This window comes from Hibiscus syriacus, unplaced genomic scaffold (genome assembly GCF_006381635.1).
Source record: "Hibiscus syriacus cultivar Baekdansim isolate YM2019G1 unplaced genomic scaffold, ASM638163v2 tig00111098_pilon, whole genome shotgun sequence".
NCBI lineage: Eukaryota > Viridiplantae > Streptophyta > Magnoliopsida > Malvales > Malvaceae > Hibiscus > Hibiscus syriacus.
The window spans coordinates 495,966-639,477 of record NW_024062983.1 but is presented as its reverse complement, the minus strand read 5'-3'; the positions used below and the strand labels follow the sequence as shown (position 1 = coordinate 639,477).

Here is a 143,512-nt window from a genome sequence, read left to right as displayed (position 1 = left end):
TAGAGCAATATATTCGAGACGCTGCCTACCTGTATCCGCGTTATGAAAGTGTCCATTGTTAATTGGTAAGTCAAATGCAAGTTTTGTTAACATATATACTTCTTTTGGTTTGAAAATGTTTGGTTAAGTACCTAGAATTCAATAATTTGTTGTTTGTAGGTTTTAGATGTGTAGGAAGTCTTGTTTGAGCAAATGTTTGGTTTCTGCAGGTTAATCCTTAAGTGAGTTGCGTGAAATGGATGTACGGGGTCACGAAGTTGTTGATTCATTGATTCAATAATTGATGAAGAAATAAGAATTATTATTATTTTTTGATTGTTTAATTGATTTGTAAAAGATGATTTGTAAATCTTGATTTGTTTAATTGATGTGTACATAATTTGTGTTGAAATGTAATAGTTGATTTGTTGATTTTCAATCTGCTTTATGTTGAAGGCAAAACAGACTATCGCAACGCGAAATGGCTATCGCAACGAGAAAATCGCAATGCGAAATGAAAATCGCAATGCGAAATGAAAATCGCAACGAGAAAATCGCAATGCGATTTTCATTTTGCATTGCGATTTTCTCGTTGCGATAACCATTTTCGCGTTGCGATAGTCATTTTCGCATTACGATAGTCAAATGAATGTCTAATAAGTGATGACAACTGAACAGATCATAGCAATGTTCAAACTCAAGTTACTAATACATGCCTAACTGAAAATGTTAAAAGTGCACACATAAAATACACATAATGTAAGTTTTGTTAACATATATACTTCTTTTGGTTTGAAAATGTTTGGTTAAGTACCTAGAATTCAATAATAATTGTTAAAAGTTTATGCATGTTAATCCTCGTTGCCTTTTTCATTTCGCATTGCGATTCTATCGTTGCGATTTGCATTTCGCATTGCGATGGTTAAATGATTGCCTTTCGCAACGCGATTCTGACTTTCGCAACGAGATAATACAGAATCGCAATGCGAGTTTCAAAGTTCGCAACATGTTTTAGTTTCGCAAGCCAAATTTTTTGTGTATATATATACGCAGCAGCAACAACTCATAACCTAAATCCCTAAATCGCAACTCATTCCATCTCCATCTATCACTCTCTCCGGCGACATCCGTTCCTATATCCAACGACATCCTTCCCCATCCGGCAACAGGTCTTAGTTTCGCATCTCGTTTGTTTAGTTACAACCATGAAATCATCTAATGTTGATCATGTTTGGATAGATTTGTGTTTTGGAGGGTCATGGGAGAATGTTAATGGTGTTTTACAATATATGCCTTTACCCATGAATCTTCAACTAAAACTGTCATTAAAGAAGTTAACTTATGAAACCTTAATGTTACGTGTTTCAAAGAAATTGAATTTAGAGCCCCTAAGTGGATTTAGGCTATCTTATCAGAGAAATGGTAAAGTTTATTTGTTAACCGACAATGAAGATGTTGAACGATTCATTGCTTACATTAATGTTTCAAGTGATGATGTTACATTGTATGTTGTTGAACCTAGAAGTAGTATTGTTGTGTCAGTAGCGGGTAGTAATCAACTAAGTGGGTCTCAAAACCCACAGCCTTTCTCTAATCCAAATCCAAATCAACTTTCAGCACCAAATTCCGGTTTTCGTATTGACCAATTAGACGATGATGAGCCAAGAGAAAAAATTGTGAGTACTAGTCAGTATTTGAAATTTGATCTTGGTTAATACCCGGACTTTGATATTGGTCAATACACAGATTTTGATGATGTTTCAGAAGAAGAAACAGACCCTGCGTGTAATGATTTTGATACTGGTCAATACCCGAATTTTGATGATGAAACACCCGTTGCCGAGGAAGATGTTGTTGATGATAATGAGGAAGAAGTTACGACTGTGAATGAACATGTTGAACATCCATTCTGTAATTCATATAATCCTGAAGAAGAAAAAGAAGAAGAAAAAGTCCCCGAAGAAAAGAAAATGCCACGGGAGTATAACTGGAATATGCCAGAATTACTTCAGTTACCGGAAGAAGAGTTGGCAAAGAAAGCAGTTGATTGTTACACAAAAGTTATTCGTATCAAGAAAGATGATTGTTTTGATACAAAGGAAGACTTGAAGATAGCTTTGTATACGAAATGTGTGGAAGATGGCTATCAACTAAAAGTTAACAAATCAAGCAAAGATCGTTTCGAAACAAGGTGTACGATTGACAAAAACTGTACGTGGCGTATGATTGCAAAGAGGATAAAAGATTGCGCAATGTTTCAAGTTAGGACTTTTATTGATAAACATACATGTTCAAGAACCCAAGTTTTTCCTCACCATAGACAGGCAAACAAAAAGGTGTTGGGTGGTTTTCTGGCTGAGTTAATGTTTTTGAATGGCAGGGTATATCGGGGACATGAAATTATGACTGACATGAATGCTCGGTTCAAGATTAGTATATCATATTCTCAAGCTTGGAGAGCCAAATGTTATGCCTTGGAATTGTTGAGGGGGTCGCCAGAAGCATCGTTTGCCCAACTGCCGGCTTATTGTGACAATTTAAAGCTGAAAAATCCTGGGTCGATAACATCGTTTTGCCACCAGCCATGGACAGAAGGCTACCTGGCCGACCAAAAAGTCACGATCGTATACCGTCTAAGGGTGAAGAGAAGAAGAGATCGACATGTAGTCGGTGCAAGGAAAATGGTCATACAAGGTTGACATGTGGATCACCAGTGCCATCACAATCATCTTTTCCTCTACCAAAATATGGATCATCATCAAAATCCAAAGCTCATATGGTGTCAAGAAAAAGGCAATCAAAATCGCAATCATCTTTAAAATCCCAATCACAACTGGCTTCACCTTTTGGGACTGTTAACTTAGGTGATTTTTAAATGCAAACGTTGTATTATGTAGATTTTATGTGTGAACTTTTAACATTTTCAGTTAGGCATGTATTAGTAACTTGAGTTTGAAAATTGCTATGATCTGTTCCAGTTGTTATCACTTAATAGGAAATCATCTTAATGTCTATCGCAACGCGGAAATTACTATCGCAATGCGAAATGAAAATCGCAACGAGAGAATCGCAATGCGAAATGAAAATCGCAACGCTAATTTCGCAATGCGAAATGAAAATCGCAACGAGGGAATCGCAATGCGAAATGAAAATCGCAACGCGAATTTAATTTCGCGTTGCGATTTTTATTTTCGCGTTGCGATTCTCTCGTTGCGATTTTCATTTCGCATTGCGATAGTACTTTTTGCCTTCAACATAATGCAAATTGAAATCAACAAAATCAACCATTACATTTCAATCAATTAAACAAGCACAAATAAGAATTATGTTAACATCAATTAAACAAATCAACTTTTACAAATCACCTTTTACAAATCAATTAAACAATCAAAAATAAGCAATAATTATTAGAGAAAATAACACTTCTACTATTGAATCAACTTTTGCAGCCATACATCATTTTCACGCAGCTCACTTCTGAGATTAACCTGCATAAACCAAACATTTGCTAAAACAACACTTTCTACACATCTAAAACCTACAAACAACAAATTATTGAATTCTAGGTACTTAACCAAACATTTTCAAACCACAAGCCTATAAACATACCAATTGTTTATGGACATTTTTATAACGCGGATGCAGGTAGGCAGCGTCTCGTATATATCGATCTAGCCATATAATGTCGAAACCACAAGCCTACTGCAGCTCTATCTATATCGGTGGGAGGTAGATACTTTATACTTCCTGTGATCAAACGGTCCAACGCCAAGCATACGAGAGGACCACAATCCCCTCTGGGTCCTTTCGTTTGTTGTGGTGCGGTCTCGTCTCTGCTAACTGTAATATTGAGCTTCTTTGGCTTCTTGTTTCCAGAACGAGTCCAATAATTTATCGCATCCAAGTATTTAGCCAAATAAGAGCTCCATCCCTTAATAATATCTCTTAAATCAGCCAATGATATGTAATTTATCATGCTGTCATATACTATTGCCTTAAGGGATGGGATCTGAAGCTCGACGAGAAGCCAATGGTTACGTTCCAAAACAGGGATAAACACCTGCAATCATAAGTAATAATTCATTCATTTGCGCACTTATTTATGAATACCTTTAAACTCAATCTAAAATAAACACTAACCTTATCGACCTCCCACCATGCAGGATAAAGTTTAGCTTGTCCATTGCCCAACGCAAATGATTCATCTCGTTGATTCTTCAAGTGAACGGCGTTAAAAGACGTCGGCATAATTGTATACCGTGTATTTCTTTTATTTTCCTTAAGTTTCCTAATTTTTAGAAGACGTGACACCCACGCATCGATATGTTGTTTTACAAAAAAAGACATATATTAGTAACTTACATAAATTTACAAAAAAAATAATCAAATGAAAATATAAGAAAAATATAAGACTTACCCCTCCATCGAAATAGCCATTGTCTTCGACCCCTAATAATACGTCCCACCAAGACCGATCAAGCAACAAATAGATATCATCATTGAGCTTGCATATGTCAGTGAAACACCCCTGGCTTCGCTCATATAGATAAAAATCAACTGCGGTCTTAGCCCAAAGGGTGTTATCCAGAATTGTGTCCGGTAGTTGTTTCCTCTCCTCTTCAGATACCGGTATGGTACTGGCCGGTAACTCATACGAGAGCCAACTTGAATCCATCATGTCCGGCACGTCAGAGGGTTTCTCAAGAATCCTACATATGACGCCATGTGAATCGGGCTCTTGAATGGTGGGAGGGACCTCTTCAACGATGACAGTGGCCTCTTGAACGGTGGGAGGGGACTCTCGAGGAATGATAGGGGCCTCTTCAACGATAGGAGTGGACTCTTGAGGGATGATAGGTGAGTCGGGCTTCTTCTTGCGGTGTCTTCGCACTATTGGGGTATACGGAGACTTAATAGCGCGTGCACGCCGTCTGATGCGTGAACTCTGTCGTGCAAGAAAAACCCGACGTAAAGCATCCACCTTATCGGTCCGCTAAATAAAAATACAAATATCAGTAAATAAACAGACATGATATTTAAACAGTGAAAACAAAGATAAATATATTTCAAACTTTCAACCAAAAGACAAAACAAAGACAAATACTAACTTCACAGTGTTAAAGTAAAAAGTTTAGCAGTTTTGGCAGCAACCGAATAAATTTACTAAGCAATCTAAGTGAAATGGTTAATTTAAGTGAAATTACGAGTAAATTTATCATCAAGTTAAATATGGAAAATCTTAAACTTACCTCGTTGCGTAGAGTATGAACCTCATTCTGCAACTATACTACCATCTCACGTAGAGCGGCAACCTCACCACGTAAAGTAGACACCTCCACACGCCATGCACCATCGTTATCGCGTAGAGTATCGATCTACTCACGCAAGGCATTGACCTCATCACGTAACTCCCTTGACTCATCTCGTGGAGGTGGAGAACAGGGAAATAGAAGTCGTGGCATCTTTGTCGATCGCCTATCATGAGGTGATGGTGGAGAAGAGACTCGATGATGTGACGGGATAGGTGATGGCTCTCGTTGTAGAGGTGTATAGTCGGGTCGATTAGGTGATGGCTCGGGGTGAGGTAATGGCTCTCAAAGTGGAGGAAGTGGAGGCTGCTCATCATTCGTGCCATCAAAAAAACGCTGACTAGCTTGCCACCAATCAGTGGCAAGCTCAGCCTCCGTGGGTGTCAGTCTCATTAATGGAGTGTTGGCCTCCTAAAAAATATAAAAACTAAAACAAAGTTAAACGTCTACTATTAATAACTTGTTTATATATGATAGTATTTGTGTTAACTTACATTATTTATTGTCGCATATGGTATTAAGTCTTCCCAATCCAACATACGTTTCCTCTTCCAGGAAATAGCCCTAGGAATATCATCTGAGGATTTTAATGCATATGTCCGCATGCTGGGGAAAGCCTCGAATATCCAAATCTACAAACAATATAATAAAAAACATTAGTAATTGTTAAATAATTAATTATAATTTTGAAAACATTATATAGAAATTCTTACCTTAAAGGCCCAAACAAAGCCTGACAAAGTGTATTTCGACCCATCGCCCCGCAAACTTTTGCGGTCATCAAAGGCAGACGACAACTTAGTCCAGGTAGCTTTTCATATATACGAACCCCACGGAAACAGATTCCATGCATTTAGGTCCTCTACCAATAATATTAGCTCCTGAGGAATAGGTTGTCTGGCCTCTCTGCCTAAAAAGCCGGCATACAAAAGTAGTAGAAGGCATACTCGGACAACATCGACGTCATTCATCCGAGTAAAACCATCTTTCTTATTAAACAATTTCTTTATGTCGTCGACGTGTAAGTTCGGCTTCTCTATTGACTCATCAGGAAAAACCCTGGATAACCATGATGGGCGGGTGATATGACGAGTGTACCGGCCTACATCATCGTGTCCGAATCGTAGACCAGTGATTAAGCAGAACTCCTTCCGCCCAAAACAAGTATACGCCGGTGGAAAATGAAACCATATCTCTTCCTCACCACGTTGTATACTGTCGGGTAGATCGCTAGTCATGGTCTGAAGCAACAAATGGGTCAAACTAGCATCTCCACCCGGATGTTGTACTCTCAGCCATGGCCCGAAGTAGGTTTCTTCAAACAATTTTCTTTGTGCAGTTGAAAGCTTCGAAGCAATTGTAGTGGCTAGGCTAACTTTATTCCTTAATGTTAATGAAGCCGAAAAAAATTTCTACAAAAAAAAACAATAAACATACCAAGTTAGATATACCAAAAATTAAACTGTCAAGATATACTAAAAACAAAACAATAAACATAAATAGTAGTTTATTCTTGAAACTAAAATTTGCAACACTGTTTTTTGTCTTTTGGTTGAAATGAAAATCGCAACGAGATAATGAGAATCGCAACGCGGAAATGACTATCGCAACGAGAGAATCGCAACGCGAAATGACTATCGCGACCAGACAATCGCAACGCGAAATGAAAATCGCAACCGCGAAATAAAAATCGCAACGCGAAATGAAAATCGCAATGCGATTTTGGTTTCGCGTTGCGATTTTTATTTCGCGTTGCGATAGTTATTTCCGCGTTGCGATTTTCATTCTCGAAACTATTCTTCTTCTGCATTACTTCAACCAAAAGACAAAGCAAAGACAAATACTAACTTCACAGGCTAAACAGTTTAGCAGTATTGGCAGCAATCGAATGAATTTAATAAGAAATCTAAGTGAAATGGTTAATCTATTATTGAAATTACCAGTAAACTTATCATCAATCTCAATATGAAAAACCTAAAATAATGCAAAAATTTCAAAATAAAAATAAAAAAAACTAACCCTCGGAGGTTGATTTTCCATTTCTGAATGATTGTGAGGGATTTTTGACTGTGAATGGTTGTGAGGGATTTCGCCGGCGATGGGGACGGAAATCTTCGGAGATGGGGACGGATTTTGCCGTAGAGAGTGAGAGATGGAGATGGGACTGAGTGTTGTGTTTTTGGGTTTGAGGTTATGAGTTGCGATTACTGTGGACGGTTCATTTTCCGATTTATTAAGAAAAAATTCGTGTTTGGAATTTGAAAAAAAAATATGCGTTAATACGAATGGCGCTATGTAAATCGCGTTGCGAAAGTCAGTATCTCGTTGCGATTTTGTATTATCGCATTGCGATAGTAAGTATCGCATTGCGATTTTCCCAATTCGCGTTGCGATTTTCCCAATTCGCGTTGCGATTTACTTATTCGCGTTGCGATTTACTTATTCGCATTGCGAATTGGGAAAATCGCAACGATACTGTAGACCATCGCAACGCGATTTTCAACTATCGCATTGCGAAAATGCAACGTGAATTTGCGATAATGGAGATCGCGTTGCGAATTAGCGATCGCATTGCGATTTTGTTGGTCATTTTGGCAAATCTGGAAAAAGTTGGTTAAAATCGTATATTATATGTGATTTTTGGTCACTTAGATTATTTTTCTCTATTATTTAAGGGTCATGTCAATAAAACACTTAGAATAGATATTAGTCTAATAAAATTGCCCACATTTGAAGTCGTTTACTTTTTTGAAGTGTATTTTGAATTCAATTCTTCACCATGAGAGACAAGGGGACCCGGGTCCCGACTCAAATATTACGGGTATCCGATAATTATATATCTATTTACGGGTATTCGTAATTCACATAATTGGGTACCTATTTTTTTATCATTTTCATATTATTAATTTTAAAAATATTACAATTTATATTATTAAACAGAATATTATATTAATTATTAAACAAATAACTATTGGGTGGTTGAGAGTTTTTTTTTAAAAATTTTATTAGTTTAGTTTAATATATAAAATTGTTAATAATTAAATATGTAATATTATTATATATATAAAATAAATGTAACTGTCCGAAAAAATGTAATTTTGTGATCCGAGGCCGACTTGGGAAGTGTCGGGTCGGGTACCTGACGCGAAACTTAAAATTTTTTAAAAAAGATACCCGGATTTTTTGATCGGATATACGGGTTGGGATCAAGTATTTTTGAACACCGCTAATACAAATATCTAGGTATTTTGAATTCCATAAATTAAATTTTTGGGTACATTCAATACTCTAAATATTTAGATTTTCACTTTAATAATATTTTGTGTTGATTTGATTCCTATTATAATCATTTAAATGTGTTTTGTGTTGTTGGTGTAAACCTAAGAAAAGAGTGGTGCAGAAAAATAGATATTATCTTCCTGTATTGAAATGATTTGCATATGAATATGTGTATATAACATTAAGATATGCATGGCTTGAGTGACCTAACTAAACTCGTACAATCTGGATTCTGTCCTACATTTTTCCTTTGTTGAACTTCAGTTGGGATATTAAAAACTACAATAAAAAAGAGAGGGCAAGAAAAATAGTGACGGCAAAACCAAATCGGAGAAGGGAAAACGAATGGATCCCGGTGGCCAAATTTGCCAGCCATTGACTTGCCAGTGCAGATGTCTGCATGGGATCCGGATCCGAACCTGTTGCCTTTGCAGTAGCAGGATCCTTTGAAGATTTCAAACTGCATAAAAAATTTATGAATGGAATCATCAATATTTTTCAAGTGCCAAATTCATATGCACAGTGAATTTAATGAGTTAAGTTTGGGAATTTACCTTGGGACATTTGGACAGAAGGTGATGGTGTAATCAGAGCCAGAGCAAGTGAAAGTGCTGGTGGCATCATCAAAAGCATAGCTATAGGATTTGGGGCAGGCTGATTTGAACACTTGCGAGTACATGGACGGTTTACAGGCGGCCGGACTATTGTAGGCTCCGCTACAACAGTACTCCGGCTTTCCGAATGCGTCGCAGGCACTCTTACAGGCCTCCCCGCCGTCGATTCTCAGTTCGGATGGGCACTTTTTGTTCAAATCCGTCAAGCAACCGGTGGTGGCACACTCTCCTGACCCTCCATTTCCTTCCACGATCATAGGCAAATTGTAGCCATCGACCAGACTCACGTCGTAGAAGTCTTGTGACCCTGAACCCAACGTGAACTCGGCTAAGGTGGCCGGCGGGATGGCCCCAGCTCCGTTGCATTCAATTTCGCCGGAGCCGCAGTCGCCTGTAGCGCATGACCCGCGGCCGGAAGCATCGAAATTGCAGCCTGTTCGACCCCAGAACCGACCTGACCAACCTGTAGGAGCTTGGAAAGAACGAGAGCTGCCTTTTGTGAGCTCAAAGCCTGTACTTTCAATCTTCGGACTTCCTAGATTAGCTAGAATTCCAGGCCATACTGTGTAATCGCATTTGTTGTTGAATGTAAAAGTGGCAGCCGTGACACCTGCAGGAAAAAAACAGAGAAACAGAGGATTGAATCGGTTTATTTACAACAAAAAAAGATCAAATTTTACGAAAATGTGAAGCAAAACCAGTTTTTAAGGCATGTATTCTCATTACCTTGAAGAAACACAACGAGAATGAAGCTAAAGATGGTGAGAAAAGAGTGGTGACCATTGGAGAACAGAGCCATGGGGGAATATATTCTCTGCTTTAATTGGCGAATGATTGTTTCGATTCTCTAAAAGAGAAATTTCTTTTCAAGCAAATATAATGTTTATGGAATATGAAGCATAAGCATAAGCATAAGAAGAAGAAGAAGAAGAGAGAATGAAGAAGATGCTTGAGACTACCACCCATAAACCTCCATTGTTTTTATCGGTTTGAACCTTCACTCTTTTCTTCTCCAAGGGAAAGAACAGAAGCCGAATTGAGTGGTGGCGGTGGGGAATCTAATTAACTGCCGTTCATCCTATTTATAGCCAAGCATCATTGAGTAAACAATCAATACAGTCAATTGACACAGCCAAATCAGTGAAGCACCCCTAGGGAGTGGGATGGCAACTAATCGGGTTTTTGTCAAAATCCAATCTAAAAATATACATCCTCCATTTGAACTCAATTTGAAAATTTTATAACATACCCCCGATCTGACCTGACGCAAAAAAATACATCTTTCATCGACTTGAAATTTTAAAGTATAAATTTGGCCTTACTTGATCTGATCCGATAAAAAATAAGGATTTAATTAAAATATATATATAGATTTTTAGAAAATTATATTATTATCCTCGAGTCGGATCAAAAAAATTTCACCATCCACCCAAATCCATCCCAATCCGACCTGAACATTAATTTTTTTAAAAAAATATATATAATCCTATCGAATCAGGTCATAACCTATCAAATTTGGATTAAATTACCATCCCTAAACACACCACCTCCTCGGCATTTGTTTGCTTTTTGGCCACTCTTACCTAATAGTTAGGCTTTTCCAAGAAAAACAATTTAAACTTGCCGTTAATGAGGCTATAATTCAATTTGTTAATACAAAAGTTCAATAAGCAATGTTTAGAAAAATAAGATGCTACTCTACTTTTTGCTTTTGTGGGCAGTGATTAGAGCTTTCACTCTCCACACTCATTCATCAACCACTCATTTACATGGAACATTGAGGAAAATAGAAGAAAATTTATATATTTTGGTATGGAAAACTTATTTCATAAGCATATCATGTTCCGGGTGTAAACAAAAATAGATTTTTAGAAATTTTGAGGTATATTTTAAATGTGTAAAGATAAAAATTCCAAACATAAAATTATAATTTTATATTTCACTCCTTAAAACCTTTACAACGGTATATTATACGTTTAAAATGATTGAGTGATGAATTAAAAATTGATATTCAAAACAAGCTATATGTAAATTATGTTGAGACAAAATAGAAAACTTATATCCCATACTGGTGAGATACCAAGTGTGGAATACATGGACTCGAGATTTTATGTGAGAGGACTAAATTTATAAAATTTTGAAGGAAAATAAACTTGTAAAATTTGAAGAGGTGCAGAAATAGATTTTAAGAATATAAAAAATATTTAAAATATATAAGAATTTAAAAATTTTAAGAGACAAACAACCCATATTTACTCTTCCCTCAATCTATCTCTAGCATGATATATTTATATATATGAAACCAACTTGAAAATTATTTAACGTGAAAGATATATTTTTAACTAATGTGCAAGCACAATATAGATGAAGTGAATGTTCATTATTTTGTTTTGGCTTGTTTTTTTTCTCTTCGGTTCAAAATAACACTAGTTTATTTTTATTATTGTTTCATTTCTCAGACTAACATACTGTGAACACCGGGAATTGTCTTGTCCAAAAGATGATACAATGCAAATCCATGAATTGTACTTGTCCCACAGATCTCATGCAAAGATTTTAGTTGAGGGACAAAAGATTGGTCAAATAATTTGCATCGTCAGAGTTCAACAGTTGGACATGGACAAATCTGTGACCGACCAACAACTGTCCCGAGGTTATTTTTTGCAAGATGGTCGAGTTGGAACTACATGGATGTTTGCTGCAACTTGCATCCAGGTTCGTGGTTTGTTCCATTTTAACACACCTTCATGGGATCCTTAACTTTTTACAGTTGGGGCTGCTTTTGCTTGGCTTTTTCGGATGGCCTAACCACTGTTTGTTTTAGGTAAGGGCCCCTTTCGTCATAGTCTCTGATGGATGAACTTATTGAAACTGTAGGACGGATCATATTTGAGAACAGTTGCTAATATAATATCTCCATCTTCAGTCGCCTCCAAATTCTTATTAACACATCTTGTTGTGAAGTGCATCCAAGTAGTAAAGTGAGAATAGGATGATGCCCACTAATCGCCAAAAGTTTCCAAGTGAAAATACTTGAGAAAGACATGAATGTTTTCCTATAATGATTTTGTCTTTCACTATCAAAATTAAACCAGCAAGCAATCAAAATTAAGCACCTAATCAAAGTGGGAATTCTATTCTAACCATATCTAAACAATCTCATGATTCAATCTTACTAAATTACTCATGTTTTCTGATGTAATGGTTAATAAAATAAACATAATATCCGTTCTAAATTCTGTGTTTTGTACTAGGATTTCGCAAATTATACATTTGGAAAATGTTTCTCTTACCAATATATAAGCCACTGTTTCATCAACGTATAGGAACCTCCATGGATGTGCGGTACGTCGTGTAGATAAGATTTTTTTTTGACCCATTTCCCCTTTTAATTTTCTACAATCCACACTTCTTTAATGATATATTGTTGTCATGAATTCCCACTAGGATGGGTTTCATCGTACAAAAAATAATAAATCTTTTTGAAAAAGGTTTGCTCGAATCTTTGCTGCTTAAGCCTCCTCCTTTAAATTACTAGGCTTTCTTTTTCATACAAAAGCATTGTGTTATTAGAGTAGGGTTGTAAATGAGACGAGACAGATCGCGAGTTATTCGAGATCGATTCGATCAAGACTCGATAAATACTCGGATCGAATGGACTCGACTCGAGCTCGAGCTCGACTCGAGTTCTTAACGAGCTGAAACGAGCTACTCGATATTCGACTCGAAAATCTCGTGAGCAGCTCGAAAATATAATATATTAAGATTTTATTTTGAAAAATAAATTAATAATAATATTAATATTTATGTATTGATTTTTTTTTAAATACAGTAAGATTTCATGTATTTAAAGTTCATGTTCGAGTTTAAGTTTGAGGCTTTAACCGAGTTAAGTTTAAGATTTTTTTCTTCATTTCGAGCCTTTTCGAACTGCTCACTAGCTTCAGTTCAGGATTTCGAATTCAAGTCAAGTTTAAAAATTTTAAGCTCGCGAGTTTTTGAATCGAATCGAGTTCAGCAATACTCAAACACTCGGCTCTTTTACACCCCTATATACGAGTAATGATGAAAAGCAGGAAAGTAGGTTTCACACCACACTGCAGTGATATTAAATATATATTTTTGTTATCAGCAAGTGTTGGGAAATAGTCAATAATAATAATAATAATAATAATAATAATAATAATAATAATGCTCAAAAACCCTAATCATAAAAAACAAATGAACATACAGTGACGGAGTCAAGGTTTGATCATATGCTCGTTTTGAAGTTCAAAATTTTTTGATTAATTATTTATTTATTGATAGTTTTAGTTTTGGGAAATGTAAATATGACTTTTAGTTTTGGGTTATCAAGATATGGTTTAGCTGAGTCTGAAAGTGCATTGTATCTTTTAGCTTTTTCAAAAAAAAAAATGATTGACCAATGGTTTTTGTGTTATCGTCTCGAGATCGTCTACTCCGTTCCTGGCACAAATTATTTTGAGGATGAGACTACCACATTTGTATAATACCTTCCAAATCGAATCTAAAGTTTTGTTTAAATATTTTATTTCGTTACAAATCCCCGATAACCACCATAATCCCAGTATTTCAGATGGCCTTTCCCGAGGTGAAAGAGTTGGCGTAGCTGTGGGCACCTCTAGTGGAAAATATACGAGGCATGTTGCCAAGTTTCATACTGCTTTTATCCTCATTACACGAGCTGTGGGATTTATATACTGCCTCGCAAGATTCTGAAAAATTACTGGACTGCTTTTTCATATTTTCTACTAAAAATTCCAAATACCATGAGATTACTTCTTTCATACTCTCTCGAACAAGGACTGGTCCAACTAAGCTACTTTATGAAAGGTTCCAGGCTCGTCGAGAAGGCTGATGTGAAGTTATTCGACAAATTTGTTTAGATGATAATATATTATTGGAGTACGATGTTTGCTTCTTCCCTATCCATGAAAACGAATCCACCCACCGGTGATGACAATGCGCGCTGTTCGCCACTTGTCCTATCCCATACTATCCATCAACACCTCATATCTCCACCACAAGTCAAATGATTCACAGAACATGTTTTCCAAATTATTTGAAAAACAAAAATCAAGCTTCAAATGGACTCTTGCGAGTCTAACTTCAGACTATAAATAAATCCGAGTTAAGAATGGATGGAACTTATACTGTCAGCCCAGATATATTCTCAGTATGCACTTGATACCACTTGCTAATTGGTATGGGCTTTGGAATCTTATTAAAGATGAACATGGGAACCAACAAGCGCCCAGCTCTTCAGCTCACTTAGCCTTGAAATTGAGATTTTCTCCTTGATTAAAACAAGAGAAAATAACTCGAGTGACCGAAAATGCATTATAATATACAATTTTAACCAACTTTTTTTAGATTTGTAAAAATAACCAACGAATTTGCAACTCAATTTCGAATTCGCAACACGAAAGCCAATTTCGCAACACAGTTTCTGAATTCGCAACACAGAAGTAGAATTCGCAACTCAAATTTGACATTTTCGTAACACGAATTTCTGTTACGCAACTCGATTTTTAAATTCGCAACACGAGTTTTGTTTTCGCAACTCGATTTTCGAATTCGCAACACGAATTTAAATTTTGCAACTCAAATTTCGTTTTCGCAACACAAATGTTTTGGGTATATAAACTACCCCTAAATCGCAACTCAGTCCATCTCTGTCTCTCACTCTCTCCGGCGAAATCCGTCCCCATCTCCTATGAACCCCCTCCATCTGCATCTCTCACAGCCACAAATGAAAAATCAACCACCGATGATTAGTTTTCTTAATTTTTATTTTTGAATTGATGTGTCACAGAAAAATAATAAGAAGGGACATTAGATTTTTTTCAAAATACATGAAGCTATGATGTTTTTTTTTTGAAAGCTTTGTTAAATATTTTTTGTGGATCTTGAAAAAGCAAAGAGGTTTAGTGCATGCTAGCTTATAGTGTTACATTACTCGACAACATCTTTGTCTTGCATCTTTATATTCTATTCTTTATTTGTCTTTTTCAAAATCTGAATTGACATGTTAAAAATGTATAATTCGAAACTGTCTTTTGAGTGTTCGTTCACATTGACATATTTTCTGTAGATAGCATTTTTTTATATTTAAAATTATGTATGGGAAGCTTTAAGACAAGGGTTCAATTTGAAGGAGGAGGGAAAATAAAGGCGCGAGGGGAACGTTGTTGGTCAATTTACATTTCCAAATTGCACTATCAAAGGATCCATCCCTTTTGACCCCATGCTATTTGCTTGCTTTATGCAATCTCATTATGTCCATCTTTGCCCTATTTTACTTCATTTTGTTTCTTAGGGTAAAGTACACAAAGGGTATTATTTTATTAAGTATTTCGACATATTATTAAAAGTTATAAAATCGTCATCTCACTATAGAATGTTACTTCGTTAAGTCCCTCGACTATTAAAAGTTACAAAATCATCATCTATACATTGTGAATTTATAGTATATAATTTGTTATATAATTCGTATACTTGCTAATAAGTTTGTAAAATAGTTGTATTAATTTTGTATAATTCGTAGTGTATATATATTATGGTTTGGGGTTAGTATTGTGTATAATTTATAGTTTTTGGGCGAATTAGTATGAATGAGTTGTGATGGCTAATAAGTATAACTTTTACGTGTATTTGTTGTATACATATATGAATGAGTTGTTTAGGTATATTATGGTATATAAGTGGGGTTATTATTGTGTATGATTTGTACTTTTTGGTATATTATTAGTATTTTTATTGTTTTTGTTAGGAATTTTTTTTTCGGATGCATTGACTTTAAGGAATAAATTAAACCTAGCCACTAAAATTGCGTTGACACTTACACATGTCCAAAGAAATTTGTTTGAGAATACTTGTTTCGGGCCATGGCTGAAAGTACAACATCCAAGTGGAGATGCTTTGTTGACTCATTTGTTTCTACAGACCATGACTAACGATCTACCCGAGGGGATATCACGTGGCGATGAGGAGATATGATTTCATTTTCCACCAGCGTATACTCGTTTTGGGCGGGAGGAGTTTTGCTTGGTCACTGGTCTACGTTTCAGATGACACGATGAATTAGATCCGTACACTAGTCATATCGCAACCCCATCATGGTTATTTCAATTTTTTCCTGGCAAAGGTGATGACCACTTTACACGTCGACGATTTGAGCAGATTACTTCTTAAAGATAGTTTTACTCGGATGGATGACCTTGATGTTGTTCGAGTATGCATTTTGTTACTTTTGTATGCCAATTTTTTAGCAAAACAGGGCAGACAACCTATTTGTAAGGATTTAGTATTATTGGTAGATGACCTAGATGCATGGAACGTGTTTCTGTGGGGTTCATATATATGGAAAACTACTTGGAAAAATTGTCGTCTGCCTTTGAGGAATGGCCTAGTTTGCATGGGCGTGGTTCCAAATACACTTTGGTAGGCTTTATTTGGGCCTTTAAGGTAAGAAATATATAATGTTTCCAAAATTAATTATTTAACAATTACTAAAATTAATGTTTGTGTATTATATTGTAGATTTGGATATTTGAGGCATTTCCCAGCATGCGTACTTATGCCATCAATAATTCAAATGATATTCCTAGGGCTATTACTTGGAAGAGGATACGACGGTTGGATTGGGATGAGATACTATCATATATGACGATCGATGATGTAAGTAAATACAAATACTTATTTAAATTGGTGGTTATTGGGATCTGACAGTTGGATTGGGATGGGATACTACCATATGTGACGATCGATGATGTAAGTAAACACAAATACTTATTTAAAATGGTGGTTTTGGGTGTACACACATACACACACATATATATAAACAATTTATTACTAGTAGACGTTTGACTTTATTTGGGCTTTTATATTGTTATGAGGCAAACTATCCATTACAAACATTGATACCCACAGAGGCTGAGGTTGTCACTGATTGGTGGCAAGCTAGTAGGCGTTTTTTTGATGGGACGGATTATGAACACCCCAACTTTTTCATCGAGTCGATTCTCCACTTCGACACCAAGATCCATCACCTCATCGAGCTGATTCTCCACTTCGACACCGAGATCCATCACTTCATCGAGTCGATTCTCCACTTCGACACCGAGATCCATTACCTCATCGAGCCGATTCTACACCTTGACATCGAGATCCATCACCTCTAGCCGACTCTACACCTCGACACCGAGATCCATCACCTATTCCATCACATCATCGAGCCTCTTCTCCACCATCACCTCATGTTAGGCGACCGACAATGATGCCACGATATTTATCTCCCCGTTCTCCACCTCCACGGGATGAGTTAGACGCTTAACGTGATGAGATAGGTGCTTTACGTGATGAGGTCGGTGCTTTACGTGATGACAATGGTGCTTTACGTTATGAGGTAGGTGCTTCACGTGATGACAATGGCGATTTATGTGATGAGGTATGTGCTTTACGTGATAACAATGGTGCTTTACGTGATGAGGTAGGTGTTCTACGTGAGATTGTTTCATCGTTGCAGAATGAGGTGCGTATTCTACGCGAGGAGGTAAGTTTGTTTAATTTTATAAGAAATAAAAAATACAATAAATATAACCTTTTTTTACATTATTTATTTATTTACTGATTTATGTATTAATTTATTTTTAGAGGCCCGATGATTGGTTACATGATGACCACTATAATTATAAGCCAGACCAGCAATCTGCTTTCAGATTTATGGATACTATTTTTGCCGCACGACGGGGTTCACGCATAAGACGTCGTGGACCTGCCATTACGTCTCATTTTACCCCAGTAGTTCCAAGACTGCGTAAGAAGAAGCCTGATCTACCTACCATTGTTCAGGGTCCACCTCACATTCTTTAGGATTCACCTCTCATCGTTCAAGAGACCCCTCCCATCGTTCAGGATCTACCTCCCATCGTTCAAGATCCACCCCGCATCGTTCAAAATCCACATTCCATACTATGTAGATATATTCGTAAACCCTCTCTTGTGCGCGGTATGCTAGATCCAATATGGTTTTCGTATCAGTTACAGGCCAGTACCATTCCTCAGCACGAGATATGCACACTACCGGATACAGTTAAGGATAATGCCATTTGGGCTAAGACCGTAGTTGATTTTTATCTACATGAGCGGAGCAAGGGGTGATTCACTAACATATGCAAAATTGACCATACACATTTGTTTCTTGAGCGGTCTTGGTGGGGTGTTTTATTAGGGGTTGAAGATAATGACTATTTCGAATAGGGGGTAAGTATTATATTCTTTTTATATTGATTTTGAGTATTTTTTTTAATTTATTAAATTCACTAATATATGTATTTTTTTAAATAAAAACAACATATTATGGGTAACACGACTTCTGATTTTAAAGAAATTGAAGAAACTCAAAGAGGCGCGATGGACTATTATGCCTTCGTCTTTTCACTCCACTCACTTGCAGGATCAAAGAGACGCTTCATATGCGTTAAGTAATGACAAAGCTATCCTTTATCCTGAGTGGTGGGAGGTTGATAAGGTTAGTATTTATTTTTGCATATTTAAAGGTGTTCATCAAATTTATTTGATGTGCGCAGTTGAAGTATTATTTATTTATTGCAAGTGTTTATCCATGTTATGGAACGTCGTTATTGGTTTCTCGTCGAGCTTCAGCTCCCATCACTAAAGACGATAATATATGATAGTTGTTTGAATTATATACCATTGTCTGCTTTGAAAGATATTATTTGTAGGGGATGAACCGATCTTTTGTCTAAATACTTGGATGCAATTTCTTATTGGACTAATTCAGGAAACGAGAAGCCGAATAAGTTAAATATTACAATGATGAGAGACGAGACAACGCCAGAACAAGCGTCAATAGCCAGAGGGGATTGTGGTCCGAGAGATAGAGATAGAGGTGCAGTAGGGTTGTGGTTTCAACATTTTATGGCTTGAGATATATATGCGAGACGTAGTCTATTTGCATCCAGTGGTTGATATGCGACAGTATGACCCTGTGATAATTTTCAGCTTTAGCAAAAGGGAATGCGAGTTTCTAGCAATACATGTGACTTTCTTTGCTAAATTTTATTTGTTTTTGTAAGGAGAGAAAGGGAAATAGTATGAAACCTTATATTATTGGTAAGGGATATGACAGACATGGGTGGATTGCATGTATTGTTTCATTTTACTCAACATTATGCTATACATAATGTTAGCAGACTTCCTCACCTGTTTGTTCAGGTTTAGCCTACTTTGGAATATGTCGATTTCCTCTGTCATGTAACACCAATGTCATTTACTTTTTCTTTTGCAGATTATGGCTGATAAAAATTTAGAGGACAATGATATTGAACCAGCCCCAAAGCTGATTGAAGTAGTGTTTCAAAACTGTAGAGGGTAGGTGGATCACTGGGTTGAGCCATATTTAAGAATCACACTTGATGGATTGCAACGAACGGAGAAATCACGGTTGAAATGTCTTCTTGTACAAGTAGTAAGGTGTTAAAGATCTGGTTGTATTATTTTGCAACAAGTCATTCATGTGCTCATGTCATTTATATTAAGCATTTTCCTGTTGCTTTTCTTCAGTCAGAAATGCTTTGTATTCCTGGAAACGTTTTTGGTCTATGATTCCCTAACATTGCACTTGTCTTCTTTAACCAGATTGTCAATGCAGTCTATTACAATGCACCTTTGACACTCAGCATATTGAATAAGTTTGTTGTTACAACAGAAGTGTTAAACCTTTGGTTCCAATTGTTGCAACAAGTCATGAAGAGTGGTGTACGGGCTAATTTTAAGCGGTCCGTAGTTTTGTATTTGCGTTGATCATTTTCAGTGTCAGTCTGTACTAGCCTTAAGCATTATATTATTTGTTTTACATTGAAGTTCACATATCGGGTATTGTGTGGCTATACTTATTAAGTTATCTGGATTCTACAGGGAACATTATAAGAAAGTGTGCTGCTTGGGTCTTACGTCACTTCTTGCACTTCCCAGTGAACAAATAGCAGGGGAGACTCTTGGGCGTGTATTCAGGGCTTCCCTTGATCTCCTGGTTGCGTATAAGGATCAAGTTGTAGGTTTCTATTTCTCCTATTTTTATTTTTATTTTGAGAGTGGGTTGGGGGGTTACTTTCTTTTTAAGATTGTATCCTTTCATCTTTCTCTGTTATTTATTCCATACATTATTTGTGCAAGAAGAAGCTGCAAAGGAATAAGAGGCTACTGACGATGATGACATGGATGGTTTCCAGACTGACGATGATGACGAGGATGGTTCGGACTGGGAAATGTGAGTCGATGCAGAGGATGAAGATGAAGCTAATTGCCTCGGACTTCAAAAATTAGTTGCCCAGGTATGCATTGTTTACGAACTCTGAATTTTGATGGATATCCATCATCTAAACTAGTTGAATATGTATTCAATGCTTATTTACTAGTAAAGTTTGTGTTTTGTTCATATATGTGGGTATTTTTCAACCACTCATGAATACTATCTTGGGCATATACATACCAATGTGCTGTAAAGTGTAAATAATTTGAAAATTTGTTTTTTTATTTGATTTATTTTTGTTGTTGTTAAACATGTTTTATGTTCTTTTTCTAAAAAAAAAGAGACAAGAATTTTTTAGAAAAGAACAGAAAATAAAATGGAACTTTCAGCTACTTGTATGCAATGGATGTGTTTCAAAATGAAAAATTATATTTTGGAATTAGAAGCTATTCTGGTATGACTTTATCTTTTGTTTTGCTCAGATATTTGTTATGTGTGGTTTTACAGGTGTAAAACATTTTACTGCTTTTGAAACGAGGAATTGGTAAACATCACTCTGGTTTGCTTCCCATTCTAAAGGAAGGGATTGAGATATTATTTCAGGAAGGTCTGATTAAGGTTGGAAATATAAACTCAAGTTATATCTTTAAGTTAGGATATGTGTTAAAGGTTTAATGATTAACCATAACATTATCATATTGACTGGTTAGTTACTGAATTCACCTGCAGTTGGTGGAATTTTCAATTCATAAATGGATAACTACTATTCTGATTGCTAGTTTGCAATCAATATTCTTTTGCCCATTTTTAGATTGATTTGTTTAATTGAACCTGCATTATGTTGAAGGCAAACTATCAAAAGACCTGTTGAAGGCAAACTATCAAAAAATGCTTTAAGAAAATCAAATTCGCAACTCAAAAATCGAATTCGCAATTCGAAATTTAAATTTGCAACACGAAAATCACAACTCGAAAATGAAATTCGCAACTCGAAATCGAGTTGCGAATTCAAAATTCGAGTTGCGAATTCGATTTTCGAGTTACGAATTTGAATATCGAGTTGCGAATTTGAGTTACAAATTTTCACTAGGCAGATTTTCCTACTAATCATACTTGTTTAGTTATTACAAAACTAAAGTTCAAGCGTCTGGAGAAGTTCACAATAACCATATTTTTTTTTCTAGTTTCACAATGTCTCAAGGAAAACACCTTCAAAAAGATAACAGACAACAATCCTGATAAGTGATAACAACTGAACAGATCATAACAATAGTCAAACTCAAGTTAAGTAATATATAGAAAGAATCAAGTGATGTTAGGAATACAACTTAATAATGCATGCCTAACTGCAAAAATGTATGCATCCACATATAAAATACACATAAAGTTGTTTATTTAATGTTCAGATGATTATAGCTTTAAAGGTATTGATTGTTGAATACTAAGAAGGATCTTTTAGCAGGTTATGATGATCATGAACCAAGGAATGGAATCTCACCCGAACATCAGTGTTTTCTGCTATTTCTATTGCAGTATCACCAGCATTGGCAAAACGATTAATCCAACCTGTTACAAAAACTGTAAGAATGAGAAAGTTGCTATAAGCTGAAATGATACATATAAAAAAACATGGCCTTCATTCATCCGAACTAAGTTTTATATCATCAAGTAATGCCAGCCATTGGCTTGCATTATGGTGGAATTCAAGTGATATTATTGTCTTTAGCCTTCACATCATTATGAATAAGGTCCTAGCCCAGAGCCCAAGACAAACCTTAAAATAGTTTTCTGCCAGAGGTTCTGGTTTATCACCAAAACACATAGATGATGGAGCTAGAGTGCAACAAAAGAACTAGGATCATATTAGTGATATTAATATAGTAATATAAGCTTACTTTATACAAAGTTACCATTGTCACGTTCTTGTTTACTCTATTAGTACTAATATAATAAGTGTTAGACAATCATGAATACATAATACAACGTTTGCATATAAAAATCACCGAAGTTAATAGTCACAAAAGGTGAAGGCGATTGTGATTGAGATTTTGATTGCGATTTTGATTTCCCTTTACTTGGCACCATATGAGCTTTGGATTTTGATGAAGATCCATATTTTGGTGGAGGAAAAGATGATTTTGATGGCACTGGTGATCCACAAGTTAACATTGTATGACCATTTTCCTTACAACAACTACATGTCGATATCTTCTTCTCTTCACCCTTAGACGATCTACGATCGTGATTTTTTGGTCGGCCAGGTAACCTTCTGTCCATGACTGGTGGCAAAACTGTTTGTAAGTCATCTGGTATGTCCCACTTAGAAGGATGTAGAATAGAGTAGACAATCTTGGCATAAGTCTGTCGATATACTTTTGTAGTGTAGCAATCCATAGTGTATGCGCTTGAATCATCTTGGTTTAGATGAAGAGAAACTTTTATAACATGGCCACACAGATAACCAGATGTTTTCCATTTCATACAACTACACGTCTTTGTATTTAGATCGACAAGCCCATTTAAGTTATTATCCAAGACTTCAAACAAAGTGTTTGAACATGGTTTAACTCTCCATGACGTTGACTTCACAACACGTTCCATCATCTTTTTTTCAGTCCATGGTGTAATTCGGCGTTCCAATGTTTCTGTAATTTTAAACAATTAATACTTAGTAAATCTATTAAATATGATAAGTTACGAATTTAAAGAAATAATACCTGCATGGTTTCTTTTCTTATAATACCACTGTTGAATAGAGGCTCGAAAAAACTCCATTAACATAGTAATGGATAATTTTTGGGAATGACGACTTAGAGCGTTGATTGATTCTGCACTATTAGACGTCATAAAACCATATATTATTCCAAGTTGATATACTCTTGACCATCTTTCAAACCCGACATCTTCTAGTGTTTGAGCACATTGAGGCAAAACACGTCTTAAACAATTATATACTTATTAAAATCCACTTCTCGATAAGCTTTTACAGTATTTCAGTATGTCCATTTGTATTTTTTATACTAGCAGACCTTGATTTTAGATTTCTGTACAAATGAACACCACAAAGTCCATGAAAAACATATGGGAAACACCTTCTAATAGCGTTATCAATTGAGTTTGCCCTATAGGATATGATTGTCAGATTTCTAATAGGACCTATGCAATCCCTAAGATGCCCCATAAACCATGTCTATAAATAAGAGGTTTTAGATTTGCCAACCCCGTAAGCTATTGGCAATATCCCATTGTTAGCATACATGGCTACTGCTAATAAGTTTGTTCTCAATCTTTCAAATATGCTCCGTCAACTATAATAACTGGGCGCATGCAAGTAACAAATGAACGAATCTACAAAATAATATACACAAAAAATATAATCATTTAAATATGAAATACATTTAACTAACAAAAATGAGTCAATAAAATTATATTGATTTACTAACCGCAACACCAATTGCGATAAACAGAAACTCAAAACGTCCATCTCTATCTATTTTGATATGAGTTACCGACCCAGGATTTTTCAGCTTTAAATTGTGACAATAAGTCGGCAGTTGGGCAAACGATGCTTCTGGCGACCCCCTCAACAATTCCAAGGCATAACATTTGGATCTCTAAGCTTGAGAATATGAGATACTAATCTTGAACCGAGCATTCATGTCGGCTATAATTTCATGACCTTGATATACCCTACCATTCAAAAAATCAACTCAACCAGAAAACCACCCAACACCTTTTTGTTTGCCTGTCTATGGCGAGGAAAAACTTGGGTTCTTGAACATGTATGTTTATCAATAAAAGTCCTAACTTGAAACATTTCACAATCTTTTATCCTCTTTGCAATCATACGCCACGTACAGTTTTTGTCAATCCTACACTTTATTTCGAAACGATCTTTGCTTGATTTGTTAAATTTTAGTTGATATCAATCTTCCACACATTTCGTATACAAATCTATCTTCAAGTCTTCATTTGTATCAAAACAACCATCTTTCTTGATACGAATAACTTTTGTGTAACAATCAACTGCTATCTTTACCAACTCTTCTTCCGGTATCGGAAGTAATTATGGCATATTCCAGTTATACTCCCGTGTCTATTTCTTAACAACCTTTATATTGCCATGAATTTTCTTTTTCTTTTCTTCGGGGACTTCTTTTTCTTCTTCTTCAGGGTTATATGAATTACAGAATGGATGTTCAATATGTTCTTTCACAGCCGTAACTTCCTCCTCATTATCATCAACAACATCTTCCTCAGCAACGGTTGTTTCATAATCAAAATCAAGGTATTGACCAATATCAAAATCATTATTGTAATAAGCAGGGTTTGTTTCTTCTTCTTTACTTTTACCCCAAATCTGATATGAAACATCATCAAAATCCGGGTATTGACCAAGATCAAAGTCCGAGTATTGACCAAGATCAAATTTCGAATACTGACTAGTACTCACATTTTTTTCTGTTGGCTCATCATCGTCTAATTGGTCAATACGAAAACCAGAATCTGGGTCTGTAAATTGATTGAGATTTGGATTAGGGAAAAGTTGTGGATTTTGAGATTGTGTTTGGTATTGGAAATGTGGTGAAACAAAAGTTTCTTGGTGATGAAATTGTGGTGGAACCATGAAATTTTGAGGTTGATAACAACGTTGTACATTGTGAGCACCATAAACTGGGGCTGAAGAACTTAGTTGATTACTACCCGTTACTGACCCAACTTCACTAATTCTAGGTTCAACAACATACAATGTAACATCATCTTGCAAAACACTAATGTAAGCAATGAATCGTTCAACATCTTCATTGTCGGTTAACAAATAAACTTCACCCTTTCTCTGATAAGATAGCCTAAATCCACTTAGAGGCTCTAAACTCAATTTCTTTGAAACACGTAACATTAGATTTTCATAAGTTAACTTTTTTAATGACAGTTTTAGTTGAAGATTCATAGGTAAAGGTATATATTGTAAAACACCATTAACATTCTCCCATGACCCTCCATAACACAAATCTATCCAAACATGATCATAATTAGATGATTTCATTCTACAAATTGTAAATAAAGTAATTTACTAAACAAACGAGCTATAAACTAGATATCATCACTAACTTAGAGAAAAACATACCTTTATTAAGTTGATACTTGATAATTTGGGAGAGAAATCATTGAAAAATTATATAGAAATAAAATTATGTAAAAAAAATTAGAGATGGAGTCGGATGTCGTCGGATATAGGGACGGATGTCGTCGGAGAGAGTGAGATGGACTGAGTTGCAATTTAGGGGTTTAGGCTATGAGTTCTTACTGCTGCATAGTTTATATACTCAAAACATTTGTGTTGCGAAATTGAAACTCGCGTTACGAATTAGAAAATCTTATTGCGAATTTAAAAATCGAATTGCGAAAAAGAAATTTGTGTTGCGAAATTTTCAAATTCGAATTGCGAATTCGACTTCTGTGTGGCGAATTCCAAATTCGAGTTGCAAATTCAGAAACTGTGTTGCGAAATTGGATTTCGTGTTGCGAATTCGAAAATGAGTTGCGAATTCGTTGGTTATTTTTGTAAATCCAAAAAAAAAATAGTTAAAATCGTATATTATAAGGCATTTTCGGTTACTTAAGTTATTTTCTCTTAAAATAAAATGTATGCAAACAACAGGAAAGAACCTTTTACTTCACAAGCAACCAATTAGTATTTACCCTATTCGGCCCAATAGACAAACTCTATTCAAATAGATTGTTCTTTTTATCAAGTTCTCATTTCTACCTTAGGTTCCCTATTTGATTTAGCAGCACCATTTACACATTAATTCTCGTCCACTAATCAAAGAATATATAACAGTTGCCTGAGTCAATTTCTAGAACAATATTCCTACTTCAACAATTTCCAGTAGCCTATCCCCTTTTTCGACAGTTGATAGCTTTTATTCTTCCATCAATTCTGGGAGAAAATACCGCGAATCGAGAGCATTTATGATTAAAAAAACAATATGGTACAGAACCAAAACGTGTAATATTTGGTGCAATATCAATGGGCAATAGCCAATCACTTAGCACAGTAGCACAGCTGTTAGCAAGATAACAAGATTAGGCTTACAATTTGCTTAATCACAAGCAACTGCATTACATATAGACTATTAAACTAAGTTTTATGAAAACCATCGTATGTAAAACCTTTATTGTTCCAATCCAAACCATTAAACAGATGACATTAACATCCATGTTAATAATGCCAATATTAAACATCTTTATCACTCTTTCCTCCCTATCTGAGCATCAAAACCACAATGCCAACACATGAAAACTGTCCCAGACAACATCAAAAACTTCAGCAGGCTTGCATTTTCGACTCATTTTGTCTAATAACTCAAATAGCATACAACAAGACAGGAATTTATAAAGCCTGGGGATGGTCATAAACGTCACAACTACTGATCTAACTGAAATCAAATTCTAGTTCAAATCTATTTCATTAGGGGAAAAAGGCTAGACCAAGGTGGCATCAACAAGTCGAAAAGTATTCCTCGCTAGTTCTAATAAACGTAAAATTCAATAGTTATGAACAGACAAGAAGCTTGAAGCACTAGTATAACATCCATGAATCTGAAACCCTCACCAATTCTCAATCAATTTATTATGACTATACCACCTAAACCACTAAAAAAGAATGCACTTCATTATGCAATTATATTCTCTTTCTGAAAGATACTATGGAAAAAACTTAATGTCAAAAGCGTAGACAGAGAATCAGCAAAATGACTAGTCAATTGCTCTCATGCGGCAATAAATCTTGAGAGCATTAAACTTAGCAGAAATAGGAAACTAGAAAGAATATTATAGTTCAAAATTATCATAGAATACTATCAATTTTATACAATAACTTCAAAATATTAATGATCAATGCAGAATAACAAAATTATGAGAAAGAACAGCACTCAGGAGATATAGAAACATTAATTCACCCTGAAAATAGATGCTGCTGATTCGAGAAATAACCCAAAATTCCGCCATGGAGCGTTGCGCCGTTTTTTTTGTTCGAACCGAATACCCTGTCCAAAATTCAGCCATGGAAGGACCCGAAATAAGCTTGGTTGAAGTAAGAGAAGCGCTCATGGTTACACCAGGTTGCCAAACCCTTAACCCTTGTTCTAAAACAGCTCGTTTCCCCAAACCCATTTTCAGTTCCCTCAAAATCCCACTTCCCAAGCTTCCTTCACAAAATCTTTCATCTCTGAAACAATCTTGTTTTAAACCCCAAGATTTGCCTTTGAGTATCAGTTTCCATGGGTGAAGATGCAAGGCAAGTAATTGGTCGATTTGGGTAGACAGAATGCGGGTTTTGCATGAATCGACTTGGAAGAAAATTGGAATCTTCGACGCTATCTTGAACTACACTTGCCAGATTACGCGAAGCCAGTGTTACACTCGAAGATGTCATGATTCTCGGGGGATTTTTTGTCCTGGGTTCCCCTGTTTTTGGCAAACTCGATACCGATGAATCGAAGGAAATCGAAGAGGGTTTAAAGAGTGCTCGGATAGAAATCGTGAGAAGCAAAGCTAAAAAGACGTGCCCTCGTTTGTGGATGCAGAGATTCATGGATAATGGCGACGAATTCGAGCACGAGCCACGAAGCTTTCCTCGCCTTTTGGCTATCGAGGTATGTTTTCACCAATGAGTATGAAACGATCAGAGAACATGTTTTCTCAGTTGTAGTTCATTTGGCTAGAGGGACAAAGCTTGCTTTACCACCTGCTGTGCTTGCTAGTATTTATAGAGACGTTTTTGTTGAAAAATTAATTTGTTGAATTAAAATTACACTAATTCTGTTAACTGTCCCGTCATCACTTCAATTAATAAAAAATTGTTTGATTGGATATTTAAATAGTTGAGTGATTTGATTAATAAAAATTTAAAAATGATGATTAAAATAAAAATTGATAGTTAGATGTCACTAATATAGTTTATTCTTATTTTTATAATTGTTAATATTTAATTATATTAATCAATATAATTAAATATTATAAAGGTATATTATGAGAATATTATTATTATTCTTGATAAATTAGAAACAAATTAATAATTTTAAATGCTTCTTTAGAGAAAAAATAAATAAAAGACACGCGTTTCCTCTACAACTTGCAGGTGAAGCCCTCAAACTCAATCAAGCAATGGACACGTGCTCATAAGAAGCAGGGGCAATAGTAAGCAGGGATGTATTGAAAAGTTGGTGAAAACAATCCTCTTCTTTTAAAAATATCACATTCTATATAAAAATATATATTTTTAACTTTTATTAATAATTTATTATTTTATTTTTTAAAATTTTATAATATCGTCTTTAACATAAAATTGTTAAAATTATGTATATGCTCCCTATCACAAGTTTCATTTACAAATCCACAATCATAGGTTTTAGCTATAAAATACCATTTGTTTCATTGATATGACAAAAAAAAAAAAAGGGCACTCCCTATCTACGTAACGCAGTGGAGATCCTATATGGCTGCTCAAAAAAAGAGAAGAAGAAGAAAGAGGAGGAAGAATTAGGGCTGATTTGTACATGCAATCCACACAGTTAGTAGACTTCCACATTCCATTGCTCAGATTTCTTCAACTGCCTTTTATATTCGGTCCAGTCAATACCTGAAATCATTTCCAAAACAGCATTAGATTATGGTTATATGAATAATCCATGAAGTTTCATTAGCTATTGACGTGATAAAAAAACTGGGTTCTGTGTTTTTTTTACCATCTGCAGCAGCAAGTGAGACCATTATGTCATCAATCCCCTGCTCCATGCCTTTCAACCCACACATGTAAACAAAGGTGTTATCTTTTTTGAGTAACTCCCATAGCTCTTTTGCATATTCAGCCATCCTGGTCTGTATGTACATCTTTTCTCCTTTTTCATTTGTTTGTTCTCTGCTCACAGCAAAGTCCAGCCTGAAGTTGTCTGGATTTTTCTCCTTCATTTTCTCAAATTCCTGTTAAACAATAACATTTGGACATGTCATCCAAGTTGAAAGATGCAAAACCATCACAGATTTTTTCTATTTTCAACGCTTACCTCCTTGTACAACAATGAACTACTTGTAGGAACACCGAGGAAGAGCCATGCCAGACCGTTGAACTACATGTTTTTAAGTCACTCATTAGTACTCCAAACATGTTATCGAGTTAATGTCACAGGTTATATCCGTCGCATTAATATGAAGATAACGCGATTGTTTCCTTTTTACCTTGTAGTCGTCATGCTTTTCGAAGAACATTTTCCACAAAAACCCTCGGAAGGGAGCGATTCCGGTTCCGGTAGCAAGCTGCAATGAAGCAACTGAGTGTAAAATTGTTGTTTTGGAGCAGCAGTTAATCAATATAATGGATTCTGCATTCTGCAATGATTGAATGATAATCAGATTTAGTAGTGTTCTAACAGCTTGGTAATATACAAACCATGATGATTGTGGCATTCGGATCTTTCGGCATAAGCATTTCCTTTCCAACAGGTCCTGTGATTTTAACTTCTGCCCCAGGTTTCAAGTCACCTGAAGATGAACATTCAAACGTATAGCATCAGTAGTTCAGTACTGTAAATCAATTACAAAATCCTATGTTTTTAACTTCGAATCTACTGGATATCATCTCTTAAGAATGACTGCATTAACTAATTGAACTAAACTCCAGGTTCATCATTTGACACCAGTTGTTGAAAACAATAGTAATACATTATGATGAAACATAAAAGGTCCTGCATTCTTACTCAAGAAATTTGAGCAGACGCCTTTAACAATTTCTCCTTGTTCGTTGGTGTATACCAGACGTTTCACACATAGGGATACCTGCAATAGTACAATGAGATCATAAACAACACAATGAAAATGCAAACAAAAACCAGAAGAGCCGCACTTGATTTTCATCTTAATCTGAAAAGAAAATTAAGATTTAAAGGCAAACTCAACAGTTTTAGAATCCCCAAAATCACCAAGAGCACTGCTAGCAATAGAGTATAATCTCAGCTTGTGAGGTTTCCCATTCTTGTCGACGCCATCCGGAATCACCCCAATGGATTGCCCTTCTCTGTAAGGAAGCTCTCCTGATCCGATCAAACCAGCCAATCAGCTAAGAAGAAAAGAGTTCTTTTTTAACTAGACACAAAGGGAAACCTTTCATTTCCAAAACTTAACATAAAAGTTGGTAAATGAGCATAGTACTTATGTCTTTGATTTCATAGCTATCCAAGTCTCCATTAGCATTGGATCTCTTTATCTACTACATGGAACAAAAGAAAACATCATCCAATGTTCTCTCTTCTTCTTCTTTTCACATAGACATACATGAAAATATGTTCAAGGTTTTAGTTTTAGCAGATAGTTTGCATACCCTCGGTGCTTAAGACCATATGCCAAGTCTCTCCAGGGGCATCATCACCAGTGATCTTAGTGTTTAAGAGGCATCTGCCAATGTAAGGCTCCTTTGGCTTGAACTTGTTAACCACAATACCTTCATCAGCCTTCTTGGATTCCTTCACAACTTTTGCAGGAGCTTCAGTCGTAACCTGTGCTCGAACCGAAACCAATCTCCCTCCACTTGGCACATCTCTGTAGTAAAACGAAACCTAAAGAAAAAAGAAACAGATCACCAACTGCATGTGTGAAGTTGCACATTACAAAAACGAGAAGTTATTATTACCTTCTTGAACGTGATTCTTTCAGGAGAAACGATAGATGTTCGAGTCGTAAGAGAAGTGGGCTTGGTAGATGGAAAGGAGACTGCAGCAGTTACAGCAGCCATGGCTATTGATGATGAAGAAAGAAAGAAGTAGAGGAGGAAACGTTATTTGATGGGTACAAGTTGTTGGTGAAGTAGTGAGATGGGATGAGGAAATCTAAAAGGATGTGGTTGGTTTTTTTCTCTCAATTCGATTGGGTTTGGATGATGAATTGAGTGGAGGAGATTTGAAGGCTAATGCAGTGGCCTCTATGAGGATAAGTTTATGTCTACAATGTATGACTCTCACACCACCACGGATATAAAAATTTATGTAAAGGTTGACGAACTTATAATATTTTAAAAAGATGAATTTATACAATTTTAAAAGAACAAAAAAAATTATTAATAAAAAATATGAATGTATTATTTAAAATATAAAAAAAAAATTAAAATTTTAGGGGACGACAACTGTCTTCTGCCCATCGATACACACATTTGATCTCCATGGAAGTGGAAGATGGAATAGGGGATCCAAAGATGACTTTGGGTTAACTTACTTGAGTCCACATAAGAAATCCATGGACAAATCTCCAGTCCAATTTAGAAGTTTTCATTCAGCACTCAACTAATCCCTTTATTCACTCATTTTGTTGTCTTCACCCATTATCAACTGCTGCTTACTTTCATGTAGGAAAAGCAACATGAACCGAAATTCAAGCTTGACGGGTAGAAAATCTGCTTGAATTTTATCCAATAAAAAAAACGTGGGGATTCATGCTAGGATAAATATGTTTTGGAACTTAGAAATTTTGACCAAGAGCTTATCAGTCTTCTTGGAAAAGTCCATGCTACGATGCTCTATATATTCTTTCTTCCATTTTCCTTGGGTTGAACCAAAGGATGAAAAGACTCCAATAATGTAGTAGAGCCACTCTTATTTGACTGCCAAAAGCATTTTGAATAATACAGTAGAAAAGGACGGGATCACAAATTTGACCTACTTTTGTTTGCTCATAAACCACTTGCTGCTAAGAGGAATAAATGCAGGCAGATTAATGCATTGCAGAACCAGACTGACCTTCCTTGTGGGTGACAACCTAGGCAGGCCGTTTCTAGTTTGCTGATGGAATCAGCTGAGCTGACATAAACCAAGAAAAGTAGTACTAGTAAGTTAAGGCAACTGGTTTGCAAGAGTCCAAACCTCTCATTATTTTTTTGTGGCTAGAAATATACAACCAATAAATTTAATTTATAAATCAACGTGCAGTTGTGATTCATTCGAAAGAAACAAAAAGAAAATGAGGAAAACATGACACACCTCTAACAGAACTAACTACATTCTAGCCTTACAACAGACATGCAACTATGATCAACCATGGAAGAATACTGCTAACTGTATGTACAACACATTAGAATGGTGAATTTCCAAAGAAAAACGATGGGATGTTGTTCCGAAACAGGGAGCCATGATGGGAAAAACGATTGAGTCAATGAAATGCCCTTGAACCTCTAGACTGATAGAGCTCCAATCTACTTTTGGCTTCTGGTAGAATTCTGTCTACTGTTTGATCTTGGGTCATGTTGGATTGCTTGGATGCCCATTCCAGCACCGTTAGCACTTCGGCTTGGGCGAGTTCTTCGCTATCCGGTACATGGAGGGCAATGTAGCATAGGAGAACGAATGCTGAGTGTTGAACAATTTGTTCCCCGAAATACACGAGCTGAATCAAATGCTTTGCACCTCCTGCACTAATGATTGACTTGGAGTGATCGAGATGTAGGTAGTTGTTGGTGCAAGCGAATTTGGTAAGAGCAATGGCAGCTTCATTGGAAACTTCGGCTTCCCTTTCATCAAGAAGTTTAACCAATGGAGAGATCATCCTTGTTTCTGTTGCTCGAAACGTCCTTGCCAGATTACCGATAGCCTTGATACAAGGAATTAGCAGTTCCGAATCAGCCTCCTCGATTATCTTGAACAGCTGATCTACAACGAGCGTACAAGCATGAGAGTTCGGCCTAAACGCAGACCTTCTCAAATCTGTATCCCGCTCTGCCACAGCCGTAATCTCCATCAGTGCCATAGCCGAATTAAACTGCACTTCATCGGTTCCTTTTTCTAACAAAACAGCAAAACATAACAGCGCTCTCGACTCGGTGATACTCCGACATATGGTTGAATTTCCCTTGGCTAGATGCCATAAAGCTCTAGCTGCCATGGCCTTCATATTAGCCTTGGTAGCAGTATCTTCTTCTTCCCTTCCCTTCAAATTAGACCCGGACATCGAACCATTCTGGTGGTGCTGTTGATGATGAACTTGATGGAATTGCTTGGCATTACCCTGACTGTTACTCCTAATATGATTATTACTCGGCTTTTGTGGCGCTTTCACCACTCTGTTCATTGCCAAGGTATTGGTAACCACATTATGCATCTGATTTGGCATTTGCTTCCCCGTCGGATGTGGAATCTGTTTCGGGTGATCGTCATCGTCAACATTATTCATGTTCGAATTATTACTGCTCGTCATAACCACCGCGTGGATCGACGTGACCTTGTTACTAGCAATTGCATATTTGCTGTGTTCTTGAATGGTTTCAAACGCCAAATGACTGACGAGTAACCGGATTATGTTATGCTGAGCGAACAAATCTTGACATTTTGGGTGATTAGCCGCCAGCTCGGACACCGCCCACGCCGTCACGGCTTGAACTTTCATCGGGCCTTCCTTGAGGATTTTCACAAACACTGTGCAAACACCAGCGTGGATCAAGTGCTCCACGCTTTCCGGGTCCCGACCCAGAAGGCCAATTGCTCTGGCGGCATTTTCTTGACCTTCAATGTTCCATTCTTTGGCTAATTTCAATAACAGACAAACGCCTCCTTCTTCGATAATCAGTTTACCGTACCGGTCATTGTCTCTGGCTAGAGATACAAGCGAAGCCGCCGCGTCTGACCGGTCTTCGAGTGAACCGGTGTAAAGATTCGCGATTTGTTCCCAAATTAAGCACAAAATCGGCTCGTTTGCAGCGATCGGAGGAAGGCCTAAGTACTCGTCGTCGCGATCGTCGGCGGAGGCCGAAACACGGAGAAGCCAAGAAACATCGCCGATCGAGCTCTCAAGCAAAGAATACATTTTACGGAACGCGGCGGCAGGGATGATTGTGAACACGCGCTTCATGAAGCCGTTGGCACGGCATTTGAAGACCAAAGATAGAGCTTTATCGAGGACCTGTTCGGTATCATCGATTATGCGGCGCGTAGGGCGCTGGTAAAGGTCGGAACTCGCACGCGCCGCTTGTCGGAGCAAGCCAGCAAGTTTCTCCGTCTTCGACTTAAGCTCCAAACACTCTTGCTTGAACGAACTTGCCTCATCCGCCGCTTTCGTTACTTGGTCTGCTAACTGAATTGGCCTTGCCAAGATTTGCTTCACCATATCCGCCATCACAACAGCCCAACAAAAACAAACGCAAACTTGATGGGATCAAAATATAAATAAACTAAATTGAAGAGAAAAGGGGTTGATCTTCGTTTGGTTTTTTCCCACAGGAAGTTTCTTGTAAACGGCTTGACGAGCGGAGGAAACCGAAAGAAGATTTCAACTGCCGCTTTTAGATGCTACAGGGGAATTTGGCCTCTTGGCTGTAAAGGGTCAATCGCCGTTCATGGCAGCCGAGTTTTACAAGGTCAAACGCGCTTTCACCTTCTTGTTTATGTAACATTTTTCTAGGTGAACATATCCCTCACGAATCTTGCTGTTGCTTTGTAGTTTCAAAAAATATATAAAATTAAATCGATTTCTTTTCTTAATTGAAGGAGATGGGACAGTGTTGAATTCACAAATAGAAATGTCGCTGTCATTTTTTAATTAAGATTTTAAAAAAAATCGATTTACGTGGTTGAATTTTCCTCATTTATTTTATTGTTTTTAAATAGTAACATAAACACTATTTATTAATAAATAAATGCCAACGACATTAACAGGTATCGTATTCTTCAAGAAGCTGCTTATATTTTATTTATTCGTTGGCATTACACCTCCATCAATATGAAACTTCAATTCTTCGGTGGGGAAAGGAAACCAATTGCCGCTACCTCAAGAGATTTAGCTTGGGTACACAAATAGAAAATGTTTTAATTATTATATGAATTTTAAAATTAGGATATATTTGTTTGGTTATAATTGATTTTTTGAAAAATTGAATTCTGGAATTTGAATTCTGAAAAATAAATTACATTTCTAAAAGACGTTTTTCGAAAAATGTTTTCCGTAAAATGAATTACATTTTTTTGAAAAATATCTGAAAAACGTTTTACGATGTTTGAAGGATGTTGTTTAAACATTTTTTCTAGATGAGTTTTTTAAAAATTATTTATTACAAATATTAAATATAATATCTATATTATTATAATATAATTGGTTATTTTATTATAATATAAAAATATTATTATATTATTAGAAATATTAATAAATATATTTTAATTATTTTAATAATTAATATTTTGATTAAATGATATTAATATTAAATTCATAAAATAAAATTATTTTGAGTATTTATTCTTTGGAGTGAAAAGTGAAAAGTTCGGAAAATGACTTACGAAAATCAGATCGTAAGTCATTTTCCAGAAAACACAGGAAATTCTGTTGACCAGAAAAATGTTTTATGTTGACCAACCAGTTTTTCTAAAACCAAACACTGGAAAACATTTTATGGAGAACGAATTACGTGAAACAAACACGAAAAAATATTTTCCGGAAAATATTTTCCAAAAAATAAATTATATGAAACAAACACTGGATTTCGAGAAAAATCAATTTCGTAATTCATTTTATGACAAACAAACAGACCCTTAATACAAATTTAAAATTTACAATAAAAAAATAAGTAAAAATAATATTTACATTCTCGTAAGTCATAACTATATTTAATTATGTGCAGAACTCAAATATCAAACTCATGGTTCTTAATTAGATTTTGTTTTGTCCACAGAGTCTCTTGTTCTTATCTCCTCTCTCTTTTAGCCATCAAAGGAAATTGACGTTTTGTTGATATTCTAATACATTGCCGGCTCCATGCCACGATCAATCAGGAATCAGCCCAGTGACGGATGTAGCTCATTTTCAAGACATCACGTATTTATTTTAAAATTTAATTTTTTAATTAATTTTATCTTATTTGATTTTGACCACCTAATATAACAAATTTATATTATTATATGTATATCAACTTTAAAAAAATATCTTTGAATCTACCGCTATAACTTTCTCTTTCAAACCAAACCTCTAATGTCACTGTCACATATTCCCGAGATTAAGGTACAATTAAATTGTACACACACACGTATGTTGTTGTTTTACATACCGTGCTGGAGATCCCACAAAAGAACTGTTCTTGGCAGTTACGAGTACAAACAACGAAGGGTGGTTCCTACCGGTAGCATGCGGTAGGATGAGAATTTGATTTGTTTAGGCATCAAATCTCACCCACTTTAATCTGTTCCCTTAAAGACATACCATAAATTTTAATAATTTCATACCGAATCATATGTCCACGTCTCGAGTGCATGTATAATAATTTTTACATGCATTATCTTCATTAAATTGAGTGTATTTTGAATTCGTGATATTGAATTGATGCGATTTAAGAATTGTTGAAAAATTAAAAGGAAATCAGTCGTATTTTTAAAAGACGTGTCAACCAAATAATACTTAGATCTCATTCAAAAAATCGTCTCAATTTGATCCAAGTAGATGTGAGAGGAAAGAGAGGTGGATTTCCTTGAATTTTTTATTCTCCAAACTTAAACTGTAATTTGAAGTTTATCTTTAAGGAGTTTGAGCCGTGTGTTGCATGTATCACTGTCGAATGACTTTTGGAAAGTATGTACGCAAGTAGCATAGAAAGCTACTGTTAGTCTATATTATTTTTAAAAATCTTAGTATAATTCAAACAATTCCAAAAAAAATCGTATCGGTTTATCAAATTCGGTGTATATTACATTGAAAAACCCAATTCATGAAATAAGTTATGGTGCATGGACACTTTTTTCTCATCACATTATTCTATCAATTTTACCCGGTATTTGTTCTCTTATAATATTCACATTTGTTTTACTAACGAAACTAACTACATCATCACACTGTTTCTCAGTTTCATGCATGTTAAAATATTTTGTTAACAGGAACACTCATTTGTACTTGTTGGGACAGACATTATTTTGATTACTTGCCTGTTATTGGGGAAATTATTTTGATGAATTCAACTCACCATGTCATCTATGATCCAATCAATAAGAGTCATTAATCTCAAAGTAACTTCCAATTAATTACGTACTTCTTATTTACATATTAGAAAGATGTCAAAATAATTTTATTGATTATGACCACGAAATAATTTTTCCTTTCATTGTGTGATCAATTGTGTTTCGACCCTTTGATTGTTTCCGGCTGTACCTTGGCCTTGAATAGGTTTTTTTCTGCTCTTCTTGATGTCCCTTTTATTGTCCCACCAATAATATATTAACACATGGATCGGTCTATTAATTCACCTACATGTTCTTGTTGTTAATTCACCCACTCACATTAATTGACAATTAAAAGGATTTAGTGAAAAACTCTGACTACAAATAAAATCATCCCTAACCCTAAAATAAGGAAAGGACAAGAAACCCTCCTCTCAAGCACTCCATAGTTCTCATACCTTCTTTTCTCCATCTTCTTTATAATAAACAGACAAACCTGCTATAAGGTTATGAATGAAGCTTACAGACAACAAGCACAAATTACATATATAAAAAAGAACCCACGTTTATTTCATTTGCATTGCACAAATTTTAACTTTATCCTATTGCTCAAAGCTCATGTAATGAGTATTTCACTGCTATAACTTTCAATAGTAATTTAAAAAAAAAAGTATTTCTCTGCTATAACTTTCAATACTATTTTTCTATCATTATTCAAATAATTTATATTTTTTTCCTCTTACAGTACTTCACTTCCCCTTTATTTATTTTTATCATAGAAAGGATTATAATATTACTTGTTCTATTTAAATTTATAAAATATTAATGTTATCGAAAAAATGAGATGATTAAAGAATTTTGTAATTGTTTAAATTCTTGTGTTCTTTCGTTTTTTTTACCCGGTTCTGCAACATGTTGGAGTCTACTTTTAATTAAATATATTATTTCCTTATTTTGATGTTATGGATGAATTTATTAGCAGCAAAAATCTTGCTGTTTGCAAGTTTGATTCACAATCTTATAGAAGGCTTTTATGTTTATTGTAAAGAAGATGGGGAAGAAGCAGCCATGAGAACTGTGGAGTGCTTGAGAGGAAGGCTTCTTGTTCTTCCCTTATTTTGGGGTTCGGGATAGATTTATTTGTAGCAAGAATCTTTTCACTAAAATCTTCGTGAATGGGTGAATTAACAGTAACAACGTATTTAGTGAATTAATAGATTAATTCATGTGTCAACAAACTATTGGTGAAACACCAAAAGGCACTAAAAAGGTTGAAGAATTCTATTCCTCGGCCTCTCCGTCACTTTCATAATTTTTATTTTAATAATTTTTAAATTTAATTTTATCTAAAAAAAAGAAAAGAGAAACTCTAAAAAAATGTTCCTAATGAATTTAAAACTCATAAATTAAAGAAATGTAAAAAATTAATGATAAACATTTGTTAAAAAATTAACACATATCTTCAATTAAATATTTACTATGTCTCATTAAATGTGTTTTATTGTTATATAAAAACGAAACGAAGCAATAATAGGAACAATAAGAACAAGAAATATTGCAAATTTCCAATATGAGAAGTTAAGGTTGTCCTGCTATTTATGTGGAAAACTAGGACATGGTGAGGGATTTCACCCCCAAGACTCGTTAAAAACAACAAGACTTTACTGCCACAATGAGATGCCTTATTAAAAGCACCACCTATGCATAGATCGTTTCGACCGAGCCCTTGGCTTCGGGAAGACTCTATCGAGCAGTCCATGAAACAACTAAAGGACAGATTCCGAAGAAGAAAGACAAAGGATCAAAATAGGATGAGCACGGTACTTCGAATTAGATAAACCCGCTAGTAAGACAATTATTCACAGGAGGAAATGATATAAAAAAAGACATGAAATCGATAAGGAGATGGTGGGAACCGAGGAGGAGACAACTTTAGAAAAAGGCAGATGGAACAAAGCGACCAAGACACAACCATCCGACATTTTCAAGTTTACCCAAACGCGATTCCAAGAATGACAACATCACGATATTGGCATGCCTGAAGACCGAGACCAGCTAGACACAATAAAAACCTTTAGCTGGAATGTCTGGGGCTTGGGTAACCTCAGAACAGTAAGACGTCTCAAACACAGGCTTCAGAGAGAGATCTTTACACTCTTATTTGTCTTTTCATTGTAATTAAGAGAACTGGTTATAGCCGTATTATTGAATTTGCATTTTCATTGCGACTAGGAGGATTCGATAGGATATATCCAACTATATCATCATCACGCCAACTCCATCATCCATCATTGACGCCATCTTCCACATAAAATCTATGGTTTGCGTTAACACACAAACCTACCGAGGTAAATTTTTAATTGTGTTTTTTCTCACAATCCGACCATCCGATTTCAAATCCGCTTCACCTCATTTCTCATGTTTTCATCCTCTTTCAAACGATCCATTATCCATAAAGATCAGACCATAAACACCTTGGGCACCTATTACAAGAGAGATAAGAACATCTTTCTTTTATTACATACTTTATTCTTGTCTTTAATTCTTTATAGTTGTTATTACCCTTATTTTTATTGTCTTAATCTCACCTCTTTGTTTATTTTCCAACAACTAAAAGCCTCCCAAAACTCTAATCTTTGCCGCCACCTTCAAGTACTCATTCAAAGCCATTCGCTTCTTCATCGAGTTTAAAACTTTCTTAGGTTTGTTCCCTCGACGAGAGCAACATTCACATCACCCGCTATCGCTTCTCTATCAATTGATATCAAATTTTGGACGATTCTTGGGAAGAATCAAAGAGTTTTGACTTGTTCTCCAAGCATCAATCAATGAAGAACCCCAACAGAGTTAGTTCACAAAAAATCATCGTTTTCAGGTTCTTTTTGCATTCTTTTAATTTAGTTTCGATTCCTTCTTATTAGTTTGTTGTTTTCATTCATCAAAATGCAAAAAAAAAATCCAGAAAAAGAAAATGAAGGAATTTGGAGATGTTTTTTTTACAGGATCATACCCCATACATAGAAGGTTCAACAGTCCAAAATTCATCCAAATCGGAGTTTATTCAATCCCTCAAATCGACCATTCTAGTTTATTCGACAGATTCACGTTGCTCGCACTATTAGATTTTTTCAAAAGGAATTTCATGCTGAAAATTTCCAAATCACAACTAGACTCACTAGAGAACATCCACCAAAAATTCAGAATTTTTGGATATCGGCAACCCCTTAAAAATGTTGCTCAAGTTGATCCAGCATTTTAGGTTTTGTTATGGGTTTGGGATTTTCCATAAATTTTTCTTTGACTCCTATTGCTTCTAGGTTCTTCTGTTATACATTTTTTTGTTCCTTTACACAATCTAACACATTCTTTTTCTTGTGTTAGTAGGATTCAAAGAGTTTGCACACTTTTTCTTCCTTGCATTCTCGTTCACTTGGAGTCTCTCTTTCCTTGGCCTCTTAGAACTCCTAAGTTTTCTTATCTTCTTTTTGTTAGTGATCAAACTCCTATACGAACATTGAAAGACTCTTGGAGAGAAAAAGTTTTAAAGAGTACAAGATCGATTTTATTGCCTATCGTTGTGTTGCTTCCTTGGAGTGACTTGTGAGGTTTTTATTTTATTTTTTCCAATTTAAATTTTTCTTTGAGTGTTGTGATTCTCATGATGGAAAACGAAGTAAACATCATCCAAACCCTTCAAGCTCTATTGTAGTCAATAGAAGCCATGAGAGAACAATTTACTGAACTCAACACCACATTACGACTACAATAACAACAACCACCTAAGATCGATCCATCGAGATAACCCACTGATGGTTCCTAGATGTGCCCTACCTAGGTTTCAAACGCCGAAAGATTTTGCAAAGCCAAAATTCAAAATTCCATCTTTCAGTGAAGAATATGATCTGAACGGCTACGTTGATTGGGAAGGGAAAGTTGATCTCATGTTCTCATACCATGAATGTCCTCTATAAGAGCATGTAGCACTCATAACCATGGAGTTCATAGGATATGCTCACACATGGTTGATGCAGACACGAAGAGCAATTCAAGATCACCGAATCCAGAATATTATCTTGTAAGAACTATTGAAGAATGTTATGCAAAGTCGTTTTCTTCCGACAAACAACACAAGAGAAGTGAAATAATGGCTTCACCGACTTCAACAATGAAGAAATTCAGTTGAAGACTACTACAAGGAGATGCAATCCTTGTCGAATAAAGTAAACATAAATTAAGACGAAGAAGATACAGTCTCAAGATTTGTTAGCGGCTTATACACAAACATAAATGATCTTCTTGAGATAAATGGATATGTAAACCTTGAAGTAACATTGAAAGAGCCATAACAATTGAAGCACAACTTCAAAGGAAATTTTGAATCCGAGAAAACTACCAAGATACTTCATCTTCTTCCTTTGGTAATTCATCCAAACCCTCTTCATCTTCTACCTTTTCTTCTGTCGCGAGTAAAACAAGGGATGAAAAGCCCAATAGGGCTAAAAAAATATGGTTAAAAACCCTAAAAAGTTCTACAATACAAAAACCTCTTGCATCAAATGCAAAGGTTATGGCCATATCAGTCGCGATTGTCCGAATATGAGAACAATGGTAATCCGAGAAGAGAATGATGAATTAACGGATACCGAAACAGATTATCCCGAGGCTTTGGAAAACAATGCGCCAAATCACTTAGACAATGATGAATTTGACACATATTGCATGGTTGTAAGGTAAAATTTGAGTTTACAAATAGTTAATGACTCAGATATTCAACGAACAAACATCTTCCAGACAAGATGTCAAATTAAAGAGAAAATATACTCATTGATCATTGACAATGGAAGTTGTATCAATGTGATCAGTAGTTACTTGGTGGACACACTTAACTTGCCTTGTCAAAGACATCCAAAGCCATATTGTTTACAGTGGCTCACTGAGAGTGTTGAGTTGAAGGTGACGAAACAATGCCTAGTTAGTTAAAACGAGCAAGTATTGCGATGATGTTTGGTGTGATATACTTCCAATGCAAGCATCTCACATCCTTTTGGGACGACTATGGCAATATGACAATGACGTCACTTACTATGGTAAAGCAAACAATACTCCGTCATCATCAAAGGTAAGCCTTACACGCTCAATCCAACGCATCCAAAGGACATCATGCAAGATCAAAACAGAACTCGTGAAGAGATTGGGAATTTAAAGAAAAAGGCAAAACAAAATGAGGTCACAACCCATTAAAGCCAAAAGAATGACTCACGGGAGGTAAGTGATCCTATTTATGAGAAGAAGAAAAAAAGTGATTCAAAAAATAGATGTGAGCACAAAATTATTGAGAGTGAACGTCTTGCATCCTTATTTCGTTATGAGCGTGAATGGGATCCAATGTGTAAAATCTGTCCCATACGAATTTCCTTTGGGAGAGGGCATTGATTGTCTTTCTGAGCGTGAGGTGAATTTGAAGAATGGATCAAGGGACTGACGAGCAAAGCAGGTGCAATAGAGATTCTTGATCAAAGGGTTTTAGCAAGGTCGACAGATGAGAATTTATCGAATGAGGTGGTGTTAAGTCCGTGCAGCGGTCATGCAGTAGAGGATATTCGTAATATGGGTTTAAGGCATGTGGGGAAAGGGCATGATCAACACGTAACGGTTCTTCTCGGAAGGAAAATAGATCTATGAGGGATATTCATAATAATTTTTGTCGGCTTCTAATAGAAATAGAAGGAACAAAGCTTTAAAGAAAAAATCTTCTAAGGTTTTGAGTGATTCATGTAAATCGGAAGATATCTCTTTGTCTGACTCAGATCTTAAGAATCGCAAAATTTTAATCCTTATGGAAGCCGAGTAAGTATGGGCATTTGGGAAGAAACTGGGCATTGAAATTGAAGGTGATGAGCGGGAAATTATTTTGGAGCTTGTAAAATTAGATGGATTTTAGTTTTCAGACTTCGAACGCGAGGTTCGTTTGGTTTTAAGATGGCTTAAGAGTAGTCTCAATTCAGTTTAGATTTTAAAAATCGTTTGAAAGTGATACTGTAAGTAGCTTTTCTTGTTGGCGCCGAACAAGTCGTAGTTCTTGAACTAGGCAAGTTGGTTGGGCTGTAGAAGTTAGGGGTGATGTCTCGTTTTTTAGTGCCTGTGTTGGTGCTGGAGGGTTTATCTGGCTTTGGCGCATACACTGTTGTTTGTTGGAGACGATATTTTATCTTTTTTGGGGTATGATAAATGAGTAGGTGCTATCTTTGATTAATCTGTGTTGCTTTCCAAGTCTTTGCTTTGTGAAGAGTAGTCCAAATCAGCTCGCCCCGTGGATACAATGTCTAAGGGTTGTTTGGTTCAAGGTATATCTTATTATCGAAGGAATGTAATCTTCATTCTCCCGTTTTTTTATTTGGCCAACATTCTCAGCCCCCGGTAATCTTTTATTACCAATAGTGAATTTAATGTTTAAGGGGTTATTTGGTTCAAGGTATATCTTATTACCGGAGAAATGTAATCTTCATTCTCCCGTTTTTTTATTTGGCCAACATTCTCAGCCTCGGTAATCTTTTATTACCAATAGTAGATTTTTGGGGTATATTACCAGGATATGATTACCCATTTTCCTTAGGTATTATTGGATTACCGACGTTTTTGACTAAAATGTTCTTAAATTTTTTTCTTCAAAAATAGCATTCTTCTGTAGTTAAATAATAAAAATTCTACGAAGGTTAAATTACAAAGTTATCCTTAAACTATTTTAGATTTACAAAAGAAACCTATAATTAAAATTTTATATGAAGTTTAGGGGTTAAAATAAAATTTTACCCTTTCATCAAACCTATTTATCTTTTCAATTTTGTAATAAAATTTTATGAATTTAAATTTTTTAAAGAAAATATATAAATTACTTATACTTATATTATAGTAAAATTCAACTCGTTAAAAAACCAAATATATAATAAGGAAAATTTGGTAAAATATATATTCTAATAATATTTTATTCCTTTAACCAAACATTGTAATCTTATATTTCTGCTAAACCAACCAAATACAAAATACAACATTCCCAGTAATCCTATTCCCCGGTAATCTTACATTCCGTGAACCAAACGCACCCTAAGGGTATTTTGATTTTTATTTGGTTCTTCAAGGAGATGTTCCAAGCTTTTTCCATTGTTGTTGTCTTGGAGATGTAATGTAAATTTTTGACCGGTGCTGTCTTTTGAGTCATTCGTCGCTGCTTGGGATACATGCTCTTTTAGTGGGAGTGCTTGTGGATTGTTTCAGTGCATGTTTGATTGCTGGAGCATGGTTTGTAGCAGGTGAAGGGCGCGGATTTTTGTTCTTCGAGCATCCTCTTTGTGTTTTGATTTTGATCGATGAATCTTGGGGTGGGCTCTTGGTGTCTCGAGTTGCTCCTGAAAGAAGTGCAGTTTGAGGTTGGTAGTTGTGCTGTAGATTTCGCTTGTTTCATTTCAAATCTTGCTTTCGGAGCTGGTGTTGTAGTGTAAAATGAACGTGAAATTGGTTATCTTGTGTTATTTCAATTCCTTGTCCATTTAAGATGATTGTAAGATGGACAACGGTAAGGTAAGGTGCACTTTTTTCTTCTATTTAAGTTTAGGGAGATTTTTTAACGATATATTTACGATTGTTTTTTTATTTTTGTATGTGTTATCTTTTACTGCATACAAAACCCCTTTCAAAAAAATAATAATTTATGATATGTTTTGTTCTATATAAAACCAGATAAAAAGTACATACTACAAATTATTTCAGAAATTCCTTTAAAATCATATTTCAATCTTGTAGGAAGCGAGGCTCTGGAAATTATTCTTTCCCTACTGCCCGATACTCGAGCATATATATATATATATATATATAAACATCAAGCTTGAATGTGGGAAACATGACATGACAAAAAGTAAAAAAGAAAAGGACTAAACGGGCACCACAACGATAAAGTTTACCAATTACCCACACGATGGTAACAGAAACAACGGAGATTATGCAAGGATTGGTTGAGGGGCTTGGCTTCGAGCTTGGACTTGTCAATCTCCATCTCCTGCAGCTGTTGCTGCTCCTTAGCCAGCTTCTTCAGCCTGGCAAGCTCAAGATCTTTGCTCATCTTCCTTCTGTACATCTCGGCAAAGGTGATAGGCTCCTCCAGGATGGGTTTCTCTCCCTCTCTGATCTTCAATGGATACACAGTCGCGTCGGGTGCTGGGTTTTGGAACGTTGCTATTGACAACCTACTGCAGTCCGGGTTCACCACTGCTTGGTGGTCGGCGTTCTTAAACCTCCCATTGCTCAGATACTGCACAAGACATCAATAAGACATGGATAGACAAATGTGCAGTTGATCAGTTTTAACTTACATGGCCGTGATCTCCAAGGTTGACCACAAAGGCGCCTTCAACAGGTTTAACTGTGATCCAAGTCTTGCCATTGTCCCTGGTGGCCTGAAGTCCACCGACTTGGTCCTGAAGCAATAGGGTGATCGTCCCCGGGTCGGTGTGGCGCTTGAGTCCGAGAGTGAGGTCTGGTTGTGGACATTTCGGGTAGAAATTAACCACCACTTTCTGGTCCATGTCCAGACACGTCTTTGTCAAAGCCTCCTTCTCTAAACCCATGGCCTCCGACAGCACCTCAAGAAGCTTGCATGCTAGACCCATCAGCTTCTCGCTGTACTCCTTTGTCACCTCAATCCAACCCTCTGGCTTATCAGGCCACCTTGAATAGTCCCTGTTCTTCAATGGGTATGAAAAGTACGTCACAATCTCCCGCCAATCTTGCACCACTTCTCCCTGCAAGTACATACATATCAATCATTTTACGCCATGGGCATGATTACGAAAACTCGTTACAGTAAAAGGCAACTTACCTGGAGGTGGCTGGAGACAATGAAACCCCCTTTCTTACCACCAGACATGTCAAACCGTAGCTTATCTTCGGCAGGCAATGCGAAGAACTCTTTAGCAAGACGGGTCATGTCGGAAACGATTTTAGCGTCGACACCATGATCGACAATCTGGAAGACACCCCAATCCTCACAAGCCTCGACGATTTTCTTGCATATCTCATCCCTCTTGCCGTCGACATCATCGATGCCGGCAAGGGAGATAACGGGGATTGCGCCGCTGAATTGGTTGTAAGCGACCTTAGGACGCTCATCTTCGTCGCGAATGAAGCTTGCCTGTAAGGTTTTCTCCTCCGCAAGAGCCGTGAGAGTTGAAGGGGCCATTAATGTGTGGTGATATTTGAATAACGTGTCCCCTTTGCTTAAAAAGAGAGCGTTAAACGGATGTTTTTAAGTTTAGTTTTAGAACGGTCGTATGCGTTTGGGAGAGAATGGGGAGGGTTTATATAACATGGAGGAAGGTGAAAACTGGGCTCCTCGTTGAGCAGCTCTAACTACCTCTCTTGCCTCGTGACTCGTGGCCGACCGCACTGTCAGCTACCGATCTTTCCTCTTCCACAATTGGGACATTGTGTTGCGTTCTTGGTCTTGTATCATGTCAATTTAGATCAAATTAGTTTCTTCTTTTTAAGAATTTTATATTTCAATTATTCATTTTTAGTTACATTTTCAAGTAAAATTATGTTGTATTGTTTATTCAAGTCATCTTCAATTCAATTTTTTTTGGTTATTGCTTTCGATATTCTAATTAAAATTAAATAGATTTTATTGTAAATACTTTATGATCAAATCTATTAAAAATGGTAGATCCAAAAGCACGTAAGTATATTACCAGTTACAAAATTACTATAACTATTTATAAAAGTAATGCTGAAAATGAATTTATAATTCATTTGACTATCTAAATAATTTTATGAAAGGATTAAAAATACATACATTAACTCGTATTTTATTTTATAGATAAATAGATAGATAATGGTCTAGAATGATTATAGTGTATAATCTGTTCACTTGATATGTCCTACATATGTAGTATCATTTAAAAAATATATTTTATTATTATTATTACTCCTTAAATTCATATATTGCATTTGATTTAAATAATCATAAACTCGAAATGACTGTTAGGAATTAATTATAATTTTTTTGCACGAAACCGCAGTGTGATAAAATTGTTCACCGAAGGGGAAAAAAGGATGAGAAATAATAATTGTAGAAGTATTTTTTTTTTGCATATTTTGTTTATTAAGATAGATTAAAAACAATATTATAATTATAATTATAAAATATTAAAAAGATAAAAAGTTATTTAGACTTTTTATTTAAATATACTTTTCCTATCAAATATTTAAACAATAAATTATCATCAAACCATTAGATGACTGAGTGGACACACGTGCTTCATGTGTGTTGTATCTAACTCATAGCAGTCGGTAGGAGTTCTCAACTGATTTTATACGCATGTCTTATACGTATCGCCTTAATCAGGAACTATCATCGGGAGGGGTGAAAGCTAGTGAAAGGAATTTGGGGGTTGAAATTAAATTTTATTTTCAAGGGTTAGTATTATAATATATATTTTTAATTTAAATAATTCATTTTTAAAAAAAAAATTCATGAAATACACAATTGATTAGATGCATTTTCATACACATAATTTAAATCTTATAAAAATTATTCGACTAGAATCTGAGAAAAATACAATTAATTAAACATAGTTTTACACATGTAGCATTCAAACTCTAAAAAGATATTATTAACATGACATATTTTACTTATATGACAAAATTTGAAAAAATACATCTTACAAAAATATGTTTTGTTCGATTTTGAATAATACACTACCAAACTAATATTAACAAGGACCAAAGTGAAAATAAGAATAAATAATAAATAATAAATTTTATAAAAAAATGTATAATATATAACGAAGAAGACGACGACGATGATGACAACAACAACAACAATATTAATAATAATAATAATAATAATAATAATAATAATAATAATAATAATAATGTATAAAATTTATCTCTAACAGCTTCATTAATAGATTACTAAATCTATGTCTGCCCCACCTTTAGTGCGTACCTACGACGAGGTGACTTTTGACCGACCCTCATCGTACGAGGCACTGTCTTGCCAAAATCTTATTAAAAACTAAGTTTTGCTTAAAGTGGAGGTTGGTAACTTATTTATGTTAATCACATGAAAACGAATCCTACGCGTCTAAGGTATTCATAAATTGTATGAATCAATTTATTTTGATATTTAAAGAAAATTATTATTTCTAGAAGTTACGAATACGAACATCAATAACTGCAACTAGACAATTGAGTGTTCATCCTCAAATAACTTATAATATTTAAAACACATATTACTTTATAATCACTTTAACTTAATTAAGAAAAAAATATTCAAAAATTGGATGTAACATTAAAATTACGTGTATATAATCAAAGAGGGGTTAGGTTGGTTTGGTTGCACATTGTTGGAAGTCTATATGTCACACGACCTCACCTAACGTACCTTATTATTTATGATATCAACTAGTATTTAGTTTGTGTTATATTTTATGTTTAAATGCTCTTTTGTTTGATTATGTTTATTAATGATTTGGATATTTTTATATGTTTTATGTGTAAGATAATGACTTTAGGAAAATATGTTTAAAAGGGCCGAAAACTGCATTTTTTGGTCTATAATCAAGACTGGAATAATGGGCATGAAATGTTGACGTGGCAATGAGTCAACAGCATCTAATTAGCAGCTTCCATAAGTTGGACATACATACGAGTTTTTCAAGCAATTCAAAATTCAAGATTTTTGTATTATCTTTAGGAATTTATTTCAAATTATTTTTAGAATTTTCTTATGCTTAATCTAGGGTTTTAGAAGGATATAAATATCCTCTAAGGGTAAGCCTTGTTCATTATTTGTTCTTCATTCAATATCTTTCAAACTCGCTTTTTTTCTATCTTTTTATAAAATTTCTTTCTTTGTTATTTTTTGTTAAGCTTTGTTTTTAAAATGCTAAGTATGACTTTGATCGTGCTTAGCTAATTTTCTTCTAAGCCAGGGGCTAAGCGATGATTCAGTTCTAACGTGAGAATTGAAAAACACCTAAGTAATTTCGGATACATTTCTAAATTTCATTTGTGCTTATTTCAATTCAAATCCAAATATAGTCGATGGTCGGAATGTTGTTGCGATTAAACATGTGAGAGGAAGGATTGACTAATTGATAGCAAATGAACTTCCTCGGAACACAACAAGCAAATTGTTGCTAAGTGGGAATTGAAATCGGAAACAGTTTGTATGGAAACAACTATCCGAGTCGGTTTTATGCGACTAAACGGTTCTTGATCTACAACAATTAATGTTGATTAGATCAATTTCCAAACCCGTGATCTAAGTGTTGCACTTGGGTATTCGATATACAACTTAGTCGCAAGGATTTGTCCTTGTAGACAAAGTAACCGATGTGAATCCCGAAGGGTAAATCTATTTCGATAATCCGAAGAATGCTAGTCAAAGCGAATGCCTAAGGCTGATTTGATCAATTGAATTCTCAGGATTCTACCTTTCTTTATTTTCTTTAAATCAATTTTCCTTGTTTTTATTCTTCAACCACAATACCTCCCATTTATTTATTTCTATTTCACGCCTAAAGCTCAGAGTCAAAAGACAAAGAATTTCGTCAATCTCCTTAGTCCCGGTGGGTTCGACCATATTTCTCTTATGCTACATTAATTTTCTTATTTATTTATTAGAGAAGAAGGAATTTATTTTGACGTGCAAAACGGCACCCGTCAGATATAGATGTGCCTAACAGCCTTATTTTTATACTTTGTTAATTCATGTAATATATTTATTGTTTAATTTAATTTCTTTACATTCAATTGTTCTAGGTAGGGATGAGTATGGGACTGAATCCGATCGGGTCGGGTCGACTTTTTTAAAGGTGGTTTTAGGGTCGGATTAGGCTCATATTTAGGGTGAAAATTACCTAACCCGACCCAAAAAATATATAATTATATAAAGGGATAATTACAATAATATCCATCTATATATTATTTTTTAATTAAATCTCTATTTTTATTGTATAAAAAATAATATTTTTTTATATTTTTAGGTCGGGTCAAATCGGGTTGGGTGGAGGGTGTAAAATTTTTGGTCAGGTCGAATTGGCCGAAATCCGACCTAAACCCAACCCATGCCCATCCTAGTTATGGTAGGAGAATATAGCAATTTTCTTTATTGGATAGGATTAAGAAGTTAATCAATGCACTAAAAACTACATAAACAAGTATTGATTTAAATAAATTGAAAAATTGATTATTACTTTAAAATAATATATGAAATTTACTTCCATCGTACTCTTGTTTTTTGATGTTTAGTTTTAATTATCGAAATAAAACATACATATTTTATATTATAAAATTGATAAATAAGATCTTAAATGATTAATTTTTTATATAGTTATAAGAAAATATTTTAATTATATATTTAGTTTACAATTAATTATAATGAACACATTTTATCATTTTAATAAAACTAACAACTTTTATAAAAAGTAATCACATAAAACATAGAGAAACACCCAACCACTGTATATTTTCAACTCCCCTGGCCCAATCCCAGTATACCATTATAGCTTCTTAAGCTTTATCAATAATAAATACTACATTGGTTCCACTAAATCTTCCTTTTATTGACTTTTTAAAAGTAAAAAAAATCAAACTTTGATTACAATTATTTTAAATATTTAAAAAAATTTATTAAATTTATATTTCAAAACTATTTGATTAAATGTTTCTAAAATATTTTTGTGTATTTTTATCAGTAATAAAATTTAAATAATAATAAGTCAAATAGACAATTTAAATGGGACAAAGAGAGTATAAAACTATTTATAAAATCAAACAAATGAGATTATTTAATTATGAGATAAATAATTTAATTTTATAATAAAAATTCGATTCCTATGATCATAAATTAATTTGTGAAGATTAATTTGTTAAACATAAATCCAAAATATTATTTTTTTATTAATTTAAGGTGATTATAAAGTAATATATGTTCAAAATACTCTCATCCATTTGACAATGAATGTTTAATCACCCTGCTGTAGTCGTTGGTGCTCGAACATGTGACCTCTAGGAATAGCAACGTTCCTTTAACTACTGAGATGAGTTTGATAAAATATTGGGAATGTTATGGACTCTGTCGAATTATCATGAGTCTACAACTTAAAAGTATTTATGATAAACTATAATGTGTAATTTAAAATAGGGTAAATTATGCATTTACTACTTAAATTATCAATTTTGGTCTATTTTAGTACTTAAACTTTCAGTTTTTTCAAAATCATATCTCATGTTTAGTTTTTTTTTTCATTTTAGTACCCCCACTGTTAAAAACTTAATGCATTTAGTTGATAACGCCCAGGATCCCATATTAGTAGTTCGAGTTAACCATTAACCCGAGACCTATAAATCGAGCTCAATAGACTTAGAAAAATGGCTTGGGCCAAGTTGAGTTTGGATTGGGTTTGAGTTAGGCCCAAGTGATAGAGAATTAGGATCATTTCAAATTAAGATAAAAAAGTGGAGGATTAAAAGTGCAATTAACCATAACCTAAAATAAAAGCTGATTTTCTTTAAATTTTAGATGATTTCACGTGTACCCAAAACCCACCAAACACTCTTCCTTTTCTTCTTCCTTTCTCTCTTGTTCTTCCTCTCCAAAGTGAAACAAAGGTAAAATCTTTAAGGATTTAAAAGCCTACTTGAGTCTAGGTAAGGTAAGATTATTAATCTCCATTCCAAGAGCTTCAATTCAAGCTCCTAATTTTAAGTTTTGGTTATAGTTTCAAAAATGGGTTTTAGAGAGGTTTAAGAGAATCAAGTGATTTTAGCTCGTTTTTAGTGGATTCAAGTTATAGGAAGTGTTATTAACTTCAATCCAAGTTCATAAATAAGTTAATAATTCATTTTTCTTGCATTTGATTAGTGAAAGAGGTGGAGGAGAGCCTCAAAGCTAGGGGAAAGAAAAACTGAATCTTGGATGATTTAAGGACATTTCTATTAGCTAAGAAGCCAAGTTAACACATTCACTACTTCTTCATATCACTTGTGAGTCATCAGAGATGCATTCTAAGCTTAGAGTTGAGTTATGAACCATCCATGGTAGATTCCATGTTTTGTGACTTTTAACATGTTTAAAGCCTTCTTTATAACTTTATTTTTCATAAAACATTAGTAATGAACCTCTATAGGACATTTTGGTTGAGTTTGAGTGTTCAATTTGAGCCCAAAATAGGGCATTTTCGAGAATGAGAGGCCAAAAGTTTAATGTGTGTTATGAGGGGGTATCGATACTGGGGTTTTGGTATCGAGACCAATTTTCGTATTGGTACTCTAGGGGAGTATCGATACCAAGGGTTGAGTATCGATACTATCAGGTCAATATTGATACCAATGGTTGTGTATCGATACTGACCTAAGAGAACTTAAACTATCAACTTGAGTCCGTTTTAGTACCTGAACTTTCAATTTTTTAAAAAACGTAATGTTAAATTTTGAACATGGGTAATCAAATGAAACAAAAACTAAATACAAAAGGGCACTGAGGCCCTTGTATTTTTCAAAAAAACAATGTGGCCCTCCAAGTCAGGAAAAAAAAACTCAATATGGTCCTTTGACCAACGTTTTTCGTCGTTGACCAATGGCTCTGTTTTTTTTTTTGTGAAAAAGAAAAATGGAATCTTTGGTTAAAAAGGAAGAAAAATGAAATGAAAGGTTAAAGGAGGATAGTGGAGATTTAAAAATATATAAAACAAATTATAATTTTGGGAATATTTTTTGTTTCAATATAATTTTAAAATTTTTTAATTAATATATTTTAATCATATATGATAAATAAGAATAATGAATGTCACATAATACATAAATATTAATAAAGTAAATCATAATGATTAAAACATGAGTATTTCAAAAGTTAAGTGATTAAATTTAAAATATTTAAAGTTTAGTGACCAAAATAGACGAGAAAAATAGGAGGGCCATATTAAGTTATTTTCTTCAATTGGAGGACCGGATTGAGAAAAAAAAATATGATGCTGGCCTGCCTAATGTACTACGTCATCACAAATAACGGAGTCGTTGTTCAAAGACAGAAAATGTTGGTCAAGGACCACATTGAGTTTTTTTTCTAACTTGGGTGCAAAAAAAAAGTAGAGGACCATATTTTTTTTAAAAGTACAAGGGCCTTATGTACCCTTTTTCCAAAATTAAACTTTATATATGGTTTTGAAAAAGTTAAAAATTTAACTACTAAAATGTACTAAAACCAATAGTTTAAGTACGAAACGTGTGATTTACCCTTTTAAAATATTGGTGAGCTTGCATAAAGCCAAGCCCATTGGATCAGCCCATGATAACACACTCCCAATTCATACACCAACTTAGATAAAGCCATACCAATGAGAAGATGATTTTACACTAAATAACTTAAACAACTTATTTCTCCAAATATTTTTCAATCATCTCTATTTTTATATTTTTTTTCATAATTAGACTTATATTTTGAAGAAAATAAAATATTTTTTATAGAAATAAATACCCCTAACTTTCTCTCTCTAGGGAGTTAGAAATCATAGGCCCAGACTCAAAAGGAAACATCATTCCCCCGTCCCATGTTATAAAGAAGATAAATTAAAGAAATGGTTACTCATACCATATTATTAGTAAGGGTAAGTCTATTACGTTCGAACGAGTATCGCTCAATGCTATTACTAATAATTATTATGTACCAGTGAACACTACTAATTTAATTTATAAAAAATTATAAATTTTAAAAGACTTAGCGTTAGCGGTGCACGATGCTCGTTGTTAACGATACTCATCAACAGTGCATAATACTCAACGGTACTCATTGTTAATGACGTTTAATGATGTTCGTCTATTGTTGTAGAATTTTCCTTATTATTAAATATAAATTAAATAATAGAATCAACCGTACAAAACTCGGGGATCGTATAGTCAAATAAACCAACCATCCAACGGCTAGTTTATTTTTCATCCCGATGTGCCGCCTACCCAGCGATCTAACGGTCGAATTCCATGTACATTACCGTTTAAACTCGAAATCATATCTCCATATATGGCACTCTCTCTCTCTTTCCCCTGTACGAGCTTTCTATCTTTTTCTTAAAGCTTATCTAGTAGCTCCATGCATCGTGCTTTCTAATAAAAAAAAAGTTAACTTTCCGGCTACCCGAATCATCATTTCCGGTTATTTTCAATGGAGACTCCTTCATCTACAAAACGAGTTCATTTTCAATCATTTCTTCTTCTTTTCTTAATTAAAGAAATCAAAGATTTTAGGATCTAGGTTTTGTTCTTTTGATTAATAATCCTTGTTTTCTTGATGTTTTGGTTTAGTAGAAGGAAACAAGGAAGAGTACGTGAAGAGTGTGTCGAAAAAAATGGTAAACGGCAAAGCGAAAGGGGTGCTCTTATCGATACAACGAATGACTCGCCTATTACCACGGGCAACGGTAGAAGAATTTCACTATGAGAAAATAGGAATTACAACTTCTCTCGATCTACCAAGGAGAAAGCAATGATAATTCTCTCTTGATAAAAATGAGAAACCAACTCTCAAGAAACTCTCTAAATTCTCTAGTATTGGAAGAAAGCTAGAATGTTTTGGGATGATTTTGAAGCTAAATGAGCTAGAGTATTTATAGTTGAAGCTTAATGACTAATTTGTAAATACCCTAAATTACAATGACTAAAATATACAATTATACCATTGCTAATTTTCAACAATTAGCCAACCATTTTTGATATTTTTTTCGATGGATTAATTCCACCTTTCGGTGGATTTTCAACAATCTCCCACTTGAAAATTTGATTGGAACAATCATATCTTCACACCATTCTTTCTACATTGTACCTTCATGTTGCTTACGTCTCTAATAGGACACAAGAGGATCGATACCAAATAAATTTATCGGCATTGATCGCTTTCGTCATGAAATTTGCTATGTTGTCTTTGGTATGAATCTTCTGTATATCTATCGTCCATTCTTCCACCTTTTTACGAATGAAATGGCACTGAACTCGTATGTATTTTGTCCTTGAATGAAATGCTGGATTCAATGCTAAATGCAAAGCGCTTTGACTGTCACAAAATAGAGAGACATACTCTTGATTGTGCCCAAGCTCCTCCAATAACATCTTCAACCAAATTGCTTCTTTACTAGCTTGTGTAGCTGCTACATATTCTGCCTCTGTTTTGGATATAGCCATAACTGACTGCAATTTTGAAACCCAACTTACAGCTCCACCAGTAATTTTGAACACATATCCTGTAGTAGATTTGCTTTTATCCAAATCCCCTGCATAGTCAGAATCTACATACCCATTGATTAGTAAGTTTGATCATCCGTAACATAATGCAATATTTGAGGTCCCTTTGATGTATCTCATGATCCTATTTATTGTATTCCAATGCTCTTTGCCTGGATTCGTCATGTACCGACTAACCACTCCCACTGCTTGCGCAATGTCTGGTCTTGTGCATATCATAGCGAACATTAAACTTCCCACTACTGATGCATACGGTACTCGAGACATCTCTATGCTCTCTTCTTCATTACTAGGACTCATACTGGGGGATAATTTGAAGTTAATAGGAAGAATGGTAGAAATTGGCTTACAATCTTGCATGCTGAATCGTGACAAGATCTTCTTCAAGTAATTCTTTTGTGAAAGCCAAATCTTCTTATTACTTATGTCTCGGTGAATTTGCATCCCTAGAATCTTGTTTGCTGATCATAAGTCCTTCATTTCAAATTCCCTAGCCAGTTGTGCCTTTAATTCTTCAATATGATCTTTGTTGGGTCCTGCAACCAACATGTCATCCACATACAACAGCAATATAACAAAATCGTTATCACCAGACCTCTTGAAATAAGCACAAGGGTCTGAATTAAGTATGTTGTATCCAATGAACATAATAAAGGAATCAAATCTCTCATACCAACACCTCGGCGCCTGCTTTAGACCGTACAGAGATTTATTCAACCTACAAACCAAGTTCTTCTTTTCGTCTTCTTCAAAACCTTCAGGCTGGAGCATGTAAATCTCTTCTTTAAGATTTCCATGAAGAAAAGTTGTTTTAACATCTAGCTTCTTTTTGAGCATATCCTTTGACCACCAGTCTTGCACGATACCTTTCAACTTGATCGTCACCATTTCACTTGATTTTTGAAGACCCATTTGTTACCAATTGGCTTCATTCCTTGTGGTAGTGGTACAAGGTCTCATGTATTATTTTTATGAAGGGCTTCAATTTCTTCTTGCATTGTCATCATCCACAGTGAAGCATCTGAGCTATTTATTGCCTCTTGGTATGTTGATGGCTCACCATCATCTGTTAAAAGGCAGTATGCAATATTATCTTCTATAACATAATCTGAGTGCCAATTGGGACGTCTTCTTACACGATCTGGTTGACGAGTTGTTGGAGTTTCAAAACTCTCTAGTTCTTGTTCATCATGTGCTGGTTCTACTTCAGAAGAATCTCCTTGTTTAAACTCCTTTTCCACATGTATTTGTGTAGTCTCTGACTTTTCAGCGCTACCATTTTCTTATTTTCTTTGTAGCTTATCATCTACAAAGATAACATCCCTGCTAATGATCATTTTGTGGGTAGTGAGATCCCACAAGCGATACCCCTTTACACCATCAGTATACCCCAAGAATTTGTATTTCCTGGATTTTGGATCTAGCTTTAAAATTTCTTGGGAGTTGTACATCACGTACACAATACTTCCAAATACATGGAGGTTTGAATAATCAGCTGGTTTACCAGTCCACATCTCCATTGGTGTCTTCAGCTCTATTGCAGTTGATAGAGCTCGATTCACCAAATAACAGGCGGTATTGACTGTTTCTGCCCATTATGATTTTTCTAGGCTTGCACCCCTCAACATTGCTCTTGTTTTTTCTAACAAGGTTTTGTTCATCCGCTCTGTCACTCCATTTTGTTGAGGAGTGTTTGCCACTGTGAATTATCTTTTGATGCATTCTTTCATGCAAAAGTCATCAAATTCTTCGCTTGTGTATTCTCCTCCATTATCTGTTCTGAAATACTTGATCTTATTTCCATAATTAAGTTCCACCTGCGCTTTGAAGTTTTTGAAAGTTGAAAACACATCTGACTTCTTCTTAATAGGGTACACCCGACATCTCCTGGAGTAGTCAAAAATAAATGAGACACAAAGTATTTTGTTCCACCTAGGGATGTAACTGGTGCTTGTCATACGTCAGAGTGAATCAATTCTAGAACACTTTTTCCTCTAGAATTTGACGTATTGAATTTCAACTGGTGTTGCTTACTTGTTATGCAATGCTCAAACAAAGTAAGTGATACATTTGTTAAGCTTGGAAGTAGCTTTTGCTCCACAAGGACTTTCATTCCTTGTTCTGACACGTGTCCAAGTTTCTGATTCCATAGCATTGCAGAATTTGAACTACATGAGGCAACAGAGGCTTCTGCTTCTAGCAAAGTCTCTCCATTCAGCATGTACAAGTTTGCAACTATCTTTTCGCCTTTCAGCACCACAAGCGCTCCACGGAACACCTTCATGATTCCTTTTCGTGTTTCAATCTTGCTTGCATTATTATCCAACAATCCGTAGGATAATAAATTTTTCTTCAGGCCTCTCACGTGCCCACATCTCGAACAACTTTAATTGTTCCATCATACATCTTCAATTTGATGGTTCTCACGCCAACGATCTCTAAGGCATGATCATTGCAACTATACACAGATCCTCTTGAGACATGTTCATAATGATGGAACCATTCTCTTCTTGAGGTTATGTGATATGTTGCTCCCGAATCAATGAGCCATATATCTGCATATCTCTTTCTACCTTCCACGGTGGTTGACGCTTCACAGCATAAAACATCTCCATCATCTGAAGTGTTTGCGGTATTACCTTATGGATTAGAGTTTTTATTTAGACTCCAACAATCATTCTTCAAGTGACCATTCTTTCCATAGTTGTAGCACTTTAAATTCTTCTTGCTTCTCGACTTTGATCTACCATGTTTGTGATTGTTGCTTTGGCCACGTTCCGTTGATCTCCCTCTCATCGTTGTCAACGCTTCTGCTTGTTACAGATTTACTTGTCTGTATTCCTTGTTCTTGCACCGATTTTCTTCTTGTAGAACAGCAGCTGCAACGTTATCGAAGACTAGACTGGTGACATTACAATTTGTCAAGTTGATGATGAGTTGATCATACGAATCAGGTAGACTTTGAAGTAAAAGTTCAACACGTTATTGTTCTCCTATTGTACATCTTAGGGATGTAAGCTGAGAAAATAAAGTGTTCAGCGTATTTAAGTGTTCCGTCATTGAAGTAGATTCTGGTATCCGGAGAGTGTATAATTTCCTCTTAAGGAAAATTTTATTGTGCAACGATGTGGCCTCGTACAATTTGATGAGATGATCACATATCTTCTTAACTGTATTCTTCTCCTCGATGCTTGACAATACTTCATCTGCTAATGCTAGATGAAAGTTTGACATAGCATTCCCGTCCATTTCGATCCATTTGTTGTTATATGTGAAATCTACCGGTATTTCACTGATAGCTGCTAGACAACCGTCTTTCCTCAGGATGACCTTCATCTTCAATTTCCACAATGAGAAATTTCTCTCATTGAATTTTTCAATATCAAATTTCGTTGCCATAACTTCTATTACGGATAGCTCCCACTATTTCACTATCGTGAATAGTCTCTGGAACCTTCAAAGAATGGGTAATACCTTCTTACTTTCTTATATTGGAGGATCCACCTTTTGGTGGCAACCACAAAGACAATAAGCAGATATTACACACTCAAATCTGGCTCTGATGCCAATTGTTGCAAAAGACGGCTATCGGATAGAGCAAAAACGCAACTGATAATTTGAGAAAATAAAAATGAAGATAAAAGAGACACAAAATTTACGTGGAAAACCCTTAAATAATATAGGGTAAAAATCACGGGCAACGGTAGAAGAATTTCACTATGAGAAAATAAGAATTACAACTTCTCTCGATCTACCAAGGAGAAAACAATGATAATTCTCTCTTGATTAAAATGAGAAAACAACTCTCAAGAAACTCTCTAAATTCTCTAGTATTGGAAGAAAGCTAGAATGTTTTGGGATGATTTTGAAGCTAAATAAGCTAGGATATTTATAGTTGAAGCTTAAGTACTAATTTATAAATAACCTAAATTACAATGACTAAAATATACAATTATACCATTGTTAATTTTCAACAATTAGCCAATATTTTTGAAAAAAAATTCGGTGGATTAATTCCACCTTTCGGTGGATTTTCAACACCGTCTTCTGCTGTAGGTAAGCAGCGGAGTAGTAGAGTGAGGAACGTGCTGATGACTCCTGGATCTGGTGAGGCTTTGTTGAGAGGTCAAGTCAAGACTCTCTTGCAGAAGGTTGAAGAAGAAGCTGAGCTTTCAAAACCTTTGATGGAGAGCCGTCCTTTTATTCGACTGCAAGGATGTTTTAATTCCCCGATGGGGATTTCGGCTCCTACTCCTGCAAATACACCACAGCTCTCAAATCTTTATGAGGATATTGGATTGGGTTCAATAGTGATAGCTCAACCTGTTGTCGAAGAACGGATGAAGAGTTCTGAGGTCGGTATTTACTTTCTTGGAACTTAATATGACTGAAATGATGAATTCCTTTTTTAATTACAGGAAGTGAGTTTTGAATCTCAGACAAGCGTGATAACTAGGTCTTTGCTGCTTGACTTGCTGAGCATTCATTGTATTTTGAGATGACCGATCAAGACAAAAGCAGTGCATGCAAAGAGAAGGCATAAGCTGATGATAATGGTAACATCGATGATTATGATTGTGACATGTTTAACCAATCATTTTAATTTTTGGGTATGGTTAGATTGAGTGAAATTTGGGAAATTATAATTTCTAATTTTTAGGAATGAGAATCAGTTTAATTATGTGTATTATACTCTTCAATTTTGTAATTAATATTATTTTAAAATTTAAATCCATATAATTATGTCATTATATTTTATATCAAACATGATATAAAGAATTAAGATATAATTATATCATTATAAAAAAACATATATATAAAAAAAATTAAAATTCATTATAATCATAACGTCACATGTAATTAGTTAGGTATTAAATTATTGTACACTATATTATTCAAACGGCCTATATTAAATTTAGATTAATGAGACAGAGGAGGACAATCCATGGAAAGTTCAGCCCATACAAAAGAGCGTTTATTAATGAGATCTACGGTAAATATTGACGAGTTCGTTCAAATAATATTTTTTTATTCAAACTCATTCCGTGAAGTGACAAGTTCTAATTTAAATTTTGTCATGTTGGAATCAAAAATTCCAATAAAAAATATATTTTATTGGAATTCGTCACTCTGACGTGACGAGTTCCAAGATACTTCAGAAAATGTTGTAGTTCCCAAAATGAAAAATCTGATGTCTTATCGGGCTAAATAATTAGCCAACCTATCGTATTGGGTCAAAATTACCTAAGTGTGTCTATTATTTGATGATTTCGTATTGGTCTATTAATTCATCCACGCTTATGATTTCATCACATTTGACAAATGACCTAACCGCACAAGGAGTTGACAGAAAGAGATGCGTTAATAAATACAAGAGCCCATTGGAGAAGGTTAGGGGAGAGAAAATGGGTGGGAAAGCAAACCAGAAAGCGGAGGGCACAGGCAGAGTGTTATACAAAAAGAGGCCCGGGTGATGCAACTCGTGACTCAGTTTTACTGCTAATGGGACATTACGTACTTGGGGACTCAAAAAGCTTTTGGAGATCTTCTTGGATCCACAACTAAATCTCCATGTATCTATCAACCAGGATCGGAAGGCATTGTTTCTAGTTCCCTCATTTCAGTCCCCACTCCAAATGCAATTGCACTCCATCACCCCCTCCTCCACTCTGAAAATATGTCAAACCCAAATCAAGCGGTAGGACCCTTTCTGCAATTTTTTTATATCGTGGGGGATGCAACAGTAAATATATTTACGTATTTGACAAGCTCTATATCTATTGATTGCATCACCACGTTTGATTTCTTAACATCACTAACACTTGCTATTGCCATGCCCGGATATGGGTGGAGCCTTGGAGGTGGAGTAATTAATTTGCTTTTCTTTCAAACCTCAAGTGATATATGTTCTTCAGGTTTAATTATGATTTTAGTCCACCTATTATACCAAATATTGGAATTTGATTTTTCTACTTTATAATGTATTTTAGTAGCTTAATCACTTTCATAATTTTAATTAGAATAAAGAGGAATATATATATATATTCCCTTTTACTAGTTACATGAATACATAAATAGAATAACAAGATACTTCTTTTTATGAAAATTTTAAATTATCATATATTTTAAATATTTTTTTTATATTTTTTATTAATCTATTTCCGTTTCCTCTATAATTTTATAAGTAAGTTTGTCTTTGAAAATATTATAAATTCGTTTCTCTTAACATAAAATCACGCCTAAGTCTTCGTATATATCTAAAGACAGACATAAAATTTTATGTTTAAAAAGGAGACAAATTCATAAAAAAAATTAAATAGACAAATTTATAAAACTTCATGAATAAAAATATATTATCAATAAAAATATAAAAAAATATTTAAAATATATAATAATTTCAAAATTTTCACCGTCTATCCATCCCGCATTTCCTTGCCTCGGTATGTTTGTTCTTCGATCTTGTTTTTTGGCCATGGACAAATCTTGTTCCAGTTTTTCTTTTTCTTAAACAAAAAAGAAGAAAACTCAATATGTAACGCAGACTCATCCTGAGTCCATACTCCTTCGCGCCTTAGCCTCATCACCATCACTGCATCACTGTCACCAACCCTTCCCCTTAAGGTCCCACCTAAATAGCCTATGGTCATGAAAACTTAAAGCCCCTTGCAATGCCCACTGGCTATTCAAGAAGAGAGATTCAAATTCCTTTTGCCTTTTTTATTTTGTAATTTTTGGAATTGATTGTTCAAACCATCTTCAGTCCTGCCAGTCACTTCTGCTAGAAAATGGCTAGATCATTAATACTGTCATTAAGTCAGTGAAAGGTGACAGAAAACCATCTCCTTGCAATTTGCATAGAAGTGTTTTTTTTTGGGGGGGGGGGGATGAACTCTCTCCTAAAACTAGCATCATCATATTCATAATCCTTCTTTGTATCTTGGGTTATCACTATCATGGAATATTCTTGGAAAAAAGACGGGGGAAAAGCACATAATAGATAGAGAAAAAAGGTTACACACTTACACTACATTAAATGCATAATTAGTTAATTAGTAGGCTAATTGAGAAGACAGTAGACATCCTCATAATAATTATCTTCCCATCAGATGGAATCTTGTGATCTGCTGGTGTACGAGTTGAGGCTGAGTTCAAGTGAAGCTCGACCGCCGGTGTAGCCATCTTCGGACCTGTACCACCCGGGGTAGCGGCTTTCGGGTTCGGGTTTCATGTTGCTGCAAAAGCCATTGATGTCCTCTCCGTGCATGGGGAAGAGAGGAAGGGTTTCGATTTGTGGACCTGCACCTTCTTCTTCTTCTTCATAGTAATAATATTCGTCTTCTTGTCCCTCTTCGTGGTTTCCATCGATGAATCTTTTCGGCTCGAAGAAAGCGTATGGCGGCGAATAACCGGGATCGATCCCTACCCATCCAAAGTTGTGGCTCAGGGATTCGCTTGCACTTTCTGTACTGCTACCACATGCTGATATTGAGCAATTCTGGGCAAAGATAACTTAGAGTTAAGAAGAAGAAAAAAAGCGAGAAATCTCCATATACTATATATGTACAAAGGAGCCTCTCCCGGTGAATTATTGGGGGTTGAAGAAAAACTTCCAATCTGTCTGGCCATTTTTCAAGAAGGAAACGAAATGGTTGTTTCTTTTTATAGATGTTTCAAGGGATCGTGGGATAAAACATTAGCATGTTGAGTTAGTTAAATGAATCTCTTACTATTTTAACTGTACTTCAAACTAGAAGTGACAAGAACGTACTATACTAACAGTACTTACCCTAAAACTCTTTTCCATGGTAATAGACCCATATCCATAGTTCCCTATTTGCCCAACAGTAAGCACGCCAGTTGAAGAAGGAGATGAAGGAGAATAACCTGCAAATAACAATAATGAATGATAAAACTAGTTTCCTGTCTATGTTAGAAAGAGGAAAGGGAAAGCGAGAAGAACCAGGGTTTATGTTGGTAGGGAACTTGTTATTCGTGAGTGTGATGCTGGTGGGTCTTTGCATGGGGACATGATGATGGTGATCAGTTGTTGTATTGAACCTTTTCTTCTGTCTCTCACGAGCCTTGTGGTTCTGAAACCAATAAAAGACATTCTTGCCTTCGATTTTACCGTACTGTCTAAGTCTAGCAGAGATCCTCTGAATCTGATCAGCATTCGGGGACCGAACTCCATTGTTGTAGTAAAGGTCCTTCAATATTCTAATCTGATCAGTGGTAGGAGTCCACCGTGTACTGCTTTGCCTGCAAAGAAAGCTCCCTTTGCCACTTCCACCGCCACTACTATCTTGAATATCATTTGCAGCCTGCTGGTTTTTCTGTTGATGGGGTTCCATGATGGAAGATGAAAACAAAGAGGAACAAACAAAGGGTTATAAAGAGAGAGAAGGAAATGTTAAGTTATTAAGTGAAGACTGCATGAAACGGAGGAGATATAAAAAAGGAGGGGAAAAAGGGGGGGGGGACAGAGGGGCACATGGAGGGATGAAGAGAGGATATCAGAGAAAAATATCTGAGAGAGAAGGACTGAAGTTGACAGAGCAGGAAGGGACAAAAGAGTGCATAGAGAAAGGTGGATATCAGTGGAAATTGCTTGGATGAAAAGGCATGACGAGGTATTATCATGATTAATCCAGCCTTTTTGATGAGATGACTGTGAACGAATGACCAAAAAGAAAGAAAAAATCATTCATACTTGTATGGCAAACGAAAGAATGAATGAATGGTCATGATATTTTATGAGTCCCAGAAACCAGATTACTAAATTAAAGATATATTATTACAGTACCTTTTTTCTTTAGCATTCTTCTTCACTGATGATCATGTCGCAATCTTCACCATTAGTGTGTGTGTGTGTGTGTTTCTGGCTATGCGTTACAGTGCTTTGATTACCCTATCAACCTGCCGATATGCCTTTTTTTAAGAATTTCAGGGATTTTTTGCTTCTCAATGTTGTACTTTTTAATAGGGAGAGCTCAACTTGGGGGACCGCTGGGTTTGCTATATGAAATATGCTGTTAAGAGGAACATAGGATGTACCTAGGTCTAGCAAAAGTTCAGTTCTTGGAAATTGAATTTATCATATGAGACTACCTTCCATGTGCTGTGTAAAGAGTTAGATGTAGCTTTGGCCCTCGATGACTAGTTTTTATGAAACTAAACTACCAGATCATGTTTCCCTTTTCCCAGTTTCTGCTCTACTGATTTTTCTAAATCTTGTGGTACAAGAAATAAATGAATACATGTACATGACATTAGAATATTCACATGAAATTGAGAGAAATGCAAAATAAATTGAGTTTCTTGTGGTTTTGGGGCATTGGGGAAAGTATAGTCTTATTATGTCTAAATCATTTATAATATGGCATCCACATGATGAATGGTTGGTATATAAAAAGTAGTAAACCCTAAGGAGGTCATAAAAACTCCATTTGGAATACTCTTGATCTTATTAATACATCAAATTGTTGGACCTGTTGCATGATATTACATTATTTGAGACCTAACATACCAATTTCCATGATTTTATCTTTTGAAGACATACCATCCTTGCTCCTAAGCTGTTTGGGAGATAAATCAAGGAATAATAATCTTTATATTAATTTATCCAACATTTCAGCCCCCATTTTGTCTTTTCAGTCTCAAGACTGCAGAGAGATAAGATCATCTTTTAATCACCTTTTTGTTTCTTTGCAGCCATCTCTGAATTTCTTGTGTGAATTAATGATGTAAGAAGCAAAGAAAAATTATATTGAATTAAATCGTTTATTACTGAATGATTAGAAATATGAATACCAGTTGGAGGATGGTTAAAGGAAAGAAGAATTTGTAGTAACGAAATAGAACTCGGATGGTATCCATTTTAGTTTTGTTATGGAGTAGGGAAAAATAGTGTCATTTTTCTAGAGGATTTGCTTAATGGAAAATGTTATGATGTCCATGAATTCAACATGTAACAGTCTTTATTCCTTTTTTCTACAAATTCTGACCGCTGCTGCAACCCTCTATATGTTTTCTCTTTCATTTCTGTTCTTTCTTTCAAACCTTTTCCAGATTGTGTTATTTTGTTGATTTTGACATTGCCATCATGACCAGATTTCCACTCCTTATCACGCATCGGTTTTCTAGCTCTTCCCAAACACACGTACACTCTTTCCCTCCACGTGGGTTGTTGGTATATTGTTCCTTACAGCATATAAATTCTAGTTGTGTGTTGATCAACCTTTTTTTTTTAATCCATGATTTGCCACTGAAAAAAAAAACCCTTTTTTAAATACAAGAAACCCAAATTTTTAATGAAAATTTTGTTTATTTTTCTCTTATCCAAAATCCGTAGCTGATGAGGTTGATTACCTCGTAAGAAGTGTGGCCTAGCCAGCCGGCTATGGTACCATGTGCTTTTCTTACGGGTAATCATCAAATTTGCTGTTATTTTCTTCTTCCCTGTATCTCTAAACATAACATCACAATATCATCCGTATCTCATCTTTCTCTATCTATTTTTATTCTCTCGTCAATCGTTATAGCTTTCTCTGCCAACGAGCATAGTGTAAGGCAAACCCTAGCCACAATCTTTTCTTACCATTCTCATCATTTTAACAATGAAAGTTGAGCGTAAATGCACTTACAGCTTCAACAAAACTTACCAAGAATGGATGATGGACACTGAAGCTTTGATAAGAGACAGTGTCTTAATACGTTTACAGTTCTAGGGTTCTAGTGTGGACCCAATTAGGGTTTAAGTTGGTTAGGACCACATCTTGTTTTTAACTAGTTGTGTTTTGACTGAACCCCTAACATTACCGGTGAACAGGTTGTTTGAAGCTAAGTCTAGGTAAATTGTTTTCCTTTTTTTTTTAAAGTGTTGGTGGTTGTTGTTTAATTGTTTGTTCATTGCATCTGGCTTTGGCAAATGAACTGTGTATGTTATTTATATGGATATAGATACAACATGTGGGTGTGAGGGATGTGGATTATTATAAACTTGCTTTAAATTAACCCACGAAAAGAAGGTTGGTTCCTAAATGTATTTCTTTTCCATCTTTCTGGGTCTAACTCCATTTTGATATGCGGAACATACCAGATATCAGTTTAACAAGGATAAAAAAATATAAATAATAATAATAATAATAAAATGAAAAAAAATCGAAATTAAAAAATATCTAAGTGAATATTATTCATATATAATAATAAAAAATGATGGATAGTAACCCAAAAACGAAACATAACTCTGTCCCCATTGATATGGATTATAAATGGGAGTTCATCTCATGCATGAGTTTAGATATTTAATCTCATATTACGTCACACAAATTTGAGTGTACTCTTCGGAAAAACATATTTGTGTGTTATGCATAAAGTATGCTCATGTGTGTTATTGTGATGTGATATGAGATTGAATATATAAAAGCACATAAATTGAAGATAAGAAAAAGCTTTGTAAGATTTATGAGATTCGAAGAAAATGATTCTGACTTGTGTTTTTATGTTACATATCCCATAAATTGAATTAGGTTAACCCTAGGGCTCTAAATGGGACGAGACAGATCGCGAGCTACTCGAGATCGACTCGATCAAGGCTCGATAAATACTCGGATCGAATGGACTTAACTCGAGTTATTAACGAGCCGAAATAAACTACTTGATACTAGACTCAAAAAAATCGTGAGCAGCTCAAAAATATAATATATTAATATTTTATTTTTAAAAAAATAAATTATTAATAATATTAACATTTATGTGCTAATTTTTTAAAAAAAATATTGAAAGATTTTCGTGTTTTTAAGATTTAGGTTTGAGTTTGAGGCTTCAATCGAGTTAAGTTTAAGAATTTTTTTCGGTTTTAGCCTTTTTGAACTGGTCACGAGTTTCAGTTCAAGATTTCGAGTTCAAGTCGAGCTACATTTCAGAGTTTTCAAGTCGAGTCGAGCTCAACTTGACTAATTTACACCCCTAGTTGAGCCGTGACAATCTTCCCTCTATTTCGGCATCTTTATCAGGACGAAATATGAATTTGAAGTTGAATGACTGAAATACCAAAAAAAAAAAAATTGTTAGAACAAGTTAAATTAAATCATTATTAATTGGAAGGACCAAAACCAGTATTGTCCCATGAAACCAGGTGAGCCAAAGCCCATGGCCCACCTTGTTTCGTTAGTAGGGTTCAGCCTCTTGGACGTGTAAAATATTTCCTCCAAATTTGTTACGCTAGCAATTAGTTCGAGACTATTTTCTCATTAACACAAGGCGGAGAGTAAATTAATTAATTTTATATGAACAAATACTTTCCATAAAACATTCAATTTTGATGTTTATAATATTAGTGGTTTTCCAAGTCCAGATTGTGGTGGCTTAGCTACATAAGATGGATGGTGCTCTGTGAATATACATATGGATTTGGATGGAACGTGTTGGTGGCCTGGAAGCTCAAGCCTTCGTTCCCAATGATTTTTTACGGCAAAAGCTACAAACCTCACTATTGTTCATCATTAGCCGATTCTTCTCCTACTCCCGGGACCTCTTTGTTTCCGGATTGAGGATCGGGGCTCCCATCGCTCGTCCCGCTTGGTTGTTGGTCCCCTGCCCTCTTTTCCACCCTCTCTTCGAAGTGGTTGCCTTCTTACATATGGTTCGGATTTATGCGAAGAGATTAACCTCTTGGATTTCTCCTCATTGTAACACAGTGATTCAATCCTTTGCAAGTCGGGTTCTGGAGTATATCCGACTGGCCGCTTCGATTCATCCATTCGCCGGAATGTGATTGATATCCTAAGAGAAGCAACACAACGAAAAGGTTCAACATGAACAATAAAGCAAATATATAAAAACATGAAAAATTATCGTTGTACCTATTTGTTGGAACTGCTGGCACACAGTGTTTAGCAACGTCTGCCCCGTTCCCATTTATAACCAGAACTGATCTGAAAGAAGAAATAATTGATTTAAACTTTTAACTCAAATAATTACAAGATCAGATAGAGAGTACCAGTCAGCGCATGAAAAGAATCTTACCCCACAGGTAAGGGAATCGCGAATGAACCGGAAAACTCACCCGCCCCCACAACCTTCAGGTTCGACCCAAAAACGATATCACACTCACTAAGAAACGACACAGTACAAAATGGTCTAACAAAATCATGGTTGTCAATGTGCGGAGGAATGCAGTCTCCTTCATAAATATTAACAATACAACTGTCAGGCACACAAGTAGGAGGAAGCACATGCCATCCGATCAGCCTTCTAATGATCACCTTGAAGAGATTGGGTATAGGATCTACAACTTCGTTTTGAAGAATGCCAGGCGGGTTACCATTTTTGTCCTGCCACCACAAGATAAACATGATAAAGCAATTTCAGCCTCGAGCTACTACTTCCAGTGACTACAGTGTCTCTAGCCACATCACTAATCTTCAACACAAAACAAGAGTATGGGAAAGCGTACCATTGCATAATTGTAGCAGCAACCAAATTGGATAGTTATACGTCCTTTTCCTCTCATCCACTTTTGGGGTGCTGTAAATGTGCGTTCTGCAGAAAATTTTCAAATTCAATTACTTGGTGTGATGCATAATGTAAACATGATATGTGAAACTGTAGAATACAACAGCATGCGGATATATCTTGCATGCACAACAGATAGCAACAAAACTTATTTCCGAAGACACAAACCACATAATGCTTCCGCTATGAACTCAAAATACCTAGAGACAGGCTTGCATATTCTACTCTATTCAATTTATTAATGCCATTAGAGGTATAAAGCAAGGAAGCAACACAAAAAAGTGTAAATGGAACGATAACACAAAAATCCATTATCAGGAACAGTGTTAAGTTAGTTACTCAACCACATCTTAGCTTGATATCAAAAGAAAATCCCCGGAAACCAATAATTCAAAAAGATAACTGAATCTAAGTTCAGTATTGCAAAACAGGAAAAAGAGCACCAGAGATTTTTATTTTTTATTGCATAACTACAATCACAAAAGAAGAGTTCGAGTGTACCAACAAGTTTGACAATGTAAATACTAACCTTTCAACTCTCCATTTCTCCCCATCTCCTCAAGCTTATAAACATGGTCGACTATCCTCTTCTGCTCTGCAGCACTAAAAATCCCCATGTGAAGTTCAAGACCCTCGAGAATGTTAACCATCTTCCCCTTAACTCTCTCGAAACATACAAAATCTTTCTTCCTCTTCACATTCATAAACCTTATATACTCTCTCTGATCCCTAGACAATTTAGGTTTCTCAACAACCTTGGATATCCTCAACTCCCTAGTGGAAGTAGTTAAACTAACAACTCACTTCCTCAACTCTGACTGCTGTTGCTCTTCTTCATCTTCTATTTCCTCAAACTCATCTTCCTGTTCCATGTCTGCCCATGATTGACGGGGAGCCCGAGTTCTAACCAAAGGCGACCTACTGGCAACCCCACCTCTAGTGGAAGCTTCTCCAACAGGTTCTTGAGACCCATTTGCCTCAAACTTCCAACTACCCAATGAGTTTGTATCTTCTTCATCTTTTGAACTTCTAACCGAATTTGCATCATAATTATTAAGATAATTCCCATACAAAGTATTTCTGGGACTAGAAGGGCACGCGTTTGAATCTGTGTCAGCTTTTCACCTCCTTCAAGTTCTACAATTCCAAATTAAAACACTTCGTATACTAAGAACAATGTAACTACAGAAAATAATATCTTCATAGAATGCATTAGAAACCATGTCCATTATTTGAAAGATCATTACTATAAACGTTGTAATAAGCAATAACTAAAAGGGCAACAAAATCCATCGTCTTATTAGCAAAACACAAACAGTAAAATTCTTCCACATATGTCTACACAGAATTTAAGGTAAAGTACAACAAAGAAAATCAATGCAGAATTCCTGTTTCTAGTTCTTTACTTTAATCCCAAATATAAATGACAACTAGCAAAAATAACATCTTTTTTTCCACGATCTAAACACAAACCGCTAATTTCAGCCAAAAATAGATATTTGTATCACCGAAAGAAGAACAATGACAAGCATATAGAAATCAATAATTTTTTAAAGGGAAAAACTACTTTGAACTGAAATATGGCGTGCCATGGAAACTGAATTTTCATCAACAATTCCAAAAGGGAGAGTACCTGGGTCGAGAGAACGGATTAGTTGGGAGAGTTTTCGAGTGCATCGATGGCAGAGATCTCTTGAAAGGAAAGGGAGCCATGTGGTCAAGAACTCGGATGCTATTCTGAGTTCGGAGGGCTGGTACTGCCGGAGAAACGTATCGTCCGTTTTGACTCGCTCGGGATAGTTCATTGGGGTTGTCCTGAGTCGATTCAGGGGAAGAGACGGTGAGAGATTCGGGATGTGGGTGGGTTGAATCGAATGTTATTTGAAAATCGGACACCAACAGAAAACAAGTTCAAAAACGAAAAAAAAAATCAAAACCTTGTTGTTTTACTGTTGTTTAAGTTCTTCCTTGAGTTTCGACGATTTTCATGAAATAATGTTTGATATAAATATAAGGGTAAAGTATAGTAATGGTCACTGAACATTTCTGAAGATTGCATTTAGGTCCCCCAACATTTAAAACTTGCAATACAATCCCCCAACATTTATTCCGTTTGCAATATGGTCCCCAACTTAAACCACAGTTAGAAAATTAGGATAAATTATATAAATGGTCATTGAACTTTTCAGTCACTTGAATTTAGGTCCCCTAACTTTTAAAACTTGCAAAACAGTTATCAATTTCATTCTAAACCCCAATTTCCAAAGTAATTCAATTTTATTCTAAACCCTAAATTCCAAAATACTTAAATTAAATTCAATTATGTCAAATTTATTATTATTTAATTTTATCTTATTTCATGTGATACATATTTTTTTATATAAATATAATAGTATAATTCTTATCTGTTGAAGAAATTTTTTAATTAAAAAAAGTAGTTAGGATATAGAAGATGTTGAAAATAATTCGAATTTTAAATTTATAAAATGTTATTTTGACGTATAAATAAAAGTGTAAACTACTCGGTTGACAACTTAACTATCTAGCCCTTTTTACTTTTGTCATCGATCTTTTAAATTTAACAATCATACCACATAATTATTTAACTGTTTCAACTAAGCCACTAGTCGTTACCAATTGATAAAAATGATGATGTGGCAGTTAAAAGGAATTGGCATTATTATACTTTCAGTCTTTATTATTTATATAATCAATTTGTTCCTAAATTAAATAAAATTTAATAAATTAATCATTTTAATTAGGATCTGACATGTGTTAGCACATGATCATGACACGTGTCATTGGTGACACGTGTTACCACCTAATTATTTATATATGCTATCAATTTGGTCCTAAATTAAATAAAATTTAATAAATTAATCATTTAATCAGGATCTGACATGTGTTAACACATGATCATGATATGTGTTATTGGTGACACATGTCACCTCCTAATTAGAAGAAAATTAAGTTACAAAGAAGTAAAATTTGGGTCTTGGGCAAACTCAAACCTGAGTCACGCAAATGAAAGATACAGGGTGGAGTTACTAAGCTAACACCATCGTTTGTGTTAAGAGATATACAATAATACATATACTAATAGTATGACCAATGCCAGAAAAAAAGAATAATGTAAAATGGAAATAATGAGATTTGAACTTCGGCAAAAAATTTGAAAGCAATAAATGATGGAAAATATTATATTTTTTACAATAAAAAATTATATTTGATAAATTGTTTGATAGATTTAATATATTTTTTAAATATTAGTTGATACAATATTTTAAAAGAATAAATTTAAGATTTATATATTTTTAAACTAAAATTAATAATTATATTTTTCATATTTATAATTCATGATTATATAATCTTAAGTTGAGTATTTCTAATATAATTAATAATTTTAATTTCTTATTAAAAATAAAATATTCAAAAAATATAAATGATTCATACATTAATATAAGAATATATTTTTTTATTTATACATCTAAATATAAATATACATTTATATAAATATATTTTTATTCGTTGTGTATGTGCCTTGAACTCTTTCTTCAAGCCTATATTACCTTAAATTGAAGTATTTTAGAATTTAATTGAAGTATTTTAGAATTTATGGTTTAGAATAAAATTGAATTACTTTGGAAATTGGGGTTTAGAATGAAATTGATGACTGTTTTGCAAGTTTTAAAAGTTGGGGGACCTAAATTCAAGTGACTGAAAAGTTCAATGACCGTTTATATAATTTATCCTAATTTTCTAACTGTGGTTTAAGTTGGGGGACCATATTGCAAACGGAATAAATGTTGGGGGGACTGTATTGCAAGTTTTAAATGTTAGGGGACCTAAATGCAAGCTTCAGAAATGTTCAGTGACCATTACTATACTTTACCCTAAATATAATTCATTTTAAGTTTGGGTAAACTACTCAAATGGTCACTAATGTTTGGTTAAATGTTTTTTACCATTGATGTTTCAAAAGTCACAAATTGATCACTAACGTTATCGTTTGTTACAAATTGGTCACTCACCGTTAGCAGGCTTGACGGAAAACACACGTGGACCGATAACAGCCATCAACATGCTTACCTGGATTATATAATTACACAAATAGTCTATGTTATTTATATATTCTTTCAATTTGTTCATAATTTTAATAAATTAAAATAAATTTACCTACGAATCAAGAGGTGTCATGTGTCATTGTTTACACATCTGTCAACTAGCACATGTCATCATTTGATTGGAAGACTAAATTTATTTTGATTTATTTTTAATAAAGCAACAAACACACAAGTTGGGGGATTTTGACACAGGACTCTTGAGTGAAATAATGCAAGCCAAACCATTGAGCCAAGGCCACCATTTGATATATTTTGGACAACAAATGATATATATCTTATATCTCTTCCTCTGTTTTGATTTGAATCTTGATATGGGTTTACGAATATCTGATTGTGATACGAACACATTATTGATAGTTTATTGATTTTGTTTAGCCTTGTATTTTGCTCGGTTTTCTGTCCATGTATGTGCTTAAATGTACACCTAGACATAGTTTGTTAAGCAGAAGGATTCTGATTTCAATATCCTATACATGGACCCATGATAGTCCTTGTTTAAAGTGGACAACGATTGATTTTTGTGAAAAGTTTGGAGCTGTTAGTTGTTACCTTAATGGCATTTTGGAATAAAATCATTACAGGATCAAGCTCCCATCAGGTGCCAAGAAGATTGTTCCGAGTGGCTGCCGAGCCATGATTGGGCAGGTTGCAGGGGGTGGTAGAACTGAGAAACCTCTACTTAAGGCTGGCAATGCTTACCATAAGTGTAGAGTGAAGAGGAACTGCTGGCCTAAGGTGCGTGGTGTGGCTATGAACCCCGTGGAGCATCCTCATGGAGGTGGTAACCATCAACACATTGGTCATGCTAGTACGGTTAGGCGTGATGCACATCCCGGACAGAAGGTTGGTCTTATTGCTGCAAGGAGGACTGGTAGGCTCAGAGGACAAGCGGCCGCTACTGCCGCCAAGGCCGATAAGGCTTAAGCCTCGTGGCATTTTACTTATGTTTGTTTTTTGGCATTTATTACATTCAAGTGTATTGAGCACATTTATGCTGGAAATTTTGTTTGCAATTTCTGATAATGGTATTGTTTGGAGTTGTTTGAGGGATGGATACGCTTTCAATCGGTATTTAGTCTCATGTATGTTTCTGATACTTGTTCTTACTGGCGTTTCTTATTACTTTTCCTATATGACTGATTTTAGTCGGTGGTGGTGAAGGCAGAGAGTAAGAAATTGGTTTGTTATTCTTCGGTGTAAGTCTGAGCAAAATTCCACTCGAAAAATTAATATTTTCGACTCGACTCAAAATTTATTTTTTCGACTTGATTCAAGAAAACTTCACTCGAATTAACTTCAAGTTGTAATTTCATAAACGTGACTCGACTCGAAAATATTTGAAGTTTAAATCGAGTTGTAAAATACAACTAGAATAGTAACTTGAATTTTTTAGTAATTATTGGATTGATTGTCAAGTTTACGTCGAGTCTCTCAGCTATGTATGATATATGTATGTCACGTATAAAAAATGAAGAAAATATGAATAAATGTATATGTATTGTATATAATTATAAAAAATTATTGGGTAAACTATACTATCGATCTTTCAAGTTTGTCAAGCAGACCACCTAACTATTTAATTGTTATCAATTAAGTCACTTGTCGTTAGCAGTTAATGAATAAGGTGATGTGACATTTAATATTTTGGTATAGTTACATATTTGGTCCCTGCTACTTATATATTTTAACAATTTAATCTTAGGTTTAATAAATAAAATAAATTTAGCCCTTCAATCAAATGATGTCATGTGTCACCATTTGATTGAAGGGTTAAATTAATTTAATTATGTAGGGTTCTGAGAACTAATGTGCATAAAACTATCAATAGGTTTAATGCTCTCCCATTTCAAATTAGCAACTAGTGTAGTTACCAGACTTCCATTGTGTATTTGAATATGAATGATGGAAAACGTATGCTTCATCGTTTACAGATGTGCTATTGCCTATTGATAGATCAGGTCAAAGGAGTGACGTGTGCAGAAATTCGAGCTCAAACGCCATCCATTGCTTCTACAGCTGATGGGAAACCTGCCCGGAGAGGAGCTTGAGATGTCTACTACGGCAGCAAAACTGAATGGATTCGCGGCTGAGCTTTGCCCCCAAAGGATTCAAAAGCAGATCGATGCAAAGATCAATGGAATTATTAGAAGGGGTTGGCCTGTTTTGACAGATGTATAGCTGAAGCTGACCATTGGAGTTGTGTTTCAGGTGAATGGCATTACTTTTGCCTTTTCTGGCCGAGTGATTTCATATGCACTGCAATTCCCTCGTTGATGAAAAGTCTAAGTCGGTGAAGGAGAGGGAAAAAGATAAAGAGGAAATATTCTTAATAAATCTAAATTTAATGTATAAGAACATAAAAAATGAACAAACCAACCGATATTGATATAACTATCTTTTTAATGTGATGAAAACTGGTTTATCTCATTTTAACTGGCACTCGCAAAGGAAAGGACAAAATCGTAAGTTCATAGGACAGAAATTGACCATTGTACCCTTTCTCCCTAATAACAAAACCACTGCACTAATCGCTGAAATCACCGAAACCGTGTCTTTCTTCCTCTCAAAATCCAGACGCAGCGTCAGACTTTTATGAACCCCAAAATGGAAAGCCAAAATGACAGTTCCAGTGTCGGATCCAAAACCGGATCCTCCACCATCAGAGGCGAGGCACCTCCCGACCGCAAGATTGCGTTAATCACCGGCATCACCGGTCAAGACGGTTCGTACTTGACTGAGTTCCTTCTCGGCAAAGGCTACGAAGTCCATGGCTTGATCCGCCGCTCTTCCAACTTCAATACGCAGCGTATAAACCACATCTACATCGACCCCCATAACGCCCACAAGGCTCGGATGAAGCTCCATTATGCTGACCTCTCCGACGCTTCCTCGCTTCGTCGTTGGATCGACACGATCCGACCCGACGAGGTCTACAACCTGGCTGCTCAATCCCACGTCGCCGTCTCTTTTGAAATCCCTGATTACACCGCTGACGTGGTGGCTACTGGGGCCCTCCGTTTGTTGGAAGCCGTTCGATCGCATATCGCCGACACGGGTCGGAGCCATATCAGGTATTACCAAGCCGGATCTTCGGAAATGTTCGGATCTACTCCTCCGCCACAATCCGAAGATTCCCCGTTTCACCCCAGATCTCCATACGCGGCTTCGAAATGCGCTGCGCATTGGTACACAGTCAATTATAGGGAAGCGTACGGGATTTTCGCCTGTAATGGAATTCTGTTCAATCACGAGTCGCCGAGGAGAGGAGAGAATTTCGTGACCCGTAAAATTACTCGGGCCGTTGGCAGGATCAAGATTGGGTTGCAAAGCAAGTTGTTTTTGGGGAATCTGCAAGCTTCTAGGGATTGGGGTTTTGCTGGGGATTACGTGGAAGCTATGTGGATGATGCTGCAACAAGAGAAGCCGAATGATTATGTGGTGGCGACCGAGGAGTCGCACACGGTGGAGGAGTTTTTAGAAGCGGCGTTTGGGTATGTTCAGCTGAACTGGAAAGACCATGTGGTGATTGATAAGAGGTATTTTAGGCCAGCCGAGGTGGATAATTTGAAAGGTGATTCAAGTAAAGCAAGAAAGGTTCTTGGGTGGAAACCCAAAGTTGGATTCGAGCAATTGGTGAAGATGATGGTTGATGAAGATATTGAGTTGGCTAAAAGGGAGAAAGTGTTGGTTGATGCAGGTTACATGGACGCCCAACAACAGCCTTAAGAGCATTCCCAAATTTCCTACCTGCATTCATACAGTTGAGTTTATTTGATGTTTAATTTGTTTATTTGATTTTGCAATTAATTTGCCTTGGTACGAGGGCCTCAGTTAGCCTTCCTTTTAAGTTGCCCATCCTCCACTTGCAATGTATGAACTACTTGAATTATACAAGATGTAGTTAATTGAAATTTTTAATCAGATTCTACAAAAATGTTTAACCATGTACTGAACTATATTTTAAGATTGGATTGCCTTCTGATATATGTTGTGAAGCTGTTAAGGCTTTGGTAGAGTTCAATTGCCAAAGCTTCTGATAAACTTCTTTAAGTCTCAGTGTCTCACCCTAGCTCCTCATACTCCACAAGAATGCAAAAATTACATGCAAATGTAATGGGAAGTGAACTGGAATTGGCTCTCCTTATAGAATTTAAACAGAAACAGATGTATGTTGTTCAAATTCCATACAATCTAATAGCATTACTCTGATATCACTTCCTAGGTTAACCTGGTTTACCAGTTTCTCTACGCTCATGTCTGTCTTTTGAGCTTCAATTTTGAAAATAAAAAGCTCAATTCAGCCAAGTGAAGTTTATTGAAATAACATTGATGAGTGTAGGAAATGCTGTGATCTTACCAGCTATGCCATTCATCACACAGAATTCTCCCCCAATTGCAATCAAACACTAAATAAATTTGCTGAGAGAGCGGATTCCAGGGTTCCCATTGCTGCAAGCTCAAAAATGACAAAAATAAGAAGAAACAGAGGATCTACAACGGTTCTTCTTCGGGATTTATAGTCATCTTTCCAACAATGTTTCTTCATAATTTTCTACTTGTATATAAATTGGTTAATGGGACAAGTCCCCCGAAAAGGAATAATTTCTATGAATTATTATTATTATCAGACAAAACTATTATTTTAATTTTAAAATTAAATAAATTAGTTCTTAAAAATAATTAATTTATAATTTTGATATAAATGGTATCAATATAAGAAATGCATTTTCCAGAAAAAAATTATGAACCAATGTATTTCATCATCCGAGAAATTAAAAGAAATCAAAGGATCAAAAAGATTTGTCCATACAAATCGGTTGACAAACCAATGTCTGTGACGATCAACAAACATGATTAATATTGATTTCGGAGGTCTCTTACGGAAGTTGCTCTCAACTTGGTGTTGGGAGTAGCCTACTATCTTACCTCTCCCTACCCCATATATATGGGAAAAAGAGATAGCCATTGCTTTCATGATTTTAATGACCAGCCAAGGGACGAAGCCATGCCTTCCTCTATTTCGCATGATGAAAAGTCGATGAGATCACCATAGCTTCAACTCCGATTACTATCTTGGCCATGCCTCCAAAGTTTCCCTAATAATTTCAGATACATTCGTTATTGTACAGAACCTGTTCTGTCTTTTTATTTTATTTTCACGTTGAAATTTCAAAGTTTGTGATTGGTCAGAGCTTAAAATTCTCTTTATTCTCTTCATCAACGTATGTTTCCACCTTATCTTCTGCATGTAAAAAGTTCATCAAACATGGGGCCTGGTTTTGCTTTATTAGTGTGCTATGATTAAGCATCATTGTTCTCCGAAAAAGTATGCCTTGTTTTTGGTCAACCGTTACACTAATTGCTGATTAAACTGAAAAAGTACTTAATTATCTCTTAATTTATAATGAAGAAAGTATTTATTTTAAGAAAACTAATGTATTAGTTGTTCTTGTTTGTGGGTTCTGGTTTTATTGCTGTGTGGCACTAAGAGGACATGGGGATGGAAAAGGCTAGCTAGCCATGAACATATGGTCAAAGGAAAACAAAACTTCCAAGGCATGCACCGATAGGAGCCACGTTGCCTAGCGCATGCTAGACGAACCATGGTCCCACTAAGACTACATCCAGATTCGACCGACCAGCCACTCATTCTATGTTTTTCCTAGCTAGTTTATACTATGTTTGGTTGCCAAGAAAATCAAGTTAAAGATGAGTAAAATGACTGGTTTCCATTAGAGAGAATTTCTTCATTCATTTCACAACCATATTTTTCTTTTTTACAAAAATGTCTCATTATGCATCAAATATTTATAATTAATACTAAGCGATAGAAGCTTTCTTCATCGATCGTCTCCTTTCATTTATCAAATATGCATATTCCAATATCACAATCTGTTCAACTTGTTCCCTTCTTCTCTACTGCTTTGCAACAACAGCAACGCCATGTCCTAGTTACAACAATTATTAGCATCAAAGCTTGAGATTGAGGCAGCTCCTTGTTGATTATATCTATCTTCATGACTCAGTTGTGAAGCAACAAACTTATCAAGGGTTCTCCAATCAGTCATTTTCTTGGTGGTGGTGTTGTTGCACATTCTTTTCTGATAATCGTCTTCTTCTTCATAGTTATTATTATTCTCTGATACGATAGGTATCGAGCTTGGCTTATTCATTAATGGAAGTGAAGGACTCTCTAGCTGAGGAAGTTCTATAAACTGATCAGAGTAAACAAAGTTGTTCAAATTATCTGCCTCTGTCGTCTCTTGCTTGCACAAAGGTGAAAAACTCGGGGGTTGCTTCGACATGTATTCCATTGGATCAACCATCGAGCTCAGACCACTTGGTTCATCGTACAAGTAGATCGAGTCCCACCCGCCACCGATGCTCTTGGCTTGTCCACCGGTGATTCTTTTCTTAAAGCTCGACAAACCACCCATCCTTCCTCCTGCAAAAACTTAAAAAGCTAAATGAAATTGAAATGAAAACTGAAAGCTCATGATATTAGTACTAATAACTTTTTTGACTTTTTCTTTTGGGTGGAAGCCTTCTTTCTATACATTTATGTTGCATATCAGTATAAATGGTCTTTCTATGGATACCAAAAAGGACTGGTTCATATAAATTCTATTAGTGGAGTGGGGGCATATTCGACTTCAGCTACATGGATTTATATTCGATGATATTGATAGTGTATAAATTCATATATTTTTAGAGGATCGAATGATATAATACGTAAATAAAATTATGATTTGAAATATTAGGCCAAGAAATTTAAGAGCCTGTTTAAAACTACTCAGAATGTTGGATGACCATGATAATACGAATACCTTTCTCACTTTAATCAATAACTATTGCTCAAAAAGAGAGGTACGACAATGTAGAAAGTGATAAACTGATAATCAAGGAAAAAAAGTGAAGTAAAATCATATGTGCTTACCTGATGAGGTGCATTGTCGTCGGATTCAAGCCTGTATTCATGCATGATCCAGTCAGTTTTCTTCCCATTCGGAGCTCTTCCTTTGTAGAAAACGAGAGTCTTCCTCATGCCGATGAGCTTCGATTTATTATCGTACACCGCCTTGTCCCGCCCCGTTGCTTTCCAGAAACCAGCCATGGTTGCTCGGTTGGTCCTTGACCCCGTCGGATACTTCTTATCCTTGTGGCTGAAGAAATACCACCCCTTTTCCTCCTCATATCCGATCCGGCATCTATCTGCACTTGTATATATAAAGTTTAGGGTTAATTAAACATGTGCATCCAAATCTAGGGTTATTAGATTCCGGTGCAAATGCCAAATGGTAAACCATAATCCCTAGGTGTGGGTCGGTCTTAAAAATCTGAATAAAAGAAACGGAAAAGAACCTTGAAGATCCCAGGGTTCGATCCTATAGAGATCGATGTCTCTAATAACATCGAGATCGATCTTTTGTGAAGCGACCTTCTTCCTCAGGTAATAGCCAACAAGCTCTTCGTCAGTGGGGTGGAACCGGAATCCTGGTGGGACACTTGACTCCATCATAACTGTTGTTTCTGCATCAAATTCACCACTCTTTTATAACTTCATCATCTCTAAATCATAACCAATAAAAACTTAGAGAAGGAAAAAAGGTTGAAGAAAATGATATTGTAAGCACAAATCGAAGGGCCAGTTGTGACAGGTAGAGGTTTGAGCTAATGATGCTGTCTAGTGTTGGGTGAATGGTGGAAATGATAACTTCTAGAACGGGGTTTCCATCACTAAACTTTTAACAATTACTAAACAAAAAATTACTTTTTTCTTTCAAATAATATGTAAATAACTAATCAAAGAAATTAAACTGCTCTGCGACGTATAGTAAGTTGAAGAATGGGAGACAGGAAAAAGGTAGACGACGCCAGCTAGCTATAACAATTAAGCACGCCTTGTTTCAAAAACAAACAAAACGAGAAAAAACTTCTGTTTGATCGGATCAAAGCCTGACAAGGAGTAAGAGATAATAAACTATAAAGAGAAAAAAGAAGAAGAATGAAGCACTTGCAGAGTCCTTGTCTCATTGAAAGTGAAAATGGAGTCTGTCAACTTTGTCTCTTTGTCGAGAATTTCCATAGCATTCCTCAAGCTGACACTACTAGGTTTTGCTCAAACAGGGGAAATGAAAGAAGCTCCATCTCCAATGAAGTGTTGGAATATGCAAATGACGACTAAATAAACAAGCGGCTGATGTAAAACTTGTGCAAGAAGGTGACATGAGACGACGGTGCTGGAAAATTCAAATTGATTTTCCATGAAAAATTCAAAAGCTTACCTGGAAAAACTGTTGTCGTGGAGTTAAATTATTCGTTCCAAGGAATTTGGAATGGAGAGATGAAGAGGGCAAAGGAAAGAGACGACGACGACGAAGAAGATGCGAAGAGGGAGAGGCATTAAAGAATGGAGAGACAAATGAGAAAGAGAGAGGGATAAAAGATAATACAAAAGGAGAGGGGCAGGACCGCTCGATTGCGCATGGTTGATGGCTGTCCCCAGGCACTATCGTCTTCCTACACAAATTACTTACGCCCATTATTTTATTTTCGTTATCATATGAAAATCAATTAAAATATATATATAACAGCACAGCAAATATCATCTTCTCCACCTAAAAAATATGCTCGTTATGACACGAATACGTTAATACGATAATTATTTTCTAAAAAACAACAACACCCGAAGCAATAGCCAATAAGCTTCATGAGAAAACACAACTAGTTGTATATGTACCTCGAAGAGACAACACGTTCGGGAAAGAATATAGCATCGACATTCAACCTCTACTTGTGGTAAAAGTCTATATATTTTAAATCTTACATTTTATAGAGAAATCATAACTTGTTTTATAAAAATTATTATATATGTTTGCAGTGGTAAAAGATAAAATAAGATGTTGAATTTAGATAAACAGATTTTAATGCTTATTATTTATGATTATGTTTGATATACATGTATATTTGTTGAAGTTCTCGTAGGAAGTTATTTGTATGTCTTTTGTTGTATTTGAACATGACAATGATTATGTTTGTTCTCTTTCTTTCTTTTGGATGGAGAACCATTGTGAAACGTTTCCCTTCTTATATGCCAGGCGTCGCCGCCAAAGGACCGTCGTTGTCCATTCCTTCCCTCACTGCTTTCTTCCAGCTTACCGGGAAAGTTCCTTTTCTGTTTCAATTCCCTAACTGAGGTTCATGCTGATGATTCATGCATGGGATAACCCTAAAGAAGGGCGTGACTTCACTAGGCGTACGACAGTCATTTCAGGTTGGCCTTCAAATGATTTACCGCCATGTATTAGGTGTGGGGGAAGGAACATATACATATAAAGTTGATTGGAAAAATATTGGAACCCACGTGGCGGATACTGGTTGGATGTTTGAGATTGTTCTTTACGTAGAAGATAAACAAAGGAAAAGACAAAACTCAATTACTCAACGACCCCACTTCCACTTCTGATCTCAGTTTCAGCTTATTATTGTCATCTAAAATAATCTCACAAATTACATATTGTCTTCCCGGTATCAAATTGATTTTTGGGTAAATTATTTTTTTTGGTAGAAAAATTATATAGGTCAGGGGTGGCTGTTCGGGTATACGTACGATCCAATTGATATTTATATAAAAATTTATCAAATGTTCATTAAAAGTGACGATAATAAAATTTAAACTTAACCTTACAAATTTAAATTTTTAAATTTCTATTACTTATGTCAATACTCGTTGTCTTAGTAAAATTTCTTAATTTAAGATATATCTACATAATATACATACGTTTTATAGTCGATTGATCCTTGTAATTTCTCGGACTAATAACAAAAAGAAAACAGACCCCGAGTCCATAGCCGAACTTCATTGGTGTTCTCAAAGTGACCAACCTCTGGTACGATTGGCCCAACGGTAAAAACTTCAACATAAGTTTTTATTAATCGAAAAATAAATATATTTATTAAATATATTAAATTTTAATAAAAACATTATAATTAGATAAGTAAATACGAAAAATTTAATAATTATTCATCATCTATAGTAGAAAATTCAGCTCTTTTCCTAGTATAATTCATATCTATAACTTGGTCAAAAACTAAGGATCCATTTATTTCACGAAGAACAGATTCTGGAAAATGAATTCCGCAAAATGAATTACATTTCCTATAAAATATTTTCTGGAAATCATTTTACGTGTTTGAATGATGTTGTATAATTCATTTTTCACTAATTAGAATTTTTTTTAAATATAAACATCAAATACATTAAATAATATTATTTATTAATAAAATAATAATAATATTTTTAAAATATTAGAATAATTTATTTAATATTATTTATGTCATTATTATTATTAAAATATTATATCTATAATTTTTAAAAAAATATTAAGAGATTATATTTTATTAAAATAAAATTACTATAAACTATATTAATTATTTATTAAAATAAAATTATATTATTGATTATATTAATTATTATTATTATAATAATATTATTAAAAAATTAAAAATTATAATATGAAAATAAGAATAGTATATTATATTTTAAGGGATATATTTTATATATTCAATAATTCTATAATATTATTTTTATGACATTAATAATAAAATTAATTTTATTAATAATTTATTATATTATTAAAATAAAAGTATAATATTATATTATTAAAAATATAATTTAATAATTAATAATTTTATTAAAATGATACTAAAATATATATTAATAAAATATATAAAATAAAAATGTTTTGAGTGTTTATGCTTTTTTGTTTTGAAAATAACCAGGATATTATTTATCGAAAGTCGTATCAACAAACGTCTTATCAAGTACAAACTGAAAAAATACAGTCGTGACTATCGAAAATAAAATATAACAATTGAAGACACTAAATTTTGTCCTTCAAACATTATATATATAATATATATTTATATTATAAATTATATTATATAATATATTCAGCTATATATAATATATTTATTTACATTTTTTCCTTTCTTTTCAGGCCCAATTGATGCCCACAATACCACGATGGTCCAACAATGACCCAAAGACCAAAACATGTGGTCTAATACACGTGACCCACTGGAGCTAGGGTTTCCAAAACCCTAGCAGTGTCCTCTTCTGCGCCGCAAGCTCCCTCGCCTCCCTCTTCGAGTTTTACGGCCGTCAGTCTCTCAATATCTCCGAAACGTCCGACGAACGAAACTCATGCACATATCACCAACAAACACATCAAAACATTAGTGTTTTATTCGGTTGTAAACACCTAAAAACATGATTTATTTTGCTATAAATAAGTGTAAATCAAACCTATTGGACTACGAACTTCATATGAAATAAATACGAGCAAAGTTACGAGCAAACTATAACAAAAAACAGAACGATCTTCGCAATATTTTGAGAGAAAACCAAGGTAAAAAGGCTTACCCTTTTCGATTTTTGGCTTGCATGTTGCCTTCTTTAAGTGTATGACCCAACCGTCAATGAGATGAGGGGGTGGTGGTCGAAACATTTTTTCTTAGATCTACGCATTTCCGAGGCGTTTTTTAAAAAACAAACTTTGTTTTCGAGTAGAGGAGGAAAGCAGCTTCTTAAAAAATATATTTTTTTCGTGTTTTGCCGCCGATGATCAACAATTGATGCTGGTCAATGGCGGCAGCGAGGCGGCGCACACGACTGGTTGCTGGGTTCTTGAAGAACCACGATGGTTGTTCTTCCTTTATGAAGAACAGACGAGAGAATTATGAAATAAGGGGGGCTTTCGGCGTGAAGAGAAGAGAAATGAGAGTTTTTAGAAAAAAATTAGGTTTTATACGCGACCCGCTGACCCGAATGCGACCGCGTGTCGACCCGCTCCACGCAAGGGATCCGCGTGTTTTTTATTTAAAATGAAAAAATCTCATTTTGGTCCCTCGTGGTTTTAATCCTTCCATTTTACCCCCATACTTTAGCTCTTGAAACCGATTTGTTTCTAATTTCACCCTCAAACTTTGCGTTTATTTCAGTTTCATCCTTTTTAATATACATATATTTTTCTTTTTTGTTTCATTTATTATTTATTCCTTTTATTATTATTATTCTTTAGATTTATTTTTATTTTATTTTATTTTCCCTCTTATTGTATTTCTTCTTAATATTGTATTATATATATATATATATATATATATATATTGTTATATATTATTATTATTATTTCCTAATCTTTTGTTTATATGTCGTGTTATATATATATATATATATATATATATATATTACCTTTTTAATTTTAATTTATTTTCTTTATTTATTTCTTTATTTACCATTTACTGATTTTATTTATTTATTTTCTTTACTTTATCTTTGTTTTATCTTATTTTATTTATGTATATTTTCTTATATATTGCTTATTTCTTTCATTTTCTCTGTGTTTGTTTTAATTATGCAATTTACTTCTCATCTTTGCTCTATCTTTTTATTATTTATTTCATCTTCTTTTTCCCTTTCTTCTTTATTTTGTTGTCTTTATTTTTATTTATTTTCATCATCTTTTTTATCTAACACCTCGTTTTCATTTTTTAAGGATCTTTGTTCAATTAATCAAAGGTAAGTTTTGGATCGTTATTTTACCTTTTAATTTAAATTCACAACTTTCTTAATTAAGACAACTGGAAATTACGTAGTACCGAAAGGGCAGTTCAAGGGTGCTAACTCTTCCTTGACTGTAACCGACTCCCGAATCTGACACATCTTTGGTAAGATGCAGATCAGGTAAGAAATAAGGTATCCGATCAGCCCATTTTTAATAAAATAAATGATCGGTGGCGACTCCAATCCATATTTTCCTAAGTCGAAGCCCAATTCCAAGGCCCAACCGAAAGACGATTCCGACAACAATGATCGCTTAGAGATAGACTGATAAACAAAACCATTAACAGGTGAAGCAACGACATACATAAACTGAACACACCAACGACTTTGAGCATCAAACATGAAGGAGATAAACTTGAAGAATAATCGAAATGACCAATAAAGAAAACAATCTCCCCTTAACAACAATCTCATTCGACACATATATGCGATAACTAACCTCGGATTACATAAATGAACTGTCTTGTAAAAACAAACAGAGGAACCGACATCAAGAAAGCAATCAACCATGTATTCAGGGAAAATAAAAGATCAAGAAGAAGACAAATAAAAACAAACCTGCACCGAGAGTCCAAAAATATCGATAGCCATGATTTCCTTTACAAAAAAAAGGACCACAAGAAATTATTATTGTAAAAACGATAAAATAGAACTAAAAATGACAAGGTGGTCGCTGAAGTGCTGCCATGAACGAGGGGAATTTGAAAACCGCCCAGCAACCTTGTAACTTCCGCATAATACTTTTTTTTAACTTCTACAGTGTTTATTCTTTAAAATGAAAAGTTTGTAAAATGACTTATCTTTAATAAGTCCGTAAATTATTTTCTAGAAAATGTAAAAAATTCAATTGATTACAAGTAAACAAACACACTCAAATTTGAATGCAAAAACTTTGAAGCAACCACAGCAATCAGTAATGTAACAGGCTAAACACGCCACCAGAATGGTCAAGCTAGCTGTCCTGCTTGATTACTGATGCTATGTTGTTATCATGAAAAAGAGTACTTACGGTCCCTAACTAATTAAACCAAATTCAAGACATCAAAAACCAAAACGATCCAAGTTTTTGTCATCGTAATTCCAACGGCAGGGACGACGTTTGCGAGAAAAATATGGAATTTGTGTTGTTTGAGTATTTTAAACGTACAACCCAGGACCGACCCGATTTATAAGCCTTTTATATTATGAATTAATATCAGATACATTGTGAATGAGATATTTTAATTCTATGAATAATATTTGATTTTTATTGATCGACGATGATACCAACTTTAATATTGATCACCGATCGTCAGTATTTTTTTATATCATATCTTTATTTTCTTTTGTTTTTTTTTCAACAAGTCTACTTGTGTTAAACATTTTCATCTACCTTTATAACAAGTGTTTTTATGTTTTTTTTTTTTGCATGTTTTTCGATTCTTTGGTTTTTTTATTTATATTTTTTCTACAATTGATATGACATCGTCACGATTGATTAAGATGACGTTTATCTGATATCTTGTTTATCTTCCCTACTTTGGACCCTCAGATTGGATTTGGATACCCGATTTGCGTTCGTTGATAGTTTTTCACGTCTCTCGAGTTTGATTTGCAATTTGTCAGTGGTCTTTCAATAGCTTAATATTCTTTTTGTGGTTCGTTTGCCGATGCGATTAGATCTGTTTGTATCTATATTTGTTCGAGTTTCTTGGTTAGATTTAATCTTTCTTTGTATAATTCTTATGTGATCTTAAGTTGCTAATTTTGTTTCAATGATTATAGGAAAAATTTCTAATTATATGCTTAATTTACGATTATGATTGTAAATCTTTATTGTAATTTGGGATATTTCATATTTTGAATAAAATTAGTTGTTTCTGTCAAAAAATTCTAGGAATAATATTTAAAGAAAAAAAATTCTACAAAACTCGATGAACATTACTGAGCACCACTAACGATAAACATCGTTGAGCATCATTAGTTTAGTTTATAAACATTTAAAATTCTAAAGGACTCACTACTGCATAATTATAAATTGATTAAGAATCTAAAGGTGAATTATTTAAAATAAAATATTAATTATATTATTTTTCATAATATTTTAACAATAATTGGATCAAGTATCAATCTTAAATTAAAAAAGATTATGAAAAACAATGTAATCAATATTTTATTTTATATAATTTATCTTTAAACTATAACTAATTTATATTTATATGTTGAGTCTATTAAAATTTTAAATTTTTATAAATTAAATTAATAATGATCATCATTGTTACTTAGCAATGATCATTAAACGTAACAAATTCATCCTTTAAAAGATAATTCTAGTTAAGAAGTTTTAGTTTCGCCAACAGTGTATGCAGTAATTTTATCAACTTTATATAATGATTATTAAGTAATCATAAAATAATTGTGGTTATAAGAGTTAGCGTAAGCAGCAAAAGAAGTTCCGTTGAGGTCCAATCAGGATCTTAAATCCCTTTTATAAAGCGACCCCTCCAAACCGGTTAAACTCACGATATAATACTTTCAAAATAAATAATTCACGAGATAATGTACTCCCCATATTATTTGTTGAAATAGGGTGAAATCAGTGTGGCCGTAGGTCGCCATGCCTTCCGGGCGACCTACTACGTCGCCGGCTTCCCTGAACGTCTGCATGTGCCATGCACGTCCCCAACACCCCAACATAGGTCGTCATGCACTCCATGCACGTCCCTAACACCCCAACACAGATCGTCATGCACTCCCAGCGACCTACAAGGTCGCCATGCACTCCTAGCGACCTTGTAGGTCGCCAAGCAGTCCCGACGACCTAGCTGGCGACCAAACTTAACCCTGCTCGCTGGCGACCAAACTTAATCATGCTCCCTCGTGCATGCATTGTATCCATAGCTGGGAGATTCCTGCATCCATAGCTGGGAGATTGTAGTCAAGCTTTAACCCTCTGTTCTCTTATGCATGCGTTGCATCGATAGTTGGGAGATTCATGCATCCATAAGCGTTAATTTAGCCGCTAAATGCAGCAAATATTATTGTTGAATTACAGCCTTTCAACGCTCAATAATTACACGATTCAATGCTCAATATTATTTGCTTCAACAATCAAATTTAATGACGCTCAATAGCTTTTCAACATGTGTTGGGTGTTGGGGACGTGCATGGAGTGCATGGCTACCTGTGTTGGGGACGTGCATGGCACATGCAGATGTCCAGGGAAGCCGGCGATGTAGTAGGTCGCCCGGAAGGTATGGCGACCTACGGTCACACTGTAGATTTCACCCTATTTCAACAAATAATATGGGGAGTGCATTATCTCGTGAATTATTTATTTTGAAAGCATTATATCGTGAGTTTAGCCCCTCCAAACGCTCATCTCTCTCCCTCAATCAGAGAACTACACCAGACCCTTCCAAGTGCGACTGTTTAATTTATTAAAAGAAAGAAAGAGAGAAAATAACAGATGGTTTTAACCAAACTCTTGAACTACACTCGTATACCACTCAATGCTCTTCTCCACTCTTCATTCTAAGGTGTGAAACTCAAGCTTTATTTCATGGGGGCATCGATGACCGACCATGATTGCTTTGCACTTTTTTTACATATATACATAAGTATTCATTTAGGGTTTTCGGATTGGTGGCGGTGATGAAGGTAATGAAACTACATATTCATTTAGGGTTTCGGAGGCACCTTTTATTATTTGTCGGATGTTCATTTGTTGGCCTGTATTCGATCCTTTCCATACGGACAGATGCAGCAGGGAGATGTTACATTCCAGAGACTGATGTGATATATGCCACATTTCTCACAACAGGTGGAACTCTAGAATAATAGATGCATGATGGTCAAAGGTGAGAGCTGGAGGGGGTCCTAGAAAGCAGTGGTGTGGTTTTTACAATGGGATTTGGCCACTGCTTATGGAGTTCAAGTATACAGGGGGTCCAATTCACATTGATTGCAACGCCTATGAATTTGACTACATCTCTCTTGCTTTGCTTTTTCGTTACAGAGACAAAACTGGTTTTGGGTTCCGAGTTTTACTACAAATTTGACCATTTGATTGCGTACAACCTTTTGTCAAAGAAGTCGTCTTCTTATCACGCCCTTTATTCCATTTTAACAAGCTTGATATGACCTCCAACTACAGCGATTTTTGGAGTACATACTGAGTGTCGGCACCGATATTGTTTCACAATTGAATTTAAATCACAAAACACAATTATGATGTGACAATTGGGTATTCGATCCAGTGTCTAATGAGCACAACAAACTCAAAAAGCGTAGGTAACATAATTATTAAAGTTTTAAATTTCATTTTGATTTTATTTGAAAAACTCGTGATGCAATTTGTTTGATGAAAGAAATAAACTGAAAAAGAGAGTATGTGGTGGGGAATCTCACATCAAAGCTCATCACTAAGTTCATCACTGTTTCCAACAGGAGGGGCAGCGACAAGTCTCGTAGTACGAATATTGTCGCATGTTCAATCTGTATATATATGAATCTTCTTTTGTTAATTTTTGACTTAAGGTTGGAATCTATATTAAAAAGACTCATTATAATATTTGATTTCTTTCTCATCGAGGAATTAGATAATAGGGATTAGGGTTAAGTGAAGATAAAAATTTAGAATTTGCGGGAGGGTTTGTGACTGTAAATCTTTATAATTTCAATATTGTAGTGGATTTGTTTTCCTTTTTAGGATTTTCCACGTTTTCAATCTTATTTATGTTACGCATTGTTATCTTCTCAATTATCATAACACTAATATTATGTCCATTACGGATATGATCAAAGATATTTCACGAGAAAGCTTTGTTTTGCATTCCACTGTTGTTTTCAAACGCTACAAGAGCAAAATGACTCATCACAAGAAGTTTGTGGATAGCGAAATCAAATGATTAAACTTGGATGGTTTGTCCGCATTACTCATTATTTGCCATGATCGTTTCTCCATCGATGAAGTTCTTTGGGGTTGTTTCTTTATGCGAACTCAAACCGGGGGGGGGGGGCTTCTTTGATGAAAAAAAATACGTGATTTCGCCTCCAAGTGAACGTGTGGTTCCTTCAATGGATTATGTTCGAAAACGAATTACATTCTCGCTCAAAGTAAGTTTAGATTAATCATCCCAGGTCCAACTTCATTATAACAATTTGTTCCATAAGTACGATCGATGAACAAGAGTGTTAAAAGTCGATTTTTTTGTGATGAACAAGATTTACTGAATACAATGATGAAAGGTGATGGAATGGTTGTAAAAAAAGACTTCAGTTTTACCCTAAACTGTATCACGAATGCACTAGATGTGATGTTGTTATATTTTGATCTAAATTACAATTGGTAATTAAGTTGGATTTTATTGTAATTCTAGTGGTTAAAGGTTACTTGGTAAGTAGGTTAATTTGATAAAGTAAATATTTATTTTAGACAAGAATTCGTATGGAATAAGAATAAATTATGATATTAAGCTATTGAATTGAAACACCAGGTTCTCGTTGTGGCAGGTGAAGATTCGGGATGCCTTGCACAATTGGACTTAGATGATGCATTGGAAGAGTTTGATAAGAAAACATTGTCGGATTGGACGAATGAAGAAAACCGTAAGATCATAAAGTCATATCTCAAATTCGTTTTATCAAATAAAATATTACAGGATGCGTTGAAAGAAAAAAAATGTGCTTCTTTTGGGTGAAGTTGGAGCAAATATGCATACATAAATCATTGACCAACAAATAGCACTTAAAGCATTGTCTTTATTAGCTCAAGTTGATGAAAAGTTTGTCTCTTGAAGAGTATCTGACCTCATTCAAGGAAACTGTCTCTGATCTAAAGACCTTAGAAGTGAAATATGATCAAGAAGATTTAGGATTGATCCTCTTTTGTTCACTATCTCCTTTCTACTCATCTTTTAGAGACACAATTATGTATAATATTGAAACACACACTTTTGAAGTGGCCTACACTTGTTTGAAGAGATGAGGCATTTTGTATCTAATTTCGAACCCTCAGTAGAGGGTCTCGTGGTACATGGATCAACTAGCTCATACCATTAAAGAAAAGATGAGCATTCTTTTAGTAAGAAAGTAGGGGCATATCAAAATCTTCCAACCGAAGTAAAACTTGTCACTTTTGTAAAAACTTTTGTAAAAAGAAAGGTCATGTTAAATTGGAGTGTTACAAGTTACATGATAAAATTAAGAGAGAAGATAAAGAGCAAAACTCCTAAAAATCTGGTGAGATTGGTGTAGCAGAGGAGTGCGATGACGGAGAACTCGACAACTCTATAACAAGTGATGAGTGAATACCTTACTCTGGTAGCAGTTTTCATATGAGTCATAATCGTGACTGGTTTGCGACGTATAAAGTTGTATCTATAGGGGATGTATTTTTGGAAAACAATGTCTCTTGTAAAGTCGCAGTTATTGACATAATTATGATTAAGATGTTTGATGCGATTGTTTGAGTATTTGATAATGTGAGAAATGTTCCATATTTGAGTAGGAATATAATTTTGTTAGGTACCCTAGATTCAAAATGGTACAAATTCTTCAGTGAAGGTGGAGCTATGAAGATTTGCAAGGATTCTCTTGTTGTAATGAAAGGGCAGAGAAAGACTATCAAATTTCATGTTCTACAGGGTTCAACAACTTTAGATAATGCAACTGATGTTTCTTCCATGTATCAAATAACATTGTTACTAGTAAAAACGTCTTGACTAAATATATCAAAAGAAGAGTTTTTGTTGAACAAGATAACTGTGGACATAACGATTATGTGAAACAAAAAAAAAGTTTAATTTCATGGGCATAACGAATTTGAAGATAGAATTATCATTGATGATCGAGATCATGTTGTGCATGATATTGCTTGTGATGATATATTTGTGAGCAAAATTGACACTTATGATAACCATGTCGATGTGAAGACTAAATCCAAGCTTTAAAAAAAGCTTGGATTTTCTAAAGCTTGGATTTGGACGGTATCTTTATTGAAGATTACCTCTTTGAGGGGTACTGTGGAAGAGGTGGAAAACTTGTTCGTTGAAGTGAAAAATTATTTTTTTTGTTGAGTTTGAGTGCCTCATCGAATTTGTGTGTTCTGTCTCGAAACCTTCGCACTTTCAGAATTCACGTCAAGGTGGAGATTTGTTAAAGTTTGACTCGAATTCAGAATGACACAAATTAATTAATATTTAAATTTGGGAAAATAAGAATCCTAGTTTGATTAAAAGTATATAACTTTATTAAAGTAGATTTCTACTTTATTTAGTTTTCTTTTGTAGTCAAATATCTATCCCTATAAATAGATAGTAAGGGTAGAGGGTTAGTTATGAAGTTTTTCTTTCACTAAAATCCTCTTGTATTTTCTTCCTTCATATAGATGTTGATACATTAAGTTGTGGTCTGAACATAGAGATCACAACATTCTAAGCAAAACAAAAACAGGTTTGAACAGGTGTGAGAAGTGGATCCCTTAGGGCGTGTTTGGTTCGGGGAATGTGGGATTACCAAGGGGAATAGAATCCACATTACCCCGTTTGGATGGCCGGTAATCTCATTCCCGGTAATTTTTTATTACCAACAGTGGATTTTTTGGGGTATATTATCGGGAATGTTATTACCCCATTCCCTTAGGTATTGTTGGATTACCGGCGTTTTGGACTAAAATGCCCTTAATTTTTTTTTCAAAAACATCCTTCTTATGTCATTGAATAATAAAAATTCTACGAAGGTTAAATTATAAATTTATCCTTAAACTATTTTAGATTTACAAAAAAAATCTATAATTAAAATTTTATATGAAGTTCGGGGGTTAAAATAAAATTTTACCCTTTCATTAAACATTTTTATAATATCAATGTTGTAAAAAAATTATATAAATTTTATGAATTTAAATTTTTTAAAGAAAATATAAAAATATCTCATTCTCCCGTTTGGTTAGTCGATAGTCTCATTCCCGGTAATGTTTTATTACCAACAGTGCATTTTTTGGGGGTATATTACCGGGAATGTCATTACCCCTTTCCCTTAGGTATTGTTGGATTACCGGCGTTTTGGACTAAATGTCGTTAATTTTTTTTTCGAAAAATATCATTCTTCTGTCATTGAATAATAAAAATTCTACGAATGTTAAATTATAAATTGATCCTTAAACTATTTTAGATTTACAAAAAAAGTCTATAATTAAAATTTTATATGAAATTCAAAGGTTAAAATAAAATTTTACCCTTTCATTAAACATTTTTATATTTTCAATTTTGTAAAAAAAATTATATAAATTTTATGGATTTAAATTTTTCAAAGAAAATATATAAATATCTTATAGTGATATTATAGTAGAACTCAACTTGTTAAATAAACAAATATATAATAAGGACAATTTGGTCAAATATACATTCCAATAATCTTTTATTCCTTTAACCATGGTAATCTTATATTCCTTCTAAACTAACCAAACACAAAATACAACATTATCAGTAATTTTATTCTCTGGTAATCTTTTATTCCCACTGGTAATCTTACAAACGCACCCTTAAGGATTAATTTTATCTAATATAAAATATAAGTATAGACTTCTTCTATTGAATTGAAAATGTACTTGTGGGTGAAATCTGAAGAATCGGTGTACTTCTTTGTCAAAATACTAAGCAAATCTATGGGTACGTCAATGTGTAAATCCATTTTTAGACAAGGTCCGGTCCGATTCTTCTTCGTGATGAACTCTAGTGTCGCTTTGACTCAAGCGACTCCATCAACGGCCTGAGCCGGGAAGTCGGATAAAACCTATGTACCAAAATGGTATTTATCCCTTGTATAAAGTTCTATTAGTTGAAAATAATGATATAATAAAGATTATGTAACACATATAAAAGCTTGTTGAACTTGATATGCTTAATGTATGTTATCCTGGAAAAAAATTGAACCAGAAATAGGCTTTTGATAATGCATCTGTTTCCTTCAATTTACAGCTAAGAGACAGCTTTTGTCTTTAAATTATTAGTTTTTTTCTTGCAGGTGTATGCAGTGCATCTCGGGGTCCAATTTTTAACGGCTACAGTTTTATCACTGTGGCACGTGAGGAATCCAGGGTGCACCACCCCCAATAGTTTCGCATTTGGCGCTAAATACCCCCATGTGGATCCCCCAACGGTTGTTGTCTCCCTTCGGACATCTTTGAAACTGAGCTTTTGTCCCTCTGCTAGTTTCATTGATAGACCCCAAAGGTTGTAGAAAATAACAAAAAGTAACAAACTCGAAATGAAATGCAACAACAAAAATTTCACCCTACTTCTATAGTTAATTTTTTTTTTTCACGAGACAGGAAAAGTTGAAAAAAAGCCTTCGGATCTGGTGTTGTTTATGCTGGTGAAGGTTGAGATGAAGGAATATCGGGGCTGACACGACAACCTTCGAGCATGAACACGATATCGGGCATGGTTGGGCGATCGAGAGGATCTGGAGCTGTGCAAAGTAACCCAACTTTGACTCCAAGGAGAAATTCTTCCCATTCTGATGATTCTGGGTCAACCTCAAGTAACCCTGGTTCTAAAAGTTCAGTGATTTGACCTCTTTGAAGCTGTTTCTTGACCCATTTCACAATGTCTTCATCTTGTGTGAACATAACTGGTCTCTTTCCGGTGAATAGTTCAAGTAGGACGATGCCGAAGCTATAGACATCAGATTCTTTGGTGGTTTCCCCTGTTAGAACTGCTTCTGGGGATACATAACCCAATGTGCCAATCGATGCTGAAGTGGAAGTTTCTGATAGGGTTGCGATCATGAGATGTTCCAAGCCGAAATCCGACAAATGTGCTTCGAAATCAGCATCAAATAGGACGTTTTGGGGCTTCACATCTCCATGAACAATGTTGGATGTGTGTAGAAAGGCTAAACCACGGGCTATGCCTAGCGCGATTAGGTGGCGCATTGGCCAATTGAGGACATGACCATCTTGGTGGGATGCTTCTTGGAGGAGTGTTGCCAGGTTGCCGTTGGGCATGTAATCGTATACTAGGAGCCTCAAGTCTGGTGGTCCTGCATAATAGCCTCGAAGAACTGTTAAGTTCCGGTGCTTCACTTTGCCTACAAATTCGGCTTCTTTCCTGAATATGTTTTCAGCAAGTGATCCATCTGGTAGACGGCGGATAGAGAGCACCATTCCATCGTTGTAACAAGCCTTGAAAACTAACCCGAACCGTGTTCTGCTAAGCACATTCTCTTCAGCAAATTGCTTAGTTGCTTCGATAGTTTCTGCCACAGTGATCTTGTCATTGAACATAACAAGCTTTGGGCCTCCATTTTCTGAGCTACTACGGCCCCCGCTCGCTCCTGAACTATCCCTTGGAGGGCTAATTTTCTTGTCCCCGGCAGTTTCTTTGAGTTTCTTGCTCCATCTGAATAGGCTAAAGGCATAACAGCAACAACATAATGACAAGAAACAAGCAGCGCATGCTACCGCAACCATCAAAAGAATCAACTGTTTCCTCCTGTTCTTTTCAGCTACATCCTCACACTTTCGATGCAATGGCTTTCCACATAGCCCTCGATTATCCACAAACGCTGATGCATTGTTGAATCTGGAGCCCAAAGTAACTGGAATCTCTCCTACTAGGTCATTTCTCGAGACATTTAAGTAGACCAATCCAGAAATAAGACCGAAACTAGATGGAATCTCTCCACTCAAGTTATTCGAAGAAAGATCCAGCACCGTAAGATCGGATAGCCGGGACAGAGAATCCGGTATGCTTCCCGAGAGCTGATTACCATCTAGTAACAAAGCTGTCAATGATGAATCTTTGGAGATGTCCACTGGAATTCCTCCGGTTAAGTTGTTACCACCCAAATCTAGCACATTCAACCTCGAAAGACGGGATAGATCAGCAGGAATTTGACCTGTCAAAGAATTTGATCCGAGCTCGAGAACTTCAAGCTCAGTGCAGTTTCCTAGCTCTGGTGGGATCACTCCAGTTATATGATTATTAGACAATGAAAGGACAACCAGTGAACGAAGGAATCCGAAAGTTTCTGGTAATTGACCAGATAATGAATTGGAACTAAGATTCACATATTGCAAGCTCATCAGGCTACCGAAACCTTTGGGAACATCCCCAGATAACATATTTTCCTGCAATGCAATGACTTGCAGATTAGGTAAACCTGAGAGCTCAAATGGCAACTCACCAGAGAGTTTCTGCTTGCTTAAATCAAGAGTAGTTAGCTTGAACAAATTGCCCAAACTTTGCGGTATCATCCCGAAAAACCCGTTAGCACTCAGATTCACAACAGCAACCTGACTTAAGTTACCGATACTAACCGGAATCTCACCAGAAAACTTGTTTCCACTCAAGTCCAACGTGCTCAAATTGCTCAACCTCATTATCCCCTCTGCTAAGCTTCCACTCAAGCTGTTACGACCCAAATTCAAGGTTTCAAGCTGAGTAAGATTCCCAAGACTCCGTGGAATAGAACCGGAAAATAGATTACCCCCAAGAGAGAGCACTTTCAAACCAATCATGCCACCTAAAAAACCAGGAATTTCACCAGATAGTCGATTCCCTTCAAGATCAAGAACATGCAACGAACCACATTGCTTAATCTCAATCGGAACAACCCCAGTTAATGAATTGTTAGCCAGTTTCAGCTCTTCCAATCTAGGCAGACTCCCTATTTCAACTGGAATCTCACCTAACAAAAAATTCCCAGAAATATCCAACATTGTTAACGATGTTAAACGCGTTAACCATAAAGGAAAAACCCCACTAATCTCATTCCCGGAAAGATCCAATTCCTGTAAAACACTATAACATTTCCCAGACTCAGGACCAGCAACATTCTTGAATACATTAAACCCCAACTGAAGAATTCGAATGGAAGGCGGATAAACAGTAACATTGCAGAACAACGAAACCGGCACCGTTCCGGAGAGCTTGTTATGAGTAAGTGAAACGACTTGGAGCTTAGGAAGAGCTCCAATGGCTGCTGGGATAACCCCACCAAGCGCATTGGCCTCGGCGCTAAAATGAATCAGTGAAGTGCAGTTGGCTAAAGCTGAAGGTAAAGTCCCTTCCAAAAGATTATAGTCAAGCCAGAGATACTGAAGCTGTTGAAGCTCACCAGTGCTAGTGGGAATCTCACCAGAGAACTGGTTATACGAAAGATTGAGGAATCGCAGCTGTGACAAATCAGCAATGCTTCTAGGAATCGAACCGTAAAACGAGTTCGAAGAAAGATCAAGATACTGGATATTCCGTGGGAGATCTCCCGGTATTCGGCCGGATAAATGGTTTTGAGCTAAATTTAAAGTGACCAACTCAGTGAGATTACTTATCTCGGATGGTAGTGTTCCGGAGAGTGAATTGGACTGCAAGAACACAACTCTTAGAAGCTTGCATTGTGAAAGACCGGAAGGTATGCTTCCATTCAAAGCGTTGGAGCGGAGGCTGAGCTTGGTGAGGAGATTGAGGTCAGAGAGACGATCAGTGAGTCTACCACCGAGTTGGAGTTCGGGTAGTAGTAGCTCGGTGACACGGTTGTTGAAACAAGCAACTCCACGCCAGTCGCATGGAGCTGCAGGTGTTGATGGATCCCATCCGTTTAAAGCTCCAAGGGGATCATTAAGGTTGAGCTTTGAAAGACGTCAATGCTTGGATCTCAGCTTGGTCCGTCTCGGCCGGTGATAAAAAATGTAAGCAAAGAAGCAGAGAAAGGAAAAAGATGAAACCTTTAGTCATTTGGTTAACATTAACAACAGCAAAGTTTGATGCTTTGGCAACAGAAATGGAGTTTCCTTGAACAAAGGGTGTCACAGTTTATGAGAAAGCGAGGAAGAAGCAAATGTTACTGTTAAAAAACTGTTGGTTTCGCCATGAAAACAACAGTGTTGAGTTTTTGATGATCTCTCTCTCTCTCTCTCTCTCTCGAAAGCGGGAGTGGTGGGGCACACAAAAAGGGAGGGCTCGGCTGCTCCTTTTAACCTCATTTGATATGATGTGGGCAGAATCATTGAGCCCTGTGTGATCTTGTCTTTGCTCTGCTGTAATCTTTCTTTCTCCCCTCCATCCCCAAGCACTCTCTTTTACTAGCTTTTTCTTAGGTGATTTCATGGGAATAAATGCTATTTTTTTTATCATACGACTAGGATATTATGCTGCAAATCGGTAAAAATCAGAATACAATAGGCTAAAAAACTGTTTTTTTCCTTCTATATTTTGTTGTTAATTTATTATATTTTTATCTAACTATTATAACTATAATATGACTAATCCGATCACCAATCTAAATTTGATAACAATACTTTGAACTTTGAAGTCCTTTAAACCTCCATTGTTTTCATCTTCCTTCACTTTTGACAATTTGGTGGTGCCTTTCCTCAAGAATTTCTGGTTCTGATGTCACTTTTGCAAACTTTCTGTTAACTATTTGGTTCAAAAGTCAAGATGTCAAAGATGGGATGAAAAGAAGATTGTCGTCACACATTCTTCTCAAATGCGAGCATTGAAGCCAAAGTTCTACAGGAAAAAGCCAAAAAAGAAGGCAGATGTAAACCTACCCACCAAAACAAAGGGCTAATCACATCAAGCACTGTGGGAGTCCCCACTCTTGAGTAAATGATGCAAAAGGCAGCCCATTAATTGGCTTTTTGGTGCCAAATTTGAATTGGTTTGTGTTTAGGAGGGAGTCTCAGTATAGTTTAAAAAGCCTAATCAATTAGATTTAGAAAACTTCATATGTGGATGCCAATATAGCATTATGATGTGCTTTTGCTAATCTTGACACGGTGCAGTCTCATCACTCCTGATAACCTGGAATGGACCCCTCCAAGGAATTGTGTAGCAAAACAAAATTTAGAACTACTAAATTCTCACTGCCATGATAGATTATGCCCAATTAGATCCAACTACACAAAGTATCACTATACATTTTATTAATGGCTTAATTATAAACTAATTGTTCAAACTATACTATTTTTTTTAAATTAAGGGCTCAAACTTTTTTTAATTACAAACGTTACCATTTTAGGTGTCTAGGCCATAATTGCTATTAAATTCTACCGTTAAAGGACACATATCACATTATGATAATTTTAAAAATTTTATTTAAAATTAAAAAATTAAAATTATATTTAAAAACACACACTAAAAATTCAAAATACTTTAAGAAAATACTAAAACTTTGAAAATCCTAATTTCAACACCTAAACCCACGACGGTCGTCGTCCTTTTTCATCGACGAAGCTCCATCTGACCTCACCTCCACCAGAAAATCGATAACCCTATGAAATCGTGACCAATAATCGACGTTTGTACCCCGATGAATTCAATACTGCAAATCACGACCTCACATGATTCCGATGATCAATCAGTGAAAAGTATGGCGACGTATGACTAGGAAGATGACAATGACTACATCGGCGGCGGTGGTCAGTCGGAAAGGACGACGTCAGGGGGTTAGGGTTAAGGATTAAGGATTTTTAGGAAATTGAGTTTTGTTTTTTGTAATTTAAGACAAATTAGAATTTTTATAAATATAATTATTTTTTTTAAAATTACAAAAAATGTGACATGTATCACTAAACAAAAAAATTTAACGACAGCTACAGTCAGTATACCTAAAGTGGCAACATCAAACACCTGGATGATTTAAAAAGAAGTTTGGACACCTATTTGAAAAAATGTATAATTTGGGCACTTATTTTATAATTAGCCTTTATTAATTTATCAATGATCTTCATATAATTTAGATATTATATATTTAAGTATACTTGGAATCGTAATCCTTTTAAAGTCTGTAACAATATTAGTGTACTGAGCTCAAATCGAGACGGCCATATTCAAGTTGTTGGTGTAATTTCAGGTGGCAGGTGCACCGGATGCAGCCAATAAAGGCTGTTCTTCTACTTCCTACGGATTAATTAGATTAGAAACGAAAATGGCTCATAAATATACCGGTAAAGAGGATAGGGTTAATTTTGTAATTATATACCATAGTTTTCTATTATAAATAGAGATGTAACCTAAACCTATTATCATTGAATAAAAAAAATTTCTAGCGCCGCCTAGGCACCGATGACGTAAGCACATTGTCGAACCTCGTTAAAATTTGTGTTCTTTCGTTTACTTTGCCCGATTTATCAACGGATTTAAAGAGATTGACCAGTGGAATCCAGGTAGCACCATTGAAGACTCTACTGAAATTCTGCAGTGGTGGATCAACGGCCGCACTTAATGAAGAATTGTGTGTAAAGATTCCATCCCGTAATGTATACCGTTCTATTACACAAAAACAAAGGCCTGGAATGGAATCTTCATGGCTGACAACTGACCCATGTGATCTTATGCAAAGACAAGAAAAGGAAAGCATAATCTCTGATAAAATATTGAGCAAATTTGAAATGATTTTACAAACTCTTGCACTATACTAACAACACCAAACTCAGAAAACCCAAAATCGAAGTTTGTAAACAATAACAGGTATGAAACATATCAGTGGGGATTATCAAGCAAGAGAAGTTATTGTATGAAACCTATCTTATATAACACGTCTACTATAAGAAAGACAATACAATGCGTTTCAAACTATAGTTTCTTTTGTTGATTGTTGTCCTGATGCGAAGTTGAGCCCAAACATTTCCTTAAATGTCTTCTCTGGGTCTACGAAGCCAACCAGCTTTGCAACAACGGCAGCGCTCTCGGCAATGTGATCCATGTCTTTAGGGTCGGTCCACAAGCGGTAAGCCAACTGCAACCTCCTGTGTTTTGTGTTCAGCCCGATCCCCCACTTAAGGAGAGATTTCTCGTTCTTGAGTGGAGAGTCTCTTGCGCATCTGCTGGCTCAGCATATGCCTTTCACGACGTAGAGCCTTCTCACTGTTTACAACATATTCGTAGAGATAATTAAGTCGCTTTCGATTAAAAAGGGTATTTATCGCCAATGTTCCACAAACTAATGAGTAATGAGAATAAATCATATATACCTTGAAGCAGGGTTAAGAACTTGTCCGGTTTCCACTACTTCATTACCATGGGACGATACACTCCTAAGAAATGACAGCCTCCTATGTTCGACCTCCATGTATATATAATCTTTTGAATCTCCCTTAAATAGAAGAAAAAAGTAGGTCCTGTGGACCAATGACACACTGCAAGCATGCCAGAGTTCAATGATCTCTTTGGAGCCTCTGAATTCCGAAGGCCATGCTGAAGGACTTCCGCAATTATCTGGTATCGGGTCCAAGCCAACGTCTTTAACATCCTTGCCATGTAAAATGGGCTCTGTGATTTGTACCTGTCATGCATGAGAAATATAATATTCAGAAGGCGGTTCTAAAACATATCAACAATGGCATATTCAGGATGGATCTCCTGTTTGATTATGTAATTTACTCACCTCATGATCAGCAAGTTGCTTCTTAGACGTTTCTTCTGTTCTCCCATGGAAGTAGAGAAACAGTGTTATTCTGATCCTCTGCAGGGACATCCGGAGCAATATGCTCAATTGCAGCAGCACTCGTGAAAGAACTTTGAGATTCGTTTTTTGCTATCGGGGCTTAAGCTTGTATTCAGTAGCACTTGTTGAAGAACGTTGAGATCCATTTCTAGACAACCCGCATTTGGAAGATCATACTTCAGGCAGAAAGTTTTTTCCGGATACTATCTGGTCTTCCAGGGAAATCTTTCTCATTCTCGATGGGAGGTGTGCTCTCATTGTTATCTAGCCTTTCAATCCATTCCGAGGCCAAAGCGGTCATCAGACTCGCTTGACAACTTATACTCCTAGTTAATTTCAGGCTTCTACGGTTAGACATTTCTTCTTTTAGCTCCCATAAATATGGTTTTTCAGGAGATGGAAAAGCAGTATGTGGATGGTTGCTACTGTTTTTCAAGTGGAATGACACAGATTCTTGCTTTGATCGATCTTCATTTCCAGTATCATCAATCCTGAAATGTCCTTGTTTTTCCTGGAGAAGAGGTGTTATAATTTCATAGTTCTTCGGGCTAGATTCCGACAAATTTGACTCAGAATATCTATTCATACTTGACCTTCCGGAGTCAATGCAACGAACTTTGCAGGGTACCTCTGAATTTTCATCAACAAGTTCACCATTTTCGTCCTGGAGGCGACTACTTCCGACAAAATTAGGAATTAGGTGACAGATGTGGGGAGGAACCGGGAAGTGGTATATTCAGTTTGAAGTCGGGAAGCTGGAGGAAGCTCTCTTCAGAACTGCAACTTTGCCTATCAGAAGGGGCGGACCTATCACCGACATCCATAACAGGTGTAACAAGTTTGAATGTTCAAAGTCCCATGAATTTTGCACTCGCAGTTTGGGGTACTGAGGATCTAGAGCTGCCTGGTGAAGGAGGAGAGAGAGAGGAGTTATGGTTAAGTGAACTTAAAAGAGTCATCAAATTATTCAATTATTAAGACATACGCATATTTTCACCGGCTTTCATCCGGGTCTTTCATCCTTTACTGATTGTCGCAGTTCCTCGACCTCAGACATAGCAAGTTCTCTTTGCTGTATCAGCGTGTTTATCTCTTTCTTCAGCTGCCATGAAACATGTAGGAAAATTGAATAATTATGGACTAAAACAACCCACCAGTCATTCTAAAATTACTCAATGAATGATGCAAGAGTGAGAGGTGCAATGCAAATCGAACCTTTCAATCTCGAGGTCTTTTTTTCTCAGCAATTCAGCAGAATCAGAGGAACCAGTAGTTGTTCGTGCATTTCTCAGCTCGTTCTCAAGTCTAGACAATTCTCTTTGCAATTGCTTCACTAATGCTTTATCAGACACAACCACATTGACTTGTGCATTGGTAGTCACTTCTTTAGCACAACTTGCAAACAAGAGGGTGTTTCTTGATTGTTCAACATAAGTTCGTGCTGGACTCAGGGTACAAATGACAGCAGTTCTAGCATTGCCTCCTAGGGAAGACTGAAGTATACGGGTCAGCTTTGAATCTCTGAAAGGAATGTGCCCATTTCCCTTGCTGCAGCCAAATATATAACAAGATATGGTTACAATCACTGCTTTATGCATGAGGCTCAAGGTGTAATATAAGCATCAAGTAGGGTAACCCTGAGTAAAGGTGGATCAGGATCCGAGTTCATAAACATCAGGGGCATGCATGCAAAGGGAAAAAGAAGGGAAAAATAAGCCCATGATAAGTTTTTTTAAACTTTGTGGTACTAGATGCTATTTTGGCCACAATACCGCAGGACAGGAAAGCAATGAAAGTTGCTGGTTTCCATAGAAGGATTCTGATTGGCCAAAAAGAAAAAAGATTATCAAAGTGCTACAAACATTAGAACAAGACTTTAATAAGCTAACCTCAGCTTACGGATGACAGTTCCGAGTGTTAATAAGCTCCGTTTATATGGCAACCTTCTTTCAACCTAGCACCAGCTGATAATGTCTGTGATGCACGCTCACTTCCGGCGAGATCAACAAAGTTCTGGAATAAAGATGGCTGAAAACATCAGTTTCCTTTCCAGTATCTGTTGTCCAATAAAATCTGACTGAAGAGATATATTGTTTCGTACCACAGTGGCTGCAAGGGTACTTGATTGCCATTGCTTAAAAATTCTCGTGCGGAACTTTCTATGGTCTGATGAGTGACGTTGGCACATGAATATATCAATAAGTAAAATAGAATATCATATCGTTTTCAAGTGAGCAGTATTGTAGTGTTGCCATGAAACAGAAAACATACCACTCTCAAAATTTGATGGGATCTGGAGCTTGTTTCATTCAGAGAAGTCTCTCCTATTTGTCTTTGAGCTGCCAATAACCATCACATGCTTAAATACAGTCATTAGCTAGTTAAAGGGAGACTTGTTGAGACAATTTGTTACCTTCACACACCAATAGAAGCTCTTTAAAATGATTCCGGTCCCACAGTGTCTCTTCCGTGAGTTTCTCGACAACCGTCCCTCTCTATCGCATCAGCTATCGGTTAGTGAGATAGTGTGTAAGATAACTACTTCCTACTAAACAAATGATGAAAGTATGCAACTCTGTAACTCACTTCTGGATCATCTAGAAGCCTAAGGGGAGTACTGTCTGCACTAAGGAGATCTCTGACTGATTCATTGTAAATTTCCATAGCCGAGAACTTCAGGATGAACTCTCTTTCGTTGTGCTACAGAGAAATACAGTATGGTTTAAGCCGCTGAAAACCATTTTATGTTAAGAATGAGTTATGGGGAGTCAACAAAGAGCCTTATAGAGAGTGCAAAGGGAAGGACCTAAGATGCACTCACAGTTGATACCATGACACTGAAAGAGCAACTTCCTTTGCTCCTGCTTCATACACTTGCTGGTTCCCGCAATCGAGCTGAAAACTCTGTCTGAACCAGCAGCACACCCCTGAATCGGAAAGAACGAAAAGAAAAGCTATGAGAAACTATTCATGTCACTGCATACTGATGAAATGCCAATAAATTTTCCTAGCAAGAATCAAGGCCTTGGTAATAACACTCTCCCAATTCACCTCAGGCAAGCAACAGTCTATACCCGCGATTAAGACATGATATTGTCCGAGGAGTAGCGATGAAATCATCACTGTAGGCCGTAGTTACGAGAATTTTATATAGGAAAGGAATTTCAAATTCTACTATGGAAACAGACTCAAAAGAAAAAGAAATCTTTCTGCAGCTAATGCAGGTGTAATCAAGTCAGTTTAATACATGAACTGAAATCTGATTTCTTACCAAATGTATAGGCAGTTGGGTACATGGATCTCTCGGAAACGGAAAGGCTGTTCCGGTATATGATGTGTTATCATGATGCATTCCCAGTCTGATACATCGTGCCTAGCTATTCCTTCTCACTGAGAGGGCGAAGTCGAACCGAACGAAATTCTCTCCTTGCAGCTTGCTGGTTCTTGCATTTGTTCATCTCCACTGTCCATCCCCATCTCTGAGCTTCCTTCACCAACAACGAATGCTTATTTTTCTTTATCTCAGCTCCCTAACACTTACTCTTCTGCATTCAATTTGGCTCATCACAAATTCAGAAGGTTTGACAACGAAGCTCCTATTAGTATTTGGACCACCAACTTTGCCTGCAATAGACAAACTAATCATGGATTAGTGCTAAATCCACCCTTCAGTAAATTGTCCTCAACCCAGAACAAAACCGCCCCAGTCTTCATCTGAATCTTTATTCAGAAACGTCAATGTAAACACAATAATTGGCCAAAGGGAAACAAAATCGTATCCTTTATCACCGGCTACAATAATTCTTCAAGTCAACAAGCATACGGCTAGACTATTTAATTTGATTTTTAATCAATTCAAGATTTTGGACTATTCTAAGATGGACTCTGTTTACAGACTGTCAAAGTCAGATTCTCACACTCTTTAAAAACAGAATCTTTTTGGAAAATTATTTAGACATACCTGAAATTACAATTAAGAAGTTTTTTACCTTGGGATTGATGGGTATTACTATTTTCCAAGGAATGTTTGATATTTTCCCCAGTTTTGGATTTGGAACATCTGCAAAATATCAACTTTGTTGCTTCCCTGGGTTTGTTCTCTTCTTCCAAATTTAACCTGAAAGAAACAACGTAATAAATATCATTTCCAAACTCCAAATGCAGAGCACAATAAACCGGGTCGAATATCCTTTAAGCACGAAAAGAATTACAGGAAAAGATTTCGACTACACTTCAAACTTGAACTCCCACCAGGCTGCATTGAAGGAAGAGAGAGTAGAAGAGAAGAAAATTTGTGACCTTCAATTCTTGAGTGGGAAGTTTTGGGTCTTTTAATGCAACGAAGCGAAGTGAGGAGATATTGATGTGGCTATGGCGCCTACTTCTTTGTTCTGATAATTGATTTGGAAGCAGCTCTTAAGTGAAAATATTAACCCTTAAATTAACCCCCCCCCACCCAAAAAAAAAAAGAAAAGCTTTTTGATAACAGAAGTTGATTAGATTACAGTTAAAGCTGTACCAAATTTGCTTAGCAACCAAGCCTTGTTGGTCGTTGCATTAAATTTATTGCTCAAGTGTTCCGGATAGAACTAGCTTTTCTAAACAAAACCGATTTCCATCTTTGGGTGGGGCTAAAATACATGATTCGTCAAGCTTGATGGGTCACTTATAATCTACCATTACGGCTTTTCACCTCTTCTCTTCTTTCTACATTTAACTTCCATGCATGACAGTTGAACAGCAAAGGTAGAATTCCCCCATTAGTCTTTACTATATCTAAATTATCGGTTTAATCCTTCTGATTTAATTTGATCACTTTAAACTTATACTTTTTAATTTCTCAAGTAGGTCCTAATCCGAATATTAATCGTGAAATCTATTATGTCAAAGTCTATTCTTAGGGATGACAGAGGGTCCATCGTTGTGTTTTTTATAATTATATGAATCTCTTTCCACAAATATGGCTAAAAAATCAAATTCATTTTTATCCATAAAGTATTCGAGCATCACTATCTAAACATGAATTCGTATTAAATAATGTAATACGTTGGATGTTTGGGCTGCAAAAAATATAAATTCAAAAATTCAAATTATCGAATATCCCAATCTTTATAAATCTAAATCTACTGAAACTAAGATGATCAAAGTTCGAATTGAAATAAGCATATATTTTAAATTTTAGTATTTAAATTTAAATATTATCTAAATCCACTGAAAACATATTAAATATCCACAATATTTAATCCTCAATTGAAATTGCCATTTATATTAGTACTTAGACATAAAGTATAAGTTTAGCTCTTATAATTTAGCCATGAGTCGTATTTTTGGGTTCATGTCAAAATTTTCAAATTTGAAAAGTATAAAAATTAAAATTGATCAAATTAAGAGTAGAGATAGAAAACCCTCAAATTGTGTATAGTATAGGGTCTAGTTATAGAATTCTACCAATGCGAAACATCATGGTGTATGATAATTATTGATTTATTACCAAAATAATATTAATAATTTTGCATGTCAAGAACAAGAATAAAATTTCACAATCCAACCTCCTCCTTTTTCTTTGTTCACCGAAATTCAAAGTTGAAAAAAAATACAATCAATTAATTTATATTAGCAAAGTCTTCACTTGTGTGCTGACTTTGAATCCATGGTATTAAATTGTCCATGGAATTTTATCTTCATGCAAGAACAAAAGCTGCAGAAGACAGAAAGCATAGGGCCCTTTTGACCAAAAAAAAAACAAAAACCCAGAGATTAATAATTGCAGCATCTCCCCATGTGGCGAGAAAAGCCATTGCTCAACACATTCCACTCCTTCAAAGATGAATGGAGCCCCCTTGTGTTCCCAGAAATGAACCTTAAATTCGGTATACCAAATGACATTATTATATATAATTTCCAAGATTTGACAACTTAAATAATTAGACTACATGCATGTGCTCTTCCCTTCTTTTGTTCTCCCAAGAACAAAACGACTTCTCTTTATCTCTTTTTTCACTCCAGAAAACACCATTCGTTCCTTTCTTTTCTGGTTTTTCTTCTTTTTTGCTTTTCTAGCACATGCTTTCTATATTATTGAATTAGGTACATGACTGTGTGTTTTCTTCCCATCATATATATTCCTTGAATTGAAAATCTAAAATATATAAAATCACCATATATTTTAGTTTGTTTCTATGTATTTTTCTATTGGAAATCTGTTTTCGCCCTCCAAAATTTTATAAGTTCAAATTCACTCTTAAAATTTTATAGGTTCAAGTTTACCCCCAACTTAAAATTCTGCCTCCGGGAAAGAATGTTGTATATATAAGTATTCATTGAACCCAAGAAATAGATGAACCTTTTTAATCAGTATTTTAACTGTAATAAGAAGCACAAAAATGTCACCTTCTGGTTTGTTAGATATCTCTTCTTCTGTAATTTAATAGCATGAACCGACAAAATAATGGTTAAAACTTGCTTGTAATTATGTAACCTAACAAATTAATTATAAACAACTATATATTTCTCGAGATTAAATAAAGAAAATAATAGTTGTTTTAGATATTTAATTTAATTAACAATATTCATATCTGAATGCAGTGTAAACCTAATAACTCCACCGACAAGATGGGGTCTGTTTGCTAGATTATCAAAATCACATCTATAATTAATCATTAACAAGCTTAAATCTTTTCACTGTGAAAACATTGCAACAACCATATAAGTTCAGCAACAACACTTACTTAATAATTGGGCTACCTTAAAAAATGTCTGAAAGAAAGCCTAACTGATAATCTGAATTATAAATGGGGTATTCAAGCTGTATAATATTGGATAACAATGCATATGCTTCTGTTTCCCCGGATGCAGGCCATTGCTTTTGGTCTTGTTTTAGGCTCTGCTTTGTTTTGTTTTTTAGCTACTTGTTGGTTGTATTTCTCTTTGTGTCTGGTTTATGCGGTCCAGGAGAGAAATACACAAAAAGAAACATAGCGATAATAATGTTGTATTCAATGGAAGACGTATAGCAGCTCAATCAGGTGGGGTTCATTTGGCTATACGAAGATTGTCACTTTAGGAATAGAATTTAGGAATTTAGAAGAGAAGAGAGGATCGAGAAGGAGTCTTTCATTCAATAGCAGCATAAAAACCTGATTTTGATTACAACCAAATCCCCTTGATGTAACATTGCAATTTCCCTATGCAAGAAGTAGATTCTGGAGCCATCTACTTTATCAAAACGGTCTTTGAGATCCTGCCAAACAAGCTCTGCACTAGATGCAAACACAATCCCCGCCGAGAGTTCTTTGTTTACTGAATTTAAGATCCACGAAAGCACCACAGCATTACACCTATCCCACTGTGAGAGCAGCGAAACCTCATAAACTTCACGAGCACCAGAACCGTCGATCATCCCCAACTTGTTCTTGGCTAACAGTGCTATCTTCATCGACCGACTACAGACGCTATAATTCTCCAAACCAACCAATTAATGAGATACGAGCATCATCTCCGGAGTATCAGGATGTAGATACAGCGGTGAATGAAATCAAGAGCCTCCATGACAAAGATCAAGAAAATGGACACAGAAAGACGAGAAGAAGAAAGAAGAAAATCCTAGAAATCGAGACAAAAAAGGGAAAAAGAAATCAGGGAAACACACAGACCCCTCAGGCAAAACAATCAGGCCAAAAACTAAGACGAAACAAAACGCGTGGGCTAAAAGGCAGCCTAATCCAAGATAAAGAACATTCGATATTGAAAATGGTAATATTTTTTTTAATATTTTTGATAGTGTATTACCTAAAATTTTATTTTTTTTATTAGAAATATTAATATTAAAAATATTTATTTTAGGTAGTAAAATTAATATTTCGGTAGAAAAAATTATATTTTAGGTAACGTTCTACCGAAAATATTAAAAAATTATTAATATTTCCGGTAACGATTTTTCTTATCCTTATATTAGGTTGTTGTACATCACTTATATATAGGGATGGCAAATGGGTGGGTCGGATGCAGATACCCAATCTCCATACTCACCTAATATTTTTCAATCCACCACCCGTCAATACCCATGATGGGTGCAAATTTTCAAATTCACACCCGCACACGCAGGTACATTCTCAAATCCATCCTCATACCCACTATCTACTAGTGACGTACCCGTCTAGACCCCCTGAAAGCAAACTTAAGTTATATATAAACAACAAACATAAAAAAATATGTTCATTAAGAAATAATAAAATAATCTAAAGGATTATCTGAGTTAAGTGTTAATATAAATCTTAAAATACATAAACACCATAATAAAAGACATAATTAAAGTTTAGAAACATAAATGACAAACACATAATGTTTTTGTTCTTTGACACAACATTTTAAAATTTCAGGTAATACTTGTGACATCTGATACTTTAATATTACAATCATCATTCTTTATTTCTTTCAATTGAGAGCGCTCTAATTTAAATTCACTACTACCTACATATATAATAGAAAGTGGGCAGGCGAGCGAATGCGGAGCGGATGCGGGGCGGGTAATATCTCAAACTCATTACCCGCCCACTACCCGCGACGGGTATCACTTTCTAAATCCACGCCCGCCCACTACCCGCTAAAATTATACCCATCCCCGCCCTAATTAGAATTAGTGCGATGCGGAATCCACGAAACTACCCGTTTACCATCTCTACTTATACAACTAATAATGTAAATAACCTACTAACATAACCGACTTATTGAACAAACTAACTAATAACCACTACCTAACCAACGTAACTACTAACCACGTCAACATTGATCAGGCCTGAGATGCTGGTTTTCAGCAAATTCTTGAAGTTGACAGTTTAGAAGCTCTTCGCATTCTTTGGAACGACTACAATGGTTATCACCTTCTTAAAGAGTATTTCTTGAACCTCCGTCATCGCCAATGGTTTATTAAAATTCAACATGCTCGTCGGGACGGAAACAAGGTCGCCGATACTTTAGCCAAGAGTGCTAGGGTTAACATCCTAGCTCCTATCATTTTTGCTGATCCTCCTCTTCAACATGACACTGTCGCTACTCATTAGTGGATCTAGCTTCCTGCTTTAGGGTTGATCTGAGCCGGTCTACTTTGTTTTTTAATTGTTTCTCTTATATTGGTATTATTAACTGCTGCTAGCTTACGCCCAAACTATCACTATTTGTATTTCTTACTTGCACAACTCACGCACAAACCATCACAGCTGTGCCACTGCAATTTAAAACAGTGCATGAGGCAAGCACGTTGGAAAAAAATGTTCCTAATGATTTCATGGAGGGGTGTTTCTCTTTCAAGTGTTAAGCTTCCACCTACGCCTTTTGGATACTGTCATGTTGTCAAGGGGAAGCAGCAAAGAAATTTCTTACCTTTTTGGAACTTTGTAACTTCCTGTCTTTAGGATTCCTCGAAACACTAAAACCGCAAAGAAAATTGGTTAAGGTTTCAAAATCACCATCTTTGGGCGCAAATGAATCATAATAGAATAGATTTGTCATGTGATCTTAGCAGCTAATTCAACATTAACCTTAAAGAGCTTAGGCTACAAGCTCAACCACACAGCTTTGTTTTTTTTTCTTGCAATTCTGCAGATGAATGATTCGTACAAAACGCGTTCTAAAGCAGTAACTAGCTACTTGGAATCCACACAAAAATCTTCAAACCAAAAAGTATATAACACTGATCTGGAGTGAAAGGAACATTAGGAAAAAAAACTTGTAATGTCTATGTATCTGATTGAGAAGTAAAGAGAATTTGCCAGGAAAGTTCCTCATGATTACTTGAATTTGAATTTTAGAAAATGGGGTGTTTTGTGTTTCTCTCTATAAAGGAGCACAAGGCAGAGTAACCTAGTCATCATGCAAAGTGGAGATATTAGAAAGAGGAAGAAGCAAAGTATAAGATGAGAACATGGACACTGAGGAAGTAAATAAATTTGAGGCATTGCCACTTCTGTCATTGAATCATGTCTCATTGTTGTCGATCGGTTTGGGATTCAATGCGGTTCTATGAACAAGTTTTGGGCTTTGTTCCCATCAAACGCCCTTCATCTTTCAAGTTCAATGGAGCTTGGTAAGCTTTCTGCTCTGCCCTTTCTTCAATAAATCCAGTTTTCAATGGAACAGGAAACTAAACAACTGATGTTATGCAGGTTGTATAATTACGGCATTGGGATACACTTAATCGAGAATCCATCGATCGAAGATTTCGACACTATCGCTGAACCACAACCGATTAATCCTAAAGATAATCACATATCATTCCAGGTATAGTATACGAATTCATGTTGAATCTTTCAGCAACTAAGCCTGCACCTGCAGCAATAACAAGTTTTCGGTTTTTGATGACAGTGTACAGATGTGACCTTGTCTTAAGGAGGCTGGAAGACATGGGAATGAAGTATGTCACGGCCTTGGTCGAAGAGGAAGGGAACAAGGTTGAGCAGGTGTTCTTCCACGATCCATGGTTACATGGTTGAGCTCTGCAACTGCGAGAACATTCCGATCGTTCCCCTTTCTTCATGCTCAATCAAGCCAAGGCTAAGCAGTTTCATCAAGTCTGCAACAACTAAGTGCGGATTCATGGAAAACGCGATGATGGAGAGCTTGAGCATGGAAATGCTCAACATGTCGTTTTGAAATTCCACCGGAGGAATGATAATTGTGAACAACTTTCACCTTCTTTTCTCTGCTATCCTATGCCTCAATTGTTTTCACAGGTCTTACAATAGTTTCCTGTCTTGGTTTGCATGAACAAGTTGGGTATTGGTTAAAGTATTTAATAAGTTTGTGGGATTGAGTGTTGTAATCCCTTTGTAATATATCTATTCCCTTTAAGCCTAAATGAGGCTTTTGATTGTATTAAAATTGAAAAAAAAAAACCCAACTGCTGCTTTGTTTTTGTTACAAAACAGAACTTGTTTCATTCTGTGAAACTGTCATCCTTCAAATGTCTTAGTTCAGTGCTTGTCTTAGTTCCTGCAAGTTTTTCCGGTTTTATTGTCAAAAAATGTACTTGATGCAACATTTTGTGCACCTACATTACACAAGTATATTCAGGGATAAAACTATAGTCTAAATTTTGTCTATACAACAAAGAGTTCTCTTATCCTTGCAAAATTGATCTGATGTCTGTCTGAAGGAACAATAAACCGATGTTCTCAGTGGCAGTGACGATGATAAGCAGACCTGGTCTCTGTTTGCTTAAATTTTACTAGGAAGCCTGAAGCCTGGGGAGACCTCATTTGTCCTTCTGTTAACTGCTCCATAGCTGGTCAACTTAATTCACTTCTCCATGAACTAGAATAGTTGTTTAGTAAAATTTTCAGAAGGCTTTCGTTGCTCATACCAGAAACAAAAGAATGTAATTCACTGCAAAGAACTGATCTCTAACCTGCCATTCTTTCTAAATTTAGTTATGTATGGGCAAACAAACTGATAACGATAACAGATAGGATGGAGGTCAACAGCACATGTCGAAGCAACTTCTGGACTTGTAAGACTCTCCATTACAGGATAAGATATGATCAAATTCGTTATAACAGAAAACAAGGAGAAAACAAAAAGATTCTTATAATGATGGAAAGATCAGTAGGCTGCTCTTCCAGTTAAATTTTCAGTGCAAGTAGCTTTTGAAAGATATGGACGAGCTAATAGACGTAACCCTTGACAAACATTCCTTGCTTGGCTTCCTCCGATTCTCCCTCGCCTGTGTACTTTCCGAGTTGAGCAAGAGAGTTGGCATTTGCCCGGATGAGCAGCGCTTCCTGAGCCGCCTTCACATTCTCAGGTCTGCCTCCCCACGTCTTCAGGCATGTATTTTGAAGGGCTCTTGCATAGGAGAATGACACATGCCACGGGTTTGGAGTTTGGTTCATGGCATTCAAGTTCAAGGTAGCCTCAACTTCAGACTGCCCACCAGACAAAAACTGCCATAAAACAAAACCAATTAAGCATTAGCTTCTAAGTTTCCACTAAGCATGTCAAAACCTGAGTTTTATTACCAATTACCATGATTCCGGGAACAGCCGGAGGGATTCTTTGGCGGAGGAGGCTGAGGGTGTAATCAGCAACTTGTTGAGGAGTAGCCTTGTCCTTGCACTCCGCACCAGGAGTGGCCATGCTTGGCTTGAGGAGGATACCTTCAAACAACACATTGTTCTGGGCAAGGTAGAAGAAAACCTCAGCCCATACCTTTTTGGCTACTTCAAACGTCCTCCCGATTCCGTGTTCACCATCAAGCAAAATCTCTGGCTCGACGATTGGAACCAGTCCATTGTCCTGCATGACCAAACATCCAAAAGATTATCTAATGCAACAGAAATTGCAGTTGAGACTGTTTAGTGATAAAACTCAAGTTCATCTTACCTGAGAGATGGCAGCATAGCGAGCAAGACCCCATGCTGCTTCCTTGACAGCAAGTTCAGATGGTCCATTGGGAATGCTTACCACAGTACGCCTATAAAAACAGAATGAATGAATTATGTAAGTACATAATCCTTATATCACTTGGCTGTATGGATAGCACAAGGGAAATGCGAATGGGAAACTGAAAAATATCCGAAGGGCCAAAAGGATAAAATCTTACCATTTTGCAAAACGAGCTCCTTGTTCGTAGTATGCAGCCGAACGTGGAGCGAGGCCGTCAAGACCTTGGCACCATGACTCGTTGTTTGAGCCAGCCAGTGGAACAAGACCCTGTAGCATTCATACTCTCAAGCTCTAAGTAACAGATACTTCATACAACTTAGAATTAAAAACAGAGAAGAGATGTTCCTCCACAAATGGGGCATGAGGCTTACCTTGTCGACCTTGATACCGGGGACTATGTTCTGCTCAACAAGAACGTCAACCATCTTCTTGCCATCAATCGTGGTTTGGTAGAGGGTTTCCTCAAAGAGGATGGCACCAGAGATGTACTTGCCGAGGCCAGGAGCCGAAACAAGCAATGTCCTATAGGCTTGACGGTTCGCCTCTGTGTTTTCTAGCCCAATCGAAGCCAAACGTTTCCCGCAGGTAGCGTTGGACTCATCCATGGCTAAAATTCCACGGCCCGGAGAAGCAATAGATTTCTACAAACACCCAACAACCGGTAAAATCATTGTTTCGAGACAATCTCATCGGCATATATTTTAAGCATGTTGTGGAAGGTATTACTTATTAGAATTATATAACACTTACTGCAGTCTTGACGAGCTCATCGGCATATGAGCTAGCACGCACGGTGAGTCCAGACGGTGCAACAGGGTGGCACCTCACAACAGAAGCCGAAGGTTGGCGAAGGGTCTGACCCTTAACCCAGTCAGACTTGTCTATAATAGGTGAAGTCGTGAGGAGAGATGCAGAGGCCATTGTTTGTATTTTCAATGCTTTATCTTGTCTCTCAGTTCAAGCTTTTCCGGCACAACGTTTAGGCTTCAATTCTACAAATTATAGTTCCTAGCACTTGCCAAGAGATATCTTGTTTGAGGCTGTTATACGTAGGCCAATCATCAACCGACATGAGGGATGCTTACGTGGCAACTTGGTACGGCATAGGTGTGACTGATATAAGGTCGGGGATTTGAATGCATATATTGTGGAAATCTTATCTTGAAATAAATAGGTTGAATTTTCTTAAATTTGTAAAACCAAAACCAATGCTAAACTCGCCCAAAAGGCAACATGTAGACGTAAATTCGACTACCCTAAAGTGTCGTTAACATGGGAATATTTATATTTTCCTCCAAATGAAGCAATAAATTAACTTCCTGCTCGGAACAAGTTTGATGCATTCATTCTCTTTCTAATAAGAAATCAAGTATTAATACATTCTCCTGATTACAATACATGCCGATCGGAAGCGAAGATGAACATATATAAATGGCAGTCTAAAGTGATAACTGTCCCTTTGTTTCGTGTACGTATCCTGTATGCAACAAAAATACTCATCGTATTTCAATGCAAGAGGTGTCCTAGAGTTAACTTAAGGCATCGACCAGTAGCCACTAATTCTGCAGCCATAAGACAAGGTGCAAACTTTTCTAACAAGGACAGTACTTGAAAGAAATGAAATAGAATGATGCAATAGAATCAATGTTAGCCTCATTGAACACCTCAAGTTGCAGAAGTGAGCTTATGACCAAGCAATTCTGTCGTAACATCAACGGCCCCGTAGTCAAGATATCTGGCTGTATGCCTATGGAAAATGCTACAAAATAAATAAAGAAGCAGACGCCTTCAATTGTGGAGGAGAAAATCTCCTTCAGAGGAATATAGGAATCATTGCAGTTCAAATGATGTCACATTTTTTCTAATTTCCATCCCCGCAAACAAATTCTCTGAGCATTTAAAAAGAGGAGAGATGCAGAAAGATTCCATGACGATTTAGAGTCATAGTCGCAATTACAGGGAATAGAACAAGGGAAAGAAAACCTCATGTAAGAAACCAAAGTTCAGAAAATCAACAGCCTGTCTTTACTTTGAACTGGTTTTACATCTTTTACCAGACAACAAAAGTAATTTATCCACAAATCTTTTTTTTTTCTAGCAAACTGTGCTCTTGGTCATACGTTCAGCACAATTAACATTAATGTCCAAAGTAGAAATATGACAGCTCTCATAAGCTAATATAACATGATCAAGGAGCTAACACCAAGAAAATCTGTGGTTATCCACTACTTCAAAATTGGGAGTCTATAATAAGAAACCTGATGCTCTAGCACTACTTAAGATATGTGGAAGAAACCCAAAGTAGCACATAGGTTATCAATGATGTCAACACTTCAAAACTCCTCGGACCCTTAAGAATAGGAATAGGAATAGGTGGAATCACAGATACCATCAAGAAGGTTCCCATCAACCAGGAGAATATAAAAGCTCCAGCCCTGCAGTGCAGAAATAAATTGATTACAAAAGCCTGTTAATGTTGTTACAATTCAGGGTTTACCAGCAAAGGAGTTCCAAAAGAAAAACGATTAAAAGAGGGATATCATAAGGAATAGAATGAAGTAGGGTGCTAATTATTCATCATATAGTTTGGAAGGATCTGGTTAGGAACATTCATCTTCTTGACAAGTAGTATATGTAATGGCTGATAAAAGAAACAGGATTATATGAAGACTAAAAATGAAAATCTAAGAGGAAATGCCTTAGAAAGAGATATCAGGGATCCCGTATCATATTTAGGTTAACAGTGGAAATGTCATCACATACCCATAAAGTAGAGCTCGGATTTTGCTCTTCAATCGATCATGTATGAAGTAGAAGGTAGCTAACAATGATATAGCTACTTGAAGGGTTGGGCCTTCTTCAGTTGGGAAGAGAACAGTGAGAACCCCAAGCACTAAAATGCTAATGATGTTTTTACAATGACCTTGGTGGCTGGAGTTTGGAATCTGCTTGTCACGGCCTGTACAACCCGGGATTGTTTGACTTCCCGGACCTTTTTCTTTATGTCAATTTTTGGGTTCCTCCTTTCATAGAACTTCTGCATAATTATTTTGTCATGGGCTGCTTCAATTGCATCCACACTAGGTTTATGCCCCCCATATCTACTAATAAGGAAGTTCCGTGCACCTTGAATTTCATCCTCAGAAGCCTCCTTGCTTATTCCTAGCCGTTTGTATGGGTCCCGAACATTAATTCTAGGAAATATAGCTGATCCTGCAAAGGCAGTTAATGAATAAATTCGATAAGGTAATGCTTTTGACAACACATAAGAAAGCTCAGTAAAATAATTCTCCACAAGCACACTTCAGTGAAACAATTCTCCATAAGCAAGCTGAAATTTATAGGCTCCTGGTAAATGCACATCACAGGTGCATCCAAGCTCATTAAGAAACCAACAATGTCAAGGTTAAACTAGCTCCATGCCCAATGAATATACGCAATGCTGAAGCTAAGCATATGGTATTTCCAAATTACAAAGAACTTTCAATCTTGAATCCAAAATCAGATATCAGTGACTAATTGAATATCATATGCTCACAAAGACCATTTGCCTTCAATAACTCCAAAGAAACAACAAATGAACATCAATGCAACACAGTTGTTAGTTTAAACTTTACAAATGTGCAGCATCTCTTCAAGGAAAAATTAATAAAGCAAGAAGGTTTTTCTAATTGCTTCAACTTGCAACAAAAACACCTTAAAATAGCACGAATGCATATTCAAAGCTAATCAAAACAATAATATCCCCCCACCCACCCACCCAACCCCAAAATAAAAGCTCTACAGCCCTTGTAACGAATATTACCACCCGATTCACTAGCCGAATCACCATAGGAAGCATCCATTGCACATTTGACCAAATGAGTTTTCTGCATCTTCCACCTTCTGATAGAAGCTGTCCACCTATTCCTGCACCATAACAGGAAAAAGACCACAGTATCATGTAACCAAACTTTAGTTTACTAATTCATGTTACCAGAGCTCTACCTTGCAAGACGAAGATTTCCAAATTTCTCATTTGGTTTGCCAGCAGTCGGAATAGCGAAAACTTGCCTGCATACTACCAACCCTTGATTGTTGTCAGGTAGCCGAAGACAACATCTTGAGGGACATCCGGTCAGCCCAGAGACGCTCATTTTTTAATACCTCAATCGGCTTTTGTCAAAGAAAAATTCTCAATAAGCTACATTAGATGGCAATTTAAATTGAATAAAGAATAAAACAAAACTTAACATTGCCTATTTTATTTCCTCTGTAAATAAAAAGTACCCCATTACATTGAATCTAATATGAATTCATTCATTTATCGTCCTTGAAAACGTCTCAATAGAAAATTTTGTTTCATTTTCTTGTAACCCTATCCATGGGGTAGCTTGAAAACCGCTAAGAATAAACAATCAAAACGCTAATCGGAAACACACCCTTATCAACTCAACAACAATTCAGCTAAAAGCGCAGGAAAGTCTGCAACTTCACTTTCAACAATTAAAAGCGGCTGGAAAGCAATTAACTTTTTCCACAAAAATTGGGAGAACTTAAGGGCCAAATAAATGTAAGAATGGTTACCAGATTATTCAGTGTTAACCAGTGGGCATTCAGAGGCTACAATATAAATGCGTGAATGATACTGGTGAGAAAAACCTACCTTTCTCGAGATTACTGAAATACAAAGTCCGGTCGAGCTAGAACGTGTTGCAATAGATAGGGAAATACTGTGGGAAGCTTGGGGAAATAACTAAAACCCTACTTCCCAACTCCACCCTCGAAAAATGACAAAATAATTAGGTATATAAATAAAATTTTAAAACAATCACAATCCTCTATATTCTAGTTGGTTAGGATACTTGTCTTTCACTCAATAGACCCGAGTTCAAGTCCGGGCAACGGAAGTTAATTTTTTTTATTTTTCTTTTGCTCCTACTAAGATATGGCACAATGAAAATGAAGTTCTACTTTTATATTTTTGCCTCACAAGAAGATGCAATGGTTTCTACATTGCTAATCTGTAAAGGTAATGGTCATTGGAGACCAGATGGATTTGCCCATATCTCACTTCAGAAACTTCACTCCGTGGCAGTGCACTTCTAGGACAGGACAGCAATACACAAGAAAGATGCTGCAGACAGAAAATTAGCTTAATAACCTGAAATTGATCTAATGTTTTTTCTGCTTATTTTTTCTTTCAGTCATAGCAATAGTAGTTTCCACCTAAAAAAACAGCAAATACCAGTACGCTCTCAAATGTTTGATAGAAGATCCGTATTAAAACTTCCGTTGCCGGGACTTAAACCCGGTTCTCTTGGGTGAGAGCCGGGTATCCTACTCCTAACCAACTATTGTTGCTTCTTTTCATTAGTACTTACAACTCTATGATTTAATAGAAGACTTTTAAACCATAGAGTCAACACCTAACATCTCTCGACCATGAAGATGATATCTCATGCATCGGGGCCCATCCTTTTGGGATTCTCTCAGAAAAGGTAGGCTAATATACAGCTAATATACGGTATTATCGGATACATTATAATATATTTAACAAAATGGGTTCAGCGCTACCGGAAATATTGAGTAATAATAATGTAGTAGGTCTAAATCATGAAGAAATATTAAAAAATTTAGCAACCGACAAACTTAGTTTGTCGGTTTGTGTCGATACAAATGAAAAATGTATCGATATATAACAATATAAAAAGTAAATATATGACAAAATCGGTCTCAAAATGACAAAACCGGTAAAACGCTACCGGATATGTTGAAAGTGTCAATAATTTAATATAAGTATCGACACTTTCTGAATTTAAAAGAGAAGAAGTTATAGCGCCTAAAAAGTGTCGAAACTTTATGAAAATGTATCGATCCATAACAATATAACAGCTAAAAATATGACAAAACCGGTCTCAAAATGATAAAACAGGTAAATAACTACCGGATATGTTGAAAGTGTCGATACTTTAATATAATTATCGACACTTTCTGAATTTAAAAGAGAAGAAGTTATAGCGCCTATAAAGTGTCGATATTTTAAAAAAAATGTATTGATCCATAACAATATAACAACTAAAAATATGACAAAATCGGTCTCAAAATGATAAAACCGGTAAAACGATATCGGATATGTTGAAAGTGTCGATAATTTAATATAAGTATCGACACTTTCTGAATTTAAAAGAGAAGAAGTTATAGCGCCTAAAACGTATCGACACTTTATGCAAATGTATCGATCCATAACAATATAACAGCCTAAAATATGACAAAATCAGTCTCAAAATGACAAAACAGGTAAATAACTACCAGATATGTTGAAAGTGTCGATACTTTAATATAAGTATCGACACTTTTAGAATTTAAAAGAGAAGAAGTTATAGCTCCTATAAAGTGTCAATACTTTATCGATCCATAACAATATAACAGGTAAAAATATGACAAAACATGTCTAAAAATGACAAAACCGGTAAAACGATACCGGATATGTTGAAAGTGTCGATAATTTAATATAAGTATCGACACTTTTGGAATTTAAAAGAGAAGAAGTTATAGCACTTATAAAGTGTCGATACTTTAAAAAAATGTATCGATCCGTAACAATATAACATGTAAAAATATGACAAAACCGGTAAAAAGATAACGGATATGTTGAAAGTGTCGATAATTAAATATAAGTATCGACACTTTTGGAATTTAAAAGAGAAGAAGTTATAGCACCTACAAAGTGTCGATTTATAACAATATAATAAGTAGGACAAAACATGTCTAAAAATGACAAAACCGGTAAAACGATACCAGATATGTTGAAAGTGTCGATAATTTAATATAAGTATAGACACTTTTGGAATTTAAAAGAGAAGAAGTTATAGCGCCTATAAAGTGTCAATACTTTAAAAAAATGTATCGATCCGTAACAATATAACAGGTAAAAATATGACAAAATCGGTAAAAGATACCGGATATGTTGAAAGTGTCGATAATTTAATATAAGTATCGACACTTTTGGAATTTAAAAGAGAAGTTATAGCACCTACAAAATGTCGATACTTTTAAAAATGTATCGATCCATAGTAATATAACAGGTAAAATATGACAAAACCGGTCTAAAATGATAAAATCGGTAAAGCGCTACCAGATATGTTGAAAGTGTCGATACTTTAATAAGTACGCGTAATAAATTATCGATACTTTCAAAGAAATAGGTAAATATCCTATCGAAAGTATCGACATTTGACATAAAAGTATCGACACTTAGGTAGTTGTATCGATTAAATATAAATAACATATCCGGTGTAAAAATAAAGACATAACTAAATTTCCTCTGAAAATAGATAGAGTTTTTGAAATCGAAGCATAATTGTTGTTGCATTTCAGAAGGCGTTTCTCCGGCGAAGTTTTGTTTGTTTGTTATTGCAATCGAATTGAAAGGTACGTTGTTGAAATCCTAGTTTTTTATTATTACAGTAATCGAAAATATGGTTTTTATGTGTTATTGTTTGGGGTTTTCGAAGTAAAGAAGCATTTGGGACCGATATCGATACTTTTATTTAATATTATATGAAAAAATGATATTATATGTTGTATAAATGTGCCGACACTTGTTGTAGTGGACATTCAAATTCTTTTGAAGACCAACTATTTTACCACAAAGAATGGTTATTGATTTTTGTATATTGAATAAAGTGTATGTAAGCAGTATTTGATTTGATTTGCGCAAACTGATGTATGAAGGAAAAATGAAGTTAATAGGTGGAAAGTAACCAAAAGGTGGATATATGTACTTCTAGTAAGTATCAATGTATTTATGTTATTATTGTTGAAATGGTAATTTGATTAAAGTATTTAAAAACTTTAAATTGATTACAAATTTTAAATGTTGACAATATGGCCGAATGCAAAAGGATGAAGGAAAATGGCACACACAACGGTTCGGTATGTAAAATGAAATTGACATTAAGTATTATTTAGCGTTAATGTATTGATTAAGAAATGTTTATGCTTAATATTAGGTGACATAAGATGTGAGGTCGAAATGGAATTCGATGAGTGATGCTGAAAAGGAACCTTACATCACACAGTCAAGGAATGATAGTAAAGAATACAAAGAACGGATAAAAGCACATGAAAAGAAGGTATTCATTAAACATGTAAATACGTTGATACAAGATATATATGAACAATAACATTATATATTGTTAAAATATGTATGAAGTGTCGACAAGATGAAGCATAAAAAGGGTGAATTCATTAATTGAACACCTTAAAGAGAATGATCAGTTAAATGTGTTGGGGGGAAATGGGGTTTGGATCGTTGATAGGAGTAGGGGATCGACCAATTTGGAGGGAATTATGTCGATCCTTGATGGAGAAATTTGATGTCAAACAATGTATTGCTAAATATGGTGATTATTCATTCTCTCTGGGGGTATCGACTGCTGCAGCTGTCTTGGGGTACAAAACAAAGGCAAAAATGTTGTAGAAGTTTGTAGGAGTAAGAACTGGAAAGCACTTGCCTCCAAATATGGTTTGAATCAGAAGGTGGCATATGCTGAAGTTGAAGAGGATATCAAAAGTGGATCTTACGGGGGGATGACCTGAAAGCTCGAGTTCTATTGTACCTTGTCGGGATATTTCTTTGTCCAACGGGTGATACGTCAACGAAAAAGGACAATATGAAGCTCATTTGCGATGAAGGCTTGAAGGGTGAATTCAATTGGGCTGAATATGTCCATTCGAGATTGATTGAATCAATAATCACCTTTCAAAAGGGCAGCCAGAGATACCTCAAAGGGTGCATAGCAATCTTAGAGGTAACTGAGTTGAAGAATGTTTTTGTTTTTTATATAAAATGATAGTATAGTTATTATATAAAATGATAACTTTTATTATAAATGCAGGTTGCACTGTTTGATTTTTGGTCGGGCTGTGATAGTTTGCCGACTTATGAAAGAAACGGAGTGGCATGCATCCGTGCATGGGGAAAGGAAGAGATGGTTAGAGTGATGGCGAAGTTGAAGTTGGATAGACCGAGGAAGCTAGAAATGGTAATAAATGTAATTAAATAATATTAAGAATATAATCAATGTCTTAATACAAATTTAATTTTGAAGGTTATTGTCAATGAGGTAGAGGAGGCAGTGGAGAAGGAAGAATAGATATTAAAAAAGAGTAAATTCGACATTTTGATGTCTAAATTGGTTGATATTAAAAAATCCTTTTTATATTCAAACACAATCAAGACTCGAAGAGACATTTGAGAGACATAAGGGAAGTGGAAGGAAAGGTATATGTAGTGGTGAATGAAGTTGAGGTATTGAGGGAACTTAATCTGTTGACGGGTGGAAAATTGATGTATTTGTCAAGGAGGTTGTGGAATTGAGGAGTGAACTTACGGGGGTGAAGGAGGTGGTTGGGAAAAACTTGGATGAAGGGGGAAATGAAGGTGAAATGAAAGAGATGAAGAGCTATGTAGAGCAAAAGATGAACTGAAAAAATTTGAAGAATAGAAGATGGAGGAAGAAGAAAAGATGGAGGAAATGGGGAGAAAGGATGTCACTAACATCTATACACCGGAGAGTGTCAGAGATGTAGATTTGGATTCGGAATGTCCTGCACCCCATAAGAAGAAACAGAAGGTAAGTTGAATAAAAGAAAACTTAATTTGATTTTTATCATGTTGTTGTGACAAAAATTTGTATGCAAAACTGTAAGTTGAAAAAGCAGTTATTCCAAGCGGAATTGAACCGGTCGAAGCTGCAATTTGTGATTATTTATAGAATAGTGGGTTAGAATCGGGGTAAGTTAAATATATTGCTTTGTGAGAGATATTTAAATATTTCATGACAATATAATCCTAATGATTCATATATATTCTGTAATCTCAATAGGAAATCAATACGCTAGTGTATCCGACGTTGCAACGTTGAAGCCTAGTGAATGGGTTGGCGGTGGTAAGTAGAAATCGATTAAAAGTTAAAACCTATTGAATATATTCTGATTGTAATTAATTTGTTAGGTTATTGATTTGCTCGCCTAGACAGTATGCTACGCTATTCTAAAAAATCAGGTTGGATGATTGGCTACATTTCATACCACTTAACGGTGAGTTAAATTAATAAATGTTGAAAAGTAATGTTATAAACGGTAAATTAATAATTATTGTCACGTAATTGCAGAAACAGGTGTTGGACAACATCTGTAATATTGAGGGTATTGCGAGTTTTTGGGGTGCCATGTTGCATAACTATGTGAAATTCACCAACTGTGAGAAGGTAAGACATCATACGAATAGACATAAATGATGTTTTTTGGATATATAATGTTGAATTTTGTCAAATTGGGTGTGAAATTTGTTGCAGATCATGATCACAATAAACCACAATAATTCACATTGGTATCTATTGGTGTTGGATATGGTAGACCATGTTGCAACTGTATATGATAGTCTGTTTACATCTGAAGCAACTAAACAGAGAGTGAATGATGCTAAGACATTGGTATGTATGAAGGAAATTATGTAAATTAATGTATTTGTTTGGATCATAACTTTATATTTTTTAATGCAGATGAAAATATTAGATAGTTATAATAAGTAAAGCATTTGGGTAGAAGCATGTGGATCTCTAGGAAATTTCCCCTTGCAAAGATTCAAATCTGCGGAGCATAAGATGAACGAGCAAGCGAATGGATATGATTGCGGCATTTATGTGATGATGTGGATGGAATCGATCGGTTCTAGAAGGGCTACTGGTGATTTTGTAAGTAGAATTAAAAATTAGTTTGCGGTTAAATTGTTAAAAGTTGTAGATTGAATGTTGTGGTCTACAATACTTAACGTACTGACAATTTGAATATAGGTTGTTGAAGAATTGGATCGTATGCGAATATTAAACGATCTCGTAAGCCACAATCAAAATCAACTAAGAGCAAAGATGACAAAAGCTGCCATGCTACACAAGAATAACAAAAGGAAGGAATGATGTAAATGTAGGGTTAATTTTGTATACGATTTATAATTTTGTATGTGAATGTAATTATGTATGAGGAATAATGATGTAAATGAGGGGTTAATTTTGTATACGATTTAAATTTTGTATGTGAATGTAATATGTAGAGATGGGAAAATTTATCCAAATGTTTTTTGTACTGTTTCTATACACAGTAGGAGTCATGTTGATAGTTACGATATATGTAGATCGTTGTATGCATTATTCCAAATGCCACTAACATAATTGTCATCATGTGCAGGACTGAATGGTCATTCCATATTACGTATGTTCAATAACTACAAAATGCAATAACTTTAAAGTAATAGGTAAATTTACAATGCAGGTGGCAAAAATAGAATTTAATAATGACAAAATTAATAAACACAGATTTGATTCCAACATTTTGTCCAAGTATGGTTCCCAAACTTAATAGGTAAAATATACCGTTTTAATGAGAGAATAGGTAAACTTATGTGTCGATACATTTATAGAAGTGTCGATCACAAAAACATCGAAACCCATTATTATAATGTAATAGGTAAATTAACAATGTAACCGGTATAAATATACTGGTTTTTGAGAAAACAGGTTTACAAAAAGTATCGACACAAATAAAACAAGTGTCGATACTTTTGGTCCATAATGTATTTCAAAACCAAGTGCACTAAAAAGTGTCGATACATTTATAAGAGTTCGATCACAAAAACATCGAAACCCATAATTATAATGTAATAGGTAAATTAGCAATGTAACCAGTCTAAATATACCGATTTTGAGAGAAAAAAAGGGTACAAAAAGTATCGAAATAACTAAAACCAGTGTCGATACTTTTGGTCCAAAATGTATTTCTTAACCAAGGGCACGAAAAAGTGTGATACATTTAAAGCAAGTGTCGATCCCAGAAACATCGAAACCCATAATTATGATGTAATAGGTAAATTAACAATTTAACCGGTCTAAGTATACCAGTTTTTGAGAAAACAGGTGTACAAAAAGTATCGACACAAATAAAATAAGTGTCGATACTTTTGGTCCAGAATGTATTTCAAAACCAAGTGCACTAAAAAGTGTCGATACATTTATAAGAAGTGTCGATCCCAAAAACATCGAAACCCATAATTATAATTTAATAGGTAAATTAACAATGTAACCGGTCTAAATATACCGATTTTTGAGAAAACATGTGTACAAAAAGTATCGACACAAATAAACCAATTGTCGATACTTTTGGTCTAGAATGTATTTCAAAACCAAGTACACTAAAAAGTGTCGATACATTTATAACAAGTGTCGATCCCAAAAACATCGAAACCCATAATTATAATGTAATAGGTAAATTAGCAATATAACCGGTCTAAATATACCGGTTTTTAAGAAATCAGGTGTACAAAAAGTATCGAAACAACTAAAACAAGTGTCGATACTTTTGGTCCATAATGTATTCTTAACCAAGGGCACGAAAAAGTGTCGATACATTTATAACAAGTGTCGATCCCAAAAACATCGAAACCCATAATTATGAAGTAATAGGTAAATTAACAATTTAACTGGTCTAAATATACCGATTTTTGAGAAAACATGTGTACAAAAAGTATCGACACAAATAAAACAAGTGTCGATACTTTTGGACCAAAATGTATTTCAAAACCAAGTGCACTAAAAAGTTTCGATACATTTATAAGAAGTGTCGATCCTAAAAACATCGAAACCTATAATTATAATGTAATAGGTAAATTAACAATGTAGCTAGTCTAAATATACCGGTTTATGAGAAAACATGTATACATAAAGTATCGACACAAATCCAACAAGTGTCGATACTTTTTGGCCAGAGTGTATTTTAAAAACTAAATGCACAATAAAGTTTCAATACATTTATAAGAAGTGTCGATCCCAGAAACATCAAAACCCATAATTATAATGTAATAGGTAAATTAACAATGTACCAGTATAAAAATACCGGTTTAATTTGAAAACAGGTCACCATAATGTATCGACACGTTATTAACTTGTGACGATACCTTTTTAAATTACTCATTTTTTTCATTCATTATAAATATGATACAAACTCCAAATCGAAAAACCCTAAACCTAAAGGTAGAAGAGAACTCATCGACTCCGACGAATACCAACATTCATAATTGTTACGATCATATATTCAGGTAGATTTTTCGATATTTTGCCATAAATTAGGGTTTATTTGATTTGCAGATTGGTATTTTTTTCCTTAATGTGTTTTTGTTCCAATGTAACAACATTCACACCTAAAATGGCTCTAAAACGTCAGCGTCAGAAACGGGGTCTTTCTCAAAGCTCTTCTCAACCCACCTCTTCCCAACCCAGCTCTTCTCAACCACAACCTTCTTCTCAAACAATCGCCCCTTCTGAGGAAATCAGGTCGTTCGAAACTGACAAATTTAGATCCGACGCGGAGAAAGAAAGATGGCAAAGGAGTTTTAAAGTAAGGAAGATTTGTCTCGAACGTCTCATTGACTTGGGTTTCTTGTTCGATGATAAATATGCTTTTAGTTTTAAATCCACGTTTACATCTTGGGGTTGGCTTGAATTCCTTGGTGTAGAACCGAAATATTACCCCAATCTAGTTAGAGTCTTCTACAACAATGCTTCCTTCGAGTATGAGCCTAATAAGAGTAATATAATAGGAATTAATACCCATATCATGGGGAAGGATATATATATATATATATCTACGGAAACTATTGTGAAGGGTTTAGGTGTAGCGAATAAAGGGGATTCAGATGAAAATGATGTAGATTGGTTTATAATTAAACGGGTTGCTAGAAATAGCCCAATTCACCTAGATCTAGAGTCGAGAGTGTTTCACAAAATGCTGACTTGGTTTATTCAGCCTAGTGGGGGAAAACATTCAATGATTCGAGACACCGATTATTGGTGGATAGCAAAGTATAAATCTAAACCCAAAACGGCTCCAAACATTGCTAAACTGATTTTTAATACAATTGTATATATAATCACAAAGGGAACATCAATTTCAACTTCATTACCATATGGATGTGTCATCACCCATCTGTTGAATAAGAAAGAAGTTGCTTTTTCGTTTGACTCCCTGTTCGATTAACCCGCAAGATTGACATGTTATTTGTTAAAAAAACGGGATTTGATTTTGTTGAAAAAGTCGGTTGGAAGCGTGTCAAGGATGTTGGATTAGATCTAGAGAGGGAGGACAATGAAGACGACCAACCAATGGGAGACACAATGATGGAAGAAGTTGCAGCAGCTCCAGAAGCTCAAGTTGGACAGGATGTCACAATTACGACAGTGATGGAATACATGGTCAATTTTCGGGAGCATATTGATTCCCTTGTGAGCGGAATGTGAGCCGATATTTCATCATTGCGCAATGAAGTCTTTATGTTGCGTGACGAATTAAGTCAACGACATCAAACGAGTTAGGTAATTAATTATTTAAGTTTATAAACATTTACACGTTCTGAAATGTATTTTATTTTCTTTTAACAGATGTGGACAACCAAGCGATCAATAAAGATGACGATGAAGATGAAGATGATGATGATGATCTAAACAAGTATATCGTATCTGCAACGCCGCCTGCAAGAAAACTAGTAATTTTTTATGTCAATGGTGTCCTTGCCTACATCCCAAGACATCCAGAAGGTTTCAATTCTGTTAATTTATATCCATTATTTTAACATATAAGCGTACAACTTTAATCTCATTTTCTTCATGTTGCAGATGTTATCCTCAGAAATGGATTATATGAATTTATGCAATTTTGTTGTTGCCATTTGGTCATCCAAAATGAGGTTAGAACTATTGAGCAATTCAAATTACTATAGCCAAAATCGTTAATATACAATTAAATGTTAACATTCAAACTTGATTACAATCTCAGGCATAACATGGACCGTGTACTTGATAAAATACGTTTGTTCTCTGACCACTTTCTATTAGTTTGGGTAAGATGATTGTCATTACAATTTGCTAACTTTAATTTGTCTAAGATTCCTACATATTTATGTTCGACTGTTTGTAAACATGATCAAAGTAAGTGCAAAACAGAAGATAAGTTTACCTACTGTAAAGATCTCAATGATGTTTGGAACGAGTTTATTGATTTTAACGCCCTAAATACACTGTTGGTCGATGATTCACCGCGAAAAATGATTCATAATCCGGTAAGTTACATTCATGCCATATTTTCATAGTTAAACAGTTGTTCATAGATTGATTGATTAACAATTTATGTTTTTTATTAGATAAACAATTACATATGTCCACATCCTTTCGACGCTTCTTCCCATTCGGACGACAATGCTCTAAGTATAACACAAATTTGTTCCTGATTATGCTCATTTAGTTTCTAGTTCTTTATCAAAAAAAATTTAGTTTCTTGTTAGTAAAATTGCACCTGATTAGTTTGATATTTGAAATTATTTATTTATGTCCTCAGCAAAATGTGGTAAAATACGCGAGTATTTGGAAAATTTGTTGAAGGCGCCTAATGTTCCGGACTTCGTTAGCGATAACCATTTTCCATCGGATTAATTTCGTTGTAGGTACATTATTTGAACATTGTTATCTATAAATTTATTGTGTATGTGTGTTTTGGTTTGATTATATTTTGTGTATATTTTCATTCCATTCAAAAAAATTAAATCATATAACATAGTAACTGTGTCTTTTAATATGAATATTACATTATAACATATGACTTATACAGTAAATATTACATTTAACATGTTCAATTTAACATGGCATTTCATTTTCATTTCATTTATAATTAGAGTTTGAATTTAAATTTCAATTTGAGTTTGAGTTTAAATTTAAATGTAAATTTTGGCTCCATTATAAATATTAGCCCTAAACCGAAATTCCATCCATCCAAAAAACAACTTACTCAATGGATGCATCGGGAGAAAACATCAAATTCCATTTTTAAGATAACAACTTACCTTTTTCAAATAACAACACTAGTGATAATGTGTATAATGAATTTGTTTTATTCATTCGTGTCGATACATGTTGTCCATAATGTATTTCCAAACCAAGTGCACGAAAAAAGTGTCGATACATTTATAAGAAGTGTCGATACTAAAAACATCGAAATACATAGATATAATGTATAGGTAAAATAACAATGTAACCGGCCTAAATATATCGGTTTTTAAGAAATAGGTATACATAAAGTATCGACACAAATACAATAAGTGTCGATACTTTTTGTCCAGCGTGTATTTTAAAAACCAAGTGCACAACAAAGTGTCGATACATTTATAACAAGTGGTTGATCCCAAAAACATCGAAATCCATAATTATGAAGTAATAAGTAAATTAACAATTTAACTGTTCTAAATATACCAATTTTTGAGAAACAGGTGTACAAAAATATCGACACAAAAAACAAGTGTCGATACTTTTGGTCCAGAATGTATTTCAAAACCAATTGCACTAAACGTGTCGATACATTTATAAGAAGTGTCGATCCCAAAAACATCGAAACCCAAATTATAATATAATAGGTAAATTAACAATGTAACCGGTCTAAATATACCGGTTTATGAGAAAATAGGTGTAAAAAAGTATCGACACAATAAAACAAGAGTCGATACTTTGGTCCAGAATGTATTTCAAAACCAATTGCACTAAAACGTGTCGATACATTTATAAGAAGTGTTGATACTAAAACATCGAATACATATATATAATGTAATAGGTAAATTAACAATGTAACCGGTCTAAATATACCGGTTTATGAGAAAACATGTATACATAAAGTATCGACACAGATCTAACAAGTGTCGATACGTTTTGTCCAGAGTGTATTTTAAAAACCAAGTGCACAACAAAGTTTCGATACATTTATAACAAGTGTCGATCCCAAAAACATCGAAACCCATAATTATAATGTAATATGTAATTTACAATGTAACCGGTTTAAATTTACCGGTTTTTATGAGAAAATAGGTCTACATAATGTATCGACACTTTATTTATTTGTGTCGATACTTTTTATCCATAATGAATTCCCAAATTATGTGCACGCTTAAAGTGTCGATACATTTATTAAAAGTATCGACCCCAAATACATAGATATCGAAAATTATAATGTAATAGGTCACTTTACAATGTACCCGGTTTAAATTTACCGGTTTTACGAGCAAATAGGTCTACATAATATATCGATACTTTTTACATTTGTGTCGATACTTATGTCCATAATTAATGCCAACCGATGTCCACGCATAAAGTTTCGATACATTTATAAAAAGTATCGACCCCAAATACATCAAGACCAGAAATTATAATGTAATAGGTTAATTTACAATGTAACCTGTTTAAATTTATAGGTGTAAATAGAAAATAGGTCAACATAATGTGTCGACACTTGTTAAATTCGTGTCAACACTTTTTCAAATTACGCGTGTTTTTTTTCCTTCATTATTTTTATACAAAACTCAAATCGAAAAACCCTAAAGGTAGAGAACTCTTCCACTCCGACAGTGATGACCTTCAAATGGAGAGAGCCCCAGTGTATCAACATTGAAGAAAATCGAAAACGACCAGTAAGTATCAATGTATTCATGTAATTGTTCTTGAAATGGTAATTGGATTCAAGTTTTTAAGAACTTTTAATTGATTACAAATTTCAAATCTCTACATTCTGACTGAATGCAAAATGATGAAGGAAGTTCATAATCATGTTGACTGTATAGTCAATAAAACACCCTTTCAGGGTCCAAATGGTAAGATAGGAATTGGTAAGACAAGCTTTCTTTGAGGGTTTAAGGACTGAATCCCTACAAAGTAAGGAGTACATGATTGAACATTACATTAAATAGTTGTATTCAGTTGTTGAAGAATTGATTTTAATTTTATACGAATATAGTTGTAATCTTCAAACATGAACTCCTTACGTTGGAGGGATTCAATCCCTAAACCCCCAAAGGAAACTTACCTTACCAATTCCTAGCTGACCATTTGGACCACCAGGTTTTATTGGCTATGCAGTCAACATGATTAACCTGGATAATCTGAAGTTGATGGCGGATGGAAACGATCGGTTCTAGAGGGGCAACTGGTGATTTTGTAAGTGGAATTAAAATAAGTTTGCGGTTAAATTGTTAAAAGTCATAGATTGAATGTTGTGGTTTACAATACTTAACGTACTGACAATTTGAATGTGAATGTAATTATGTATGAGATGAGAAAAGTTAGCAATAACAATAGGTTGTTGTACATGTTTCTTATACACAGTAGGAGTCATGTTGATACTTATGATATATGGAGATCGTTCTCTGCATTATTCCAAATGTCTCTAACATCATGTGCTGGACTGAATAATCATTCCATTCTATCTCCAAAAAAATCAGTTGAAGTAGACTGCGTGCTTGTATTCAAACCCAGCTTGACTTGAGGTAATGTTAGTTTGTTATGTACCTCACCGTTGCAGAACCCACATCGCCTAATTTTCTTATCGACCTTGTTCTTTGCTACTTCTTTTCGCTTGCGTTATTTCTGTTGAGGGTCGCGAACGTTGTTCAATACACTGCTCCGATTGACTGAATCATTCAAACTAAACGAGTTCTCAAATTCTTCTGTTAGTCTTTTCATCTCATCTCTTGCGGTTTTGAAAGACGCGTCTGTCTTTGATGCAGCGTAGCATAACATACTTGTTATTGCACGTAGAGAAGGAAACCTTGCCATTTGCATTATTTCTGGAGGCATATTCAAATCAACAAAATTGGGTGCAAAAGCTTTCGCATCCTTAGTCCTCCTACTTTGAATCAAAGACCCGGACAAATATGTGTAATCCAAGTGCTTCAAAATGTGAAGTTGATGGCGACATGGAAGTCCAACGGTCTTGAATTTTCTATATGAGTAATTTAGGGTTTTCGTACGAGAATTAAAACTAATTTCAAATGTCCTATTTTTTTCTTTGTACTTTTTCAAATAAAAATATTGATATTCATCTGATAAGGACTGAATCTCTTCTTGAATCTGATACAATGTCTCCCGTTAAAGTTCTTCTTGGAACGCATGAAAGGATTCGCGTGTGAAAATCTCAGAAGCATTACTTTCAAATTCAACCAGTTTTGTGATCTGGAAGGGCTTCATCTGGAACTTAAGTAATCCGCTTTCAACTCGTTCAGACGCATTCTACTAATTCCATCTTCAATTGCACGAACAATATCTAAATAAGTCTTCTTGTGTTTCAGTGCAATTGCGAGTGAAGCATTCATAGACTCACACCTTTGTGTTGAGCGAATATTAGCAAAGAAATAACCGGTTAGATATGCTTATGCCCATAAGTGTCGAGTATTTCCCTTCTCAATCACCCATGGATGATTTTCGACATTGAATTCTGAAACGACTGAACGTCATTGAATATCAAATTCGTCGGTTGTCCACCAGGAAGCCATGCATTTTGAGAATGTTATTGTAAATTTTGGGTCACCAATGTTAGCTTGTGCATTGCGAGAAAGATGCCAAGAACATAATCTGTGTTTAGCATTAGGGATAACAGATTTGATAGCCCTCAGCATTGCCCTATCCCCATCGGTGACAACTGAAATAGGCGATTTGTTCGTCATGGCTTCTAAAAAATTATGTAGCACCCACTCGAAAGATTAGGACGTCTCGTCAGCGATTATAGCAGTAGTAAACACAATTGTGTTATACTGATGATTGATACCGACAATAGGAATAATTGGTCGACCATACAAATTATCTTTTTACATTGTGTAGAACGTAATTACATCACCGAAGCATATGTAATCTGATCTCAATGTAGAATCCGACCAAATAAGATTATGCAACGCCCTTGATTCATCTACCGAGTATGTCACAAAAACTACGGGATCATCATGTTTCTTATAATCAAAGTAAGCAATAAGCGCATTCACATCCCCATCGACGATTTCCTTTGCTTTACCTCTTTGAAGTGCATTGTAGAGGTTTTTATGTGTAAATCCAACATTATGATAGCCCCATGCCTGTTGCGTTAAATAGTTCATTACTTGTGACGTTCCAACACCGACCTCTTTCAATGTTGTTGCCTCATCGATATCAGCCTTACTTACAACTCTATTAGAACGCATAAATGGTATCATAGCAGGTGTACACAATGCATGATTAAGTTTCTGATAAGACTTACTTATAACCCACTGATCGTTTGTATTTGTTGTTGTAACTATGACTCTAGCCTTGCATCATGTTCTTGTGACTGGCGTACGAGCACGTTGATGATCAATAATATTGACTTTTGATACTCGAAACCCTTCTTTGGAACAATAAAATTCTTGTGTCTTCACATTCCTTTCCACGTCAAGCCATGTTGTTCCCTTACGTGCACTAAACCCATGTTCCCGTGCGAATCTCTTGTAAAAGTACCAAGCTTGCTCACGTGAAGAGAAGAGCTTACCAACCAATATGTCAGATTCATCAACATTATGTACTTCATGGCTTTCATCGGTTGGCTTAACATTGTCTGCATCAATATGATCCATGATAAAAAATTTTGTTGTGCAATTTCAGTGGTCCCAACAGGAGTTGATGGAGATGTAAGTAAAGGTTCATTGAACAACATGTGTTCAGTGGTGCTTTCAATAGGATGTGGTATTGGTAGTGGTAGTTGAAGGGTGGGTACAACATTAAATTTGCAGGACATATTCAAGTATGTACAATAACTACAACATTCAATAACTTTAAAGTAATAGGTAAAATTACAATGTAGGTGGTTAAAATATACTTTTTTAATGACAAAATTAGTAAACACAAAGATTTGTTTTGATACATATGTAAACATATGTGTCGATACATTTTCCAAAAGCATCGACCCAAAAAACATCGAAATAAATAATTATAATGTAATAGGTAAATTAACAGTGTCGATACTTTAATATAAGTATCGACACTTGAAATAAAAAGAGAAGAAGTTATAGCGCCTAAAAAGTGTCGATACTTTAAAAAAATGTATCGATCCATAACAATATTACAGATAAAAAAATGACAAAACCTGTCTCAAAATGATAAAACCGGTAAAACGCTACCGGATATGTTGCAAGTGTCGATAATTTAATATAAGTATCGATGCTTTCTGAATTTAAAAGAGAAGAAGTTATAGCGCCTAAAAAGTGTCGATACTTTATGAAAATGTATCGATCTATAACAATATTATAGGTAAAAATATGACAAAACTGGTCTCAAAATGACAAAACCGGTAAAACGCTATCAGATATGTTGCAAGTGTCGATAATTTAATATAAGTATCGACAATTTCTGAATTTAAAAGAGAAGAAGTTATAGCGCCTAAAAAGTGTCGATATTTTTAAAAAATGTATCGATCCATAACAATATAACATGTAAAAATATGATAAAACCGGTCTCAAAATGACAAAACCGGTAAAAGGCTACCGGATATGTTGAAAGTGTCGATAATTTAATATAAGTATCGACACTTTCTGAACTTAAAAGAGAAGAAGTTATAGCGCCTAAAAAGTGTCGACACTTTATGAAAATGTATCGATCGATAACAATATAAAAGCTAAAAATATGAGAAAATAGGTCAACATAAAGTATCGACAATTGTTAAATTTGTGTCGATACACTTGTCCAGACGAGGTGTACGCATAAACTGTCGATATATTTATAAAAAGTATCGATCCAAATACAATTAAACCGATAATTATTAACAGGTTACAATGTAACTGGTAAAAATATATCGATTAATTAGCAAATATGTCTACATTTTGTATCGACACTCTTTAAATATGTGTCGATACTTTTTTTCCAAAATGAAAGCACAAACAGGTGCACGCATAAAGTGTCGATACATTTAAAATTGTATCGATCCCAAAAACATCGAAACCGATAATTATAATGTAATAGGTCAATTTATAATGTAACTGGTTGAAATTTACCGGTTTTATGAGAAAATATGTCAATATAAGCGCTACCTATTACATTATATAAGCGCTACCTAATATGTTATTGTACTTGATAATATTTCCGGTTAAATGCCTATTTTATTATATAAGCACTACCTATTACATTATATAAGCGCTACCTAATATGTTATTGTGCTTGATAATATTTCCGGTTAAATGATATAACATAACCTATCTAAATTTTAACCGATCACTTCTTTAACCAATCACATCATTTTTTAACCGTTTTTTAAACGCCGCACAGCATAAGTACCCCATCCTTTTGTCATATTGTTCCACGCTTCTTCCCAAAAACAATAACGTTTACTTTGTTCTTTCTTTTAGCATATTAGCAAGCTAGCTTACTCTTGAAATAATAAGCGAAATTAGATATGGTCCACTACCATTATTCATCTTGTCCGCTTTCTGCACCATTTTCCTTTCAAACCCAAAATGTCAAACCGCTGTGAAAAGTGAAACCCCCCAATAAATTCCCATTACAAAAACTTGCAAGCATTACCCAGATTTATCAAATCAAAGCAAATTCTACTGTGTTTTCAATGTTTTCTGGATTTTGGAATAAGCTGAAATTGACAATGGAGACTGAAAATTGATGGGTGAGCACATACATGATAAAATCACGGAGTACCCTAACAAATGACCTGTATTTTCAGTGATTAAATATTGAGTTTCCCTTGTAAATGACCTGGAAAACCATGAGCAGACAAAATGAACCCTCTGAAAGTCACTGCTTGGTCTAAAGGAATGGCAGATATTGAATTAAAATGTCGTCATCCTCTTTGGGTTTTGAACCAGTCCCATAAAAATGAAGTCTTTGAATCTTCAATAGCAACCCAAATGTCAAAAGTTTAAGCTTTAACATATTCCCCAGGAAGTTTGAAACTTTGTATTCTTTTTAGCAATATGATAATGAGGCTACTCATGTTTATCTTACTCTTGGGGGGAGCAAGTTTCTTGGTAACCTCGAGCAGCCTTAGCCAATATGAGGTGATTGAAAAACAGTATCTGAACTGGGTTAGACACAAGTCCTTTCTCAAGCAATCTCTCTTTGGAAAACCAAAGAACAAACTAAAGCCCTGCTTAACCATAAATGTGAACAAGAAGCCAAGTTTAGTAGAGTTTTCTTCGGTGCGAAAGGCGATTCGTTCTATTCCAATCATTAATCGATGCCGGGTTGTAATCTGCATTGGAGCAGGAACTTACAGGTTTGTTTATAGAGTTGTTCTTTATAGCTTTGTTTTCTTACAGATTTCTGATTCGGAATTCCGATGGCGAATACAGAGAGAAGATTGAAGTCCCTGCAACAATGGCTTACATTAAATTGGTAGGTGCCGGTGCAGACAAAACAGTCATCGAGTGGGATGACACAGCTGACAAGATGGGTCAGTCAGGCCATTCACTTGGAACCTATGGTTCTGCGACATTCGCCATTAATTCTCCATATTTCATTGCAAAGAACATCACCTTCAAGGTCAGCCATTGTCTTTTATATATATATATATATATTACAATCTCATCACTTTCCTTACTGTTAATCACCAATGTTGTTCGGTAGAACAAAGCACCATTACCGCCATCAGGAGCATTAGGAAAGCAAGCTGTGGCACTGAGGATATCGGCCGATGCAGCCGCCTTTATCGGTTGCAAGTTCATCGGGGCGCAAGATACTCTATACGATCACATTGGTCGACACTACTTCAAAGACTGCTACATCCAAGGTTCGGTAGACTTCATATTTGGAAACGGGCGTTCCCTCTACAAGGACTGCCATTTACATGCAGTTAGCAACAGCTATGGAGCCTTGACAGCACAGAAAAGGGAGAGCTTCCTTGAGGAAACAGGCTTCTCTTTCGTTAACTGTAAGGTTACCGGGTCGGGTGCACTCTACTTGGGCCGGGCTTGGGGCGTTTTCTCTAGGGTAGTGTTTGTTTATACTTACATGGATAAGATCATCACTCCGAGAGGATGGTATGATTGGGGAGACAAAATAGAGAAATGTAAATGATCTCTTCTTAATTTTATTTATTTATCTGCTGATTAGTTTGTTGAATTAGAATAATGTGTATGAAACATGTTGGATTTACATTGCAGGACTGTGTTTTATGGACAGTACAAGTGTTCGGGGCCTGGTGCTGATTTTGGTGGGAGAGTTTCATGGGCTAGAGAGCTTACTAAATCCGAGGCAAAACCGTTTATTTCGGTTGATTTCATCGATGGCCATACTTGGCTTCCCGATTCATTATCAAACTTGTAACGTGTAACCCAACAGGTTTCTTTAAGTCCATGATGCTTCACCAAATTTTACTTTTAAGTTACTTATTACAACTATACTATAAATTAAGAATAAACTATGCAAATAGTCGTTAATGTTTAAATAAATTTTCATTTTCTTCATTGGAATTTTAAAAGTAACAAGTTTGTGACTGACGTTGTCGATTTGTAATAAAAAGTTACTTACGTTTTCAGTTTATAATAAAATAGTCATTCTACCGTCATTCAGTTAAATTGATGACATGACAAGTTAACAAAATGTTAATATTTAACTGGAGGGCAAAAAAATATTAATAATTAAATTTACCTTTAAACTACAAGTAAAACAATTAAATAAGTTTTGAATGATGATTTTATATCTAATTTACTCAAAAATAGATCAACGGAGGAGAAGTAATTTGGAACAATAATCTCATTCTAAATTGATTTTTGAATTTTAAATTATTTTAAACAAATCTTTAAATTATGATCTTTGTAGACTAATCTTTGAACTTTAAAATCTTCTATATAAATTCTAAAATTTTCAATATCATTTTATTTTGATCTTTTCATTAGTATATAGTTAGTTCAACTGGTTTTTTTTAAGGTCATAGGAATTGAATTCATGACCTCTTACATAAAATTTATTTTATTTTTGAAGGTTTTGAGAATTGAAACTATGACCCGAAAATTAAAATGTTTTTAAAATTATAAGAATCCTTTTTAGAAGGTGAAGAGTGTTTTATTTTCTTAATATTTTGCTATTAATTAATCCGTGTTAACTCCTTTTATAGTGTTAATTTAGGTTGTTTTAATTCGAATCTGTGCATGACTCTATTTTCAAGAAATAACAATTAAAAGGCAAATTAAACATATTTTCCTATTTATTTGAGAAAAGCCAGCATCAATCAGATTCAAAGTTCGATCCAAACACAAACTCTGATTAAATATTCCAAGTAGCAAAATCAAATAAGAAAAGTAATGTGAACCACAATTCGTTAGGAATTTAAAAGTTGTAATTAAATTTAGACATTTGATGTTTTATTATTTTATAGGAATTTAGTTTGCATAGAATTTTTATTTAGTATTTTTAATATTTATTAATAAGAATTTTTAGTTTGATAGAATTAAGAGTTTGAATATTTTAATAATTAGTATTTTATTTCATTATGTTAACTTAAGACTATAATACCCCTAGGGTGCTTGAGAGATGTACAAGTTTAGAATTTAGTATAGAATTGGTTCTGGTTTTCTTTGTTTCAGTTTATTTCAATAAAATTATTTTTCTTCTCTTCTTTCTTTCTACACGTATCATGCTTGACTAAAAATCGAAAAGGTATGTAACATCTTCAAATTTCTTTCTTGTTTTTTCTGCAAACAAGGATAGCATTATACATTTCTTCAACATCTCAATATCTTCAATCCAATGAGTGTATAGAGCACATTGGTTTGATCGATATTGTGATCTATAATTGGATATGAGAGTAGGCTTGTAGCAAATTAAATTCCCTAAGAACAATCTTAGCGGCGGTCCGCTAAGGGAAATCAAGATCGGGTTCGATTATCATCGAGACGCCATAATCCGAGCACGAGCTTTTCCAGTTCAAAATCAGCATTGACATTAATATCAATAATCGATATTAATCCAAACATGGCTAATTTTCAAGGATTTGCTTTGGAATCAGTTCACAAGAGAGAAGAGCAAGTTACAAGGGTTGAGCCTTGTAGACTGTAATCGATAAGTATTCGAAGTAAAATATATTTCAGTGATCGAGACGGATTGAGGCGAAGCGAAGCTAGAGGGTATTTCTTATCTTTATTATTCCTTTACAATTTATTTTTCTCAATTTTCCTTATTGTTTGCATCTTAGTTTAATTTTAATTTTTTACTTGTTTACTTTAAAATCCCCATTCCTTTTTAATTTACTTATTTTATAGGTTTCTTGGTTCAAGATCAAATCGAATTAGAATTAGAATTTTCTGAATCCTTGTGGACCGACACCATTCTTCTCTATATTAATTTCTTAGCATAAATATCCGAGAAAAAGTAAGCTCTCAAACCACTCATTTCAACATAGTTCTCAAAAATGAGTTTTAGAAGGGTTTAAGAAATTAGATGGTTCCAATCTATTTTTCAGATATTTCTAGCCTTAGAAAGTGTTTTACAACCCTCTTTAACCCCTAACATCAGTTAGTAATCCTTTTAATTGGTTTTGTTTAGTGCAAGAGGTTGGAGAAGGCTCCAAAGCTAGGGGAAGAAAAAACTTACTTTGGGTTGAGTCTTTGACGTTTCCAACAACTTAGCATCCAATGTAACTTACTTTTGACTCAACTATACCACGTGTAAGTCATTTAGATGAAATGCATTAGGTTGTATGAGCTTGAAGCACTCTCATGATAGATTTCATGTTTTAGAGTTATAAATATATTTAAAGCCCTATTTATGCTCCTTTGTATCTACATAAAATATTAATAATGTTTGGGGACCTCACTATGGTCTTTGAGACAAAAATAATAGGAGTTTTTTGCACCTATTTTATGCTCTTTGTAGGTTGAGTTTCGATACTAGAGGGATAGTACCGAAACTTGTTCTTCTTCTCAGACAAATTTTTGAGTTTCTGGGCAAAAGTATACATACTTTGGGTCATAATTTTGAAACCCCTAGAAAGTACTGAAACCTCTAGAAAGTATCGAAACTTTTGCAGGAGTATTGATACTCTTGGGCTAGTATCGATACTTTCAGTCTGTTTTGGACAAAAAGCCAGTTTTTAAGAGAATTAGACTCGAGGTACCCCCAACACTTCAGTATATTCTCAAATAAGACTTCAAGCGAGAATAACAATTAATATCAGAAGATTAAACATAATATAACTAGGTTTACATAAAACTAACCTTTTTATTGCTCGGGAAGCAATCATCACACTTAAGTTCCTTTTAGCAGAAATACGACAGTCAATGGATCCAAGTCAATGTCACAGCACTTCAGCAGCCTATTTGGCGCCAGATGCCCCATGACTCAACGGAGTAAGTCGGTGGGTGCACGTTTCTGATACAAAATTTCGGATCTCACCTAGGAGTATTTGATGGTGCTTCGGCAATGCTAAAGGGGTGCGTGAGCTCTGAGATGTAGAATCCTCCAGCTGCACCATGATGTCATCCACAAATTAATAGCCTAGTAGTTATCTACTCAGACCCGTTCCACTTTCCATTTCATTTAGTGAATGCATATAGTATAGTACAATTTTTTGTGAGACACTGAAGCTCGTAAGCTCAGCGTTCGGAATGTGTTTCCATGCGCAGGTTCTTAGGGATAGATTATGGGGAGCTATCGTCATCAGATATTCCAGTGTTGTAGTTCAGATTTCTAGAGACCTTTCAAAGTACTTCTTGAGTCATCTTTAAAGGGCATGTGCTGTTATGGACCCATATTATGTTTTCAGTCTTAACTCTTTTTGGAACTCAATATTTTGTATTATTTTTGGAACTCGACAATAGCATAACATATCAGAGGGACAGCCGACATTTATACATCTAAAGGTCCACTCAAGTGAGGTGAGATGTAATGCCTCATTTCTTCAGTAGCATAAGGAGTCCATTGAAACTAAAACAAATATATATATAATTCTTATCAAAATAATATTTTAATTATATAACGATATTAAAGGTAAGTAATAAAATTTAAATACATACCTGTGTACCAGCCTTTTGATAAATGAGTAGTCGAATTTCTTCCAATTCATCTGGTATATCACGGTGATATTTCCTTATACATGACCACCTATTCAATGTAAAAAATTTCATTATATACTCAAAAAATTATTTATATACAAACTCAGTATTGAAATTACCTCAACAATAACGGGAAGACTAACAGGTTTTTCACAACTGAACATAAAAAAGACATGCAATACCACGCCTATGACTGCAAAAGAAGGAGGCATCCGTCGATAGCATTCTTTCGTAAGTACGTGTAATAAATTATCGACACTTTCAAAGAAATAGATAATTATCCTTTCGAAAGTATCGACACCTGACATAAAAGTATCGACACTTTTGTATTTGTATCGATTAAATATAAATAACATATCCGATGAAAATATAAGCTAAATATCCTCTGAAAATAGATAGAACGGACGAGTTTTTGAAACCGAAGCGTAATTGTTGCTGCATTTCAGAAGGCGTTTCTAAAGCGTAGTTTGTTTGTTTGTTGCTGCAGTCGAATCGAAAAGTATGTTGTCGAAACCCTAATTTTTTATTATTACATTAATCGCGATAGGGTTTTTATGTGTTGTTTGGGGTTTTGGAGTAAAGAAGCATTTGGAACCGATTGCAGGTAGAAAGTGATATTCAAGGAAAAATATAAATGTCGATACTTTTATTAAATATTATAGGTAGAAAATGATATTATAGGTTGTATAAATGTGCCGACACATTTTGGTGTGGCCATTCAATTTCTTTTGAAGAAAACCGTTTTACCACAAGAGTAGTTA

General features: G+C 35.2%; 9 protein-coding genes and 9 pseudogenes across 9 annotated transcripts; 7 read left to right on the top strand and 11 right to left on the bottom strand.

Moving 5' to 3' along the window:
- Positions 1–8,721: 8,721 nt before the first annotated feature.
- Positions 8,722–10,216, bottom strand: LOC120153071 (thaumatin-like protein 1). The gene is made up of 3 exons (XM_039165083.1): positions 9,908–10,216; positions 9,122–9,791; positions 8,722–9,027 (listed from the first exon to the last, which is right to left on the bottom strand). The coding sequence occupies exons 1-3, from the start codon at positions 9,978–9,980 to the stop codon at positions 8,847–8,849; spliced, it is 924 nt and encodes a 307-aa protein (XP_039021014.1). The 5' UTR covers positions 9,981–10,216; the 3' UTR covers positions 8,722–8,846.
- A 7,998-nt stretch (positions 10,217–18,214) lies between these two features.
- LOC120153040 lies at positions 18,215–20,990 on the top strand (annotated as a pseudogene).
- A 6,499-nt stretch (positions 20,991–27,489) lies between these two features.
- On the top strand, positions 27,490–28,286 carry LOC120153039 (annotated as a pseudogene).
- Positions 28,287–28,850: 564 nt separating this feature from the next.
- LOC120153134 (ferredoxin--NADP reductase, leaf isozyme, chloroplastic-like) lies at positions 28,851–31,396 on the bottom strand. Its single transcript, XM_039165131.1, has 9 exons — positions 31,168–31,396; positions 30,859–31,093; positions 30,438–30,571; positions 30,239–30,317; positions 29,932–30,023; positions 29,721–29,798; positions 29,549–29,611; positions 29,231–29,465; positions 28,851–29,124 (listed from the first exon to the last, which is right to left on the bottom strand). Exons 1-9 carry the CDS (start codon positions 31,267–31,269, stop codon positions 29,057–29,059), a joined length of 1,086 nt encoding a protein of 361 aa, XP_039021062.1. The 5' UTR covers positions 31,270–31,396; the 3' UTR covers positions 28,851–29,056.
- A 1,148-nt stretch (positions 31,397–32,544) lies between these two features.
- Positions 32,545–34,925, bottom strand: LOC120153133. The gene has a single exon (XM_039165129.1). The coding sequence runs from the start codon at positions 34,629–34,631 to the stop codon at positions 32,676–32,678; it is 1,956 nt and encodes a 651-aa protein (XP_039021060.1). The 5' UTR covers positions 34,632–34,925; the 3' UTR covers positions 32,545–32,675.
- A 10,262-nt stretch (positions 34,926–45,187) lies between these two features.
- LOC120153094 (naringenin,2-oxoglutarate 3-dioxygenase-like) lies at positions 45,188–46,738 on the bottom strand. Its single transcript, XM_039165100.1, has 3 exons — positions 46,299–46,738; positions 45,793–46,221; positions 45,188–45,731 (listed from the first exon to the last, which is right to left on the bottom strand). Exons 1-3 carry the CDS (start codon positions 46,656–46,658, stop codon positions 45,381–45,383), a joined length of 1,140 nt encoding a protein of 379 aa, XP_039021031.1. The 5' UTR covers positions 46,659–46,738; the 3' UTR covers positions 45,188–45,380.
- A 12,989-nt stretch (positions 46,739–59,727) lies between these two features.
- On the top strand, positions 59,728–60,216 carry LOC120153038 (the record flags this gene model as incomplete). Its single annotated transcript, XM_039165063.1, has 2 exons — positions 59,728–60,069; positions 60,133–60,216. Coding segments are annotated over 2 exons (426 nt in total), but the record flags the coding sequence as incomplete, so codon positions are not given.
- Positions 60,217–62,593: 2,377 nt separating this feature from the next.
- On the bottom strand, positions 62,594–64,080 carry LOC120153090 (protein WUSCHEL-like). Its single transcript, XM_039165093.1, has 3 exons — positions 63,675–64,080; positions 63,501–63,598; positions 62,594–63,209 (listed from the first exon to the last, which is right to left on the bottom strand). Exons 1-3 carry the CDS (start codon positions 64,063–64,065, stop codon positions 62,817–62,819), a joined length of 882 nt encoding a protein of 293 aa, XP_039021024.1. The 5' UTR covers positions 64,066–64,080; the 3' UTR covers positions 62,594–62,816.
- A 3,980-nt stretch (positions 64,081–68,060) lies between these two features.
- Positions 68,061–71,184, bottom strand: LOC120153105 (annotated as a pseudogene).
- A 2,753-nt stretch (positions 71,185–73,937) lies between these two features.
- LOC120153100 (60S ribosomal protein L8-like) lies at positions 73,938–74,327 on the top strand. The gene has a single exon (XM_039165103.1). The coding sequence runs from the start codon at positions 73,987–73,989 to the stop codon at positions 74,275–74,277; it is 291 nt and encodes a 96-aa protein (XP_039021034.1). The 5' UTR covers positions 73,938–73,986; the 3' UTR covers positions 74,278–74,327.
- Positions 74,328–75,911: 1,584 nt separating this feature from the next.
- Positions 75,912–77,294, top strand: LOC120153057 (GDP-mannose 4,6 dehydratase 1-like). The gene has a single exon (XM_039165072.1). The coding sequence runs from the start codon at positions 75,946–75,948 to the stop codon at positions 77,077–77,079; it is 1,134 nt and encodes a 377-aa protein (XP_039021003.1). The 5' UTR covers positions 75,912–75,945; the 3' UTR covers positions 77,080–77,294.
- Positions 77,295–79,210: 1,916 nt separating this feature from the next.
- LOC120153062 lies at positions 79,211–80,956 on the bottom strand (annotated as a pseudogene).
- Positions 80,957–95,109: 14,153 nt separating this feature from the next.
- Positions 95,110–98,910, bottom strand: LOC120153101 (annotated as a pseudogene).
- A 2,413-nt stretch (positions 98,911–101,323) lies between these two features.
- On the bottom strand, positions 101,324–106,534 carry LOC120153117 (annotated as a pseudogene).
- Positions 106,535–112,280: 5,746 nt separating this feature from the next.
- Positions 112,281–113,292, top strand: LOC120153096 (annotated as a pseudogene).
- A 677-nt stretch (positions 113,293–113,969) lies between these two features.
- On the bottom strand, positions 113,970–115,817 carry LOC120153149 (fructose-bisphosphate aldolase 1, chloroplastic-like). The gene is made up of 6 exons (XM_039165148.1): positions 115,601–115,817; positions 115,222–115,491; positions 115,008–115,117; positions 114,788–114,878; positions 114,431–114,700; positions 113,970–114,348 (listed from the first exon to the last, which is right to left on the bottom strand). Exons 1-6 carry the CDS (start codon positions 115,769–115,771, stop codon positions 114,070–114,072), a joined length of 1,191 nt encoding a protein of 396 aa, XP_039021079.1. The 5' UTR covers positions 115,772–115,817; the 3' UTR covers positions 113,970–114,069.
- Positions 115,818–116,852: 1,035 nt separating this feature from the next.
- Positions 116,853–119,564, bottom strand: LOC120153150 (annotated as a pseudogene).
- An 18,025-nt stretch (positions 119,565–137,589) lies between these two features.
- LOC120153073 lies at positions 137,590–139,033 on the top strand (annotated as a pseudogene).
- The last annotated feature ends 4,479 nt before the right edge of the window (positions 139,034–143,512 follow it).

Excerpts from the sequence above, each read along its gene's own strand:
- LOC120153100 (XM_039165103.1), top strand. The coding sequence starts at position 73,987 with ATGATTGGGCAGGTTGCAGGGGGTGGTAGAACTGAGAAACCTCTACTT.
- LOC120153090 (XM_039165093.1), bottom strand. The coding sequence starts at position 64,065 with ATGGAACCCCATCAACAGAAAAACCAGCAGGCTGCAAATGATATTCAA. Across the intron at positions 63,599-63,674 it reads CCCTACCAACATAAACCCTG|GTTATTCTCCTTCATCTCCT; the intron begins GTTCTTCTCGCT and ends TGTTATTTGCAG. Across the intron at positions 63,210-63,500 it reads CCATGGAAAAGAGTTTTAGG|AATTGCTCAATATCAGCATG; the intron begins GTAAGTACTGTT and ends ATCTTTGCCCAG.
- LOC120153057 (XM_039165072.1), top strand. The coding sequence starts at position 75,946 with ATGAACCCCAAAATGGAAAGCCAAAATGACAGTTCCAGTGTCGGATCC.
- LOC120153133 (XM_039165129.1), bottom strand. The coding sequence starts at position 34,631 with ATGGCGGATATGGTGAAGCAAATCTTGGCAAGGCCAATTCAGTTAGCA.
- LOC120153094 (XM_039165100.1), bottom strand. The coding sequence starts at position 46,658 with ATGGCCCCTTCAACTCTCACGGCTCTTGCGGAGGAGAAAACCTTACAG. Across the intron at positions 46,222-46,298 it reads TTGTCTCCAGCCACCTCCAG|GGAGAAGTGGTGCAAGATTG; the intron begins GTAAGTTGCCTT and ends ATGTACTTGCAG. Across the intron at positions 45,732-45,792 it reads ACCTTGGAGATCACGGCCAT|TATCTGAGCAATGGGAGGTT; the intron begins GTAAGTTAAAAC and ends TGTCTTGTGCAG.
- LOC120153149 (XM_039165148.1), bottom strand. The coding sequence starts at position 115,771 with ATGGCCTCTGCATCTCTCCTCACGACTTCACCTATTATAGACAAGTCT. Across the intron at positions 115,118-115,221 it reads CCGGTATCAAGGTCGACAAG|GGTCTTGTTCCACTGGCTGG; the intron begins GTAAGCCTCATG and ends TGAATGCTACAG. Across the intron at positions 114,879-115,007 it reads GGAGCTCGTTTTGCAAAATG|GCGTACTGTGGTAAGCATTC; the intron begins GTAAGATTTTAT and ends CTGTTTTTATAG.
- LOC120153071 (XM_039165083.1), bottom strand. The coding sequence starts at position 9,980 with ATGGCTCTGTTCTCCAATGGTCACCACTCTTTTCTCACCATCTTTAGC. Across the intron at positions 9,792-9,907 it reads TCTCGTTGTGTTTCTTCAAG|GTGTCACGGCTGCCACTTTT; the intron begins GTAATGAGAATA and ends TTTTTCCTGCAG. Across the intron at positions 9,028-9,121 it reads TTCTGTCCAAATGTCCCAAG|TTTGAAATCTTCAAAGGATC; the intron begins GTAAATTCCCAA and ends TTTTTTATGCAG.
- LOC120153134 (XM_039165131.1), bottom strand. The coding sequence starts at position 31,269 with ATGGCTGCTGTAACTGCTGCAGTCTCCTTTCCATCTACCAAGCCCACT. Across the intron at positions 29,612-29,720 it reads AAAAGCATGACGACTACAAG|TTCAACGGTCTGGCATGGCT; the intron begins GTAAAAAGGAAA and ends AAAAACATGTAG. Across the intron at positions 29,125-29,230 it reads CTCACTTGCTGCTGCAGATG|GTATTGACTGGACCGAATAT; the intron begins GTAAAAAAAACA and ends AAATGATTTCAG.